At 43.3% G+C, this 113,196-nt stretch overlaps 1 protein-coding gene across 5 annotated transcripts; it reads left to right on the top strand.

Annotated features, from left to right (window-relative positions):
• Positions 1-12,274: 12,274 nt before the first annotated feature.
• rerea (arginine-glutamic acid dipeptide (RE) repeats a) lies at positions 12,275-103,723 on the top strand. Of its 5 annotated transcripts, none has more exons than XM_086141555.1 (22): positions 12,275-12,556; positions 28,817-29,327; positions 38,843-38,913; positions 62,212-62,317; positions 63,848-63,944; positions 65,442-65,546; positions 73,508-73,556; positions 74,892-75,016; positions 75,825-75,924; positions 76,626-76,724; positions 85,779-85,859; positions 95,040-95,202; positions 95,304-95,396; positions 95,923-96,122; positions 96,343-96,504; positions 96,591-96,704; positions 96,783-98,143; positions 98,710-98,932; positions 99,020-99,740; positions 100,794-100,967; positions 101,063-101,243; positions 101,330-103,723. In XM_086141555.1, exons 2-22 carry the CDS (start codon positions 28,961-28,963, stop codon positions 101,361-101,363), a joined length of 4,626 nt encoding a protein of 1,541 aa, XP_085997681.1. In that variant the 5' UTR covers positions 12,275-12,556; positions 28,817-28,960; the 3' UTR covers positions 101,364-103,723. The 5 variants fall into 5 exon arrangements, with proteins under 5 accessions (XP_085997681.1, XP_085997682.1, XP_085997680.1 ...); XM_086141556.1 differs by having other exon boundaries at positions 100,824-100,967; positions 101,330-101,818; XM_086141554.1 differs by having other exon boundaries at positions 98,710-99,740; positions 100,824-100,967; positions 101,330-101,818.
• Positions 103,724-113,196: the final 9,473 nt, after the last annotated feature.

Below are 113,196 nucleotides of genomic sequence, written 5' to 3'. Positions count from 1 at the left end.
TCTTAGTAATACATATATGCCAAATTCAAGACACACCCATAGCTGTGTGGTTTAGTCCACGCACTCATGTTGCACCAACTTCCACCAACTCACAATATTAGTTGCATGTTTCAAGATTAGTATCAAGCACTTACTTATAATCTCTATCATTTTACAGTTTCAGCCACTCTGTAAAATCCCACTTGGATAGTCAATATGCTATTATGTTTTTTCCGTCCTCAACAAGTCGATGCTTTGTAATCAAATGTTGAAACATACATCTTTAGAATCATTCTGACTCTGCAGGGCGGAGAGAGTCTGACACTGACTGCTCGTTGGTTATCCAAAGAAAACAATCTCAACATAATGGCTGTCACTGTGGATGATTGTATGGTGCCAGTGCTATAGAGGTTCTCTTTTTTTTTGTCAGTCATTTTTAAACCAGGCTCAGTTTGATCCTGACTGTGTAAAGGGCAGAGGATTTATTTGACATGAACCCCTCTGGCTTAGATACGGCACAGAATAATTTGCATTACCCCAAGTTAGATGCTGTTCTCTAAAAGCAGATAAGCATCCAATTAATTCTTAGCCTTTACAACAACACATTGAATATGTGCAATATATGTTTTGGTTGCTTAACATCAGACTAATCAATTGACCCAGTTTTTCCCTGCCAATCGATTTTAGCAAACACTTGGTTCAAGCAGCAACAGTGCATGTATGATAATGGTAACATTAGCAGCCTGTGAGTATCCTAATAGGAAAAAAAAAACCACGCATACAATGATTTTTCATCAGTGATCGCTGGGTAGAGAGGTCCACATCTGCTTTGCAAATGCCTTCGTCACTCCCCCACCTTTCTCGTGCACAAAAGCAATAGCATCACAGTGGAAAGGTGGGCTAACCTAGTGCTGTTGCTGACTGGAATTCTGTGTGGTGATAAATGTGTCGGCCTGATGGCTCAATGTGCTTACCTAATAGGAGGTGCTCTACTGTCACACTGAGCCCCCCCCCCCATCTCATCTCTTTTTTTTTTTTGGTGGTCGTAAGGAGAGCGTTTCACTTGGCTAGACACAGCAGCCTCCACACTCTTGTTTCTCAAAGGTTAATGGAGCTGCCTCACAAGCCACACTAATCACCAGGTAATCGCTTTTATTAGGCTTGATAGGTGGCTAAGGTCATGCACGATGACCAGCACAGCCATTTTAGATGAAGGAGTTTAGGTGTCTGTTTGCCAAATGTTTGCCAGATTAGTTGGAGAAGAGGATTAGACCAGTTCTAAAATCTTGTCGGTTTTACGTTTTGTTTTTTCGTTGTTTTTTTTTTTGGAAACGTTGTAAATCATTTTTACTGAAGTGCCTTTTCCATGTGGAATTTCTGGCATTATTATTGATACTGGATGTGTTGAAGCTATGGGATTGTCGTTCATGTCCTCACACTCTTCACTTCAGTCTCTTGGACAATAGAAAAAGAGTTAAGCTGCAGAATAGGCTATCTTCGTGGAGGGCTCTGTCTGACATGCTTGTCATGAGCCTGGTGTTAAAATAATGCCTTTTCTGGAAAGTACGTGGTGAATAGCCAGAGACACAGAGTGAAACGCAGCCTAAAGTCATGAGAGTAAAGCACTCTTCTTTGATGTGAGGCAGCCTCTGAGGGTCTAGGGTGGTCCAAAGGGATTGGGATTTGAGTGCTGGATTTTGGGATTGTTGAGTCAAAGAGGTCTCATCGTGGCATGGCGAATCCTAATATATGTATTTCTGTGTGTGTGTGTGTGTGTATTTAATATCTATTTGTTTTCAAGCACAAATAATACTAGACCAGAAAATGAGAATGGCCGGTTTGCCTTTGTCAGCATTCAAATTGCCCCTGTTGGTGTCTGTTGCCCTCAACTTGCAGAGCCTGGAAGGGATTCTTGCGCCGACATACATTTATCAGAATGGACACTGCAGGGCTTGTTGACTTCAGTTTAGTTCCTCTGTTGTGACTAGCAGAGGAGACTGGTTGGCTGTTTGTTTAATGATGATGCATGCCTTTGACTTTTGGATACGGCCTTAGGCTGAGATATGAGCAGATTAAACTGGAGATAGGTTAGTCATAGACTGATTTTAGAGGATATAAACTACTGGGAAACAGAGGAGTCCCTGTTTGTGAGCTTGATGGCCACATTGTCTGTCACTGTGGGAATTCCAGAGTTACTGAAGGGATTGGAAAATCAATGTGAGATATCCATATGTGGTTCTAATCCTCAGATTTACTGCCATTTAATCTGTGGTCATGGCAGCACTCTGATGGTTCGAATGCCGTCAAGCAGATGTATTTGCTCAGCCAACCAGGTTAGGCTGCACCTGGTAACTGTTGAACCCAAACACCATGTAGCCGAGTGCACATTTTATCTTGACCTTCACTTGTCCAGGTGGGAGCTATTAAAAAAAGCCCAACGTGCCTTATAATGTCAAGGATACATCTAAAGAAAAGCCACATGTGTGGCAGTGTATACAAACAACAAGCACTTATCTGGATGTCATCATGTGTTCCTTTCTCTTTATCAAGTGCAGGATAGGAGAGCAATGTATCCCGCTTGCTGTGATATTCAACAGTGTAAGGAATGTGTTGATACCAGATGTATGATTTAATTCTCTGCACATTTGGTGTTATTTTCAAATTCAAAACTGAACAGACCATTTCACTTCAGAATGCAGGCTGAATCCAGGAGGGGTGTTGCATCGGTAGCAGGGCATGAATAATAACAAACAGTCCCATTTTGTACATCAAGTAAATATCTAGGGATGCTGCTTTGTTTTTTACATGCTTTGCCAATAAATAATTGGTAAAGAAAACCAGACACACCCATCCTTTTTAAGGAAAAGCATCTCAAACAAACGCTCACATTAATCTGACAGTGATTTGCATATTCATCTTTTTGTTGTACTGTAAGGCACAATTAATTTAAACATCCTCATTAAATTTAGAGATAGAGATAAAAATGCATGCATACACGGCATCCAGTTATGTAGAAGATGACCCGAATATAGCTTCATAATGAGACAGACAATTGTTAAGTATAACCAGATTTATGGGGTTGTAAAATTAACATCATTTGTATTTTACATAAATGCAAATGCACACACAGTGAGTCTGTACAGTCTTAAAATGCTTACAAATGTCAAATTATGTGTGCATGCCCGTGCACGCGTGTGTGTTCAAATGCACAGAATATCTGTGTGGATGCTGAATGTGAAATGTCAATGTTATTGAACAGGTGCTGCGAGGCAGAGCTGTGATGTTTTTATTTCCAAGCTCTTGTCGAGCTAGGCAGAGAAGAGAGGGCTCATGGGATAATGGGGGAGGTTTAAGGTGTGTGTGTGTGTGTGTGTGTGTGTGTGTGTGTGCGTGTGCACATTTACGTGTGCGTGTGTTTCTGTTGAGCAGGTATGAGTGTGGAGGTGTGTGTGTCTGTCTCTGTATTCAGAGAGCTTTATTGAGTAGAGGGAAATGAATAGTGGCTTAGAATAAATGCTCACTCTCCTCATAGAAAATGTTAACTGCAGTTCGAACAGGGTTTTTTTTGTGCTCATTCATTGCTTTCAGTTGTAACATTTAACATGTGTTGAACATGATGCCAAATATGGCAGCCTTCCTCACTCATGCATACACCTCTACCGTCAAGCTATTATCACCTCGTTTGTTCCATTTACACATCATTCATGTTTTTCTCCCCTGTCCTCTGTGTGTCTGTTTCCCTTCGGTTTTTCTCTTGCAGACTGTCGTTGTGTCAATACTTGTTGAGAGGCAGTGTGGCAGTAAGCTTGGAGGTGAATGCAGTCAAGGTTAGTCTAAAATGCTTCATGACACTGGAGCGCTGACTAACGCTTGCAGTTTTCTCCGCCCGAAGCCCATCTCATTTTCCCCAAAAATATTTCTGTTTTTGTCCCACCTTGAGGACTTTTTATAATTTTCTCCACCTGTTCACGTTTCTCTCGGCCGTGTTGGTTCCTGTCATCATTCTCAATTCTTATTGTGCTCAGACTTCTACGCTGTCTCCCTCTTTCCGCTGCTAGCCGTTTCTCCTAATGCTTTCATTGTCACTGGAAATAAACACTGAAGCTTGTCAGCTCTCTATTTCCTACTCTTGCAGGTCTATCTGTGTACATTGATTTCTGTTTCTTCTCATTGTCAATGCCGGCGTTTGTGCTCATTCATGACCTGCGCAGTGCTTTCTCTGCTATGCCGTTGTGCCGAATATACATATTTTTTTTCCAAAACCTGCGTTACCAACGGATGTATAGGAACTCTCATGAAATGAAATAAAATCTTTAAAAAGAAAAAAAAGCAGCGCAAAAGTGAACGCGGCACCCATTGAAATGTCCACAAGAGCAGCAGAGAATCCAGTCACGATATAGAAGGGGGTTGTAGTTCAAAGCCGACGAGTGGGTTACTTAATGAGTTTGGTAATTGGCTTGCTGTGGCCTCCGCGCATCCCTGCCCTCCTGCTGCTGATGTTTGCAGGCACAGAGAGCGAAGTCTTGCACTGCACTCCCTTGCTCCATCTTTCATTCTCTCAATCCATCCCTCCTCCATGAGCTGAATTATGGAGTTTATGTTGCCCCGAGCCTCTTCTGTCTATTCCCCGCTGCTTCTATTATATAGACTGTTAGCATGGCGCATCTTTGGTTACCATGCTGCCCAATATCGGATATCACCAGTGTCACTCTATCTCTCATTCTTGGGTTCTCTCGCAATCGGTTACTATCTCTTAGACATATGCTTCCCCCACCACAAACCCACATACACACACGCACGCACTGAAAACACGCATCTATTATATGTTACATTCTTCATGCATTATGCAGAATATATTCATCCGCACAAGCAAATTTGCAGTTTCCAGTTCACTGCTTCAGAGCAACATAATGAGACACATACCTGCAGGGAATCTCTGTGTGTAGATGCTAAGTTTATTTATAAATCCAAACAATAAAGATGTAGAGGCTTGATTATCGTGTAATGATAAATACCACTAAACATAATGTGCTCAGATTTCAGCACATTATGTCCTCAAGAAAGGACAGCAATTCTCCTCTCATTGATGTTTTGTGTTGGAGGGAAAATGGTAGTACAAACATCTGGTGTAAATCTCATTTGCACATTTGCTATATTAAGGCTATAATAGTTAGGGTAAGGCGGTGAGGGGAGTCAAAAATCACCTTCATGGATTTCATGTAATTGAGAGATTCATTTTATTTGTCTGTATTTGTCTGTATCATTTTGAAATTGATTGTCTGTCGGGGATATGTAGTAGTGAGGCTATTGTACTTTCTTACTAATGAGACAGCTTCTCATTCTTACCTAGTCACATTAGCTTCACTTGTACCTTTTCAAAATGCTCTAAATAAAGCATGCGCGAGTAAATATATCGTCTCTAGTTACATCGCTGCCGCCAAGCATTTTATCTACTCCCACAGAGGAATGGTTGATTCTGAATGCTGTAGGGGTTGGAAGGCCAAAGCACAGCTAAGTAGCTCCTCTTGACCTCGGCACTGATCTCCAAACTGTCTGCTTTGGTTGCACGCAGGCACATTTTACCCATTCGCTCCCACAAAAAGAGTCTAACCTCATAACACAGCCTTAACACCCTCTGTGCGCCGTCTCTTTGAATAACACATCATTTTCTCACTGCACCCAGCGCTGCCATGCTGACCGTACATTTGCCTTTCAGATTACTCCTATCTGCTATTACTCATGCCAAATGAAAGAATGAGTATGTGAAGGGAGGCGGATGGAAAAATGCAAGATGTGAAAAAATTAGTTTGATTGATTTGAGAATCTTTGTCTGACCTATAATGGATTGCTCTCTGGTATTTATCACTATCTATCTATACACTGAATTGCTGAACCATTAGCTAATGCTATGACCAGCCAAGTGTGACAGGTGAAGAATAATAGGTAAGCATTCACACGGGAGGAAAAAAAGATGCTGCTCTAGGGTCTGCGGCATATCGAGCATATTGCAATGTACGACACGAGGTAAATTGTCTGTCAGTTTGTTGGTTTTTTTTTTTGTTTGATTTTTGTTTGGTTGGTTTTACACCTGCACCTCCTTATTCAACACAGCAGCAAATTGCACCACTATTCTTTGTCCATAGGGTGGCAGTGCATGGAGGTGAGACAGCCATGTGCTCTGTATGAAACACAGCAGCCAGTGGCTATCAGAGCAGATTAGCTTGGAGAGTAACCACACAGGAATCACACACACACACACACACACACACCCCAACTGCCACTCTCTTTTTCTTTGTTGCTTTCATGATCGTGGATCCCCTTTGCTTTGCTGAGGTCTTCTGCTAGATCACCTTTTAAACAGGGCTTCATCCTACTGGAATTGACTTGCCTAACTGGATCCAGAGCTAAGCATCAGACACATGTACTATTTGTTTATCTTGCTGCCTTTGTTCACAAAAGGATTTGCCTGAAATGTAAACTTCCTCTTTTGCGCCACAGCCTGCACTCAGTTTTTTTTCTGTGGCCCCCTTGGAAATACAGTCTCATTCCTCAGAGTCTGTTCTCAGTGCAGCCACGGCAGGCTGAACTGCTCTTTTATTCAGATGAATGAGGCCCTGTGTTGCCCGGAGAATCAGACACAGACAGTCCATGTGAGAGCTTGAAGAATGTCTGTGGAAAATCAGGGGTTCAAGTGAAATAGCATCTAAGGTATCTAATGTGTGCATTTGTTTTTGTTCTGTAGTCACTTGTATTAAATATTTGAATTTGAATGTCTGAAGCTGTGGGCGCTCGGTTGACTGAGTGTTAGATTATCTGTGTGTTATTTTTTTTTTTCAAAGAGGGTCATTTTAAAAGCTATTTGGGTTCTTGTTGTCTCTTTTTTTAATCGCAATGGAGAATTAAACAACTGGTGTTGCTTTATTTTACCGGGAAATCGACTAATTTCCCTTCCTAAAACTTCGATCAGTTTGTTCACCAGGTGGCAGCTGTGTCCATTTGGGTTACTGCTTGCCTGCATTAAATTCTTTTCAGTACGCAATACTTTTACCAAATGGCTGCTGTGAGCAAGTTTCATTCTCTTGAGTAGCTTGTGTAGTTTGGCAAAGAGATTAGACATATGTAGCTTACAAGTATCTTGGTTTTCAGAGAGTTGCAAGGCTGCCAAATGGGACTGTGAATAGCTTTGTAAACAAGATCACTATGTGAGGCTAGACTTTGCACTGATTGCCTAAAGTCAAATACCATTCCTTGGCTCGACTCACATTTTTACAACTGTGTTAATGATCACAAATAAAGGCTTAGTAGGTAGCATCGTAATTACTAGTTGTCTGGATGGCTTCCAGAGGACTTCATGATTTTCACCCGGCCTTTGTTAACCCAACAGGACTGTTAACTTGTAAGACGAACATCTGTATTGTGTCAATAGCTTCATTTTTCAAAAGGATAAAATCCCATCAACAACAGGAGGTTTGTTTTTTTTTTATTTTTGGGTTTTGTTTTTCAGATGATGCAATTCGCCCTGTAGACTTGTGTCTTTTAACAGTCGGGGGAAAAATATATCTTGAAAACCCTGGATCTCCATAATCACAAGTGTGGCATTAAACCATATTTAGTTGAGTAATTTACTTGAGTTACTTAGTTGGGAAATTGGAGAGGATTGTTTTATTGCTTCCTCTTTTCTCCACCCCCTCTAGGCAGTCTGTGTTTTAATTAGTCGTGTAAGATCCTATTTTCCCTTTGGATTTCCCCAACTTGTAAAGCACTCTCTTAAGAATCCATGAAGACTAAAAGGCCCAATGAGTGATTTGAAGTCAGCTTTTTTTACTTGCCTGCCAGCAGAGAGGGGGAGGTGGGTGTCAGCGCTCCTAGGCCCTGTATGCACCTGGCATTGAGATGCGTCCTGAGAGATCTGATCACAGGGGGGACAGATTTAAGTGTGTGATTTACACCAGGTATTAAATTGCGCCTTCAAACGTGTCCTCGGCGATAACTTCTGGTCACATCCTACCCCCCGGCTCTCTATGCAAATAAACACCATTGTTTCTTTTCGTAAAGAGATACTATGTATTTTTTTGTTTGTTTTAAACCAGTATATTTACAAATCTGTGTGTATTTATCGGAAGCGACATCCACTGATCACAGTAAGGAAATTAGATACGGAGGAATCGTGTTTCTATTGTGGAACGTGTCAACTAACGGCCACTCGTTTTCCCCTGACCCTTTATTCTTTTAAAGAAAAAGCCTTTTTGTTTTAGACGGTCTGGCTCGATGGTTGCAAATGTTGCCTGTCTGGTGGTGTGGGAAGCTGCTTGTTGAGGTAGATTTAAATTTAATGAGCGCAAGAAAGAGAGAGAGAGAGAGAGAGAGAGAGAGTGGGAGGCAGAGAGAGAGAAAGAGGGGTGCATTTTGCCGATTCAAAGTTTAAAAATACACACTCACACACATAACATGGCAGCTGACCAGCAAGCCGCAGCAAGTATTTCCCTCCCTCCTGACATTAAGTAAAGTGAGAAATAATACAGACAAGGTCTGTTCATTGATATTTCTAATGTTCCCCTGGGGGCCTTTTTGGTGTTTTGCCGTGGTGTAAATTATAAAATGCTGCCATTGACTTCCCAGTGTATGTGTATTTCCCCTACAACATAGGTAATTGGGGATTAGGTGATGCGTCAATGTTGCCCAGCACCCTTAGCTGTTTACATGCCGTAAAGACTGTGGCCACATGCGACCCAGACCACACTTGAATGTTGTCGAAGTGAGACCGTCTCAAAGCATCTTTGGTGGGTTTCCCTGGTGTTTTAGCTCTGTATTTAGCACTGTCCTTTTTTTTTTCTTTTTTTATATAGAAATGCCAGGTGTAAACAGGACTTTAGTCGGGTTGAAGAACCGTGACATCGAGCAGCAGTCAGCATTTCTTCATTTTCAGTTTATCACATGTGGCAGAGATCATTTCCACTTTCAAAACCTCATCTGGAAAAACAGCGTTCAAGTTTCAAACATGAAAAGAACAGCGTCTGCAGATAGTACCTATCAAAGAATGATGAAATGGTCTCAGGGGTCAATCTACCACATCCTTTCCCTCCCCTCATATTACATTTTAACATCCTTGTTATAGAGATTTGGGCGTGTGGAATAGTCTTCTAGTGTCCGCCCCCACCATCATCATAAAGTAACCATTCTATTAGTTTACAAGTCTGTTTCCTTCTCTCATTCCATTTTTCCCCTTCAACTTGTCTGCTCATCCCTGGTGAATGTATTAAATGAAGTTACTAGATATGAGTGCTTAAGAGGCCAGGGCCTCTGAGGCTTGCCAAGTCTCTCACAGGCTTGGATCAGTCATCCATGTCATTTTTTCTGTTGTTTCAGCTACTGGCTGACTTATTTGTGTTACTGAGCTCTCTTCCTTCTTTCGCTTGCCCTTTGGGTTTGCTGCCTCTGAGTGGCTTGTTTTTCTCCAGTGCGGAGAAATCGGGCTAAAGCAAACAGTGCGTGTCAGCCACAGCTTTTGTTAAGTATTCATTTTTAATGAGCACAAGTGGCTACAGAATCCTATGAACCATAAATGTGGATCGGGCGGGGTGGGCGCACGTTGCCCTTCGACTCAGTGGCAGTCTGGCAATATCATTTTCATAACGCTCGTACTAATTACGTATGATGTTGATGAAAAGGACGTACTTTGAGATGATAGTGTATATATATTGCTTTATGGAAGAAATTTTCTTCCTGTGCACTCCACACCCCACCCCTGGGTTTTGTTAGCTCTTACACGGAATTGTCTTCAATACTGTTCAAGAGGAGGAAAAAAAAAAAAAATGTGCTGAAGAAAAGCACATTTTTCTCTCTTGAGCAGTGCGCTTTTAGATTTCATTTCCTCTGAATTGTGAACGAAGCACCAAAGTAACAAGTTTTTGTTCTGTCGGGATTGAAGGCACTGTACTTGTAGAAGGGAGTGCTCTGGGAAAAGGTATTGTGATGGGCTGTTTGAATGCTGAACAGAATTGAATAGACACAGTCAGCTTCCCAGATACATGCTTAGGCCTGTAGAATGTGGAGTGCTTTGCTTGTAACTGCACCGGTTGTCTCCTTTCATTATCGGTTAATGGTGCCCAACTTGACAGAGCCATGTGATAAACAGAGGAGCTGTGAAATCCTGGAGGTGGAGTTCTCATTGGCCTGATAATGGGATCTCATCTGCCAGGGCGGGGAGCCTGCCCAGCCAGCCAATCCAGCTTTGCTCTGCACAGCCGTCGCTGAGGATTCAGCACCGTTTTCCCTCCGCCGCTGCTGTCTCACAAACCATTTTGACTCCTTTTTCCTTTTTGACACATCAAGTGACTTTTATAGAAAGATGTTTTTTTTTTTTTTTTTCTTTTGTTTCTATCGGGCTTTCATCGTGTGTCAGAAACTAGAGGTGTATTTCCAGCGCCTTATCAACCTCACATCTGTTGAATGTTCAAGTACCTCCGGTGTGTGTTTGTGTGCGTAAATAACATAAACACTGACCTTGTGAAATGTACACATACTGTGATAAGGGAGGAGCTGCGGCTGCGGTGGTGTTGGGTTACCGTGTAGAGGGGAAGTACGACTTCTTAGGACAGTTGCCTCAGGAGCTGGAACAGATTTGCTTGCACTTTGTTGCACAGGAGAACCCCTACCCCCTCCCTCTATTGAAAAGAAGATGGCCAACATGGTTTGTAGGACAATGAAGGACCCCCTGCACACAACCCTCGACTCAATTTCTATTGATCCTTGCTGCCTGTCTCTCCTGCCTGTGTTTGGCTTTAGTGCAAAAACAGCCCAATGCGCTGACTATTTGCTTTGGTTAATTGGATTTTGACAGTGTTCCAATATCATGTTTAAGACAATGAAAATGTGTCAAGCTACTTGCTCAGTGAAATGGAAATCATCCTATTAATTCATAACCTAATGCAGTCCCCTTGTTGTTTTCCCCCGTCGCTATTACACGGACGCGGGGGAGCGTCGGTTTGGTCGTAAAGGACCGTTAAGAGTTTCGATGAAGACAAACCCTCCTCTTGTTTATTTTGTACGCCAAGTGCCACGAGGGGTTTTACAATAACCGTCGTCGGGACGTGGCTCCGTGCTCGCTGACCATTAACTTATCCTCCCAAATATTGCGAATGGACCGTTCTCATTATCATGTCTGCCTGTTCCTCCGCCTTTTTTTTTTTTTTCCTAATGGGTGGGGTAACTCATTAATTCATTATCCAAAATGCAAATGATTTTTTTTTTCCTCCCTAAGCCTGGGCAGCATCCAGCCCCCTCCTCCAGTGACCCCCCCCCATCTGAATCTTAGTATTTTCAAATTTCACCAAATCTCCTGCATCGAATCCGCCTCTTGAAAGTATATATCTATTTAAAAAAAAAAACTCTGCAACTTTTGAACCCACCTATGTCATTGTTGCATGTTGCACGTCGAACGTGCACGCCGCACTGTCTGTTTGTGTGTGTTTCTAGGGGGTGCAACTGTCTAACTCACGTTAGTTGCAAGCCCCCCCACCCCCATGCCTTCAATCAACAACCCCCCCTCCATCCCCAAACCCCTCACCACCACCATTTTGTCCCCGGCTCTTAATTGAATCCAGTCCATGTTTTTGTTTAGCTCGGATTTGTTCTTTTCTAGAGTGTGGTCGGGGGTAATTCTCCTTCACCAGTGTCTGGATAAAGAAAGACTAGGTCAGCCATGTGGATGCGTCTGTTGAACAGCTGAAGAGGAGGAGGAGGAGGTGAAGGAGGGAGAGTGGGGGGTCACAGAGACTGAGAGAGCGATACCGTGTGTGTGTGTGTGTGTGTGTGTGTAAGAGAGAGACAAGAGTGGGGAGATTACGCGTGCGTGTGGAAGAGAGAGTGTACGCGTGCGCGATCGTGGTGGTGGGGGGAATAGGAAGCGGAGGCTGGAAACGACGAAGCCCACTGTTTTTTGTTTGTTTGTTTGTCCCCCCCCTCTCCACACACACACACACACACACACACTCACACACACACACGCCCCCCTTGGAAACAACTACCAGCCCTGTTACTTTTCATGGACGCGATCATCGATAGCAACAACCGACACGGCCGAAGGGAATAGCAGCAGTTTCGAGTTGGGGGGAGGGAGGGAGGAAGAGGAGGTGGTGGTAGAGGAGGAGGAAGAGGAGGAGGAGGAGGAGGAGGAGGAGGAGGCTCGCCAGCGTTGTGTTTCTCCGCTCGATGATCCCGGACGTTAACAGTCTCTCAGTAAAGTGAAGCCGCCTTTTGTTGAAGCAAGTGCTCGCCCGAGCCTCTCTCTTCGCGAGGAACAGGTTTTTTTTTTTATTTAAAAAAAAAAAAAAGGAAGAAGAAGAAAAAAAACGTTTTTTTTTAACTATCCGGATTCGCTTGGTTTTTGTTGTTTTTTTTTATTTTTTAATTTTATTTTCATTTTTTTTTCCCCCCAGTCGTCCGGGTCAGCTCGTCTCCTATTCGTTAAGTTCGGCGGGTCAGTCCGGGCGAGGATCGCGTTTGTTGTTTTTTTTTTCCTGAACTTGTTTTGCGGCACAAGTCTCCGGGACTCCCCGAGAAATCAGCAGACTGGCGGGTGAGTAGTTAAATACACGCACAAAAAAAAAAAGAAAAAAAGAAAAAAAAAAAAGCACAGGATGGTTGTGGTTGGAGGAGGAGGTGGGGAGGGGAGGGGGCGATGTGCGGTTGAGGAAAGGGTGAATTTGGGCAACAGTGATGAGTAAAGCCAGGTGGTCCTTGAACTTTGTGCTGCAGGCTTGCTTGCTTGGCTTTTACACTGAAAGAGTTGAGTGAGAACGAGAGAGAGAGACCATGGTTGTTCATTCTGCATGTCTGTGAGCTCAAAGTTGTCTGTATTGTGGCCAAAAGTTTGCTCTTGTCTGTTGCCCCCCCACCGCCACCAACCTCTGTGACCTGTAACATTCAGCAGCCTGTTATGTAGTCATTCAGACATAAACAAACCTTAGATGGAAATATTGCTGCTCAGGAAACACGGCGAAAAAGATGTAAAATCTATGTGCGTGCGTGTTTAAAGAGTCAAATAACTGCAAGGGAGAGAGTGGGGGGGGGGATGCCACTGACACATTGAATCACTCAGTGACACATATATTATTGGACAGGGGGAATTTCCACATGTTTCATAAATGCTTGGGATTTACAGACGGACTCTGGCTCAACCTGTTTAATACAGTTGGACCATCACAATAAACCCCCCCCTCAAAGCACCCCCAAAGGCCATGGAGGCTATGGAGGCTATGAACTTTGGCCCAAGCACACGCAGCTCTGTGTTGGTGCCTGTTGCTGAAAAGTGTGTGTGTGTGTGTGTTTGTGTGTGTGTGTGATTAGTAGGGCCAGCTCAGGATTTGAAAGCAGACTACAGTTATTTGTCTGAAAGGCAGATTATCTAATGTTTTCCACTTATAGCACAAAGAGGGAGGAGTGCGTGTTTACTTGAATCGCTGTAAAATTGACCATAGTAAGTATTCATGTGACACCAGTCAGAAGCTGAATCCACAAGGTTTGTGGCCACATAAGACCAATAAAGCTTTAGCTTGGAAACAAGATTTAAATCAAAGGGAGGGGGGCTGATTGCTTCAAAACGGCATGTAAAAACAGTCCCTTCCTGAAATCCTCCCCCTGCTGCCTTTTTTTTTTTTTTCCTCCTTCTTTGAGCTATTACATTGACTCATATGTGACATTGCTAATTGCAAAGAGCTAATCTCTTACATGCCCGGCTTCCAGTGGCATTTTTGTTCCATCGCGCTAACTGAGATGTGACCTCTAGCTTAATGATTCAGATTTGATTACTGCGAGCGAGAAGGCCCTGCATGGGCCTAATGTATGGCACAAGGCATAGCAGATAATGAAGGATTGTTGGAATGTAAAGGACATATACACCCTCTGAGCTGTTTGAATTAGAATGGCTCATGGAGTTAGAGTTATACAGGGATCAGACTGTTGTATAAATCAGGATGTGCAATTATGGTTAAAGGCTTAACAATTGTTGCACTATCTTATTATTCTGGCTGAATTTAGTACATCCTCTGGTCATTGCTCTGTGGTTCTCAGTAGGTTTAATTGGTATATCGAAAACAGATAGGGTATGACGTGTTTCCCGGCAACAAACCTTTTATAAGGTTTTTAATCTTTTTCATCTATGTTATAAATGTATCATACTCAGGGATTTTTCTGGTTCCATTGCTGATCTATTGAAACTCCCAACAATCATTGTGTTGGGTTTTTGGTTTGTTTGTTTGTTTTTTTTGTCATTTTTTTCAATATCAATGGTTCCTCATGTGGTTGTTATTGAAAAGAGAGGATTAGTGCTTATGTAGAAGAAGTTGTAACCACCAGTGTGACAGGCATCCTTTGATTCTGTGGGTAACATGCAGTCACATTCTCAGATACTTCCTCGTGTGGGAAAACTTCTTTTTTTTTTATAAACGGCATATTCCTCACTTCCCCCGAGGTTATGATAGCCATTTAGTTTCAGTGCCGGTGGAGTGAATGAACGTGGAAGTGGTCAGCCTCCTTAATGGAGTTGTACACATGCTGGAGTTGTTCTGTGTTGTGGGTTTCAATGGGAAGAGTGTGTTGAGCGTTTCAGGGTAAGACTGCAATCCAATGAAAATATAGCCGCTGAAATCTCAATTATTTAGACAGAACTGTACGGCTACCAGTATCAATTCGCATCGTCTCTTAGCCAGTGTCTTCGGGTATTAGAATCTGGTGCGCTATTTGTTATTAGTCCAAATGCACTTTTCTGTGGCTGTTGATTCATGTAAACAAAGGGGAGCAAACATACTGACAAGTCCGTAAACATTCAGCTCACATACAGGCATATGTATGAGTGTCACCTCTGAGGAATCTGTTATCTGGATCAAAGAGGTTGTTTCTGACCATAGAGAGAAAGAGAGAGATGCCTCATAGTGTTAGACTGCAACGGCTGTCTAGCTGCTTAGGGGCGGCTGAATGTTTGACAGGGCATTGGAAAAATGTTATTTAATCTGCTCGTGTGATGGCCCTCGCTGGGGCTGCACCATGCTGTGTCTCTGTCCTCTTTTTTTTTTTTTCCCCTCCCAGTGTTAGGATAATGGCAGTGTTTGGCTGGTCGAAAAACACACAGAGGTTTTCTTGTGTGTTGTTTTTCACACACTATGATGTAATTCGCGAAGAATCAGAGAAAAGTGTGTTGTAATTGATGCAGTGCAGTTGGCAAGACTCTCCTCTCCTTTCTAATGAGTAAGTCTGCTGGGGTCTGGATATCTTTCCATTTGGGTAATAGCCTGAATGACTCAACTGTATTCCATTGTAATTACAAAGAAATGACCCAGTTATTATTTCTATTTAAAAGAAAACAGATGTGATTTTTGACCCTTTTAAAAACTAACTATGATGCTGATTAGATAAATGTCGTTCAATTCCATCTCTGGCTTACGGCCATCTGATCATGGCTAAATACATATATGTTGCTCACTGCTACCCTTCCACCTTTGACCTCAACCATGTAGAAATGCAAGGGTCGCCTTGTCATAGAGCAGGGCAGAAAATCAATGAGAGCCATGGCTTCCATACTCTTGTTGGGACCCCCCCTCCCCCCCACACACACACACTCACACCCACACACTCACCTCGCACACAGTGGCAGACTCATGATTTTGATGACTGATGATAAATCTCTCTTGGTCTTGGTGATTCTTTCAGTGGGGTTCATTTTTAAATGGATCAAGCCAGCCTGGCATTTCCTGACCTATTGTCCTTGCAGATGGTGTAGCAGTGAGTCATTTAGAATATATTAACTACAGATTGACATAGTACACATGAAACAGTGGCCGTGCTGCTATGGAGGCAGTACCCTCTGGTGGGTGACTACTGAAACAGAATGATGAAGGATCGGAAAGGTGCTTTGTTCCCAGAAAATTCCATCTAATTGTTGTGTGCACAGAGGAAGGACTGATATCTTTAATTAACATAAACCTCGGGAGCCACCAATGAGTGAGAAATTAGAATAATTGAAAACAGGTCCTCTTCATCTCCTTTTCCCCCTTTTCTGCATGTACATCTTAAAAGCAGCTGAGCCCATTCGAGGACACTTTCACACATGTTAAGTGGGGGACATCTGGCCTTGTTAAGTCAGTGCATGGTCATAAAGTGGAATAGCGGTCCCCACAGGGCTGCCTGCTTGGAACACCATCAGATGGAGCCTCCTTGTCTTTCCTGTTGACTGTCTCGCTGACGCTTTAACAAGAATATACTTGCAATGCAGCAATTATTTTTAATAAAGATGTTAATGTCGGAGGTAGATAAAGCGACGGTGCGTCAGACTTCATGTTCAGGACCAAAGCTCTCGTTCCGCTAAGGCTGGAATGTGTGGGTTTTATGACGAGTTAATATATTTTATCCGACAAAGAAGCACGATGCCCCCTGGGACTTCGTCATACAATTGTTTTCTCAGAGATAGTTTTATTTATCCGATTCTGAATATCAGTAGTCAAAAATAAATATAGTAGCAAGGATGCCAACCTTCCGACCTGAGTTCTGAGGAAAAAAAATCCTGAAAATCTTAATCAAACAAGGGCACTGGGAAGTGGCTGTGGTGTGCATTCATATCCTATTTTAGCAAGTAAACATTTAATGTGTTTAAATGTATCACAGCTTTATTTATGCATAGAATCTGCTGTTAAGTTTGAATTATACATTAGCTAATGAATAATGTATCAGTGCCATTCCGCAATGATTACTTGCCAGCCATTGAACGGTAATATTTGCTGATAAATTTACGCATTGATCTTACTTGTGCCTAACCAGCCTTGTAGAAATTGTTTGCTTCGCTTTGTCGCTTTGTGTTAAGCTTTTTTTTTTTTCTTTACCAAGGATATTATCACTAACAAATTTTCATGTTCTTGGTGTTGTTGTTTGCTTTTTAATACAATGACATGTGGGCGCTGAGGATGTGAAACAAAAGTAGATCCTTTGAGCACATCCACTTGTACTTGTAGATCCAAGAGCCGCTATTTTTTTTTTTTTTTAAACCAGCATCTCGGTAAGCTCACTGCTCTTCAGATGAGTAATTCATCCTGAGACCTTAACGGATCAATGTCCAATTGTAGTTTTATCTTTTTTGTCTCTTTCCAAGGTAGAGATTGGTTGTTTGAACTACTGATACTAGCAGATGCTGGTGCACTGGTAATTTAGCCAATACTTAGTTAAGGCAGTCTTTTGATACTGTGTATTTATTGGCACTGGTCTTAAAAGCTGCAGAGAGCCAGATCATTGGCACGTTATCCGCATAATAATGTTGTGCTTGTCTAGTATTGTCTAAGCCTCAACACACAGCTTGTTACTGCATAGATATATATTACTTGTCCTCACAATGACAAAATATTGACTTATTGTCTCCCAGTCATTTGCTTAGGTGTGCAGGTGATTTTATTTTTCATTTGTAACCCTGGCAACGTTAACAGGGAAACACAGCAGCAGCATCCCTCTATTCAGTAATGAAACACAGGAGCGTTGCAGACTCATGTCTGGAAAACCTCTCTCCTAGTTGGAATGGATGTCTTTGTCACTGCTGGTGTATCATTGGCACTTGTCAGCTTGTCTCCACTAAAAGCAAACATACACATTTTTATCATTACAGAATGTGAAATGTGTGAAAGCTATTCCACTCTGGGTTTTTTTTTTTTCCATAGCTGAGTTGAGTTGAAATTAATCTATATGTTTTCAGAGACAGTAAGTTGTTCCATTTTCTTTTGTCTGCCCGATGAGCAGCTTAAAGCAGCCTGCTTTCAGTGTGCAAGCCAGGTCATAATGAGAGCACCTTACATTTAATCCATCAGGATTCATCAGCGGCCTTGTTCTTCCAAAAATAATGAGGTAGATACGAAGGGGTGCCCCGGGCTGCATGTAGGGAGATGATCTCTCTGAACTGGCAAATCAGTCCTGTTTTTTATGCTAAAAAGACAGGCTAATGACTATTCTTGATTTGTGCAAGCGCTTTAAGTTAACTAGCATTAATTCAAAGAGAGATCTAATTGGCTTGATTGTCAAACTGAGTCGAGGCAGGCGGTGACAGGCTTGTGCACTGGTGGGGGGAGTGTAATTGTTTTTGCTGGCGGTGAGTCTCTCTGGAAGGGATGACTGCACAATCCAGATATGTAAACAAAAAGAAACTGAAAGGCAATATGCTGATACCTTGTTTGTCATGTTTCCTCTTCATCAACCTAGCTCTTAAAATGAAATTTCTATGCTCTCCTCAAACATTATTTGGATTCAGCTTGGCAGTAATAACTACTATACAAACTTGTATCTGCTCAACTAAGCATTTCAAAAATGTAAATCATATGTGGAAAATCGAGAGTTTGAGGAAATCATTAACTGTGACAGTGCACCGGAAAACAAAGAGAGGAAGAGTTGAAGACAACAGATGCTAAAATGGTTTGATTCTGCTTATTGGAGCATGAGACTTTTTAGTGCAGCAAAACGTCTCAGCACGTTCATGGTAGACAATGCTGTGTCTAACCAGTTATCTGTTTTTTTTCAGGGGCATTTGCATGAATTTCTCTAAACGTCACATTTCTTTGTTTGCTCACGCCGCCTTTAGTCATTACCACACACTCAGCCTCAGTTTTGTGGTTTTGATCCCACAAGACAGCTCGTCGTGTTTAGCGAGCTGTAGCAGAGTGGATTTCCACCTCTTACGTTTCATAAATAACAAAGCTAATCATCTCCATGCCAGAGGAGGCGAAGGTAGCCATGATAAAGTGAGCTGACTCAATTGGTGTGATAAAGATCAACTTAAGACCCACTCAGAAGCAGTCCAGTTTGCAAACACATGGTTTTTGGCCTAAGTGTCTGAGTCAGCGTTTGGGCACGGCTGGACAGCTGTCTCCTGGTGATCTATAAGGCCCACAATCCCTCCCACAGACTGTCGGCTTTGGCACTGGGGCAGTAGGCTGGTCGCTGTAATACATCCAGCCACCCACAACAGGGGTTTATCGCGCTAGCATAACAACGCTAACAAAGGGGATTGAAAGCAATCGGACACGCTGCAACAGAAGACGTAAACAGCCCCGTGCCATCATAACTCCACTTCAAAATGGAGGCCTTTGTTCTGAGATTGTTGGAGAGGACATCATAGCAAGGTAGCAGTGCATCCTTTCATCCTTGCACTCACTCACTCACTCCCACTCAGTCAGTCTGCTGTTGGTGGAGGAGATCCTCAGCCTGATAAGGCATCAGAGAAAGGTATTCCTCTGGGACTGTTGTTAAGGGATTTCTACAGTTCTGCTATGTGCTGATTAAAGGAACACTTGTAGATAATCCCTTTAAAAATATGTCTTTGTTGTGGCAGAGTTGCAGTGTGTGTGTGTGTGTGGGGGGGGGGGGGGGAGTTCATGAGGAAAAGAAAGAGCCCACAGATTTGGATTTTGAAATGGTTATCACCCCGGTATGATTCGCCACTCGGCTAAGATAAATATTTAATAACAAGGTGGCTGAAATAGAGCTGTTACAGACTGCTGGTGAGAAATGGACCTTCTATTTAGAGCCCATACTATTCCATAAAGTCATGGCATTGGTAGACAGTCCAAGGTTGTTAGTATGGTATGAGAGTAGTGTGTGTTTGTGGTGTGTCTGTGGCTTGCTGAAGAGTTCTGACTCTTTTTGCTGCCGACATGTACGGAGAGAAAAGTACTTAGAGTATTCTCTCATGAGTCCTTGATGGATTGCGCCCATGTGAAGTAAAGAGCTTTGTTGTGGCTGCAATATAGTTAAAGGCAGAGTAATGATACTATTAAGACACACCAACTATTTTGGTTTGTGTTCAGCACACAGACTGTCACTCACAACCTTTTTTTTTTACTCCATTTCATTCCAAACGCCCACTGTCCTGGAGGTTCTTCTTTGATAGCATTCATGTCATGCAAAATTGATGGCATAGACTTGCATCAATGCTCGCTGAAATGAACTTTTTACTGTTTAAAGTTAGATTTGTCAGCACTGCTTTTTTCCCCCATTTTTAGTCTTGGGTAAATTGAACCAGCCTTGCTTTTAGACTCTTTAGGGTTTTTTGTTGTTGCTTTCTTTGTCTCAAATTGTGAAGCGAAGCTCTTGTAAGGAATCGAACATTATTGCTCAGCCCATTTAAACACTGATCTGTGAGCAGCTTTATTCGTGCAGTTTACTCATTACATGATAGCTGTTTTGAAAGCAATTACCTTCAGATTTTCTAGTACTTGGTCATGATTACAATGCAGCTCTTATTCATTTTGCTGGTGCTCCCAGGTCCCCATGGCTTCCAATCAGTCCAGTGAGTGGCATACACTAACATCTTGCCTCTCTGTGTAGGAAATAGGTGGGTAAACATAGCAGAGTCCTTCAAGCACTTCCCATTCTTGCTATTGGATTACCAGCTGCCTTTCCGGGCTTCATATGCACAGATGAGTGCCAAGATCAATGGAGCTCTTAGTGCAAAACTAATTCTATCAGGACTGGCTTTGCTACCACCGATGATTTATACAGTATATGTGTGTATATATGTGTGTGTGTATATATATATCTATCTATATCTATCTATATATATCTATATCTATCTATATATATATGTATATGTATGTATATATATATATATATAATCAAGACAAGCTCTCATGTCTGATAAGCTTTATTTTCACATGCTGGAGGTAGTAAACTTATGTGTAAAGTGACCCAGCCAGTTTCGCTGACTCTAGCAGGAATGCCTTCCTTTCTCTGGGTGAGCTACTTTTGTCATAAATAAGCTAATAGCATGTTTTTAGAGGGATGAATTGTCTTCTTTGACAGTGAGCAGAAAGAGTGGGTTTTAAAGGGCATACTGACTCTCTTGTTCTGGAGAGTGAAAAGCAGACTCTTCAGTGGCCCTTGCCCCCCATTAATTATTGCTTGATGTAATAAAGGATGGGGCTTATTATGGAATATAATTATTAATGGCAGCTTTTCTCCTCTGATACTTGTTTCCCCCATCGTGTGCTTTATGAGGAAACTGTCATCGCTGTCAGTTGAATGCAGCAGGCAAAGATGTCCCTTCATCTTTTTAAGAAATAGACAAGAGGGGGCAGGGTGAAGGACACCATTTGCCCCAGTGATATATGAGGAGAGACAGCAATATATGTAAGGTACTGCCGAAAGAAAGAAAGATAGAAGGTCAAGGCATATCACACTCCAGCCATTTATTGGCTGAGCATGTAGCCTGACCTGGACTGCAAAATCAGTTACTCAGCAGCAGCAGAAGCAATTTCTTGGTTTATGTATGTATATGGGTGTGCACAAGTGTGTCAGTGGCCTACATATTTTAGATTGACGCATGTGTGTATACACAAAGATGAATGCACTACTGTAGTAACTTTGCTCTCAGTAGCTTTTTATATATGTGCCGATGCAGTGGGAAGCTCTTAAATAGCAAGAGTGTGGCTGTAAAATCTTTCTTTCCTGGAGCTCCGCTAAGACGGGGATGGCAGAAGCACTAGAGGCTATTCTCTGTACATGAGCATAGCATATGGTGCGCTTAAAGACAAAGGGAGCATGGGATTAGAGGAGCTGTCTGAATGTGGATGAAATCACACACACATTTCCTCAACAAAAAAATTATCCTTGGTTAAAGACAAAATCCAGATTTTTATTACATGTCACTTGTAAACTCACACACTGTATATTGCTCAAAAAATATGCTAGTGATCTCTGACTAGCATTAGTTTTATCCTCACTAGCTTGTTTATGCAGGCATTGGCACCAAGTTGATGACATCCAATTGTTCCAAAGTCTTGGTGTTGTATCATAAATCACAGATTAACTACTGACAACCATTAAGGATTATGTGTTTTTCCGAATGAAATGGAGGCTATGAATCAGGAAAAATCAATGCAGACACGATTTTTTAAAAGTCACAAGATATTAGATTTGTATTAGTAGCGATTCTCATTTATCACTTTATCAAGTTATACGCTAGTTTGAAACAACTCTAGTGGCACAAAACTTGTATCCAAATATAAGATTCATCTTTTGATTTTTCTACTTTCTTAGCTGGGAAAGACAGTTGTTCAGTTTTCTAGCTTGTTATCGCACGATTGTACTTGGCCCTTGCAGGAAGGCCATTTGTATCGTTGATCCTTGACATTGTTCCAATAAAGTGTAGTGTAAAGGATTACCCCAGTTCAGACTGCTTGTTATGCTTCTATAATTTTCTCGATAGTAATAAACCAGTTAATAAGGGTTTCATTTTCTTGAACTGAAAGAGTGTGTCCTTGATGTCCAGCTAGTAATTTCATTGTCATTAATGGTCCAGTGAGAAGAGGAAAAGAACTCATTGAAACTGCCATGGTCAAAGCCTAACATTAACATTCCAAGAATATCTGAGGCTTATTCACAGCAACTCAGCTGCACAGCCTCCTTGGTTCACCTTTTGCTTTCAACAGAGGCAACAGGTTTATAGTCTTGACAGAGTTATGTTTTATCAAGGAGTATTTGTAATGTGCCATTGTAGCTGCATAGCAAAGAATGCAATCAGGAAGGAAGCATTTCAGTTTTTGGGGTGTTTGGAAAGATGAAATATACGCTTCTCGTGTTTGCTTGAGGCACCACACGATCGGATCCAGAACAGATCAAGTCTCAATTTCACACTTGAAAGAGCAGAGTTAATCTGTAGATTACTACTGTACACTGTACTATTTTTCCAAAATCCAATTGTTTCAGGCCTCCCGCACAAAAATGCCTCTTAGTAATGTATGTCTATTTTCACACAAAGACCTACAGTTGCTTGTGGTTCAGGTACTTAAACCATGTAAGTTACCCTCTTTCAAATGCCTTTAAAAAGAACTATGTGTTTCTGTAGCTCTGTAGCATGTGTATGTTTGGGTGGGGGGTGGGGGGGTATGTCTTTGTGGCAGGGTGTACTAAAATGCCACTGCTGTAAGAAGCCCAGTCCCAGCCACTGCATGTTTTATGAGCTGTCCTCAGAGGATATGGGAGCTCTGAGCTCAGATCCTAGTTGTTCCAACAGTGTTTTTTACCACTCCCAGCCACTTCCCCCGGGCTGTTATTTTTATTTTTTGTGTGAGACGAGGGACAGAAAATGTATCCAGAAGTAGGCAACATTTATTACACCATCTTGTCAACAATTGTAGTTCAGAAAAGCAGATCTGAGCAAATAGGTAATTTATATTGTTGTGCCTTTGCTCAGTTCTGAGGTTGTTTTCCCCTCTGCTAAGGATCACCAGAAGGCTTAACTTAGATGGTGGCTGTCAAGGCTGAACCCAGTGACAATTCACCACCACCTCTCGCTGCTTTGTAAAGCCATTTTTTCCAATTCACAACACACACCTGTATCTGGAGAAGGTTCTAAAACAACCTCTGCAGCCCTTAAAACAGTGATCTATCAATTTCATTCATGGTTTGCTCAAAGCTGATATTGAGATGACAAATTAGACATATTGCTCCCTGAAGATGAATATATTATCCTGTGTGTTTTGGTTTTTCATGGACTATGTTTTAGTTGTTTGTTTTTTTTAAAGCAGTCTGTGCAGAACAGTTAGCTAGATGGCAATTGTTGGTCATAGGAGAATATTTTCCTTATAAAATAATAGGCTGTCTTAATTTGAGATAATACCACTCTGTGGTATCTGAAAGCTGTAGGTGGTTGTTGGTTGAGCTCATTATGAGATGTTGAATGGAGGGACTGCCCTCCCCCTCCCAGCAGACCATCTGCTCCAGTACAATGCAATATTTGCCATTACATAGTTAAATAATTTAGGTAGAAACATGTTTGTGTGTACTGACCTTATGGCTTTGTGTCAGCTGTTTCTGAGCATATCCGGCAATGACTCTGCTGCCTTGTGATGTCAGTTTAAAACCACAGAGCACACATATCTGCTACATCACTCCGTGTGGCACAGTGATTAGAGAAGGATTCGCGGCAGCCATGTGAATCCATTTCCTCCATCACATGTTCATTTTTACCCGGTTGGGAGTTGAACCGATGGATAAGCAGATAGGCATATTTAGAAGAAAGAGGTACGACATTTGATTTCAAAATATCACTAATAGTAACACTGATTCACACTTGTTTAGATTAACAAAGGAAAGGAAAAGAGTCATTTACAGCAACAAGCAGCAGATCAAAATTCATTCAAGTGCTGTTTTCTTCAATCACAGTAAATCTTATTTCCCTCTTCCCCCCGCATTGAGCATTGTTCTGTTTTCTTAAGATGGCTGATTAAAGACACATACATGCATTGTTTTTAAGAACATTAGTCTTGAATAATGGTGGACTTGTGCTCCTTCTGACCTCTTCTTTCATTTAAAAATTCTATTTGTTGAGAAGTTATTGTATTAATGGCTATTTTTCTGTGAGCTGCCAGAGGTTAAGGTTACTGAAAATCCTTTTGAATAGACTGCATGATTTACAGTATTTTCAGTTGAGAGCAACATTCATAATAATGCTGCCTTCTACCACTTGCTATTGTCTACTTCTATTATCAATGACACATTGAAGGAGCTCCCTTTCAGGCCTCCAAACAATTATGTTTTCTCAAGAGTGTCATTTAGAGCGAGGGGAAAGGTGACAATAGAGAACCTTGGCATTTCCCTCAGGAGCCATGTCAAATCATGACTCCTCGTGAAATCATCAGACCCGCTCAGAGAGCCCTCATCTTTGCTGCATCCAGACAAGTAAAATACCGTGTCTTGAAGTTGTTGGGATTTGATTTGAAAGTCCAGTTCACATCTTCTGTAGGTATTGGACATCTTGGTCTGTGTAGCTAGGCCCTCAGGGCCATTTGGAGCTCTCACGGTTAGCACACAAACAGGGACTAGAGAAGGATTTACTCTTCTTTGAGAGATGGAGTAGAGGCTTAGACCCTGTGGTGCACACAGTCAGTTCCTTAAGTCTGCTGCTGGAAGTACCTGCTCTTTTTTTTTTTTTTGTGGACAGACAATATTTGTGATTTCATTTTTGTGTTACATAATATATCAAGCTTCATTTTTTAAAAGCTCCTCAGACAGTGGATTTTCAACTGTTGCACACAATGCCATTGTTCATAACAGTATGTTTTGGTTTTTTTTTTTTTTTGTGCATCGGTGCTTTGCTTTTTACCATGGGAGTCTGGAATCATATTTAAATGTTGATGTTGGAAAGCCCCAATCTTTCTTCTTGCGGGCATGGTTTTTACCTACTAAACTAACCCCGGATGCCAGCTAAAAATAGACCCTTTGTGAGATGAGCTTTAGTCGTGAGGAAAAATGATGTGGTTGCTCATCACTGAATTGAAAAACAAGTGGAGCAGACAAGTGTCTTTGCCCTTCCAATGAATGCTCTGTAGAATAAAACCCGGCATGATTGCAGCAGGTAAGACAAAGAAAGCAGGGTGCAGAGAGCACAGAATCCCTTATGAAGTGGCCTACTCCTTGCCTCCAGCTGAGCCTTTCATTGTGCTGTTGTTCCTAGGAGGCTCGGATGGCAGCTTAGATTAGATCGTACTGAGTAATGGATTGGAGCTGACGAAAACCTGCTGCAGCTCAACAACACTATAGCTAGAATCCATGCACTGCTGAGGATCTGGCTGGTTTATTCGGATTAATTTGAGGTGCCCTCATTGTTAATAACTCTGAGTATATTCATGCTAACATTGTTCTCTTCTAATCTGTATTCATGTGAGTATTTCATTCAATCCCTTTGCAAAGCCGGCCCTAAATCCATGCCAATCACATTTTGCTACTTCATAATTCTCCAATTCAATATGCCATGAATGTCTTTTCAGTTTCACTCCCAAAACTGAGTGGATCACTGTGCTTGTGATATTGTCATTAGATTCTATTTTGCATTTAAATTGAGAAATTTCTAGTTTCTCTATTATTTGTTCCTTAAAGTGGCACAGGAATAAATGTCCATTTTTTTTTCCAAATCTATAATCCAGCATAATCAATTACCAAGAATTTGGCAAGATACAAACAACAGTCTCATCGGTCTGTATAGGCTGTCGGGCGAAGCATCATATTATGGATGTTTATCCGTTCGACGTGTCTGATTAAAACTATAGCGACGAGCATGGATTTGGATAAATGTGGGAGGGATTGGAATGCACAAAACATGTTTTTTTTTTCTTTTTTTCCAAAGCCGGTTCAGAAGGAACCGGGGAGCAAATGTGTGTTTTGTAACTGAAACCTGCTGTGTGGCCATTGTGGGAGATGATGTGTTAATCGAGCCACAAACTGTGTGGTTTTTCAGACCGGGGGTCTCATTTAAATAGGCGCAGAAAAGAGAAATATATTTGAGCGGGGCCCTGCAGGCTGCTAGCCCTTGACTCTATTGCAGTAATGTAAATGGAGGATTAGGTGCTGTTGGCTTGGACCCCTCAAGTGCTGTCCAGCCACTAGCCCCCTCCTTCTCTTTTCCATTAAGACAGCTGGTATCTTTCAAAGGGTCCTGGCCCAGTGATTGATGTGTAATAGCTCCAAGCCTCACCTGCCCCCTCACAGCGTTATTCATCGGCCAGGCAGCCAACACCACTTTCTACGAAGCACTTTATTTTTTTTCCATGTAGTGGGTGGAGAGCGAGCTCCCTTGCTTTCACTCTCTGTCTCACTTTCTCTTTCTTGCTCTCCTTCTCTCCAGGGCCATCAGTGCTTTATGACTTTTCATTGCCACAGCGTTACTACTTCACACTGACTCATTCCTTTTTGCTCACTTTGTTCGGCTTTTGACTGCTCTTTGATCCGAACCGGACCGTGACTTCTCATTAGCGCAACATTAGCGGTGGACAACTACAAATATCGCTAATCGATCAGCGCAGTTTTGACACGGTGAAAGCAAACTTTCCGTCGCTCCGCGGGGTTAACAAATACATTTCTATTTCCAATTCGCGTAAAGCAACTCGTGACACAGAATTTGGTAGGAGGCCACCGAGCAAAGTTTTTCCAGATGCAAACTAATAGTACCTAGATTGTAAATATACTTACTTGGCTTATAGCAGCCCACAGCATCAAAGCAGAATGGGCCAGCCCTCCATTTGCAACAGTTCAGAGTCCTCATTGGTTTCAGTGGAAGAGGCTTATGTTACTGATTAGAGGGGAGAAGAGGTGCTTAGCTCAAACACTGATTCTTGCAGCCCCCAGGATTAGAGCTGTGCTATCAAATGCTACCGTCATCGGTGTTTTCGTGTCCGTCACACCTCCGAGACACGCTGCTGGATACGGACATAGGATGTATTTGACGCGCACGCTGTAAGTGTGTGTCCAAGCGAGCGCACGTGCGTCAGAACCCTCTCGAGCCCCCGCGTTTTGTGCGCGCGCTAATGTGTTCCTGTGTGTATATGCAGGCAGCCTAGTGGTCGCCGTGGTAACTCATCATTAGGTGATTAATGGGGCTGTGACGAAGCTGTGGTTTAATCAGTCCCGGTGTTTGTGTTGAAGCCGACAACAAGAGCAGCTGCCCTGTCAGTTGGTGTCTGTTCTCGAGATGACAGCACCCGCTGCTGAGGAGCGTCATTGTCAAACATGCTTTGTGTGTGTACATCACTTATAAAATACTTTCTTTCCCTGTCCTTTACTTCACCTGACATCTTTCACCCCCCTCTACAAACGTTTTTTTTCCGGGGCAGACGCTGTGTAATCTACACTCGAAACCATTTCGGTGTTTGCGTCACTGCTCAATCACTAGCCTGTACTTGTATATCAATATATTTATTCTCGGCCATTCTGCTTCGGTAACTTGGGCGCTGATTGTCTGATCTTTTCCCTCCAGGGAGTGTAATAACTACTTCTTGTTAATTTGTAGCTGGGGGGATGTGGGTGCAAACACTGGCAGCAGTAAATGAGATCTCCATTGTCAGAACTGTGTGTAGGGGCAATGTAGTGACAGCGTGCTCCTTCATTTTTACCCACCTCTCTTTTTATAAAAGGATTTCATTATTGGTTGAAAAAGTGCAAGCTGCTCTCTTTGAATGAACAATGATAGCTAGAAACAGCAGAGGACTGGGCATAGTAAATGACTGGCTCAGCCTCCCCTCTCTCTTTTCCTACCCACTGGATTGCTATGTTCTTCCCTCCAGAGCTGTCACATCACATTAACACAGTGGTGACTGTGGCAAAGGGCTGGGGTGGAGTGCAGTCCAGTAAGCCATCGTGTGTGTGTGTGTGCCTGTGCATGTGCGGACACACGCGCACACACTCACATGCATGAGCGTAAAAAAAAAGAGCTTGGTGTCCTCACAGATGGTCTGCAGAGGAGCTAGCCAGTTAACTCTGTCACTGAGCTTAATACTGTGCATTAACCGGGATCGTAGACCGAGCACTATCTTTTGCTCAAAGCCCCTGGACGCATTTTTTTTTTTAACATTTCTGGAATCGTCAAACCCGCAAAAGCAGCACTTCATTTTTTGTTCTAATGAAATAGACCTTTAAGTGTTAAAAATACTTTGAACACAGAACTCCCTGCATTTGTCACTTTTTTTGCTATTCAATCTATGCCTTGGTAAATATGTCCTGTATATGGTATTCTTCCTATCAAATTTATGATATAATGTCTTGATATTTTTACTTTCCCTCGAACTCACTTTATATACAATGTATTTAGCCCATTTAAACATGTACATTCGTACGTTCTTACCTTTACTATTTTGTAGCTGTTCTCCAGTGTTAACAATGTCGTTATAGCAGAAATCTAGAAAAAGAGTTGTCTATTATTAAGAAGTAAATTCTGCTTGCCGCATCTCCTGCATACTCACATATAAAGTGTAGCTTTCAGTGGCGAACAATAGGAGTTATTGAGATAGAATATTGCTAATTCTTCCTCTTCTCTTCTCCACAGCTTTTCTGGAACACTGGGGTTGTTGGTGTGGCCAAATTTTCCCTGGATTTGACTGGTAAATTCAGAAGACTGAAGCCCAGGCTCACAGTCTACCTTTCACGGAGGCCCAGCCGTGAGAGGACTGAGGAAGGCACGTGGCGGATCATGACGGCCGACAAAGAGAAGGAGAGGGAGAAAGAGAGGGACAGGGACAGAGATCGGGACCGGGACAAGAGAGAAGCCGGAAAGTCCCGCCGGCAGGATGGGGACCGAGGCGATCGTGAGAGTGAGAGCTCCAGGCCAAGACGCAGCTGTACACTTGAGGGTGGGGCAAAGAACTATGCCGAGAGCGAGCACAGTGAGGACGAGGACAACGACAACGGTAGCACAGGTGGAGGCAGCGGCACAGCTGAGGAGGCCGGCAAGAAGGGCAAGAAGAAGACGCCCAAAAAGAAGTCCCGTTATGAGCGCACAGAAAATGGAGAAATCACATCCTTTATCACAGAAGATGATGTTGTTTACAGACCAGGAGGTACGTTGTCGTTGTAATATGTTCGAATTAGTTATATCAAGACAACGTGCAGGCATACCATATATGAATATACTAAAAAAAAAAAAAAAAAAACAACTCAGTAAGCACATTCATTCCAATGTCCCATACTGCTTCTGCTTTGAAATGTCATATTCATGCTTACAAATTAAGAAAATATTTCAATGAATCAAGACCTACCTCCAATTCTGATGGTCGAAGGGAAAGCCGTGTCTGTTTTCAAGAAGCTGTCCAATCTAGATTCTCCTATGCAGCAAGCCAAGCAGTAAAAGTACTCCCTCAGGCTGGAGGCCAATGCATCACACAATCAATTTCAAGTTGACCCACTCTGTGCTTTGTCTTGGGTTGAGTCAATAAAGCAAAGTGGTGCTTCACTAGATTATGTGATAGGGACGACAACCATGATAATGATTTCATAGCAACACCATCTGACTCGCTGAAAGAATGCTCCCTCCTCGGGGGTTAAAAAATGTATTTATTATGAATGATTGAAGCCAAAACTGAACTTTTTCTTGGCCGTGAGTATGGCCTCTCCTTCACCTGCTCTTTGAAAATTGGTTGTCCAGTAGTGAGAATGTCAACAGTCATTGTCTGAAGAAAGCCAGGTTAGCTCATCTAGTGTGCGTATGTGTGAGTGTGTGTGTGTGTTTGTGTGTTTACTCTCTTCTGTCTCTACTTCAGCTCAGCCCAATCTCCATCACACCTAGATTATTGCCCCAGTGTCTTTTCATTTATCTAGCAGTAAGCAAAAGGTCAAGTAGATGAGAGAGTGTTATTTAATGCTAACATGTAGCAAATAAAACCAGTGTGTTATTTTATCCCCTACAACATCCAATCCCTGCAAACACCCACAAATATACTCAGAGCACTTTTTTTCGAGTCTTACTTGTGCTGAAACTGACTTTGAATCTTGCAGTGAAGTAGCCAAAACCTCCACATTGCTCACATTGTCTCTAACTGTGTGATCTTGTGGGTAAAATTATCTCAGCTCTAGCATCAGTGAGGGGGCCTCAAACAAGCAATATCACTGAAACAAACCCTTGTTTATCCGGCGTCTACTTAATGCTCTGCAATGGACTCTCTTGCAGCCCTCTTTTCATTTTTAATAGAGAGAGCACCGGTGCTTTGTCTCAGAAGTCAACCATGCGAAAGGTTTGGGGGATGGGGGTGGAGCACAAAAAAAAAAACAAAAAAAAAAACAAAAACGGAAGCAGTCAGTCACATCAATGAAACATTCAAAAGGCATATAAACTAAGTCAAGCGTCTCAGTGGATTAGCCCAACCGAATATTTATATTTCCACATCTGAGTGAACAGCAGCACCACTGTCTTGTTGACAGGGAATATTTATGTTTCCAGTCCTCTCCCTCAATTAGCTTGACAGGTCTAGAGCTGCTTGAGTAGCACATTCTGCTTCTCTACCTTGAAGACCAAAGGTGTTTGATGGTTTTAAATCACGACCGAGCCAACGTTGGGGAGGAGTTGCACCAAAGTTGGTACACAAGTATGCAATTTACCTCCTGTTGTCAACAAGGATGAGCCTCCACCTCGGTAACTGACCTGCTGTCTCCCCTACTTATTGTTCAAGTGATAAGCCCTGTGTGTGTGCGCGCAGTGCATGGTTTCCTCCTCCTGTTTGGTCATTGGTAGCAGCCTTCTTGCAATCAGATTTGATGTGTGCAGCTTAGGCAGGCACAAAGCCCGCAATGGATTATGCTTTACTAAATGTTAAATCCCTTTATAGCCGTCGAGTGACACACAATATGTAAAACTGACCACCCTGTGTGAGGGATTTGCACAGCCCCCAGAACAGAGGGAGAGGGAAGAGGACTGTGATGGAGAGCAGTACAGCAGCTCTAAGAAACATGAACAAAAATTGTGCCGCGATTGCTTTTGTCGCATAGGGGTTTTACGAACACACAATACCATAATAAGCCAGCACTGAAACAGTTTGCTTGCTTTGCCAGCCATCCCTCAGTTTGACTACTTTTCTCTCCCTTTGAGATGGGTTTGGGGATCTTAGTTCATCGATTGGATGGAGGAGGATGGAAGGAGAAGTGCAATCAGCCAGTTGGTAGGCCCTGCAGCTAATTCTAGCTTTGCTGCCGTGTGTAGTGATGGCTGCTGGAGTACTTTGTCCTGGGCTGCTTATATGGTTGGCTGCTGCAGTGAACAGCCTGATGCAGTCCAAGCAGACATGCCAAATTGATCTTTACCCTGTGGCTGAGCTGTCTCCACTTCCTCAGGCCCGGTCAGACACCTACAGAGTCTGTTCTCTACACTCTTCTACCCCCAACCTGAGGTTATAGATCTTCCCTCTGGAGATTATGCAAACTGCCATGGGGGGGATCAATAGGAGAACCCCTAGATGCATAAACGCTGCCATGATAAGCAATGCTAGCACATTTGCAATAGCTTACAGTAGCACCCATTCAGGCAAACAGTAACACATAGTCTATGCAAAGAAGAAAAAAAAAAAATTCCTACCAATCATAGACAAAAAAAACCTATATCTGACAGCCTCCTGTCACACACTCAAGCCCTCTCTCTCTCTTTCTCTCATACACACACATTGCTCATCCCTTCTCTTTGCTGCAGCAGAACATTGCTTGGCACTGCAGGTGGCAGACTGCCATAGCATAAAGCTTTCCTCCCTAACTGTCTGAATGGCTGACTGGTCTTTTTAAAATGGAGAGATCTAATTGAAACCACCTGCCCCCTCTACCTTGGTCTAATGTCACATGACATGGCTGCCAGCTTCAGTTGGTTTGATAGTGTGTCAGATAAACGCAACATGAGATTTAAATTTCAAATTTTCTTTTTGATATTTGAACAGTTAACGCGGCGACAATAGATGAATAAACGGGCCTTCAAATTTCAGGCCTGCCTCATAAAATCGCTTTGTGCATACAATAGTTGTTGTCGTTGTGGACAGCTGGCACTCTTTGCTGCAGCCACCACACAACCCAGGAAAGGTGTTTGTGCGAGTCTGCGTGTGTGTGTGTGTCATGTGCACACATAGTAAGCTTTGTGGTGAAAATGTGTGTGTGTGTGTGTGTGTGTGTGTGTGTGTGTGTGTGTGATACACAGAGTGGGCAATAACAAGATCTCCCTCCCTGTTTGGAAACTCAGGACCAACTGTTGGCAGTAAAACAAAGCAATTGCTTAATCTTTTCTTTCTCAAACACATCAGCAGCAATTTTCTGCCTCATGGAAGGGTAACAGTTGAAATGTTATTTTGCCATAACTGCATGTGGACCGTATCCACATCAATAATTTCAGTTATTGTTGAAATAAATTGAACACACCGGCTTATTTGCTTAGTATAAAACCTATTCTGTCCAACATGATATTTCTAGTAGCAGCTGTGAGCTACCATTCCATTACGGGTGTCTTCTGAGGACGGTAAATGTTAACCAACAGGCTACGTTACCTCTTGCAGTTACATTCAGAGCATGTTATCGTTTCATTCTAAGTAAACTTATAAACCTCATAGAGCACCAAACCATAAGCTATATTTGAGTCACATATCAATAAAGGTTAAATTTCAAAGTATTTTTTCCCAAAGTGATTTCCATAGAACGACCTTAGAGTGTTTGAATTCCTCAATCAGTTCATCACTAAGGCTCTACTTGCGAGGCCAATGTGGGTCAGTAAATTGGATTTGTTATTCTAGAGCCAGGACGCTCTAGGCTCGAGCTCGACGGGAGAAGCAAATCTCCTCCACTGCAAAATGGAGCTCTTGATCAGTACGCGGTTTCCAGTCAAGCTAACATGAGGGACGGGCCCTCGGAGTCATCCCGCACTGAAACACAACAGTGTGAATCTGTAGCCTGTCGCTAACCACACTGATCTATTTTTGAAAAGGCCCTCCCTGCTCTCCCATCCCTCCCCACGCTAGAGACTCTGGGAAAAAAAAGGCTTTTTAGTGAAATTCAACCACCTGCCGACTGCTAAATGAGAAAGCGTGGGTTAGCTGAGAGGAAAAGGAGGGGGTTGGAGGGGGTCAAAGAGCCTCTGTTCTCCCTTAGCAGCTCAGTCAGCTGTAGACCTGCCCTATTGCAGAAAGCTGATAGTATTGCTTGCCAGGTATTTCCCACTGCTATTCCAGCGAGAAGAAGTGAGAGCTGTCGGGCTTGTAGAAAGGGAGAGAGGAAGTCAAGAACATTTAAATCCATGTGTGCTTCCAGGGCTTGATTACCTGTTACTCTAACCAATTTGGATAAGCCCAGCAGGAAGTGGCACAACACAGCTTTGGAGTTCGCAGCAGTTTGCCGCCCTGTTCTCATCCCGAAAATGAGGCTTGCTAAAAACTGTCTCTAGATGGTGCAAACTCTAAAATCCCATCTTGGCATTCAAGTCTATTTAGGGATATGATGAGCGATAGCATAAGGTTCACAGTGGGATTCAATCTGTGTGGCCGTAAAATTAAAACAACTCGAACGCCTTGATCGACACGCACAAAAACGTCACTTCAGCCGAATTACGATTTAGTTGATGATATGAGACAAAGGCTCACAACTTAAAATTATTTTGTAGCATCTTTGCAGTGACTGCGGACTAGTTTTTCACAGCAAAAACATGGTTTGAAAACATTTTATATGGTACCATAGAGGCATATTTCAGTGTGTGTTTTCAGAGAGGGTGTAGGTGATTGAGGGAGATTGAGTGGATTAATGATTGCTGCCCCAGATGGGCAATGTGCCACCATAGACTACATGTATTGCTTTTTCCTTTGGAGACAATCAAGTTGTTGAGACATTTGTGGCAGAATAACCCATCTAACAGCGTAGTTGTTGACATTAGCCAGTGTTTATGATGATATGATTGTATGATGATGTTGCACATAAAAAAGGGAAGTGGTCCTAACCAAAAGATTTAACCCAGCACAGTTTATGTGTAATCAAGACAGATTCCACAACTGCGCAATGTATTTCTCACAATACTGTCTTCAGAAGCACATTCCATGCATTATTTAGGCTTAAAGGGGAAAGAGTTTACAGACACAAGCGCTCTTGGTTTAGGTTACTCTCTGCTAGTACGCTCCACATGGTGTTCATCCAAGTGTGCAGCCAAATGGTGTCTTACTGAAACAGCTGAAATCACACTGAGTGTACTTTGGTTCTGTTAGCAGAGACTTAATCATTAGAAAACACTGTTATGGTCATTGTTTACTTGAAAGTTGTTAATCCTTATTTAGCCAGCGGTAAACCTGCGGACGCTGCTTTGTCTTGCTTAATACATTTTACCAGAGCAGACTGTTTTTGTATTTTCATACTGATTCTTACTAGCATTAGCATTCCTGAAAATTCATTGTGGTGTTATTTGTTCTTGAATGCCACAGTTTTTATTCTGTTAATCTTCTTACTCTTATAGTATCATTTAATAAAACCAATGGGCGGCGCTTTGGCCTCACAGCACGAAGGACCCCGGTTCGATTCCAACAAGGGGACCTTTTTTGTGTGGAGTTTGCATGTTCTCCCGGTGTCTGTGTGGATTTCCTCCAGTTTCCTCCCACAATCCAGAAACATGCAGCAGGTTAATTGGAATAAAATTGGGAAAATTGCCCCGAATGAGTGCGTGAGTAAATGTTTGCCTGTCTATATATGTGGCCCTGCGATTGACTGGTGACCAGTCCTGGGTGTACCCCGCCTCTCGCCTGATGACAGCTGGGATAGGCTCCAGCATCCCCCACGACCCTGAGTGCAGGATGAGCAGCAGAAGATGGATGGATAGATTGATAAAACCAATACTGCTTTTCTATAGTAGTAATGTATTCAAAGTTAATAGATTCTTCTATTGTCACAACCCTATGGGTATGATCCTAAATATTAGCAAGTCACAAAATCACTGGTTACAAAATACTTCTGGTGTGTGTGACTAATTTCGCAATCTGACTTTTCATTGTCACAGGATTGCAAAAAATATACAAAAGCTAAGAATGCATCACGCTCCACTTCCTCTCTCCTGGAGAGTTGCAGCAAATTAAACAGCACTTTATTTGCTTGGAACAGAGCGAGTGAAGACTGTAGTCTTTTGCTGAGACTAGGTGTGCTTTAGATTAGTCATGCTTGGCAGCCATAGCACAATAGATGGCTGAACAATGAAAAAAAAAAAAAAACTGTGAATATATTTGTGTGTGTTTGTGGGACAAGGAGAATAAAATGAATATATTCTTTTACCCTGAACTCAGCAATGACCGTGTCAATAGAGAAACAACAGCTGTCAGGTTTTAGTAAAGAGCTTTGGTCTGAGGAGCTGTTCTCAGTAGCTTCATGATTATCTCTCACCGTCGATGTATTGAACTTTCTCTCGCTCTTTATCTGTTTGAGTGACGTGCCGGTCAGCAGTTTATTGCTGGGTGGAGACGAGTAAAAGAAGTTAAACTTGTGGCTACAGAGGGAGTGAAAGCACTTAACTACAAAGGCCCTGCTGCGGTTCTCCCTCCAACAGCGAAGGCCACTTCTACCCAACCAGCACACACGTCAACCCTAAAGAACCCCCCCCCCCCTACAGCTAAACCCTCCATCCCTCGCCTTTCCACCTGAGTGAAGCGACCCATTTCCAAATGCACAAAATGTTCAAACGGCGGAGTCTCAGGCATTAACTTGGTTTTAACGTTGACATTTTTCAAGATTGGTGTTTTAGTCACCCACAGAAAAATGCCCTTGAGATAGTGGATCATCTAGCGCCCAGGAAGAATTCAAAGTGTGCTTTTTGACATTCGAAGAATAGACTAGCGTGCTGTCTGTGAATGATTAAACTGCATCACTGTCTTCCCTTCTAAGCCCGCTACCTTTTTCACTCTGACTGTCTGTTCTTAATGCCTGTTGATGTGCTCCGGGGTGAGGACAAGGAGAACTGGCCTCTTTAAATGAATGTGCCGGTGAGGTGAAGGGACACTAAAACCTAATTCCCTCCATTTGACTCCTCCATAACATGTCATCTCATTCAGATTATTCTCTTTTGTTCTCTGCCCTCCCCCTCTCACTCCACCCTCCTTCACTATGCGCTCCTCTGTCTCTCTAAACACACACGCTGTGTCGCTCCCAGATCACACAATAGCACTGATAGATATTTTCATTCATGTTATCTTGTAAATGACTTCCAGGGATGGTTTAGAAGAGGGACAAATGGAGGGAGAGGGGAAAAGCAAGAGGAGGGCAGTACTGAGAGAGAGATATAATGCGTCACTCAGTCTAGCAAGGGCGATAACCCCCACCCCCTACCCTTTCCTCCCCTCCCAACAGCTCATTCAGTCCACAGCAGATAACAAGCCCACCCTGGGGTTACAAAAACACACACACACACACACATGCACACACAGCCTCTAAAAAGAAAAAAAAAAAGCCCATGATGTCACAGGCACAGTCATACACACCAGCTCTTCTACAAATGGTATCATGGGTGTCAGAACCATTTAGTATCTTTGCCACCCTTCTTTTCCTTTGCTCGCTGTGAGATAACCCATGCCCAGATCGATAACCATGTTGACACAAACAAATAAATAACAGATGATGACACCGCCAGTCACTGGAAAGAAAGCAACTGTGCATCTTTCGTGGGTGAAAGTGTGGCATGGATCTTTAGCATGAAACTGCTCAGCCTGTTTTTTTTTTTCTGCCAAAATGAATATCCCCGCTGTGTGCTGTGAGTTTAAATCCAACCTAGAGTATTTTTTTTTCCATCTTGTAATCTAAGCTTAGAATTGAGCTGGTTCTTATGGAGTTGCTCTTCCTTTTCATGTCTGGATTTATTATTTACCAGAATGTATCAAGAAATGAAAGGCAAATAGCAACCCCTTTCAGCAGTCAAAATACCTTATATTGTTGGTCTTTTAACAAAAGTATGACTGATCCTTGTGTAAATTATTTTTTTATTGACTTTTGATTTTTTTTTTTCTGTAGAGGTAGAAAGGACTGCTTCATAGCAATAATAGAAAATCTTACACCTTCACTATATGAATGATATATATTTATATATATATATATATAGTGAAGATGTAAGATTTTCCATTTATATATTAGGGCTGTAAAAATAGACTCGTAAGTTCAGATTTGCAAGATTAATTTGATCACAGTTGTATTTTATTAGTTAACGCAATTGATGCATGCACAGCACACAATGAATCAAAATCCCTCACTCCACTCACTGGTGCAGATTGATGCTCCAAAGCTATCTGGTAGCAGAGCCAACTTAATCAAGATGGACGACTCTCGACAGCGTATTGGCCCTCTCAACGGGAAATTTGAGTGCAAAAATACCCAAGACGGTACAATCGACCCGCATAAAGTAGTTTGCGCAGTCTGTAAGAAGGAGTTTTCGTTTCATCAAAGCACTTAGTTTAAAGTACCAAAGTGAGAAGTGTACACTGGTAGTGGATTCCTCTGCAAGAACTAAATAATGTAAACAAGTTATTCTGTGTCAGCAGCTGGCTAAAAGAGGGTTACATTACTCTGGATATTTCATGCATTTAATTGAAAAAAAGAGATGAAAAAATGGTGTTGGTAAATATGGTGTGATTAATAAGATTTTATTGTTTCTTTTTTGGAATTCTTATTTTGCAATCTGGACATCAGTCTTGTTATTTTAGTTCAAAAATGTTAAGTCTATTTACATTGCCTTAATCAACAGATGCCCTGTGAGTATTCTGATTTAAAAAAAAAAGAAAAAGAAAAAAAATCGCATAATCACATGACAGCCCTAATATACATTTTGTGTGTGTGTGTGTGTGTGTGTATATATGCGCGTGTGCGTGTGTGAAATCAAATCATGGCAGTTTTTGGTAAAGAACTGCACCAGGCGGAACAGGAACTCTTGGTTTTGCCCCCCCCCCCCCAGCTACTCCTCCTTTCCCTTCTCCAGAAGTGGCTGTGTGTTTTTGTCCGCTGCAGCGTGAATGTTTTTGTTAAAGAGATGGGGGTTCACGACCTGGCCATACCAGCAGTCACATTCAATTTAACAGCACAGCCGGCCCCTGGCCACCTCCTCACTCACATTGTGAGAGGGCTGCTTTCAACACTTATGAGGGTTATGTAATTTGGCAGCATTTTCAAACACGAATGAGAGGACTGGAGAATTGGTTTTCTTTTTTTTATACATATATATATATATTTCTTTTTGCATCACAGCAAAGCAAACTCAGTATATAGTGCAGTGACAAAACTTGTCTTGTTGGGATAGGGTTTGCATTGATGACCATGGGGTGGGATGAGGTTAAAGCCAGTATAGCTCACTGGTGTATTAATGGAGTGGAACAATAACATAATTCCCCTTGGGCGTAATGTTTGCTTTGGAAAGGCAACCTTGTAGCGCTCCAAAAGTCCTTAATCCTATTACTTGCATTCCAATTGAATTTGACTCGAGGAGAAAAATCTCTCTTGAACTGAGGTAACAGCAGGCAAAATAATTTATTGAGTCTAGCTTCGTAAAAACACAAATGCCTTGGGAAGTGTGAACATCTCTTTAACACTCTTTTCTCTTTTCTCTCACCTGCAGATTGTGTGTACATTGAGAGTCGTCGGCCTAATACTCCCTACTTCATTTGTAGCATTCAGGATTTCAAACTGGTGAGTAGACGTTCACTTCATATGTTTCTTGCGCATCCTCATACTCAAGACAGGCTCTTGGGTGGTGGTTGTCAAATGTAAAATTCTGTCTCTCAAACTGATGAAATAAAACTGATGACACCGTATGCATACTGACAAGGATAGACATTTAAAGTTAGATGAGAATTAAATGTGAATAAACTACTATGTGCCCCTTCTTAAGATCACAGGTAGTATTAAAAAAAAACTCTCACAATCAATGCACATTGTAGCCATGTAGGAACAGTGTAATCAAAGATGTTTGCATTATGTTGATTTTAATTGCAGAGATATTCTTTGCCGCTTACAATCAGGGACACCCAAATCAGTACCTTGAATAAAAACAACAACCTGTGCTTTGGAGATGTGCTTCTTTTCTCAGCGGTACGACACCAATATGCATCATAAATACAATTTCCTTGAGTTGCACCTGTTTTTTTGATTAAAAGGAAGTCACAGATACATTGGCAGACATTAATAGATATGTTAATATCTGTGCTCACAGTTACCTGGAAACTGCAAAGAATCTTTTATATTTATGATGTATGAATATCAAGAATGGGATTATCAAACTTGTTTTACACCTCTAGAAATAATGCTTTGCTACAAGGGGAGTTTATGTAGAGGTCAGTGCATCCAAACAATTTAGGTCATAGTTCACCAAATGGAACTTATTGGAAGAGCCTGAAATGGATTATGCAACTGATTGTTTTTAATTGGTCCTTTGTGTGTGCTCCATCTGCCACAAAGGGAAAGCACAGCACATTTTGATGATGGTTCAAGGTAACTAGACTGTCCTTTATTGGACTAAGTCTACTGGAATATATAATCAATGGGTCTACACTGCTAAATGAGGTAGTTTATTATTCTACGAGATGAAGTGTGGACTGTCTTTTATAAGATTGGTTGTCTAAACAGAGCATAGAGGGCTTGGTTATGGGCAGCCAAGCCCCGGGGGGGAGGGGGGCAAGTAATAGCTGCCAACAGCCAGGGTGATGATGGGAGGTCAGCTCAAAGGCCACACACACCACCTATTTGAAATTGCTGAATAGCATGTATACATTTGTGTGTACTGTATGTATGTATGTATGTATGTATGTACTCCCTGCTCATGGCACACTTGTTTCATTTGTGAATGCTGCTTTTTGGCTTTGGGGTAATTGTATACGTGTGGGGGCTTTGAGCTGAAGGCCTGGCACGGGTACATACATTTGTGCAAAAACACACCCAGAACAATCACACGCACATGCAACTTGATTAAGAGTGCCAGAAGAGGTCTGGGGTAGACAGAGGTAATTGTCCAGGGAGAGGGAGAATACAATCTCCTATAGCTGACCTCTCTCTCTCACTCTGTGTGTTGTGGCTCTGTTGCTCCCTCTCTCATTCCACCTGTAATTAACGAACAGCCATCTGTGTGTGTGTGTGTGTGTGTTTGTGCGTGTGCGTGCGCGTGAGTGCGTGCGCGAGTGTGAGCAGACTGGTCCCTTGTCCTCTTGTGTTAAAACAATGTAGAAAACAACAAGCGACACATGCTCCCTAAACAACTTCATTTTTCAATCAGCTTACTTTGTTTCCTCCTAACTTGAAAAAAGGGTTGACACCGGTTTACTTATATATATATATATATATATATATATATATACTTTTTTTTAAATTTTTTTTTAGATGTTAGTTGATTATTAACTGGGGTTTTACTGCTGGTACAACAATAGAACAGTACATACATAACTCTGTCATTTGTCCCACAACCCTGCATTCATAACCGGAACACTCTTTTCCCATAGACGGGGTAAAAAAAAAATGTTGTTTTAACACTTTTCTTTTTCTCCAACTAAATGTTTTGAAAAAAAATTGTGTACTTGCTATTGTATATTGGAGAAAGAAAAAAAAAACCTCGATCTATATAGGCGAACCACATAACACATAAGCTCTGTGTTTTTATTTCCCATCCTCTCATCCCTCCCAGCCTCTATCTCAGCCCCCCACGTTTGCTCCCTCACAAATTATCGATTGCTTTGTGTATGTGGTGGTGGTGGGGCTTTGAAGAAGCAGCAGAGGGGAAGGTAAATTCATTGGTCCTGAACCAAATAACCTTGTCAATATTATCCAGTTCACACCAGTCCCCCCCCCCGCCTGTCTCTCCCCTCTCTGTTTTTAAGTTGTAACAGTCTCACTTGTGTATTTTATCTAATGACGTGAATCCAATTAGTGGTTTGCAGAAATCCTGAATACAGCCATCAATCTCGTGCGCGGGGAAGGGGGGGGGGGGGGGGGGGGACAAAGATTGAATCATGCCTCTCTGTCTCTATATCTTTCTCTCAGTGTGTGTCTTTTCCTCATCACCATGATTGTGAAACGCGTCCTCTCACATCTGTATGCAAACATGCATTCTCGTATTTAATGCCGCAGCAGCGCACAGTCATCCGGCGATAGCACATTCAAAAACTAAAATCCATTCTGCGCCATCATTGGGGTCATTCTAGACTCAGAGGACAATCATTTTCCCTCGTTTGTTTACTCAACTGTGGCAGCTGCAGTGCTCACTGTAACCTCTGTGACATATTGATCCGGTCGTATAGATCTCAATCTCATGCTTTCCTCCTAAAATGTCTGCCTTGTACAAAGGTGGCCATTTTAACTGCTTTACCATGGAATTCATGTTAGGAGTGGATGCTGGTAATCACAGCAGATTCCACCATTGAAAGGCAGTATTACAGTTTGAGGTGACACATTCTAATTAGAACTAATTTCAAATAAAATTAAAATTAAAATTTGGGAGCTAATGCGCAAATGCAGAAGGTCCGCATGTATGATTTTGCATGGAGAAGATCGACCGCAAAAGGGTGTGTGTTTTATTTCCCGTCATGTGATCGCAGAGATCAGTTAAGAGTCGGCAATCTTAACATACACATTTTCCCGCCAGGATCCGTTTTATTTTACAGCTGGTACCATGACCTTTTCATGTGTTAACAATCTATATTTCATGAGAGTACTGCAGTCTGCAGACTGCCGACCCGAGACGTGTGTGTTGTTTGTGTGTACACATGTTTAAGTATGCTATCATGTTTATATTGTGGTTGCACTGTTGACGTCCAATTTGTGTGCATGCGTCTTGTTTGATCCTCCACACGCCCACCCGGATCTACATGACTCGGCCAAAGACGGTACATTTGACAAAAACTGAGCGCTGAACAATGTGCAGCCATATCTGCTCAGTGACCCTGGTTTCAACAAGCCATCCTTCTTTCTTACTTCACTTGTCTACTCCATCTCTATTTCTCTCTCCCTCTCATCTGTCTCTTTCTGCACCTCATTCCCCCTTATTCCTGCTCCTCTTTATCTGCTGTCACTCACGCCCTCCCTCCTTCCATCCCATGTTCTAGTCATTGTGTCCATGTCCTCGACACTCATTGACCCCCCCCCCCCCCACCACCACCACCACCACCTCTTTCTCTGCTTGTATCTAACCTCATTTGCTGTTATTGGTCAAGTCAGCTGTGTTCCATCCTCCCTCCCTCCCTCCCTACGCCACATCCCTTCTCTCTGCTTTCTCTCAGTATACTTGCCTCCCTTCCTCGTTTACTAATGGAGTGATTGCAGCATTTCTCCCTTTGGGAACAAGGGATTTAGGAGCCCACTATGCCAATACACACCCACCCACCCACTCAGAACCTCGCTCACCATAGCCGCACACGTCTGCTTCTGGATCCCTCTGCTTATGGACATTTAATTAGATGCCATGTACAATGCAATTATCTTGCCAGGAGTCCTGTTCTTATGTAGCAGCCCTGATTAGCTTAAAAAGAAGAGGGGTTTTCTTTGTCACTTAGTATAACCAGGATACTCATGTTTAGTGTGCTATTTTAACGTTTTTCTGCCTTATTAGTTTAATATCCCAGCAGAAGGCCATAGTGTTATTGAAGCCAAGTAGTCTCAGTTATTGCTGTCTGATATACCATGTATATTTATGTTCAGTAAAGTAATGCATGAGGGGGAGCATTTGTCTTGCTCTTTCTGTGAATATTGTGTTGCCTGTCTAATTGAAGCTTATTGATGTTTGTCAATCTCACTGATATGCTCCGAAGCGTAAATACGTCTGTACTGAGTGTTTGTAAAGAAAAATGAATTGCTTCCCGACCGTTGCCGCTGTTCATTAATGTTTGCCTTTGCATTTTGCATGAAAGATTTAAATATATTTACATGGCCTTGGGGAATGTGATCATTAAGGCAAGATATTGTTTGAAATGGTTGGCTAGGGAAAAAAGACACTCGGTTCTCTCATGTCATGAGTATATATCGGGAGCTCAGATGTTTCCTCTTTTTTTCTATCTCACTTTTTATTATCTGTCATTTGCATATATTTATCCTTTACGTGGTCATTGTTAAATTTTGTTTCCAAATCCATAGTTTCAACTTAATTGTTTGCAATTATTTAATGGAAAATGATAGCACCCAGAGGATACAGTTTAACTGAGCACACATTTTTATTTCAGTGTGTGATCAGCAGCTTTTTTTTTAAACATGGTTGAATTAAAAAAACAGTGTTGCAAACTAAAGTGCAAAAGTTTTACCTCAATAAAAATATACAATATAATGAACACATTTACTAGTATCTAATAACTGAATCCGTAGATTTATGTCCAAACATTTGCAGTCCTCCGTCATCAAATCAGTATTGTTCTTGTGTAAATTTGTATTCAAATACTCGTTTGTGTTGGATGGCTATTACAATCTAGCTTTTCCAGTTGTCTTGTAAACAGCATGTGTACACCTCCTCTACACATACACACATTCCAAATGTTGATTGTAACACTGTTTTCTGTTGGTCTTGCCTGCTGCTTATCTTACTGCCTTGCAAAAATTCCACCTATATAAAGACAATAATTAACATGGTTGATAGAGATGCAAATATATGTGCATAAATACCCATGCTTAACATGAGCAGCTATTAGTTTTTCTGTGGACTCTGAGTGTAGCCCTAATGGAATCCAAAGTACTGGGAATTAGCTTAACAATGAGCTCCTCTAAGTAATTAGGTTGCTGCTAGTTTGCTCGTGCACCCATCCAATGCAGAGGTATCATTTAATGTACAATCTGGTAAAGGTGAATGAAGATCGGCACCACCACTGTGATCCATCCTCAGATTTCTCACTTTATAAATGCGGCTTTGTATGTCAAAGTGCCTCATGATGTAGGGAGCCATAAGTCAGTGAACGATACGACGTCAGGCTATAATGGACAATCGCTGCATTTCCTCCACCTAAAAGTCTCTCATTTGTGCTGAGCCATTGAGATGATGGTAGGAGTTTGACTAGACAGCCATCACTTGTCTCCTGTCACTGCCTAGAGGGCTGAGTTCCCTCTTTTTATCTTCCAATTTTTCCCTTTGAGACCACCCTCCACCCCACCCCCATTGAACATTTTGAAATGCAATTATGGATCAGTGAGCACCACCATCAGTCGCACTTCTTGTTAATATTTATCGAGTGGAGCAGCAGCCGCTGCCATCTCTAGAGAGAGGCGCTACAGTCATTAGGGGCAATTTTCACTGTGTGTGTGCGTGCGTGCATGCGTGTGTCTGTGTGTGTGTGTGTGTGTGTGAGAGAGGGAGAAGGAGGGAGAAAGAGAGAGAGAAGCTCAGCTCTTACTTTCATTCCTCGGACCACTCAGCTGCTGTAAGCGAGCTGGTACATTTCACAGGCATGAACATGTGGAGGTGTTGCCTTACACAATTGTGTGTGGGGCTGTCTTAAGTGTCTGCTCGTCTCTGTTCTCTCTGCGAAGAAGCAGCATTGACAAGGGCATCTAGCTGTCTGTCTGTAGACGTGGCCGGCCAGCCGAGCCCGCTTTAGGTTGTTTGATTGAAGCATTCTGCTTTTAATGTTCCCTATTGAGTTGCATTCATAAAGCAATAGAAGCGCCACAAACCGCTCCCGAGCACTCGATGGCCATTCATTGTCAACTCCTTTCAAAAGGAGCCGTGCAAGAATACACTTCCTACCTGATGGCAGGTTATAGGAGGTTAATGCATGAAATGGAAATATTTTCTCTGTGAACAAAAAATTGGCCCAAGCTACTTGTTGTTATTCATAGGTGGCCATGAATGGAACCTGTTAGCAATACGTGTGTCTGTGTGTGTGTGTATATATGTGTGTGTTTGTGTGTGTGTATGTGTGTATATATATATGTGTGTGTGTGTGTATGTATGTATGTATGTATCTATGTATCTATGTATGAATGTATATGTGTATGTTAGTTGTATGTATGATGTATGTGCGTGTGTGTATATATTTATTTTTTTAATCACTCACTGCTCAGGCTTTATAAAGCCTGTTTTCAAGTTGTTAAGACAAATGACATTCTCTGAGGTAAGCGTCTCGCCAACTGTGCCTTCACCCCACATTCTGGCCTCCTTTATGTTCGTGTCCGTGCACTTTTGAAATGTCTTTGAGGTGAGGCCATTAACGACGGCCTGTAAAAACATTCGCAAATGTAGCCGAGGTATCACGGTTTCTTATTGCAACAGCTGATGTTTCTCTGCAGCCATGTTCTTAAGCAGGCAATCTGCGAGACTGACAAGTGCTAGTCTTTCAGTGGTATCAGTTTTCAAGCTCAGTGCATTTCTTAAATCAGATGGAGTCAGACACGCATCTCTGAGAAAACCACAGAGCTTGGTCTCTTTGAGGAGAAAGGTAGATTGATTATCCACATGAGCACAGTGATGAATAAATAAAGCGACACAAATGGCAAGCGTGAGATAAAAACACAGGGCAAACAGCAAATGGAATACACAGTATTCAGCCTCTAAACATTAAACCTAATCACCCCTCTACTTGTATCTTGGCTTCTCCCTCAATCATAACCCCTTCCTTTTGTCTTCTTAAACAAATAATCCTTTTTTTCTCTTATCCTCATTGTCCTCTCTGTGCATATAAGCTAAATGCTGCTATGGAAACTATTAGTTCATCCAATCATATCATCCCTTTCTCGAGGGTAGAGGACGAGACGGCAAGGAAGTGGAGGGGGAACGAATTAAAAATTGGTATTGTAATATATAATGTATATTATGAGTGCCTAAGTGGGAGGTGGCTGGTCCGAAGTGCCTGTCCAGCGGCCATTTTCATAAAACTGAATCGATAGCCACCTCTTTGACCCACCACCACTAAATTATTAAGTAGAGACGCCTCTGGTCCTCCCACTCACTGATTTCTTTCAGTTATATTTATATTATTTGCCTCGGAATGCAAAGCAGTTGACATTTCCCAGAAGTCACTTTAACTACTATTTATCAGCGAGTTGAATCAATGCTGGTTTGCTGATCTTCCACGTATTCAGCTGGACCTCACTCTGGCCTCGCAAATTTAAAACATTTCTGGTGATAACTTTTTCACAAAAATCCAGAGCAAATTCTCCACATACCAGCATGAAGCGGTGAGTTTTTATCCACGAGCGGCAAACAGACGGTGCTATTTCCAAACATGTTAAGATAGCCTGCAGGACTGCCGACATGTTGTTGCGCGTGAACTGAAGGAAAGGACTGAAGTACTTTTAATTACCAGCCAAGGTCTTCCTGTTAAAATGAAAACATTGACCCAGTCTTTGAGGCTAGAAAACTCAATAAAACATGTGACAGGCTCTTAATGTGTTGTGTTTCACTATAACAATCAGTTGATTCAACAGTAGGTATAGTAGAATTATAGATTGATTTTTTTTTTTTTTTTGTTTTTGTTCTTGACTTTGACGTCTGAGACAATCTATAAGCTCCTGTAGCAGATCATCTTTTGTCTTTTTTTTTTCTTCCTTCTCCTGGCACGCCAAACACTGAGACGAGGAGTAACTGGACACTAAATATATTTGTGTGGATTGGTCAAGCTTTAATTGGATTGGCCCCTGCACTAAAGTTGGCCAGCTAATTTTACACTCCCACCCTCTTCCTCTCCCACTTTACATTTCCTCTTCCCTCCTGTACCCTATTTTTCTCCTTTCCATCCTCCTGTGCCCCCCCCCCCACCCCCACCCCCTTTCAGCCGAAGTGGGTGTCTGGCTTGCTTCACAGCGGGATCTCTGTTTGACTCAGTGTAATTTCCAGCTTGTCCAATGTGTGGCATGCCAATAAAAAAGAATGGGGATGGGGGGGTGCTATGCAAGGGGAGATTTACAGTGGTATCGGGTTCACACGCTTCCACCAGGGCCCTATTTTCCCCATCTCTCTTTTCCACCATTTAGGAACACATGGTGCAAATTAACTCTTCTTAGCAGAGGGAGCAATGGGCGGAAGGTAAGGAGGGGCAAGGACATAAGAGAATGAGAGGAGAAGACATGAGAAGGGGAAATTTCAGGAATTGCTGTGTGGTCTGAGGAATGTCTGTACTTTGTACCTGGGAACCTGTTGACTCACACGGCCCTTAAAATAACAGCAAAATCACCACAGGCTGCCATCTCAGGCAGTTCCCCCACAGCAGCAGCACTGCAATTTCACACAGACCCTGTGACATTCTCTACATGTGCTGCAGCTTGACTAAGATGACTATCTTTTCTCAATCTCTGAATGCTTGTTGATCCAATGCAACTGGTTCACATATGTCTTTTGCTTTGATCAAAAGGGGAGTTTTGTTCTGTTCAAGAACCCTCACAGCATTCCCCAAGTCTAGCTCGGTTGAGGCTGCGTATATGAACCAGCAGAACACTTGGGGAAACCAGGAAATAGAAGGAAGAGTCTTTTATCAGTCATGTCATCAAGATTTAGTTGCAAAAGTTGCAACATAACCAAAATGAAGGAGACTTCAAGGGCTCACTGCTCAAATCGAGATTTCTGGGCCGGAAAAATGCACACATATCCTTAGATATTGAGTAAACACACTTTTAATTTCTGCGTCACGTACACATTTGACATGGTAAGAACGTTGGCTATGGTCTACAACGTTAAAATTCATTCACAATATAGAAGACAGCAAAGAGGTTACCCATTTTGTGTGTTCATCAAATGTACATTTAAACTTTTTTTTTTTTTTTTTTAACAAAACAGAGGGAGGATTGTGTGTTCTCTGTTCAGGGCGTCACATTTCCACCCGCAGTGGATTTGACTGATGTGCTTTTATGGGTGAGCTAAATTGTATGCGCCTGTCTGCCACCACCAATAGATCACATGGAATGAGGAAACCACAGCTGCGAGGGTTTGATGATGCGTCACCACTCATGCGCACACACTTAATTTATTCTGCACATAGGTGTCGCATTTTTGGAACTTGGATGCGCTCGCGTGGAGTTGTGAGCATTTTTGTTGTTGGCCGTGTAACAAAATCCTGTTTTTACACAAAGATTCTGTAACAGCTCTTTAACAGGGACCCCATAATTCTGATGTTCAAGCGTTATTTTTACAGCGTTCACGACAGAGCCGAAACCTGTATGCTCAACGCCGTCGCTTGTTTCAATGGGCGGTTACGCCGTTTAGTCGGTCGTTTTTTTTACATCGATAGGAATTTGGCACCGCGAAAACCTCCACTGCTGGCTCAAACAGAAGGATTGATCCACCACACAGACAGTTACGTGTGACTGCAGCATAATATTTCCAGCCTGTAAGCACTGTGTCAAAGGGGTTTAAGTTGCTCACTAAAAAGCATTCAGTCCAAACCTTTCAATTCTCTGCCATCTCCAGCACATCTTAGCTCTTCAAAGGCAAAAAAAAAAAAAAAACCTTTTCTGCCCTATTCTTTCTCAAAGATCATCTCTGCAGAGAATTTACTCAACTACTCGTTGATTTTGTTGCGCCTTGATCATAAACAGTAGGCTCTGAAGCAGTATAAACACTATTCACAATGGTAAAGACATTTCCTGGCATCAAAGGGCCGAGCTGTACTATCCCCTCAGTAGCTGCATTCATTTCTGCTTCTGCCATGCTCAAACCCTCTTTGTTCATCTCTTTATAGGAATGTACTTAACAGTTTGGCAGTGTTGTTTGTGAACAGAACGGCCTTTGTTTCGGCAGGCAGTTAACACTTTTGCACAGAGTAGAAGAAGAAAAGTCTGCCTTATGATGCCTGCTCTTGAATTAGCCTACACACTATCTTAATGGAATGATTAAGCCAATACAGACCACCCCGAAGTCCCCTTTTTGTACAAGTGTTACAAAATTATAGTTTCTATTTGAGCTTTCGGTCAACAGCTTCACCGCTGTATTAGATTACAAATCCTCAGAGCGTGGGGATTTTTTTTTAACTGATGTTGGTCTTATTCCTTTTCTTTCCTTTATCAATTAATGGAGGTTATCACACTTTTTCAATTTAGTCTGGCTTGAGTATTTGTTTATAATTAGGATAACAAAAGCAATTTCATCACCTTTCCATGCGGCGTCTGTATAACCTTAACTTATTGAGCTGGACAATCCATTTATCGATTTGACATAATGCCCTCTTTATTTGAGGATGAATGGCTTCATAGGTTTTCCTCTTTTCATATCTTATGGCGTTTCTGACCTTACTCTATGTCCGACGAGTTGTTTTACACGTACAGAGGACAAAGTCAGGAAAGGAGAAAAAAGAAAAAACAACCAGAATCTCCGTCTCCCTTTTCCCTTCGCTCCAGATAAAAGGAAATGATTTAATGTGCAGCCTGTCAGAGTGGTTAATGCAGTTGGTGGATGAGCATTAGAGGTTCTCTACATCAGTAAGCAGAGTGTGTGGGTGGGGGTATTGAAACCTCCTATCTGTCTAGGTGTGCATCTTGTAACAGCAGTGCCCTCTTGTCCTCTCCTCCCTGCAGAGTCAAAGTATATTTACACACACACACACACACACACACACACACACACACACACAACCTCAAACTTAATTTCTTCAGCATGTGTGTCTCTGGGATTTGTGCTTAACATATTTCTTAGCATTAGACTTGTGACAGCACCTGTAGGGGAGCGATGGAGCTTGCTGGTAACAAATAGTTAAATGTCAGAGTAATCTTCGTGCCCCAAAAACACCACCTCTAGAGATGCCTCACAGTATAATTGAAGGGTTTTCAAACAAACATCAGAGGATGTTGTTGATGTTGATAGATAATGTCATTTGTCAAAGTACTGCTTTTAGCTTTTGGGGAATAAGTTTTCCACGAATGTTATTTTAAGACTGTAGCTCTTTTTCAGTAACACCATGAACGTCACTTTTAGTCTCAATTCAGTTTTATTGCATCGCAGGTAGTACGAGCGTTAATTTGACAGTTAAATGCAGGAGAAGGATATTCATCATAGCTCCTGATTGCACTTATTTTAACCATCCTCTACTTTCTCCACCATGCTGCAACCACCATTACTTATTAGGACGTGACTTATATAAAGGTCCTTTTTGCCGGCACTCGGACATATGTATCCATTTTATCCCAGTGTGAAGAATCAAGGCAGCGATAGTGGTTATCTACCGCCGAATACATTCAATCGCTATTTTCTCCTGCCTGACTCCGAAAACAGCAACAACTGGCCATAATTAGGTGCAAACTGTTTGCTGCCCTACTAAAATGCCATTTAAATGCCAAACGGTAGTGAGTGTGTTCATAATATGCGAAATCTCTGGCCTGTTCCTGAAGACTCTCTGTGGCAAGACTACCACAGAGAGGATGGCTGCTCATCGTGCATCTGCTAACAGGGTTGTTGTCTATTCCTCGCCAACCACAAATCATGAGAAATGTAAAAAAAATTAGTCTGGATTTGATCATCAAAATGATGTGACCATCAAATGCCTATAGAGTTTACCACAACTTGGGGATTTTGGATGTGTTTTCAAGATGGTTATTCACAATCCCTTTGATTATATGCGATTTTACTAGATTGTGCTCTGCATGCCAAATTTGTATCTGTTTTTGCCTTAATTTCCCGTAATATCTCACACACTAGGCCAAGAATGCCCCAAATTATATATCAACCCTTCTCATGTTTTGTTCAATCAACAGATTTATCAGTCTTGCCTGCGAGCGCGTCGGCTTCCACATTTGTTTTAACACAATTTTACACATGCAAACAATAATTTTTTGCTTTTCTTTTTATCTGTTACCCGCGTCCAACTGGCAAACGGGAGAGGGGAAGTTCTTATGAATTTGAGGGAAGCTGGTCCTTTTGTGTGGAAAGTAATTGAAGTAACATCGTTTCAAGTACTGTTTTTGGCATTCCTAATCTCTAATCTCCTTCAGCTGTATGTAGGTGACACAAAGTATTATGTCTTCGCGATCTGTGACCCACAGACAGTCTCATTTAACTGCCGCAAATGTAGCCGTCTAGATGCTAGTCTTTTGTCAGCGAGCGCAGTATCACAAGCCCATATAAGGAATGTGTGTCAAGTCTGTACGGTTCTGTACAAAATAACAAAGTGTCAAGAGCCCACCTGTCTGGCCCTACCACAGCCTTCTTTAGCACGAGACTCAAAAAGAAAAAACAAAATAAAAAGAGCTCAGCTGACTGTATGCCAGGTGATTGATGTTCAATGCTAACATGCTATAACACCAGTATTTATTAGGATAATATCTCACGTTAAACTTGAAGCCACTGATTGCCTTAAATGAAAAGAGAGAAAAAACGAGGTTTCACAGGAATAGTGCAGCAGCCCCTGAGCTTTATAGCCTTTAAAGTGAAGCAAGGCTACACATCCTCACATCCCCACCAAAGATTGCGTGTGTTCTTGTGTGTGTGTGTGTGTGCTCGGTTCACTGTGTGTGAGCAGCCGGTGTAATCACTCCTCGCTGGCGGCCTCAGAGGGGGCGGTGGAATCAATGCAGAGGGTTATGAAGAGAGGAGGAGGAGGAGGTTGATCAATATCATAGCAGCAGGGTGGGGTAATATCCACTTCATGCAGGGCCGCCACAAGCTAGGAGGACGGTGGGAGTAAAAGGAGGGAAGCAGATGAGAAGAACGGTAATGAGAGAAGACCAGAGGGAGGGGCAACGGTAAAAAGATGCAAATCTCAGTGGTAACCGGTAAACAAGAGGCTTTGTGTCAATCACAAGATGAAGTGGCACATTTAGCATTCCCCCTTCCCTCCCTCCTCCTCAGCCGTTCCAACACCACTAGTGATTATTTGCTTGGAGGCTTTCCTCCGAATGGTCTCGGCTTTTGATGGGGTGTTGCCGCATCACGAAAATGCATGGGCCGCCACGGCAATGATAGGCACTGTTTTGAGAGAGTCATCAGTAACCCCACCCCGTCGTACGCCATAGACTTTTAGTCGATGTCTGATAGATCATTCAGTCGTCACTCTATCATATCTCTCGCCACACGCAATCGAGCATCGCTCTGTTACAGGAGCCGACCGTAAGAACACCTAATCAGCCTCCATCCAAGGGCAGGTGGATGTCAGTCACCCTGCTTTCACAATAGAGGAAAAAGAGTGACAAAACAGGCTGAAAACGGTTCGTTTCACACACAGGCCACAGCACATAAAGCACACTGGAAGTTGCTAGCGCTCTACCAGATCTCATGCTAATGCTGATTGCACGGTATGGTGAACCATGTCTCCTTTCCGCTTGATTTAACTTCAAAAGCCGTGGCTCGGCTGAGCAGAGCAGACTTTGCATGGCCATTTAGAGCTGGGAGACAGGATGTGATGGCGCACAACCGAACTGAGCACTGTAAATGGATGCTTCCTCTGTGGTGGGTAGGAAGTCCCCGCCAAACCATATGGCCACACTGGGATGCACACATATCGCGTGTGTGTGTGAGCGCGCGCGCGCGTGTGCATGAGTGTTTGTGTGTACATGTGGGCGGGGTGCAACCTTTGCTTTTCTTTCTCTATGGCTTTCAGTGTGTGTTTGTGCGTTTGTTCCCGTGTAGAGCATCGTGCCCTCAGCATGCTGTTACAACTAATTACACTGACCCAGCCTCTTATCTAAACACACGGCGCAGCCAATTTTTATGACACAAATATGTGTGTGTGGCACCTTTCAATTATGGTGGCAGAGATAAGTGATGAAAGTGTATGGATAAAGGACTCGCAAAGGCACATGCATCCTGTCAGCAACAGCCCCGACCTCTGTCTTTTTTTCTATGATTATGTCCTTTTTAACTGTCTCTTTCCCTCTTGAGAACCAGTTGTCCCCCTCTCCTCCTCAGCAGAGCGAGCCGAGGCGAGTAATTCCCCAGTCTGTGGTAAAAATCCTTTACCTCACCTTCCCAACCCTGGACGCTTGTGCACAAAGCAAATGCAGTCTGAGCCTGTGTGCATGTTCAAAGTATGCCTTTTGATTTACAGGCAAGAGAATGCTTTGATGTGCCTCGCTCGCGGAGAGAAGCAATGTCGGAGTGTTGTTCAGCCTCTTTGTCTCGTACACTTTCTCGGTAGGCGTTCTGTCGGAGCGCTTGTGTGTGAGAAAACCAGCGTGTTTGACACTCCTCTCATCTTGAATTCAGTTTCTGTTTTCTCTTTCCACATGCTCTGCATTCTGGACGATTATTTACTTAATCATGTGCATTTGATAACGTTACACTCGGGCAAGTGAGCCACAGATTTTACATGTGAGCTAATGCTTGTAGAATCTCTCTGAATTTACATTATGTAAGATTTATAATAATTACCATATTTGCATTGTTGAACGGATTTTTTTTTTTTTAAGCATTTTATACCTCTGGCTTCAGTCTACAGCCCTCTTCATTTTGCTAGTTAATGATGTGTAGAAATAGAATGCATCATATTTCATTTTTAGCCATGTAGTCTTGATAGATTGTTAAAGGTGTCTATGCACTCTTATCTCTTAATGCAAATTGTTTGTGGCCTTTATCAGTTTTGCCATTCTAAATTAGTTCCTCTTCATTACGCCTATTCTTAGTCGTTATTGTTTTAAGGGGGGAAAAAAAGGATACGTATGATATAATAGGAAAAATGCCCTCAGATTGCTTCCATCCGTGATGGTGTTTTCCGAATGGCTGCTGTTATTGTCAGTCAAGACTGAGAATCCTGCAGTACAGCTCCTTCTAGCACTGGCCAGCCTTGTTATTGCAGCTGTGTTGTCTACAATACAGCTCTTGTTGCAGCACAGTAGGAGGCTGCCGAGCGCTTCTGGCCTGTGTGCTGTGTGCATATGGCCTGTGTGCATGTGTTACGATCACATTCTTCTTCAGTATTCAGACAATGGTTGTGCAAGTAGCTGCTTGATTTCATGACGTGGAAATGTATTGGGTTAGAGAACCGTCAATTTTGTAGTTTCAACAAAACCCATGCATCCACACACGCATGGGTAATTTGCATGTGATTATTTTCGTATTGTGCAAAGTAAGTTTGCTTGACTGACCACCCATCACCCTCCTGGTGTCTGGCTGATTCCCCTCTTTCGTGGATGTAGTCCTGGCAAGCAACACTAGAGTCGTCAGTGGGCAGACTGACAGGGAAGGTCACCTTCAAACACAGAGATAGTGGCAGCGACAGAGAGATGAATATCTTCAGACATAGTGGACAGATAAAACAATACAATCACAACTGGTTGAGCGCGTGGTGATATGAGCTTGTCAAGGCTGCCTACAATGCTGTCTGTCCTGTTTCGCACCTCCGTGTTAAGATCGGTTTTCGGATGTGTGTGCAGTAAATCTACGCAACCTCTGACTTGCTTATATTCCTCCCCTTGCTGAATACTTGTTCCCTTGGGGGGGGGATTATTTGAGATTATTTTGTGTGTGCTTCACTCATCAACAACATAAATCTCCAGCATAAAGCACATATAGATTATTACTATGCGTGAAAGGTATGCTGGGAATGCAGAACAACACATCACCACAGTTTCTGTGTCATATGCCAGCCTCACACAGCTTGTCTCATTATTTCTGTATTTGCGCCTCAGTCCCTCTCCTTCCTCCCTTCTGTCTAAAGTTCATTTTTAACATTTTCCTCAATCACTGTCATATGATCGCAGTCACAACAAAATGAGCTCAGGCAAAAGACAAACAAGCAGTGCTTAAGGCTGTTAGTCAGTACAGTCATGAAAACGCAAGGTTTGTTTGTGTGGATGTGTAATAGTCCTGCTTCATCTGTTAGTGGGTGAGGTTTCGAGATGGTTTGTTGAAGAGAGAAGAAAAAGAAGACGTCTTATCAATGACACATACATAGACGTTTGCTCTGTGAGATTGACTTGATTGACAGGAAGAGACAAAATCTGGGTGTGGTAATTATGCATCCAGGCCGTGTTAAAACAATTACAAATATTTCTAATTGTAGTGTTTGGCAGTTTTCGTTGTAAGCACTGACCACCAGCGTACGCACAAAAGAAGAGTTTTGTCTTTTTCTGCATGTATTTTACACTCACACAGAAGTCATTCTTATGATGCCCTAACAGCTGCTCTTACATCTAGAAAACTTCAAAAGCATCCTGTCCCCCTCGCTCTCTCTTGTGGTTTTGTGTGTGTGCGTGTGTGTAAGTAAACATTTGAGTGAAATCAAGGGGACAATCAGTTAGCACTGGCTAAAGCAGTGTTTCTCATGTTCTGTATTTCATCAGCCCATCCTCTCCTATATCCTGTTCATAAGAATGAACATGCACCCACGCACGCACACACACACACACACACACGTAAGGACCAGATTAGCCAGCTAGGCAGACATGCAATACGACAAGTCCACACACAAACATTTTTCAGTGCTCTGTACTCATATTCTTTCTACCGGACCATCTCTGTTAACAGTTTTCCCACTGCCGTTGTCCAGTCAGGAAGATGTCTCATTTGATCCCCAGGCTATGCTAACAAGGGAAAACTAACACAAAGGATTACAGGAAATTGGCCTTCCAAACAAAACACCTGGCAGGTTCAGCACTCAGAACACAACAGGGAGCCCTTTTCATTCTAAAATGTCAGCATTCCTCAGTCTTTTCACAATTTTTTTTTTTCTTCTTTCCGTGTGTGTTTAACTTTGACTCATGACTCATTGGTTTTACCTTGAGACAGACAAGTCTCTGCTATCAAGTGAACATCCCCGGCTACGCGCTCAAACATGCACACACACTCATGGGCGAATACGCTAACACGCACAGGAAACCTGGTATCAAAGTGAGATGGCTTTCGAGCTGTTAAATGATATGTTTTCTGGCAGGTTATAACTGTATGCCTGGCTGAGAGGGAGAAAAATAAAGTCAGTATTATGATCTGAACACCCAGATATGAGCTCTCTTAACCGCCTCCATCTGTCTTCCACACAGCCTGCGTTTGAAGTCTCACTGGGATCTGCATTCTTGTCTATATTCTGTTATTCCTACATGAAGTTATGATTTTATTCTCAGGAAATGACGAAGCTTTAATTTTGAATAGTTTGAATAACCCGAACAGAAGTTGTCAGGTCCTCGTTGCTCTGTGTGTCATGCCGATAATGGGCATTGTTAGTAAAGTATTCCTTTTCATTTTCTCCTTGCTCCTTCTACGTTGCTCAACTGATCTAAAAATTCTTTGTTAAAATCACTCTGCAGCCAAATACTAATGTTTTAGTTGGACACTGACTGGCTGTTTTATAGCACTCAAGGTTTGTTAGTGTGTTCAGTTGTCACTTGGGAGGGTAACATGGTCAACATCATCAATTTTCTTATTATATCTGCCATTAATTTACTGTCTTCCATTGGGACCCATTTAAAACTAGAAGTGCACTCGGGAGATCGCATACCTCCGTTTCCACTATGGTAAACTAATTTCTGCTCAGAATTAATGTGTTCGTCTCTCCCCCCTTCCAGGTTTTATTTAAAAAAACAGGCTAGCAGTTTCCGCATTACCCTGCCAACAAATAGACAAACGATTACATCGACAAAATACCTGTTAGTGGGAGTAATAGAGAAGGCAAGATGAAAATGAATGCCGTTCACTCTGATTATCAGAACTGGATGATATGCAGACAGTTGGCGTGGCAGTCATGTGATTCTCCCCTATGTAAAGCGTGCCTGCGGTTGGCAGTGTGATCCACCAGAAGAGGCCCTGAGCCCTGAAGTCTTAATTAGTATCATCTGTGTGTTCCATGTGACTAAACCCCTTTCCTCTGTCTTTCTTTTCTCCATCTTCTTAACCAGCCCTCTGTTTTTCTCCTTATGAAAAGAGGACCTGTTCTCACGCTCGTATACATTAGTGCCTTGTCAGTCTTAGCCTGAAATGACTTGTGATTTTTTTTTTTTGTTTGTTTTGTTTTTTTCTCTCCATTTAGTTCATGTTGCCTGCTTTGGTTCCTTAAGAAGGCTTTTGAACGCAATATCCTAGATGCTTATATTCAAAGGTGCATTCACATACAGCAGAAGGGGAAAAGAGAAAATCTAACCTTTGAATCACCTGATGTTCATTCAATCCAATTTGCTATTGAGCTGACAGATGGGCCCAGTGTGTACAAAGTAGAGGGCAACGATTTAATATCTTGACAGGTCAAGCCAAAGAGAGGCAGAGGGAGAGCCACCCCTGTGTAGGCATTGCACAAAAGGTCCTGCCAGAACTGCCACCACAGCTGGGACTTACCTCGCCCCAGCCTCCCCCTCTGCCTGCCCACATTCTGTCCATTTGTTCATCTAGCTAGGCATGGAAGCGAGCGATCCACCATTCCTCTTTACAAACAAGGTCATTAGCCCTTGTTTAGTATTCATTAATTGCTACAAAGAGGAAGGCTTGAGGGCCAGGTTATCCTTCCTTACTTGAAGTGGCCAAGTGCACACTGTGAATCTCATGAAGGGAGAAGGATTGCAGAGTGGAATCCTGCTGCTGCCTCCGATAGTCTGATTTAGAGGTGCCTTCTCTCTCGGACACACAGAGCCAGTTTACCGAGGGGTTTGCGAGGAGAATAGTGATACTTATTCGTAAAGCCTGTTATTTGTGTGTGTGTGTTTGTGTGCGCGCGCACATGTGAGTGAGAGCAATAGAGAGAGAGCACTGTGTATATCTGTTTGTTTGCTCACACAGCATGCTGGCATTTCTTTTTAACAACCTCCTTTGTCAGTCACTGAGATGTCAAAGATTGCATGAGCACAGCAGATCTCTTATACCACACTGCTGTGTACACACACACACACACACACACACACACATCTTTGAGTGCCTGTGTGTGTGTTCTGTTGTCCAGATGGAAGTGCTTATTGAGTGCTGGTGCGCTGGCAGATCTCTCTGTCTCACAGAGTGGAAGAAAATAAGAGAGCAAAAGAAGGAAAATAGAGGCGGAAAGCAGAGTGGAAAACCCTTCCAATCAGATCCATCATCTCTCTGTGTGTCTGTGTGTTTATGCAAGTGTATGTGTGATCATCCCAGCCAGCTCTTCCTGCCTTCTCTCACTAATCTTATCATGTCAGAATAGAAGATTAGTCCTTCCAGATCTCATCTCTGCCTCCAAATGCCACAATCAGCCTTTTGTTCTGCGATTGGGCTTCGTCTCCCCTTGTGGCAGGAGAGGTGAACTCTCCGCCGGTCCGCCCTCCCGTGCCATTTTGAACCTTAGCCTGTCAATGTCACACCACTACCAGTCCTGATCTACGATGCCTGAGCCTCCCCTGCCCCAGGGGCATTAGCTAACTAAGCAGTTAGCTCAGCAGTCCCCGCTAGCCGAGATGAACCGCTTGACATTCCTTCCTTAACACCGAGCTGCTACTGCTGTTTCTGACGCTCTCGTCTGTTTGACCTCTTCTCCCATTCCTCCCTCTCTCACTCTCAGCCCTCTCCTTTGTCTGTATGTTTGGGATTTGTCTTTCCTTCCTTACTTTTGGCGGCCACCTCCTGAAGGAAGTCATAGATCCTGCTTGCTGATGTCACCAGCAAAGGGAGGAGGAGGAGAAGAGGGCGGGGGGGGGGGTCACTAACAGGGTTAGCAGAGGAAGAAGAGAGTGTTTGAAAAGCAGAGAAAATAAACAGAAGTTTCCTGTTAACGAGGTGCACTGGGGGCCTGTCGTGTGGGAGCAAGAGGGTCTGGTTTTGTTTAAAGCAAAGCTCTTGTGTTACAGTGCAGGGGAGGAGGAGGAACAGGGCATTAGCTTTGCAGGTTACAGGTTGTCACAACTTTCCCCGAGTTTGTCAGAGCCTGGGCCACAAGGAAATGACCATATTCTTTATCAACCATTGTGAGCAGATGTGGGAATTCTCACCGATACGACAATATACTGTGATTTATTAAATGCTTTTTTTTTAAATATACATTGGCGAAGTGCGCACTGATTCCTCTTCCGCTGTTAATAACGGAAATGCAACCACTCATTGCATTGTACAAATTCCGCGCCTTAGATAACAATACGTTTTACCCCCCCCCCTTCTTTTTTTTTTTTTTTACTCTAAACATTGATCCTTGTAAAAACACAAGTTTGACCTCTGCATTTCCCTCCTTCTCCTTTCTGTATAGTTGTACGACGGGGCCCCAGCTCTTGAGCTGACTGCACACACATGTAGCCACACAAAGAAAACTGCACAGCCATAATGGATCAGAGGGGCCAGGCGCCTTAAGCGAGGCGGAGGCAGAATGAACTAACTCACATAATGCCAAGCTTCTCCTGGCTACTTTAGGACCAGCGATGAATACATTAATTTATTGTACTAACTGATAAACTTTATTTCTTCGACAACAAATATTGAGAAAAAAATCCTGACATATAGCCTGTTGAATGTACACTCCCATAATCCCTGTCCTATATGTTCAGAGTGCCCAAGAAAGCCATGGGCCAGTCTAAGCCAATGAAAGGAGGGGAAGCACCATTGTGTTCAGCCCCAAAGCATGACTCTCAGATTTATATCTGCTCATTGAATGAAGGTTTGCCTTGTACCCTTGGGGGTTTGACTAAAGCGGGAGGTGGATAGTTGCAATTTTAAGTCTGAGGAAATGAGAAGGTCTTGCTCCTTTTACCTTAATCCAGCCCCTCCTCGTTTCCCCTTCTATCTGCCTCACCCTGCTTCAGTGCATTTTCTCTTCTTGTTCCCTGTTTCCCCCCCCCCTCACCCCGTCTTCTTACAAGTGAATTAGAAAGTCCGTTGGCCTCTCAGAATTGAGCAGCATTCCCGGAGTTTTAAGGCCTAGGAGGAGGAAGGGCAGGGCCATGTTTAGCCTCTGGCAGGACAGAGAAATATGGCTGACATTGTGTGGGGCTCAGCTTTGCTGAGCTCACTACAGGCATTTAGGAATGTCTCTAATCAATTCAGCTCCCTCTCTCTGTTGTTTTCAATGGCAGGCTTAGCAGAACCCAGACAATACAACTAGTTGTTGGAATGGTGACTCTGAGCCGTCTATCATTTTCCTCTTGCTTTATCTACTTATTTTTCCACCCCACATGTTTGTAGAGTTGTGATAATTGAAAGCTATGCTTCACTCCCACTACACGCTCCATATGCTGCACTCTCAGTCTTCCTCTCCATCTCCCTCCCTCTTTTGCCTGAGAGGGCTTAACGCTGCTGTGAGCTTCTAAACAGCAATCTGCTTTGGAGAGCAGCAGCAATTCTGTAGTGATGAGGGCATTGTTGATAGTCGGACATTTACTCAGTTCTTCGGTCCGTTTTATTGTGTGAAAATAATTCCGTTTTTTTCAACAAGTGCATTTTACAATGTTTTGTCTCCGTTTATATCCAGCTCGCTGAAAGCCCTGAAATTTTGTGGCTTTACGGGCAGAAAATGAAATGTTCAGGTACCACACTAGCAGCATTTACAGTCTCCTTAAAGTATTAATTATGTATAAGCACAGGATAACTGCTTGTTTTTGCTATGGCGGGCTGCCTGTTCAGAGTCTGGAAGGCAGCAGTGTATGTACACTGGATAGATGAGGTTGGAATGGGTGGGCGAAAAACTATAGGGGGGGAGGGAGGGGACATGACATCATTGCACAGATTTCTTCAAACACAGTGTGAGTACTTGCTCGGGTTCTGTGTCTCAATCCATCAGCACGGCTCTCTGTTGAATCACAAGCAAAATGTGTGGTTGTGTTGTGTGCACAAATACTGACAATCACCCAGAGCACTTCATGCAGCTGACTGACTGCGTGCCAGCTGCTGTTTAACACATCCAGCCTCACTTACTCACTCATTCTTCCTCCATGCTCAAGGTTAGAGAGAGGGTGGAATGAGGGAGAGAAAATGGAGAGCAGCGTAGCGCGGGATTGGGATGGGAAAAGGTGAGGGAGGGAGGGAGGGAGAGGGGAGGGACTGCGAAAGGAATGGAGTGTATGGGAAAACCAGGTTTGCTTTGGGGTTTTAGGAGGTGATTTGCTCAATTGTGTGTTGGTGTGTGTGTGTGTGTGTGTGTGCGTGTGTGTGTAGCCTCCTCCTCCCCCAGTGACATAACTGAACAATGTACTCTGAAGGCTTTAAATGTCTTCCCTCTGACCTCATGTTCATGTGTGCACACACCCACACGCACATACATTTATGAGCTTGGAACGAGAGGACGTTAAAACTGTCTGTCTTTGACTACACTCGTGTGTTGTTGTTTTTTTTTCTTCTTCTCGCTTTCTGTTTTTTGCCCGCACATTTCTATACTTCATGGGTGGTTGATGCCGGCGGCGCAGGTGTCTTGCTCGGTGTCGTATCTTGCTGTTGACTTCGCCAGGGCCAATAGGATCGCACGGCAGTTCAGCACCGAGCCCGGCATTCTCTCAAATGTTTCTTCAAAGCACTGTGACAGTCTGCTGAGTATATACGAAGACATTGTAAATATTTTATAATGTGAAATAAAAACAGTATTCTGCCCTTTTCATCCCTCACCTTCGCGCTGGCCTCAGTTTCAACCGTTTCCCACCCTCCCCCCTTTTGCCTTCCCTTTTTTCACTTGCTGTCCCTGGAAAAGCTTTCTTCTCACCTCAGTGCTTCCCCTTGCTGGCTATCTAAGGCATGACAACCATCTGCTGACTTTCAGTTCATGAAAAGGCCAGTGGGTGGCAGTACTTTCAGTGTCATGCCCTCATGACTGTGGGGGAAAAAAAAAAAACGTGTGCTTTACCTGTGCATGACTATTTGGAATAAGCTCTATAGCAGTTCAGAAATCATTTAATAGCTGGATTCAATATTGTCAGTAAATTCAGAGCAACTAAGTAGAGGATTGGGTTGCAGATTACAGACTGCAAAGACTGAACACACACACACACACACACACACACACCCTCCCCCATGGTTCTCACTCCACTGTTCCAGCAGAAACGGCTATCCCACTGTTTGCTTTATTAAAGCTCTAAATGCTCTGCAATCCCTTTTTAATTGACTTAGTCTTTCCGCATGCCTTTTTGGCATCGGCCCGTGTGTCATAAACAATGCGTCTGCACAGCCTCCATGTTTGCCAGGGAGCCAGTTTGTGACGTTGTAATCAAACATAATGTCAGTCTCTTGCTCACTCAATCTGTGTCTCTGTGTTGCAGAGTAAACGGGACCATCTGCTGATGAATGTGAAATGGTACTACCGCCAGTCAGAGGTGCCTGACTCTGTCTACCAGCACCTGGTGCAGGATCGGAACAATGAGAACGGTGAGATTGCCTCGCGCGCAATGAAAGCCGGCCCCACGCTTGTATGTATGGTATTTATTACACATGCACAAAGAGTAAATACACATGCGTATCAGTTCATAGAACTCATTCACTGAGTGGTCTTCCTTCACACACACACACCCGCCCACACTTCTGAGGGATATATGATCTAGCTGTGAATAGCATTTCAAACAGAAAGCAGAGGACCGTGTCCCGAGCAGCTCAGCCAATCCCTTGGCTCTGCCGTTCCCCGGGAAACACTCCATCAGGCTAGACAGCAGTGCTGTCAAGTGTTAATAACCTGCAGTATCATGTGACCCTTGGACACACACATCCAACACCACCAGCCCGATGGAATCATCACTCTTAAACACAGCAAAATTAACTCCGCTGCCGTTTTTAAGCAATTTATCTTAAATAGTGGACACGATGAAAAATACATTATGGTTATATTATTATAGTTGACTTGCAAATGAAATAATCAGCTGATTACAAGATATTGATTTTACAATATAGCAGAAATGAGCCTCATACCTTGCCAAGTTTGGTGGTAGTTTAATAAATTGTTTTCTGATGGGGAAAAACTCAAATGGAATATTATTAGTGTTAAGTGTGTGGTTATAACATAGCACACAATTGCATTCTCAGTGAGCCTCTCATTTAGTGTGAAAAGAAATGTGGTGATTAATTTGGTTTTTGAGTCACATTGCTCCAGAAACAGATGCGTTTTGCCGTAAAAATACTTTCCATTTAATTTGACCTTCTTCAATGTACAGATTTGCAATGATTGAGCTGTTAAGAATACCTCCATTCAAGTTGGGTTTTGGATAGAAATTCGGAGGGTACACATTTTCATAATCTACTCACCAGATGACACATCCTGTTTGCAGTTGGCAGTTCTCAGTAGCTTCCATGCCCATAATGATTAAGCTCTCTTGCCTCACTGAACACAGTAAACCTAAATATACACTTGGTTAAATTGACTCGTAACCACAGTTCAAATGCTTATTCAGACATATTCACAGTGAGACTGCCAAAGGTAATGCCGCGGTTCATGCGTGTCATTTGGGTTATCAGCCGAGCTGTTCACTCCGGAGACCACGTCAGATCAGTATTCCGCTCGGTGATCTGCACTCTGTCCTTGCACTAGGGACTCGGGATTATTAGAATTGATGTAACAGGGCTACATCGCGGTCGCTTCAGCACGCCAAAATTCAGGTCATTTGTCAGTGATGGGTTCGAGCTCGTTTTTGCTGTTGATACTTTGAAACCCACACAAGGGTCATCTTACTGAACATTTTGTCCTCCTCCCAGGGGACCAGACTCTATTTGCTTTATTGAATTATGTGACACGACATTGACTTCTGCGGATGGACTTTGAACTTCCTCACTGTGTTATTATGAGTTTGAATACCTGAGCCACTTCATCTCCTTTTCTCCACAGTGTCATAGATGAATGGCTTTGGTTGCCTTGCGCCGTTAATGAAATGAAAAAAAGTGTTGAGTCAAACTATGTTTTTCCTCATGCAGACTCTGGCCGGGAGCTAGTTATCACTGATCCAGTAGTCAGAAGTCGAGAACTCTTCATCTCCGACTATGTGGACACTTATCATGCTGCTGCTCTGAGGTAAACAAACACAGCTACTCATATATATATAAATATATGTATATATATATATATATATAGACACACATATATCTTCGTGCACACACTGAATGCAATAGAAGGGCTGTCTGAAGGGGGAGTACAAATAACTTTCATGTTTTCCTCATACACTGTCCGCCCCTCCTGGCCCAGTAAAGTCGCAGCTACTTTATTCGCAATGCCAGAATTTATAGCGTAACTATAAATTCAATCTACTCCTAAAAAACATTATTTTTGTTTCGTTTGCTTTTTCAGGGGCATGTTTACCGTTCGACTTTCTGTTTGGTTGTAAGCACATTCTTATGCTGTATTTGGCACTTTTCTGATGTTTTTCCTCTGCCATAAGCATACATTAGATAAAGAAAGTCGTGTTATTAACAAAATAAGGGTTATGGCAATTTTTTACCGTGAACTTCTTTGTACCATTGAAAGCTCTCACTCATCCCACAAGCAAATACAGTAACTCATTCCACATTATCAGGCAGTGGGAAACAAAAGACAATGTACTGGGTTTTCGATGATGTTTCTTAATTTATCTTCATCTTTTTTTCTCAATCGGAAAAGTATCACTGTCTCGGGGCTTCAGTTTTCTGGATAATGTACACGCGTCCACATACATCCTCAATTATTTTCTTGGTCCGAAATCAGATATTGTGTGCCTTTCTGGATCCTTCCTCTCTCTCCCTTTCTCTCTCGTCATCCATTCCAGGCTGACCAGCCCTCCCACTTCCTCTCTGCCATAACCAAAACCATCTGTGAACAGCACAGCAGCAGCAAGCAGTCAAAGACGTATCACCCAGAAACCACTGATTTCAGGGCAAATTAGCTGCAACTTCTCCCACACAGTGCACCCTTTGATTTTACTTAGTTGCCAGGCTTAAGATAAATGGGAGGGAATTCTAGGAGGACGCTGTAATGCCACAGCTCTCTGAAGACTGCCCTCTTTAGCACCCTTTAATCTTTTTTTTTTTTTTTTTTTTTGAGGGGGGGCGGTGACTATTTTTTAGCACAGGCTGTTCGGCTTCATATCCCTGGGATTGCTGTTATTTTGATAGAACCGGACACCAGGGTGCTGGAAACAGGAAACTGTATCAAGATATGGCCATAGCTTCTGCCTTCTGTGCTCACGAGGGGAGAGCAGAGGGGGTAATGATGTTGGGACGTAAACACACACAGGTTGAGTTCTTTTCAGATCTCGGCACATTCAGTCTTCCGTAGCCCAGCTGCAGCAGATGAGGATGGGCTGACATTTTCAGATGGTGTTTATGGGTTCGCCAGCCTGATGTGTTACAGCAAAGTCAGCAGGCACTGACAGGCACCAGACACATACTGCTGTATTTGTCACCTCCAGGAGAGGTGCACTCCGAGAGGCTCTAATTAGGGCTTGTACCACCCATGTTTGGGTTTCACTTTGTCATATCATGTACTTGTTTCTTTTTTTTTTTCTTCTCCTAATAATCCCCCTCTTCTTTTTCACAGGGGGAAATGCAACATTTCCCATTTCTCTGACATTTTTGCTGCGAGGGAGTTCAAAGCCCGCATTGACTCCTTCTTCTATATCCTCGGATATAACCCAGAGACCAGGTGAGAAGCTTTATGTCAATCTCACTGATTGGCTGCCCTATTAATCCCTCCCCCGTCCCACCAGAGCTTGCTCAATTTACAATAACTCTGACATTTCTTGGATTTTATCAAACGCAAGTATACAATATATTGATTTAATATAAGACGGGTTTGGATTTCCTAATATTAGAGAAATGTACTTAGAAGTGGTACTGAAGTGTGGATGATTTCGCCAATAAGAAGATTTGTGCATAGAGCCATATGTCTAAAGGGTCAGTATTAAAGCCCCTAATATCATTAAGAGACTGCTTCACAATTTTCTATAAATTGGACATTTTGCATCAAGTAAATGTAGCTCTTATGTTTAAATATGGGTTGAATATCCAAGAATAGGATCATTTCTGTAACATTAATTAACAAGAGTAGGTGTACAGGTTGTGTCACAGGAGAGAAAAACCGACTCAAGGTAAACCTTCATGGCTGCTTCGGTTCAGTGGTCTTGATCTTTAAAATCCTGGCTTATTTGAGCCCGAACCTGATTTCATCCAGCATTTCTCGCAGAATTCAGCTGTTATAAATGTGTATATGTAAAAGCCACAATCGAAAACATCTGTCCCCTCCCCACATTTTCACAGTTATAATCATTGTTACCAAGCAATTTGCCGTGATTGCAATATTTCCCCATTCATTTTACATTGCCCCAGCCACTTTCACTCATATTTGCTACTCAGTGTGTGAAAAAATCCTACCCAGCAATGACAAGTGCTGCCCTTTCAAACCGTAGCCAGCAGCTGGAAGTTTTTTGCCTCACGTGCAACAGTTTGCACATGTATAACGTCCAACTGTAGAACATGGCCCAATCACCATGCTGTGAAAATCGCAGGTGTATTTACAGTATTGCCCCCTAAATTCCTAAGTCTCGACCGTTAAATAGTTCAGCCATTTTTATTGCACTTTATTGGAGCTTCTGTCATAAATTGTCAGAAGCAGAGTTCTTTATTTTTCTCCATTCTCATCATAAATATTTATGCACTCTCCCTTTATGAATGCACAGAGGAACACACTTCGTGACGTGACTTATGGAAAAAAGACTTTGTACTCAAATGCCACTAAGTTAAACACCTTCTAATGCCCAGTCCAACTTATTCTGGCATTTTCTCTCTGTCTCTCTCTCTCTCTCTCTCTGTCTCTCTCTCTCTTTCTCGCACTCTCTCACACACACACACATACACACACACACAGATAATTCTTAGATAATTGCAGTTCATGTTTGGAAGAGGCTCTAGACTGTTTATCCCATTTACTAAACATTTCACCTCTGTGGTAAGGGTAGATTCTTCTTCCTCTCAAACCTTAAGGCTTAGTAAAAAATATGGTTTAATTGATTGATTTTGTCCCTTCCTATCTGACTACTTTGCCAAATGGTTTAATAAGTGAGCTGAATGTCTCCACAGGTATGATGGGGAATTAGTTGTACCTGCTCTTTAAGCCAAAATGTTTTTGCTGGAGCTTTATTGTGTGGATTTGTCTGTTTGCGGATTTTAAATCCAAAGTACTCTTTTCACATGGATTAATTTAAAGTTCAAATGTTGATTAAATTGTCTGGGGGAGAAAAAAAATAATTAATTGCTTTTTGACTGCAAGGATTAGTGACTGTCATGGCCCATCCTCCTCCACTGTTCAGCAGGCACAGGAGAGAGGTGGAAACTTCCAGTCTTTTGAAACCAACCCTAATAGTTTGTATTGTAAAGTAGGAGCCAACTTGTGTCCAGCAGCTTAACTTGAAAACTTGAAAATATAAACTATTTGCACATGCCACACATGCCTATATTCTGGACTCAGGTTTCAGGCACATATTATTACTGTTGAGGTTTTTTTCTTTTCATTTTTTTAATGCAAAATCAACGGTTTGGCAAGGCCAATTAAATGCAAAATGGCCCATATTTCTCCTGTCAGACTGATGATTACTAACTAGGCACGCATTTTCTATCCGCTTAATTGTATTTGTAAATGTTTCAGTGTAGGGTATGCGTAAACATATTACTGCTCATGATGAAATGGTGCGTGTGTGTGCATGTGTGTGTGCGTGCGTGTGCGTGTGTGTGCTTGGATGATGCTCACATGCTAGATGTGAGCACCTCCAGTGTTTTTTGTTGTTCTGGCATGTGATTTGGGGCCCAGCGGCTAAACTGGAGCTTCAGAAAAGAAACGATTTGCACATGTCTGTGCTCTTAACTTTTACGAGGTTTCAGACTCCCATTATTTGTATTGAGATTTTTTTATTTCATTTTTTTCATGCAAGTGGTTTGGTAGGGACATTTGAATGCAAAAGGAAACATGCATTTCAATTAATTGACCGTGAGTTTCAAACTAGGCGTGCATGCCATCATACTGCATGTGTAAACAGTTAAAATTTTGTTGAACATTATGTGAGCAGCTCTAGTGTTGAGATTCTTTGTTCTGTCATTGGTGAGGTGCCCACCAGCTAAAGTTGAGAGCTTGAGCAAGGAAACTATATGCACGCCCACATTCTTAACTTTTTAAGAGGTTTCAGACTCAGATCATTTTTATTATTGAGGGTTTTTTTGTTATTTCATTTTTCAATGCAAGATAGGGCCATTTGAAACCAGAATAGCTCATGTATTTCTCCTGTCAAGACTGATGATTTCTAACTAGGCATGATTTTTTTTTCCATCTGCCCAATTGTATTTGTTAATATTTCAGTGTAGTGTATATGTAAATATTTAACATGTTGTTGCTCATGATGACATGCTGTGTGTGTGCGTGCGTGCGCGTGCGTGCGTGTGTATGGCTGCTTGATGTGAGCACCTGTTTGGTGTTCTCTCAGATGGTGCAGTGTTGTGCAGCTAAACTTGACACTTCCAGGAAGGAAACTATTTGCACATACCCATATTCTTGACTTTTTGAGAGGTTTCAGACCCAGATTATTAGTGATGAGATTTTTTTAGTTAATATTTTTTAATGCAAGATAAATGCTTTGGTCAGGCCATTTGAATAAAAAATAGCCCATGTGTGTCTCCCACTCAGACTGATTACCAACTTGGCATCCATTTTTAGCCACTTAATTGCAAGTGTGTGTGTGTGTATAACTGCTAGATGTGAGCACCTCCAGTGTTGTTTGGTGTTCTCTCAGATGGCGTGGTGTCTAGCAGCTGTTGTTTAGAGTTTGAGAAAGCAAAAATGCATTTCAACTATTAAACCTGGTCTGACCAGGCATCAATTTTTAAACAGCTTTATTAGATTTGTAATCATCTCAGCATCGTGAATGTGTAAACCGTTTACATGTTGCACACGATGGAGTGCTCCCCGTGTGTGTGTGTGTGTGTGTGTGTGTGTGTGTGTGTGTGTGTGTGTGTGTGTGTGTGTGTGTGTGTGTGTGTGTGTGTGTGTGTGTGTGTGTGTTAGCTGCTAGATGTGCGCTCCTCCAGGGTTGTTTGGTGTTCTCTCAAATGGCGTGGTGTCCAGCAGCTACTGTTAAGAGTTTGAGAAAGCATTTCAACGATTAAACTTGGTCTTTTTTTTAATCTGCTTTTTTAATCTGCTAACCCGTGAACATGTCTCACATGATGATTCACACGATTATTCAGGATTCAGTACAAATCACCTGAAATATTGCAAGCCTTTCATTATTTAAGCATTGCTGATTATGGCTTACATCTTGAAAAAAAATCAAAAATCCTATCTCAAAATATTCGAATATAGTGAAAAAGTAATTCTTTTTTAATTGCATCACAGAAGATAAAGAGCTTTATCATAATATTCGAATTTTCTGAGACAGTCCAGTATGTATATATATATATATATATATATATATATATATATATAGGTGTGTGTGTGTGTGTGTGTGTAGCTGCTAGATGTGAGCACCCCCAGTGTTGTTTGGTGTTCTTTCAAATGGCTTGGTGTCCAGCAGCTACTGCTAAGAGTTTGAGAAAGCATTACTATGAAACCTGGTCTTTTTTTTTTAAATCAGCTTTATTATATTTGTACACATCTCAGCATCGTGGATGTGTTAACCGTTAACATGTCGCACACGATGAAGTGCTCCTCACACATACAGGACTGTCTCCGAAAATCCGAATATTGTGATAAAGTTCTTCATCTTCTGCAATGCCATTACAAAAACAAAAATCTCATACATTCTGGCTTCATTACAAATCAACTGAAATATTGCAAGCCTTTTATTATTTTAACATTGCTGATTACGGCTTGCATCTTTAAAAAAAATCAAAAATCCCATCTTAGAATATTAGAATATCATGATTTTTTTTTTTTTCTAAATAAAGAAAATTATCACAATACATATATGTGTGTGTGTGTGTAGCTGCAGGATGTGCGCACCTCCAGTGTTGACGTTGGGTGTCTCTCACGTGGTGCGGTTGACACCCAGTCCCTGTTCCTTGCACGCAGGGTTGCCCGGTTAGGAACCCCCTTGCTCGGAGCCCCGCTCGGTCTCCCTCCCTTCCTTCCTATCTCCTCCTCCTCCTCCTCCTCCTCCTCCTCCTGCTACTCGTTTGGTATTCAGAGCGGCGCGTCTTGCAGCCTCGCAATCTCCCTCTTGTTTATTATGGCGCAGACGTACGAGGAGGAGATGAATTCCGTTCCCCTGCGCGCGCGTCCGTCCTCCTCCTCCTCCGCCGCCGCCGCCGCCGCGCGTGTCTCCGGCTCCGTGCGCGTGCCGCCGCTGTGAGGTCGCGGCACATGCTCAGTCGTGTCTACGCAGGAGCGCGGCGGGCTCGCGACGCCGCACGCGCAGGCTGAGGTCACAGCACAAGCTCAGTGAAAGCCTCTCCGGAGCGAATGCGCGGTTCTCCATTTTGAAGCACCTTAAGAGATAGGTGGGCGAAAGGGGGGGGACTCGATCCCGCCGATCGGTTTGCACGCAGTGTCACCGCCGAACCTTAAGGGCTCGATGTCAGAAATGGACGATTTGTTCAGTCCCCGGAGGTAGGTTTGTGATCCTATTCTCGTGCTTTCCGGAGCCGTCACGGGTCGCTGTCGGCTCGTCTTGTTTTTTTTTTTGTTTTTTTTGTTTATTTTTTACCTCTCTCTCCCTCTCTCTTTCTCGCTCTCTCTCCCCTCCATCAATCGCATTTCCGTCTCTTATCACAAAAAGAAAACCCGCGGGGTGTTTGCATGCCGTCGCGCGTCGCTGTCATCGCATCACGTTCCACGTCGTTGCCTTTTTTTTTCTCTTGCAGTTTTCCAAGCACCGCACACACTTAATCGTCGTTTTTCCATTAAAGTTGGTTTGTTTGCGGAGTTCTCTTAAGGCGTCCCGCCGGGACTTACGTGCGCGCTTTTGCGCGAACACGATGGGTTATAACACACAGGCAGGCCTACCCCGGGCTCCATTTTGCGGCTCCTGTTTACAATCGGGGTGACATGGCGTGCGGGAGGAGGAGGGGGGGGCTTCACGCATAGGTGGGCCGGTTCACGCATCTCCACGTCCAAGGCGATTGTGTGCGCGTCGGCCGCCGTGAGATTTAAATGCCACAAAGTTGGGTCTGTTTTTGCCGTGCAGCAATTATGTCAGTGGGCCACATACTCGCGCTGCGATTGGCTGGAATTGATGGAGGGGCGGGGCTTTCTTTGATTGCACACACACACACACACACACACACACACACACACACACACACACACACACACACACACACACACGCGAAGTGGACCAGACTGCCTTGGTTGTTGTTTGGGTTTAATGAGTAAGCCTGTAATTAGTTAGAGCAGATAGTGTTTTAATGCTCAGTAAGAGCTCCACTTGTGTTAGCAGCCGAACGCGCTTCACCAAAAGTTTAGAAGGACTAGATGGGCCTCGCGTAGCTGATTTCGAAATAAAAACAAAACAGCTATCAAAAGGAGTCGGTCGTTTTTAATGGACGTATGATTAGGATCACATTCAACCCAGCGCGTCTCTCAGAAAGAAAAAGTCAAAATGGGGATCAATAGGTTATAGGATTGCAATAAATCAGACGATGAAATGTTTTTTTCCCGCAAAAATTATTTTGGAATTTCATCACATGCTTGTCGTGGATGTACTCGTGCACTGCACCATTGTTTGACTGTATGACATGAAAATGGGTCACGTTATTGACTTTTGTTCATGTGGTCTACTGTAAATTGTAAGAAAGAATTCATTTCCAATCTTGTACAGATATTAGGGAACAAAATGGCCACACTAAGATCTTTAGCTTATTTTTTCTTTTCATACAAAAAATATACATAGTGAATGCTTTAAACCGTGAGCTTTGCATTGTTCATCAAGCCACACCACAAGATCGACTATATCCCTACACTCATACATATACAAGTGTTTTTCTTGGTCAGGAACAGCCTGGTTTCACTTTAAGTGTATCTGCGGTCTTGTGAGATACATCTGTAGTCTGCCTCCTGTGCAGCATTCCATCGCAGTGTCGTCTGTTTGCTCTTAGGATTCGCCACTGAGTAAAACATGGGTGTTCTCAGGCTCAACTCTTATTCTGGTGCACAGGTCCTCTTCTGTAATCCATACATCCTGCTGACAAACACGCCGTGGACCTGGCGGACTGCACATTATCAGGAACACATACATACAAGTTATGTAGAGCAGTTACATCGACCAGGTCCTTGCTAAGGTTTTTTTTTTTTTCCAGCATTTCCATTAGTTGATGGACCACCTACAGACATGTGTTTGTTATTACCATTCTTCAGTCTAGATGTATGTATGTGCGGTTGAATTCTTGCAAAACAAAAAAATATGTAGGTTTATTAGTAAAAAGTGGGTTAATGTTTAAGACTTGTTTCAAAGTAGATGCACTTCTGAAAGAGAGAAAAGATATGTGAATTTATGACATTACCATCTCACTGTCAGCAACAGAGGTTAGGAAGTCATCAGGAAACCTTTGATTTCTTATCCAATTCTCTGTCGGTGCAGACAGCAGCCTTATTTTACTCTTTATTATCAATGTAAGCTTTACTTTTAGTCAGGTTGTAACTGCATGAACTACCTGGTGTGTCGCAATAAAACAAAATTAATAATTTCAACATGTTCTGTAGCCCCACACTGCCGAGTCTGTGAAGCTAGCCCCGGGTCATTCACTGCAGCTGAATTTCTGCTTTTGGCCTGTGCAGGTCCTGACTGTGCCAGTTTTTTTTTTGTCTTTTTGGTCTAAGCAGCTACAGCTTTAACAGTATTAACTGTATTACCGTTTTGCTCACCTGGACCTGTCTGTCCCTGCAGGGAGCAGGATGTGTTGTAAGCCAGAAAGTTGGGTTAAATATGTATCCGCCGTTGGATTTTGTGGTTGGTGGACTGTAAAGAGACCAGAGGGCCTCGGCCTCTCAGGTTTCAGTCAGGTTTCCATGATGGAGTGCAAGCTTCTCCGGGTGCAAATCACGTTGACAGATTCTGGGCTGCCCCTCGCTTAGCTGTATGAAAATCAGTGCCGTTACCTAGGCAACAGAGAGAAAGGCTTTTCAAAAGGAACATCTTGTCATTTTCTTTAATCCACTGCAGCTGGAAATTCGGAACACTATTATTAAATTGCAGTTGCTATGGCTACCAACATTTGTACCAGCAGCCATTCCAGAGGCCCCACCCCCACCCCTCCTTTTCCTTTTAGTAGATTCAGTTTTATTGCTGCATCCACAATATCGAGACTACAAGTGCGCTTTGCCGAGCCGCTGTTCAGAAGCAGTCAACCATGAATTGTCTCCCAAAGTCTTTATTCCTTTTTTCAGGAAAAGAAAAAAATAACACACTTAACTTTTCTCACACATAACTTTCTAAAAAAAAAAGTTCCACAACCATTACCATCAGGATTAACTGATTTCTATTAATTTCAGTACAGTATCATGATATCCCATTGTGACGTAGTATGTGTTCATCTGTTTGTAAAAGCACAAAACAGATGATTTTCACTCGTCTTACCTCAAAATACTATGAGGATTTTTCAAACCTGTTTTTTTTTTTGTCTCAGGCGACTTAACAGCACTCAAGGGGAAATCAGAGTGGGCCCGAGTCACCAAGTAAGTAAAAATCATCCTACATGCATCTCTTCAGTGCCAATGAAATGCGTTTTTGTGTGTATATTTTTACATCAAACCATTTGCTAAAAAATTTCAAGTCATGTCTGACCCCGTCGATTACATTTAGTTTCGTCACTGTGCTACTGATCATGCCAGCTATTCAGACCCAAGTATTATGTAGCCGCATTTTTATACTACAGTCTTTCCCAATATGTGGACCCTTTTACTTGGGGAAAAAATAAACTGCTTTAATCATTACTGTGATTTTGTTTTTTTACAAGCCAAAATTGATTTTCTGTATCTAATGTAAAAACAAACAGCAATCATTGCTCCTTTTTAGTCTTGCAGAATCTTGATCCTGCAACATGAGCATAGTGCGAAATGTTTTTTTTTTTTTTTTTTTTGAGAACAGCTAACCTTTATCTGACAATAGACATTGCAGTTGGAAAAAAAATAACGAATTGGAATGTCTTCAACAATTTTTTTTCTTTTTCCCAAATCTCAGTGTGTCCGAGTAGCATTATAGCCAACAAATATTCAAAAAAAATAAGATAGATCCCTCCACAAGGAAATTCAGCAGTCACAGCAGCACAACAGTGTAGGAAAGTCTGCAAATAATAATAATAGAAAGAAAGTGCAATTAAGGATATGGATGCAAAATAAGCAGACCATGTATAGTATATACACTGGAACACAAAATATAAAACTATAAAGAGAAATAAAAGAAATGAAAAGAAATGCCTTGTGCAGGGATTGAAGGAATGGTTCGAGTTGTGGCTGAACAGTGAACATGATGTGGGTAATAAAATGAAATTGTAATAGGTAAGGTGTCTTGGAGAATGCATTAATATAAATACACAGATGAGAGTAGAAGTAAATGAGGCAGTGGGGTTGCGGCAAAAAGATATTTTTGTGATGCCTGTAACCACCCAGATATTAAACTAGCCAAAATCCATTTGGAGGTTAATAGTTTTATTATTCAGGCCTACATTTCATCATTTAGGCCTATAACTTTTTCCATTCTGGCATTTCCATTTCTATTCTATGACATTAAGCTGTACAAGTAACATTCGTAGGAACAATTGCGACTTCAATGTTACGCTCTTTTTGTTACCTTTTTGTAGCAACTCGCACGCACTGTGTGTGCTGTAGCTGTGTTGTGTAGCCATTCCTAATCAACGTGACTTAACGTGCTCTAAAATCCTTTCCGCCTCCACTCAGGCACCCAGTGATAGGTTGATGACAGGGAGCTGAAAGCTGATATTTTCTCCAAGCGCGCATGCTATTTGTAGTGTTAGACCATCTGTCCCTCACCTTCTCTTTGGACCTAATTAGGCCAAGCTCCCCGAGCTGCAGCCTTTCCCTTCTTCTGGTGGCCAAGCTGTGACAGAGAATGAGGAGCTGGTCTGGATGCCAGGGGTCAATGACTGTGACCTTCTCATGTACCTCAGAGCCGCAAGGTGAGCTTGGACAACAGCAGGATATGGGATTTGTCAGCGTTAACGTGTCTTATCGAGTTTAACGTCTAGTCAAGTTATTGAACACCTGATGAATATGTAGTTGTTTCCTGCCCTCTCTGGAAGGACGTCCTTGTAAAGCTGAGTGCTGAGTTGATCTGTTTTTTAAACGATTTTACATAAAGTATTAACAATAGATATGCCATAAAGATTGTATTAAGAGCAAACACATTTATCCACTCACCTCTGACCCCAAATGACCCATAGGATAGGTGTCTAAATTTGATAAGGCTTTGTGCTTGCTCAGGAAAGATTACAAAGCTATAAGATTAAGCATTTAAATAGATACAACAGCAGTTATGAACTGTGAGCGTTGTTTGTTCTCTGATTTTGTAATCCTATGTGCCACCTCAGAAATGGATCATGGGGAAGACAATACCAGTCAGAGACATGTAATTTTTTTTTCACTGCTAATTATTAACTAAAATTTTTGCGGAATTAAAATAATAAAAGCCGTTATCTGTCAGAAGGGACCAGTATCTAATTGGGATACCAATTTTAACTGCACATAAAATATCCTTTCTTTTTTTAGTTAAGTGTGCAGTATGCAAGTATATGCAAGTATTTTGAGATTGCTGGTAAAATGTATTTGAATAAAGATATTGTTTAGTAATTTACATGTCTCATGTTAGTACTTTAACTTGTGAATTAGTTGCTCTTCGTTAATGACATGATCCAGAAATCGTTCTGTTGCTGGATATCAGTGACACTATTGATATAACTGTTTTTTATTTTGTTGTTTTTCACGCAGGAGCATGGCTGCGTTTGCAGGGATGTGCGACGGGGGCTCAACAGAAGATGGATGTTTGGCAGCGTCTCGAGATGACACTACATTAAATGCACTTAACACTGTAAGGACCCATTCTGATTTAACAGAAAAGCACCATGGCTGTCAGAGTATGGCATTATGGTTTAAAAAAAAAAAAAAAACACAGATACACAGATATTATGATTCGTCTCTAAAGGGACGGGGAGTTCCATTAATTGTTTATCATTTGCTTGTGCTTAGGGTTCTCCCTGTAGTGAGACAAAGCATTAAGAGATCAGAGTGGCTAAAAGCAAGCCATTTTTATTCTGACTCCATAAACTTCAACATTAACATGGAATTCTGGTCATTGTCTCTCAGCATTTCTTTGTATTTGCAATTCCAATGAGTAGTGGCTGTTTATTCTCAGAGGAAGCAATCCCTGTTTCATCCAATTTAATGTGACACCGGGCTTAAAGCAGCAAAGAGATTGCCTATGTCACCGCCTTGTTTGTATTCAGACTGGCTTTTCAACGTTTGTCAGGTATTTCTTCTGAAACCCAAGCTGAGAATTTTAATAAGAGTTTCCCTCATTCCAGGCTGTATAATCCACGTGTAATAATGAATTCTCTCAATAATAATTGTCAGTACGGCTTGAAAAGTGCTTTATGTATTCCCTGAAGAAAGTTGGCGCTCTACTTTCCGGGTCGCTTATATTCTATTTATCACCAAAAATGTAGAAATATTTTTTGTTTTATAATCATAATCTTTTTTTTTTTTTTGTTTGTTTTTCGCGATTGCCATCAGCTTCATGAGAGCAGCTACGATGCAGGCAAGGCTCTCCAGCGACTTGTGAAGAAACCTGTGCCCAAACTAATCGAGAAGTGCTGGTCAGAAGACGAAGTGGTAAGAAGGGCTTGCTTTAATTTGTAAATGCATTCCTGCTCATACTGCATGCTGTTACTGACAGTCAGGGTCTAGTTTGAGTCTTTAGAGGGAGCTGTTGCAAGAGAATCATAGCACGGCTCCTGGCAGGGACTCACAAGACATCAGTAAAAAACACAGTTTCCAACCAACCCCTCGAAGGCTTATGAGCAGCTGCATCCTGTTTATCACCCACTGAATAACTCTTCACCATGGAAGTCTGGAAAGGGAATAGATTAAGAACTGGTAACTTTAGCCTCCATTTGAATTCAGACCTGAATTTCACCGCAGCTGTGAGGGCCGGAATCAGAAAATGGCAGCCCTTTTCGTGGATCAAACACCGCAACAGGAAAGTTATTAAAGTGGCGTATAGCACCATGTCAAGACAACTTAGAGCTGCACCCCTGGCCCTCGGTGCTCCCCGGCATAATGTTTTACATGTTCACAGTTCTAGTCTTTTGAAGATTCTACCAGAAACTCGTCTGTCTGTAGATTTTTCAGCAACACAAGGCTCGGCCACTTGCCGCTCCACCCTGTTTTTCTTACAAATGGATGAATCATCGCGTTGATTATAGTTTTAAATGCTGAGGCACGTGATCTTTACCCGGGTTTGGAGTCGTATGGTAGCTGAGACGTCCAGCAAGACTGCATGGAGAATCAATCCGGTCTAAGTTAGCTGTTCTTATGTGGAGGGTTGAACTCCAACTCAACAGATGAGACCACTTGTCAAACACACACAAACACACACACACACACACACACACAGCGTAGAACAGAAGCTCAAATCGGACAAAATAGTTTATCTGTTACTCAATTTATTCCATAACTACATTCAACATCAGACAAAACGCTGTTTACCACTCAGCTGGGAAGAGTACCATCCGACAAACTTGAAGAAAAAAGATATTTAACTCGTAGCCAAAGTTAAAATGTTATTTTAACTTTTTATAAGCTACTAATTCTTCAATAGAACATTTTGTTTATCAGTAACTTGATAACATTTGAGTTTCAACTAAATGTTGTCACACAACAGATCATTACAATGAAATGGCACTTTTAAATAATCAATAACATCTGGTGTGAGTGGGTGGTGTCAAAAAACATCTGCGTTGTGTGGTGGTTCCGCTGTTGCTCACACACAATTTTCAAGTAGTGTTCTGCGCTGCTGGGTTGCTGTGCATCTGCGCTGCTGGGTCGCTACTGCTAGCCCTCTATTTCTACACATTTTGCTTATAATTACAGCAATCAGTAAGATTCTTATGTTCTGAATTAATCGTTTCCACATGGTTTCCCTCAATAATGGGATTCTTTGTATGGCAGCGGCAGAAGTAACAGAAGTGTAATAGTTGTTTCGTGTCCACACTGAAACTGCAGTGAGCTCTGCGCAGGTATGATACTACTACCACTGACCACCGTATCATTTCACTGTTTATTTCTGCCGTGACCTACTCGAGGTTTAAAAAAGGGATGGGAGGAGGTGTTCAACGCTCTAGATATGTATGGCACATCACTTGTCAGCCGCAAGAATGTATCTGACCCGGATGTGTTGACACTCTGGCTCATCACACATGCAAAAATGAAAACGCGATAAATTCTGGTATGTGCGCGCACCGTGAATACACCATGTCTGACCCCAGAGTCGGACATTTTAACATTGATGTCATAACCTATATTAATTCAGTTAACAATGTCAAAATAATGTTTAGTTAGTGTTCAGGTCTTTGATTGCAATTATTGATAATAATTGACAATAATCGACTCAACGGCAATAATTTCTTGTAAGTCGCTTTGGATAAAAGCGTCTGACAAATGACTGTAGTGTAATGCAATTGATCTGTAAGTTTTATATTACTTTTTAATATATATAAGTATACCAATACCAATCATATCTGGGAGAGTCTGGCCACCAAATGGGTTGAACGCCAGATTAAGTGAAATAATAACATTGTTCTTTTCAATGCATTTTAAATTGTATTCAAGAATATCACGTATAAACTCATCTTGTAGCAGGTTGTTTCATCGATTATGAATTAAGTATTATATACCTAGAACTTGGGAGCAAAGTCATTTTCAGGGTCTGGCCTCTGCTGTCAGTGCCACGCAGTGTTCAAGAATATAGTTCCTGGTGGTTTGATCAACAGTTGTGCCTTTTCAGCCCTGCCACCTTGAGGGACAGGTGTAAATACAGCCTGCAGTCTCAGAAACCAGCTCTTCTGTTTTTCGTTTGTATATCAGCCGTCACTCTTCCCCTTCTGTTTTTGTCCATCTTTTCTCCTCTGGTCCCTCTGACCTGTTTTTTTGCCACCCTTTCACTCGTTTAAAGATTTGAATAAAAGTGACAGGGGTTGGGGGGGGCGCTGAAATGACAAAGTTGGCCTGTCTGCAGGGTCACTTGTCACCCCAAGCCGCCTGGCTGCAGCTGCTTCAAATAATCAAAAGACCTCCTCTCTACTCTTGGATAATATTTATAGTATCGCCTTACACTCATCCTACAGCAAGATAAGGTCACTGCCATCATTGTGCGTTAGCTGCTTCATTGAGGCTTAGAGCAAGAGACGGCACTGCACTGCACTGCACTGCAAAGTAGGGCTTCATTTTCATTGTTCTCACAAACGTACTGAAAATGAGACAACTCTCCAGGAAGATTCAACTGTGTGATGTTCAGTCACGTGAAACAGTGCTTTGCCATGAGATTATTGATACAACAAAATTGGGAAAAATCCCTCAGAGTGTTGCACACCAGTGAAGTTTCACACAACAGTAAGCTGATAAGGATAGATTTCTGTACAGAAAAAATATCAGATATCATGAATCTCGAAAAATGCCGCAAGAGACACTTACTAGGATATCTAAAGCGCCTCTTACACATGTATTGCCAATTCTGAAATTACTTCGGCATTTCCCTGGAGGCCCATAAGTCTGAAAGCAAATGTCAGGATAAGTTTGGACATTAAACAGTCTTTGCCATGTTACCAATGATCGACTCACTGCGGGGATTTCTAAGTGTGTGTGTTTGTTAGAATGAAGACAAAAGGAACATGCCAAAAAATATTTAATTGGAGAAAAGATGAGACTGTGGAACATTAGGTCTGTTTGCGGTAAATAAATAGTGCAGTCTTTGCAAGTCTTGTTTGGATCGCATCCTGCCCCTTGCGTGCGCGCACACACACACACACACACACACACACACACACACACACACACACACACACGATAAAAGCAACACAAGTTCATATCAGGCCCTGGTTTTACACACACTGACTGTCCATTGGTTAGTTATCATTCAAGTGTGAATTGAACAGCCAAAAATTAGAGGTGACAGTGTCTTTTAATTTTTACAGACGTTTAGACATTTAGAGCTGTCCTCTGCTCTTTTAAAAGTGGATGTGAGAAAGTAAATACTACAAAAAATACCTTTTATGTGTTGTTTTTAGATTTAACTTCTGTTCTTGGAGCCTTCTTTCCATCCTTTTCTTTTTCCGTTTTTTGCTTTTTGTAAGTCACCTTGACTGTAAGGAAAGTCCTTTCAGTTCATTTGTAAAGACCAGGCCAATTTTTTTTCCTTTTTTTAAACTTCTCTCATCTGTTTTAGATTGACAAACAGATGACATTTTCCAACACTTTCCAGCATTTTCCAATATTACTCTACTGTAAATCAACTCTAAATATACAGTATGAAATAGGAATGAATAATTTGGTAACAAGATGATGTTCTCATCCGTGTGACCCACTACTTTTCAGTTTAGAAAACACAGTCACAGATTTTGGGTTTCTTAGCTCTGTTTGAAAGTGGCCTCTCTTTGCAATTACAGTTTTCCATATTCTCTAAAAAAATGTTTGTGCACTCTAAAAAAAATGTGCCTCACTGATTTTACATTTGACCAGATTTGACAGGTAACTAACCACTAGAAGCTATAAAGGAAATACCTTTGTGTTAGCCAACCCCGGTCCAAGTGCTTTAATATAGAGGCCTAAGTACAAACCATCATGTCTCACCACACAGAAGAAAGACTGGAGACAGATCCCCATGTGCAGTGAGACTGGAAAGATTTTTTTTTTCTTTCCCATGTGATTATCCACTCTGTAAACAGAGCTGCGGTCACAGTGTAAACATCTGATTTTACTGCAATGCCTAGAAGTGACATTCGTGTTTTATCTTACCTGTTTTTTTTTTTTTGTTTATTTTTCTCAGCAAAGTCTGTAAACAAACCTTGACTGAAACAAGACAGGGAGGGAATAAACATTATTAATCTTCTTTCATGTCCATTCACGAAATTCAAGATGCTTTTCATCCCTTAACTGTTATGAATGATTTACTATTGATCCACATAGAAATAAAGTGAGATTGATAATTTGCGTTACACCGTTTTACCATCCTTTACTTGGCATTACAAATAAGAATAGGTCATTTATGAAATTAAAATTACCAAGTTGATTTTTGTTTAATCATCCTTTACATTGTCTTGCATCCATGGGATTATTTATTTTTGGGCTGGGCTTTCCTCTAAATAGTACCCTAGCTTCCCTTAAAATGGATAATGACAATATTTTGAAATGTGAATAGATTTGAATGTTTTTTTTTTTTTAAAGCAATCCACAGAACATCACTATTGTATAATCGCACCACAAATTAAAGAGAAACTGTCTGTATTTTTCTAGCAATTCCTTTTTTTTTTTTTTACCCAAACTGTATGTTACATGGTTTCATTTTTTTATAATTATCTAATAGCGTGGAAAGCTATAGCTATTTTTTATGCACTTGCAAATGAGAACATCAGAACAGACATTAGCTACCAGAAGAAACTGACTATCTGCTCCTGGGAACAGTTGTCTTTAGCTGGTCAATGCTTTTGAAATGCGCTATGCAAAATAACAATTAAATCACTAAATCAATCTTTGACTAAGCGACCAGCTTTAATGAAGTTTATCTCATTCGCCTTTACAACCCTTATGAAATGAACATCTCTTAACCTGAAGCCGCTGTCATACATAAAGCAATGGTGCTAGAAACGCACTGACCGACAGGAGGCGCCATAGAAACAAACACGAGCAGCAGCAGCAGCAGCAGCAGCAGTTGTTCTGTGTGCTGCCATGTCAGAGACCGAGCGCCTGATCTATGACTGCTGTGAGGCGGGAGGTCTATATTCCTCAGCCAGCTGCACTGTGCCACAGCTTATCTCCGCCTGTGTCTTCGACTGATGGATTGTTAAAACTGGCTGCCAACAACATTGAGGTTGGTGGGAGGAAGGCAGGGGAGAGGAAAGAGTAGCAACCCCCAGTGGTTGAATGTAAGCCTACAGTGCTAAGACATACCGTCCAACCACTAACACCACAGGCAGATTAAAAAAAAAACAAAATACCACTGACCTGAATTCCCTGCCGGTGGCTGTAGATTATTTTAAATTTAAATTAGATGCTTTTACATCAGGGCTGCCTGTCTACAAAGGAAGCTCAGTGTGCTGCAACAAAAGTTTAGATAGTATGTTTTCTTCTCATTAAGAGTCATACTTCTTGCGCTTGTTTCATACCTAAATAGGGGGCAAAATGAGTGTGTGCTGGAATTTCCGGTCACCTTTTGTACCTTTTGCGAGCCAAAGGAAGCACAGGATGTCGCTGCTCGCTTGCTTGAGGTTGGCAAAATACCTCCATGTATGTCATCAAGCAAATCTAAAGAGAGGTTTCTCAAAGTCCATCCAGCTTCCTAAAAGGGCTTCACAGATTTAGACCCAATTATGGTGTCGATGCAAAGAGGATGTGGTTTGTCTAGTGTCTGTCAATGTGGCCTGCCAGTCTTTTCTTGCATACTGTGATTTCCTCTCTGCACACCATAGCCAATCTTATTACTCGCTGATATTTCATTACTGACTGCAGTGTGCCCCCCCAACCCACTCAGCCCCAAGCCCGCTTTTGGATAGCTGACTGATTGTCCTCGGGCCCACTGGGTTTGTACATTGCAGGCGCAGAAAGGTCAGCATTTAACGAGTCAAGTATAATGGCTCCATTTGAATCAGTGTTCTCGGTGAAAGACGTTAACCAGAAATGATGTGCCGTGTGTGGGCTTGCCCTGTTTTGTTATCGCGATACCATCGTGGTGCATATGTCCACATTATCTTAACCAGTTTTACAACTTCCAACAATCAACTCTGACACAGGAAATGCGCGTGCACAATAATGGCCAATTGAATACATTTTCCCGCATCTACTCCTCCTTTTCTCTCCTCTCCAGTCGCACAATAGTGTACTGTTATGCACTGCGAGGGGAAACTTGGGGTGGGTGAAATGCGCCAGCTCTCTGGATCACACTCAGAGAGAGAAGCCTGTGTCTGCACAGAGGATGGCCATTTGGTAGCGCTTTCTCTCTTACCTCCCCCACCACCACCACCCGCCCTTCTCTCTTTCTCCCTTTCCTGCATGTGTTTGTGCTGACTCTATCAACCCCTCCTCTGCCGCTGTGTTGCTTAGCAACGGAGGGCTGGAGCAATAGGAGCAGGGGCAGAACGATTCAGGGAGCAGATTGGCGGATGATTTATTAGCTGGGCTGGAGAGCAGTGAGCCCAGGCAGCTGAAATGGAGCCTTAAACTGGAGCCGACATGTAGGGAGGGCGGAGCGAGCCAGCCAGAGAAAGAAAACGAAAGGGAGGAGGAAAGAGAGGAGAGAGGGAGCACATATATAGCTCTCATTGGAGACGGATAGACAGATCGGGTAAATAGTGCAGTTGAGAACATAATTAAAGTGACATAATTAGGACAGACACGCAGACCGCACAGGTCCAGACTACCACACTAAACAGTGAGTGCATTGATTTTAACTCATTGTTGGGACCAACTGTACCCCAAAATTATTCATTTTTATGTGCCTCATCATCCAGTGGCCAACATTGTTTAAAACCTTATGACCCTGCTTTGTGTGTGTGTGTGCGTGTGTGTGTGTCGCCACCAGCAAAACAAGCCCAGTAATCTAGAGCTCAACTCTGATGCTCTGCTATGCAGATATGTCAAAGTTTGACTTGCAGGTCTAGATAGTAATCTGCATTTAACCCTTTTTTCATTCAAAGATGGGTGCCGCAAGTTGGGGAGCGCTTGTTGGGCTCCATCTACTGGCTAATGAACCGCTACACCTTCAGTCTTTCCGATCCAAATTTTTAACTCAGTATCTCGTTCTTCGCCTCTGTGGAGAACATCAATTCACTTTTACTCAGAGCTCTGTTTGTTTCTTTCATCATTTATGTACAGCTGTATTGGACAGTAGCACAATTGAACTGTAAAACTTATGATCATTATGTTATTTTCAGATTGAGACGAATCAGAAATACTTAAGAGAAATCACCATTGCTGGGATTCCCCTCTCGCCTCTAAATTTGCTTCGTTTTGCCGTTAACTGCACTCCCCATGTAAATTTGGCCTTTTGTTCCCCCACCAAATCTGGATATGTAAACAATCTTGATTACATAACAAACTGTACATGGCATGGAAAATGAACCCTTTTTTGCCTGGGACAGACTCCATTTCTGGTTTTGCTTTCCACTTGTGTCCCCTCCGCCATGTCCAAGACCTTTCTCCACACAAATTCTAACCTCTCTCTCTCTCTCTCTCTCTCTCTCTCTCTCTCTCTCTCTCTCTCTCTCTCTCTCTCTCGCTGTCTTACACTGAAACCTAGTTGACTTGTGCCTGAGTGCAAACTAGCATTTTTAGACGCAGGAACCAAAGGCAGCAGGGTGCATGTTTTTTTTTTTTTTTCTTTTTTTTTTTTTTTTTTTTTTTTATTCAAGCAAAAGGGGCAGCTTTGTTTATTATAGTTTATAAAAACATATAATGCCCCTGGTGGCCCCTACGCAGCCAGAACAGAGGAGCCAGAACAGGCTGCTACGAGGTATTTTGCCCAAACGCAAAACATGAAGCACTGGACTCCACCCCAGGTTTTCCATCCTGCTGCAAACCAGAGGCTCTCTTGCAGAAAGATCACATGTAAAGCCTTCCCCTTTGTAGTGGAAGAGCAGAGAGTGACAAGCTATTTCTTGCTTGTTAAAAAAAAAAAGAAGAAGAAGAAGAAGAAAAACAGAAATGTACCTTCGGAGACATTGTGGATTTGCCCCTAGTATTTTCTTTACCTGTGGCTGGATGTAGACATTTGTGCTCTCTGAGGACTTTTGCCTGCTTTTTGCTGGAGTTACTTGGTGGAAACGGTTGGCTGCGATCACTGAGGAACGGGTCTCGCCTCTGGAACAAGAAAGTAAATCTGTTGGGTCTGCTCCGGTGGTTATGAATGTTTTCAGCCTCTTCTTTTTATGGCTCACAGTCTGTGGCTCTTAAAGGAGAAGTATATTTAGATTTATTTTTTTTGTGTTTTTTATTTTCGCTTGCTATTTGTTTGTGTGTTGTGGGTTTTTTTTTCCTGCGGTGAGGTATTATGTTCACATTCAGTTTTCATAGTCATGGTCAAATCCGATGAAGCTGCAATGTCTGTCATGTTGTTAATCTCCTTTAATTCTTGTCAGGGAATACTTGTAGGATTTTGACTTTTTTTTTTTCTTGTTTGGCAGAGACAGAGAAAGACCAAAAAAAAAAAAAACCTCAGTGGACAGCCGTGTATTTTCTTTTTGTTTTAGCTCGCAAGTTTAGGTTACGACATTAAACTTTTTCACTCGGGTTCTGAAATGCATAGTGTTCTCCTAGCGGGGGTGTAGGAGTTTTGTTTTCATATTTCATTGTGTTTGTTTGCCCGTGTGTGTTTTCGCCACTTGAAAAGAGCAGCATAATCTCAGTGTCTCTCTTTTCCTTACTTGTCATTTCCTCCCTTTTTTTTTTTTTTTTTTTTTTACCCCTGACATGGCTGTGTTTGTTTCAGTTTTAACAGGCACATAGGCTTTTAGATACTCATCAAACCTCCTCAACCACAGTCTTGAGAAATAAAAACAGAGCTTTTTGTCACAGTTCTAGTCAGTAACTTTGTGTGGTGACAGTTCAGCTGACGTCAGAGATACTAACTGCTCTTTTTTTTTTCTCTCTCTCCCTCCCTTCCTCTGAAAAATATTGCAGAAGCGCTTCATTAAAGGATTGAGGCAGTTTGGCAAAAACTTCTTCAGGATCCGGAAAGAACTGCTGCCCAACAAAGAAACGGTATGATGATAATATTTCTCTTGTTATGCTGTCTCTGCAAGTGTCGTTTGTTTTGTTGCACCAACAAATGGAAAATGGAAAATCACACCCGATTTCATATTAACTAGGAGAAATCTTGAAATGTAGATTAAGGAACAAGATGTACTGCCTACAACCGACTGTGGTGTATTATTGTCAGGCTTCTCCTTAAGGCTTACTTAAAATAAAAAAACAAACAAACAACATTTGTTATACATGATAGGAGAAAAAGATAATGCACTCTAGAGACTGCAACTTTTAAATTAAAAGTGAAACGCGGAGCACAAATTAGCACCCCCTGTGTGGGAGTAGTAAACATGTGGGCAGCCATATGTGTTTATTGCATTTCTCAGGTCTGAAGATCAGCCATAGCCATATCTCTTGTATGTGCTACAGCCTTGGAGCCGCACCAGTGATTTGTTCACGTAATATCCACCCTCATGAGTCTTAAGTTTGAAGCTTTAGCACATTGGCTCCATGAGAATTTTAAATGCCAGTTACGATATGAAAATGTTAACTCTTCTTTGTGGAATCAAGTGTATTTACGAGGAAAGTTGAATCATTCGGACCGACGACACTGTAGTTATTTATTTGATCATGAATTGTATGACATTTTTGAATACTTAAATTTTTATTATTGAACCATCATAGATAGAAATTTCTATTTCTCATCCCGGTGTTAATGTAAGTTAGTGAAGCAAACACATATTGACATCAGATAAAGATCCATAAGATAAACCATTAAACTTGTTATTAATTGTCAGAACTTGCTAGGGTAAACGGTACCACATTTCACAATCCTAATGTTTTTTTTCTTGCCATTCTGCCAGACAGAGTAAGTATCTGCCAACATTTAAGGTGTATGTGCTCACCCATGGCGACTAGTTAATCATCACTCAAATAGTGAAAGTTCAAATCTCAGATCTGTAATTACTAACAACAGCTAAACATTAAATGTGTTTCTGTTGCTCAGTGCTTCTCTCTAACCTCCGTGAAAAGAAGTACCGGGTTGTTTTTTTTTTTGTTTTTTTTTGTTTTGTTTTTTTTATTTTTTTTTTGTCTTGTCTGCAAATGACACTGAACAGACGAACATGTGCGTATCGTTTCAAAGTCTGGTGTACCTTTTGATTTCACCGTTAAATTATTCTTAGATATGCATTTTGATTCATAAAACAGTGTCGACCTTGCTGTTTTTCTGCGAGGCGGCGACTGCTGAAAGTGTGCCGATACAGTGCTGACACAGACATCAAAGGGAAATCAAAGGTGTTTGTCATACCTCCGCAGCTTCATTTCCTTGTCTGCCTTGAGCTGATGATGTGTCGGCTCCGCTTCTCCAACACACACCTACGTACCCGTAGTTTTTTTTTTTTTTTTTTTCCACTGAACTCTTTCAGTGTTGCCTCCTTTGTGCTGCATTTTCAGTCCTAAAACCCAATTCGAACCTACTCGAATAAGAGATTAAAATGTATGAATGCACTTTCCTCACGGAGGTTTCTTCAGTTATTTTTTTTTTACTGCTATTTGAAATATATGACTTGTCCAATTGATTGGCTATAAAGGAGGTATTAATGCAATTCAACCTGGAGGGGGAGTGTACTTGGCAGGAGAGGTAATAGACCTCCTCCAGGATCTAGGCCTGCCACCGCCACAGAGCAGAGAAAGATTAATTTTCCCCCAGCAAATGGAAAATAAACTGCCCTTTAAACATATGAAAAGAGGAGAAAATGACTGAGCACAAGGGGCGGGTAAAAGCGACTAGAGGAGAAGGGTAAGAAGGTGGGGCGTTAGCTCGGTATACACATTGAAATGCCTGGCTTGTCGCATGAGGGGGGGGGGGGGGGCGACTGCTTGCTTATGGTTGAAGTTGCTTTTTGCGCCGTAAGAGCGATCTGACTTGGAGCCAGTCAATACCCCGAGGAAAGCTCTATTTTTATTTTCTATCCGTTCATTCCGAAATGGTATCTCTGGAAATAAGCACAATATGTCAGGACGTTGTAGGTCACTGGCAGACATATACCCCCACCCCTTCCCCCTCGCATGCTAAGACATTTTAAAAGAAGCGTGTCGCACTAACGTGTTTTTTCCTGCAACTTTTTCCTGCCGCGAGCCCTGGTTGAACCTCTGTTATTGAGATGCTGTGCGGAGCATAAAGCCCTTGGGCTGATACACTCGGCTCTAGAGGACCGGCACAGTATTTTCTGCCTCTCACTGTTTCTCCTGCTAGACCCTATTAGCTGCACTACCCCTGAAGCACCAACACAGCTCGAACTGCCAGTGCCAAGGCTAAGCACCTAGTGCTATGTAAACACACCAGGCCTGACTAACACTCAGGAATGCTTTATATAAAGTCACATAAAGGCCTGGAGGGGGAAGTGGGTGTGTCGTCTGACCGCCTGCAACTGGCCTTGCTGCCACCATTTCCTTCGCTCCAGAAAGGACGTCATGGAACATGAGTTTGCTGCTTCCAGTGTTTGAAGAACTAAATATGCAGACATGGCAGATCAAAGATAACTCTGTGCCTGATATTTTCATTTTCACTGCTCAAATTTCAAGGAGATACCAACAGACAGTATTTGCAGAACAGCTCTGCTGCCACCGCTCTGTATGCTGGACCGTGGAACAGAGGCGTAGACAGTTTAAAATGATCCAATCAGAACACTTGAGCATAGATGCATTACCATACCGTGGCAAAACAGCAAAATAGAAATATGGCTGTTGACTGAATATAATAAAATAACTGGAACCCAAGCAACTTGAACACTTTTTCTTTTAAGAGACTTTGTCAATAGTAGTGCGACTTTTTTTTAAAGTTGTATCGAGCATGTATGTTAGAGATGTTAAAGAAATTCAACTATTCATGTATTTAGATATTGCAGTGTCATTATTATTTTAGTATCGCATATTTTTATGGAGCCTGCAATACTGGCAAAGTAATGTGGAAAAAATGTTCAAGTTGTTAGTTTTCCCTCGGGCTCTCATTCACACATCCTGTTGTTCACTCTCCTCGTCGCTGTTCTTTTAATTATTTTGGTATATGTTGTATCTCGTGGCAATAATCTGCATATGTAAATGTGCTGGATAGCAACAAGCATCCTGTAAAAATATACTTTTGACAAATCTCTGGGAAAACGTAAAACATATTTTTAGCTGCTCTCAATTGGTGCTCGAACAGTAAATATTGGCTTCAAGGAGTGCAAACTTGGAGGACAACATGAAAAAGCAAACACTGGCTGATTTTGTTCCTGTGTCTTCCTCGAGTTTTTTACGAAGGTGAAAAAGGCAGAAATGCGACAACAGTCTTTGCTGTTCTCAGATGGCAAATAGTTGGGTTGGTTTTTTTTTTTCTTACACCTTGGTAACAACCTGTAATCTTGTAACCTGGAAAATATATTCATCTTGCTGGTCATTACAGCATTTTGTTCGGAAAGCTCCCGCGAATTCGGGATTAAAACAACCTCGAAGACAATGTCGGCTCATATTGGCACAGGTGTTCAGAAGAGTATATTTGATGTTGTTTTTTTTTTTTTTTTTTGTTTTGTTTTTTTTTCCGCGCTGCTTTAATCTCTTTGACACTCAGACCAACCAGGAGCCGTTTTGTCGAGCAGCTCTTGCAGCATCCTTGTTCTGAGAAAAGAGAGCACTCAGCCCCCACAGGCGCTGTCATTTACTGGATGGCCAACAGGAGAACACTGTTCTCCAGACAAGCTCAAAGCAGATGTTTGCCCTAGTACAATCTGTGCAAACGTCAAATTAAATTCAGCGCCGTGTCCTTAGATCAACAGCCAGAACCTTGGGCATGAGTGTGATTATAAATACTTTGGTTCAAACACTAATTAAACCAGCTACAAACTGTGGAAGCCTGGTCCAGTTGGAAGTAGCTGTCAGAAGTGTGACAGAACAGCTTCTGTGTTTGGTAAATGACATAACTTGTTTAGGCAGTGAAATCACTTTCGGCTGATGGAAGCTCAACCAGCGTGTATTGATGTTCTTTTAGCAGACCAGAGGCAATTTAGCATGGCCGAGTGTATCTTTTTATTTATTTACTTATATATTTTCCTGCCTAATACATCGAGCTCGGAGAGCGCGGTTCCCTTCATAATTGAGTTCTTCCGTAGGCTTGGTGTTGTGGTTTTTGGGTAGTCGCTTATCAGCAGAACACGCAGGATCGACCCTCTAGCAAAAAAAGACTTGCCATCCAAACTGCTTTCATTGGGAAAAGCGCTTACAGCGGGAAAAAACATGAGTGCTGATTCTTCAGCATGTGCATCCCTGACCTGTGAAAGCAGAGCTTATTCAGTCATTCCCCATCAGAGAGGCTCTGCACAGCAGGGGAGGGCTGTCTATTTAACCGCCTCTGTACTCTACCAGCCAAGGTCCCTTCGCTCCTCTGCTGTTGTCCGCCCATAGTTTTCAGGGCATTTATGCCTTGCTTCCGTTTTGGATTCAACTACATAGATAAACCAGGTACTTTGAATATTCGCTCTCCGATTTTTTTTTATATATATTTTTTTTATTGGTATAGTCAGGTGTTAATTGAGTACTTGATAAGTCATAGATGAATTCAAAACACAGATTTCAATTTGTTTCATACAAGATCTTCAAATCCATGTCCAAAATGGGACCTACAACATCTAAAGATCCATTTTCAACATTTGGTGGTGTTTTAATAGCCATATTTTTGTATTTAATTTTGTCATGTAAAAATGTCTTATTTCCAAACTCATAAGTAGCCTCAGCACTGAACTCACTACAGTATGTCGCACATTTTATTTTGAACATACTGTGGTGGTTTAAGATTACAGTTAAATCAATAAGAGCGTTAAGTTTTTGGAGTGTTTTTTTTTTTTTCTAACGTCTGAGAATATTTAATCTGCTTTTTATCTTCTTAGATGATCGAGATTATCACATGCAACTCAAGTTGGTGTAAGGATAATGTCTGCCCACCTCTGAAATGATAATGTAACGTGCGATGAAACAAAGGAAGTGGAAAGAGAGTTGAGCTAATTCATAATTACACCACGGCCTGATTGAGCTCAAATATGTTCGCCTCAGTCAAATTAATCAGGAAGAAATTGTTGCTCCTGTGCGCGCTGAGTGTAGAGGAAACAGGAGGAGCACAGGTTCAGGCTGCACTAATGGATGTTTACACAACTCTCCTTGAACCACTGTAACCCAGAACTGGGCCGATCCCCGGGCTTTTTTTTTTTTTTTATATATTCTCTCCAACAAAAAAAAGTATTTGCCGAGAGATGTTTTTGGAATGGGTACGGTCGGATTCTGTGCTGATTGTTCATTGTTATCCTTTGCTGGCTCTTTATTTCGCCTCCTCGGCTCTTCTCCACACAGAGCCCTCCCCCTCTCCAGTTCTCCCCTGTTCTCTCTTTCTTCCTCTGCTCTTGCCAGTAACGGCCTTAACCGTTTGGCTTCATGTCAAAGCAGGGGCCTTTTGTGGCTCTGTCACAAATCTGCCAGGAAAAACAGAAACCATCTGTTCAGGACTGGGCCTGAGAGGGGATGAGGGCGTAAATACATGAGTTTAGCCCTCACCCTCAGCCCTGCCCGCACACACAGGACCATCGAACCCCACTAGAGGATCCGGCACTCCCGCTCAGCCTCAACCTGCAGCCCTGACCAACTGTAGTCTACATGAGTTTAACGGAGAACTTGTACGTTTCGGAAACAAGAACATTAGAGGGTATTCGGCAGTTCAACACAGCGACCAAGAATACAAGCGATTATAGCAATGGATGTCTTTCATTTTGAATTTGGTTTCATCTCCAAAACGAATTTTTACTCCAAGTTGGCTGCACTCAACAGCAGATAAATTGTTGATCTCCTCTATATATTAATAATACATAGAGGTGTATGTGTGCATATTCTCCATGAGTGCAGAAAGCAGTTTGAAGTCAAATTTGTTGTTCTACAGAAAGGATATTATCAGGTCATAACAACTACAATATGCATACATCACCACCCAAGTGTTAATTCAATTTGAAATGTGAGTGAGGTAAACCCTTGCCGTGAAAAGCGTAGTTTTATAGTTGAAAGTGAAGGAAAACTCCAGCATGCATGATCTTAAACTTCACGACTATTTCACGCATACACTGTATATTTGTATGGAGAAGACCATTTTAAGTGGTAATAACTCGAATGGAAGCTCTTGAGTGTCCTGACAAGAGGGTAAGCCCTTTGCTTGTCGGATAATCCACCAACCAGAAAGCTCTTGCAGATGGAAGCACTCTAAAAGGCCTCATAATACAGAGCTTATGTTGTCACTATTTCATGTTGCGCAGAGCAGCAGCACACTGTGTACCGCTCTGCACTGATTTAGTGGACATGGGGAAACTCATGCTACAGGATTCTAGAGCCACACTAATTTTCCCTGAATGTATTTTTGTTCACCTTTTTGTCGAGCCAGGTTCGTCGAAACTTCTTTGGCGCTATTGTCCCCATTTTATGAAGGAATTGTAATTCCATTGGAAGCCTAATGTACTTGGTGGATAAGAGGTAGAAAATTAGTGCACTCAAGATATGGACTCTGTGAATGTGATTGAGTAACATAGATAATCAGCGTGAGAGATCAGACAAATGTTGCTTCAGAAGAAAAGTTGACATACAGGCAGGCTGAGACAATTAACCTGTCAGTCACCCTTAAGACAGTAATTCATAGCTTCGAGCTTCTTAGCAGCAAAGGAATGCCAGGTTCATAGTGCTTTTTGAAGGTCTTTACATCAGTCATTACCATATCACCATTACCAGTCATTGCAATTTATTTTTATTCGACGGTGGGATTGCAGTTTACAATTTTACCTTTTTTTTTTTTTTTTTTTTTTCTTGTGGTCTTTCTCGGGAATTTCTTTCCAGTGATTTCCTACCACACTTCATTCGTTTTCCCCTCCCAGCTGCATCCACTCACCGATGCACCTGTTAATTCCCATTCAAAAGCCCCAAGTTAATGTTTTCATTAGCCCTTGTCTAATGCAATGGCACTTGACACAGTGTAAGTGATGGAGAAGCAGGGTGACCTTGCCCCTGTGTCTGCCAAGCTGTTGTTGAAGCCGTGTAGTTGTCAGCCTGCAGCAAGGAGGCAGAAAGGCACTGCTGAGAACAGTCATTAAGCGCATAGCAAAGCCAGCGCTCGGCACCACTCGACACTTTTGATCTGCACATTTCAATTAGGTTTCACATCAGGACGCCTGCCTTCCCTCAGTTAGCACCTGCGCCCTGCCTTCCCAACTGGCCGGCCAGACTGAAGAGGGAGGCGCTCGGGAAACAGGAAGTTCAGAGACGAGCAGAAATACACGTACAAACATGTGCCGACCCTCCTAGAGCATTCAGCAGCTATAATAACCACTGTCTGCTTTCGAGCGTTTGAACCAAAAAAAATTCACAGTCGCTCAAAGTCTGCAAACGTGGTGCTAAAGGCAAAAGCTAGATCTTCCTGTTCTTATCCAAGTGGTATTTGAATTTTAAAGAGTCCCACCGGTTCTCTTTGCACAACCCCAACACATGGAATCCATCCCACCACTCCAGATGTGCTCATCTGCTGAAGTATCAAGGACTAAAAAAGTGAGCTCAAGCTGTGGGGCCGGGACAGTTTTGCACCGGAGCTGTGGCTTTGCTCGGACACAGCGCGCCACTGAAATGTGAGATTTCATTGAGCTTAGGCGGCCTCAAGAAGTGTTCCCAGAACTACTTTGCCTGATAAGATGAAGTCCTGCAGGCTTTGGTAGATATGAATTTCCCCTAAATGGAGGAATATGTTATCAAACCAAAGTAAATCCACCTAGCAGAGGGTTTTCTGGCGGTCAGCTGAGATTGAGAAAGAAGTCGCTCCAATGCGAACTACCCGCACAGATTCTGATGGCAATAAAGCTGCAATTACTGGTCAACCCTTAATCTTTCTTTTCTCATTGCAAATAAATCAAATGGCTTAAATTGTCAATTTCAAAATACACGGATTAAGAATTTCAAAGCTGATTAACACCAGGCTGTTTCATCACCTTGCAATATTTCTATCGCCGGTTTTATACTGCATTGTTTTTTTTAATGTTTTTTAAGCACATCCTATAAATGCACCTATTTATTTCTAAAGTCAGCTCTTTTTCTTGTTTGTTTACGGCGCTACATTTTTACAGACGACGTGGAGGCTGTTGCTGAATGGCTGTTAATGCATTTCAGAGAGCAGTTTATGTCAACTTTCTCTCAAGCAGAGCAGGAAAACAATCAATAGCCATTAATCCCCGGGAGCTTTGTTAAACAACAGTTTAACAGGCCTCAGATAGTAGATGGGCGCCCTCTGGGCTTTAAAGATTACAGGTGACTTGCATTTCACCCGACAATCGCGCCGCACCTTCATGAATATGTCATGGAGCCAGGTGAGGACCACTAACTAAAGTGAGTTCACGGCACGAGGAAAACGATGGCAGAGACCCACAGGAAACTACATAATCGTCCCTGACTCTTGACACCCGTTTTCGGGGCTTGCTTGTTCCGAGCGCGGCCGGAAAGCTGCGGTTAATATGCACAGGCCGCCTCAGCAAAGTGCTTTCTGATCCATGATCACATGTGTTAATGTTTCAGTTGGGTATTGATTTCCCGCAACCTTTTGTACACTGGATTTATTCGCTTCGCTCGCTGGCAAGAGCGCCCCTCCGAATGTTTGGTTAAAGTTCAATTGACTCTTCCAGTGGAGGGGCGAGGAGCCATTTCATTCCCTATTTGTAGCGCCAAAGCTCTGCCTGACATGTTCTTTTGTTCCTATTCAAGCTCCTGCCACCCAGGCAGCCACCAGTGCACTGATCCTAATATCCCTGCATTCAGTGAGCCTTCTCTCGCCTAATCCAGGGACAGACTGGGCCACAGCACAAACATGCCCGGCCAGCTACAAATCCTGGCATGGACCGAGGCGCTCCAAGCCCTCTCGCTATGAAACGCAGCCGCTGTCTGCTAATATTTATTTTCCATACATTTTATTCAACCTAGCTGCAGATATTTTATGAAAAATATACCAACATTCCTTTACCTTCAGTTGCCTTGTGACTATGATGGCACGTCCTCAGAGCAAAAAATGATGTCTTTTTTTGTTGTATTGTTTCCCCCCTCCACTCTGATTTGTTTGCCTGTTTTCAGAACATTGTTTTTCTTTTGGGTTTCTTACAGGGGGAGCTAATTACCTTCTACTACTACTGGAAGAAGACCCCAGAGGCAGCCAGTTGTCGAGCCCACCGCAGACACCGACGCCAACCCGTCTTCCGCCGCATCAAGACACGAACCGCTTCAACTCCTGTCAACACCCCCTCGCGTCCCCCCTCCAGTGAATTCTGTACGTATTTTCTACCCCTTAGGACCCCGTGACCTGCTATGTTCTGGCATCGGATTATGGCGTGTACATTTCATTTCGATATATGTTTCCGTGTCTTTCAGTGGACCTCAGTTCCGCCAGCGAAGATGATTTTGACAGTGAAGATAGCGAACAGGAGCTGAAGGGCTACGCCTGTCGCCACTGTTTCACCACCAGTAAGACTCAGCGTTTTCGCTCACGCCCTCGCATTCGTCACGTGAACTCGCGCGGATATTCCCGTCCCGATCGAGATCACCGTGAGCCTTCGCAGCGCAGCGCCGTGACAGATGGGCATCAGATGATGTCGAGACTAATTTGATCAAATCGGACATGAGCCCATAGCTCGTTCGCTCTCCAACTCATTATCCTTCCACTCTTCCCACACAGCTGGCTGCCAGCGCCAGGCTCCCATTTGATCACACTTAGATTACCACCATCACAACTTGGTTGCCGTCTAACTGGGGCTTTGAAAGCATTAACCCATGCAGACCTTATTAATATTTGCATTACAGGAGGTTAGATACAGCATTTAGCGGGAGATAGTCGGGCGCTCTACCTAATTCACTCTTGTATAAAAAAATAATATTGATATCATTAGTGAGTTGAATAGTTTATCTTTCTGTCGGTCAGCGATCACTCTGTGCTTTTGCTTTTTAACACCTGCGTGAATGTTAATTCGCAACTGCAAACGGCTTTCCTCAGCCTCGAAGGACTGGCACCACGGGGGCAGGGAGAACATCTTGCTGTGCACAGATTGCCGCATTCACTTCAAGAAGTACGGTGAGCTGCCCCCCATCGAGAAGCCAGTGGACCCGCCGCCATTTATGTTCAAACCCGTCAAAGAGGAAGAGGATGGACTCAGCGGGAAGCATAGCATGAGGACCAGACGGAACCGAGGCTCGGTGCGCGCGCACACACACACACTCCCTGCCCGCGATATTTCCTTCCGTTTTGCACTTTTACTGCCTTGAGTTGCTGTGAGACCTACAGATCCAGAATTGTAAAGAAAACATTGTTACATTAATAAGCATTAGTATTTACATGTTGGCGGGTGGGGGTGGAACATTTTGGATTTTGAAAAGTGGATTACCTTCAACATGGCTCGTATCGACTGTTTTATAGATGTCAACGCTACGCAGTGGCCGGAAGAAGCAGACAGCCAGTCCCGATGGCAGAGCGTCGCCGACCAATGAGGATTTGCGCTCCAGCGGCCGCACTTCGCCCAGTGCAGCGAGTACTGACAGCACCGACAGCAAGACGGACTCCATGAAGAAGCCCAGCAAGGTACGGGTGGGCGATGGTGGATGGTCCCCGGGCTTTGGACTCTGCTCGTAAAAGCGTGCTTAGCGTCTGTCGCTTTGACTCTGCAGAAAATCAAGGAGGAGGCTCCTTCACCCATGAAGAGCGCAAAGAGGCAGCGGGAGAAGGCGACTTCGGACACAGAGGAGCCCGAGAGGGCGAGTGCCAAAAAGTCCAAGACGCAAGTGAGTATCTGATCTTCGCCTCGCTTGTCTCGGGATGTCGGCGGGAGGCTCATCCTTCTCTGCTTTCATTTTCTTCAGGAGCTGAGTCGGCCGGACTCGCCCTCAGAGTGCGAGGGCGAGGGAGAGGGCGAGAGCTCTGATGGTCGTAGCATCAACGAGGAGCTCAGCAGTGATCCTAAAGACATCGACCAGGACAACCGGAGTTCCTCCCCGAGCATCCCCAGTCCCCGTGACAATGAGAGCGATTCGGACTCCTCCGCCCAGCAGCAGCAGCTCCTGCAGAGCCAGCATCCCCCGGTCATCCAGTGCCAGCCGGGCACATCGTCCACCTCTTCGGCACCCCCTCCGCCTACGTCCTCTGCCCCGTCATTGCCGCCACAGGTCTCCCCCACCGCGGCCTCCGCCTCTTTACCGCCCCAGCCTCTCCCCATGGCTCTCATCCAGTCCGGAGCGTCTCTCCACCCTCAAAGGCTTCCCTCTCCGCATTCACCCATGACTCAGGCGCCCCCGCCCGGGCCCCCGATTCCACCTCAGTCGTTACCCGGCTCACACCACGGGCCCATGCCTCCCATGCCGCATCCACTACAATCTGGTCCCTCACACATACCTCACCCACACTCCATGCCCCCTCAGGGCTTCCCTGTGGGTCAGTCTCAGGTCCCACCACAGCCAATCTCTAGCCAGTCGCAACCGAGGCCTCACACACCTCCCTCGCAGTCCCAGTCATCTTCTCAGAGTGTATGTCAGCCTCCCAGAGAGCAGCCGCTCCCGCCCGCGCCCATGTCCATGCCTCACATCAAGCCCCCGCCGACCACACCCATCCCTCAGATACCGAACCCGCAGTCCCACAAACACCCGCCCCACGTGTCGGCGCCTCCTTTCCCTCAGATGCCTTCGAACCTGCCTCCGCCTCCCGCCCTCAAACCCCTCAGCTCTTTGTCCACCCATCACCCGCCTTCGGCGCATCCGCCTCCTCTCCAGCTCATGCCTCAGGGGCAGCAGTTACAGCCTCCCCCGGCTCAGCCCCCTGTGCTCACCCAGTCTCAGAACCTGCCTCCGTCAGCCGGCCACCAGCCGCCCCCGGCTCCCCCGCTCCCACCTTCAGCGGCGACCTCACACCCCGGCGGGCCGCCGCAGCCGCCGTTCTCATCTCACCCTTTCAGTACAGTTCTACCTCCGACCGGCCCTCCTCCGTCTTCGACAAACTCGATGCCGGGCCTGCAGCCTCCGCCATCCTCGGCTCCATCCGCCTCCATATCCATGCCGCTCCCTGCCTCAGTCACTTGCGCCGGCATCGGCCAAGCGCTCCCGCCGGTTCACATCAAAGAGGAGCCGCTGGACGAGTCCGAAGAGCCGGAGAGCCCCCCGCCGCCGCAGAGAAGTCCCTCCCCGGAGCCGACCGTCGTCAACACGCCAAGCCACGCCAGCCAGTCGGCACGGTACGCCCTCGGACTCTCGGAAAGAACGTCTCTCCCGTTTCCAGAGCCGCGCTCGGTTGCGCGCTTCCCCCGCCGATTTACCCCAGATACATTCGGCGATAACGCGTGCGTCCCTTTAGGTTTCACGGCTTTGATAGTCTTAACAAATCGAACGTCCTCAGCAAACCAGGCATCCAAGGCCGCAATTAGCCTTGCGTTCTGCCTGGCCTATGGCTAGAAATTACCATGGATGACGAGCAGGGAGATTAATTACAGTGAGCGATGGGAGAGCGCTCAGGCATCTGGCTCTATGTACGCGTGGTGGGTTTCTGCTTAAGTGGCTCACAGTCTGCGGGTGAAAAGCAAAGCAGCGGCTTGTTTTTTTTCCCCCTCCCTTTTTATATTGTGAACTAGTTAACGATGCAAACTCCCTTCCCCCCCCCCCTCGCCGTCGTCCAATGGGATAGCTTGTTGCAAGCCAGTGTGGAAGGTCGAGCCAAGAGACAGCTCTTTTGTAACGTTCAAATTTATTGCACAAACGTCCCGATTTACGATTTCGTGGCTTTGTCCCCCCACTGTGATCGCAGGTTCTACAAGCATCTGGACCGGGGTTACAACTCGTGCGCGAGGACGGATTTCTACTTCACGCCGTTGGCCTCGTCCAAATTGGCCAAGAAGCGGGAGGAAGCGTTGGAGAAAGCCAAACGAGAAGCGGAACAAAAGGCCAGGGAGGAGAAAGAAAGGGAGCGGGAGAGGGAGAAAGAGCGGGAGAGAGAGCGAGAGCGAGAAAAAGAGGCCGAGCGAGCCGCGGTGAGTGTTTTAGTCTCTTTCTGTTATTTCGACTTCATTTTATTTCTTGCCATCGCCCTCATTGCGGAATCTCTCCTCATCTCACAGAAGGCCTCCAGCTCCTCTCACGAGGGAAGAATGAGCGAATCTCAGCTGGCCGGCCCCGCCCACATGCGCCCGCCCTTCGACGGCCCCCCGACGACCATCGCGGCCGTGCCTCCGTACATCGGCCCCGACACCCCCGCCCTGCGCACCCTCAGCGAATACGCACGACCCCACGTCATGTCCCCGACCAACCGAAACCACCCCTTCTTCGTGTCCCTCAACCCCGCGGACCCTCTGCTGGCCTATCACATGCCCAGCCTGTACAACGCCGACCCAGCCATGAGGGAGCGCGAGCTGCGAGAGCGGGAGATGCGCGAGAGGGAGATCCGCGAGCGGGAGCTCAGGGAACGGATGAAGCCCGGTTTCGAGGTCAAGCCTCCCGAGATGGACACACTCCACCCCTCCACCAACCCCATGGAGCACTTCGCCCGCCACGGCCCCATCACCCTGCCCCCCATGGCCGGCCCTCACCCCTTCGCCTCCTTCCATCCGGGCTTGAACCCGTTAGAGCGCGAGCGGCTCGCCCTCGCCGGGCCTCAGCTGCGACCCGAAATGAGCTACCCGGAGAGGTTGGCCGCAGAAAGACTCCACGCCGAGAGGATGGCAACGGTCGCCAACGACCCCATCGCCCGTCTCCAGATGTTCAACGTCACGCCGCACCACCACCAGCACTCGCATATCCACTCCCACCTCCACCTCCACCAGCAGGACCCACTTCACCAAGGTAAACGAAAGCCCTGCTCGTAAACACACCATTACATGCACTTCGTACAGACGTTTACAATGTCACTATAAAAATTTTGAAAAAAATCAATTTCGTAATGTTAAATTAACCCAACGTGTACCAAAGTTGGTCGAGAGTTCGCAAAAAAGGTCGAGCTTTTCACAAATTTGTTCAAATTTGTGTCAAGTTTTTAGTATATTTTATTAGCAGATATTAATTCTCTGCATGTACTTTTGCATACACAGCACTGATGTATTGAATTGATCGTTTGTACATTATTTCTCAAAATGTTGAATTGCCTTGAATTTGTATTTTTACTGCTCTTGTTTACTATTTATTCTCCTGAAATGTATTGTAGTTATACACAAAAAAATGACATTTTAGTCATTAGCAGTAATTCATGAAGAAAATGTTTTTTATGATGGATGGCTATTTAAACTATAAGTGGGCAACTAGTTTTTCCCTCCATAGACCTTGGGGGAAAGACTGACCCAGTCTGTCTGCGAGGACATGTAGAAACCGGGTATTGCCAGCAATTTTGTGAGCAAATGTAAAATGCAAATGCATTTGAATACATTTCAACAAGAAGTTGGATCATGCCTTGTCAAAACAACAGATGTGCACCAACATCTATTGTATATACACACACACACACAAATATATATATGGACAGAGAGATTAATTCAAAGGCTCTTCAAATTCCAGTACAAAGCAGATGAAAATATCAGTGATTATATATTCAAGCCATTCAGTTTATTAGCAAGTTGATATCAACTAAAGTTGAGGATGTGAGTCTGTTGTTAAGCAGTCAATGCAAATACTTATGTAGACTTCCTTGTGGTATGAAAAACCAATGAAAAGCGTTTTTCTAAAATTAAAAATGACAGAATGTCTGTCTTCATTGACATCGCGTAATAGCTTACTACAGTGATGTGATGTTAAATACAAATCAGTTTACTTGATGCCATCGAGTAGATGAGATAGTAATGTGTTGATTTGTTTGTGTATATAGCATGACCTGTACCCTATACCTAAGACTCTGACACCCAGAAGGTGGTGGTGAATGCCTTGTGTGTCCTCCAGGCTCCGGAGCCCACCCGCTGGCGGTAGATCCCCTGGCAGCTGGACCTCACCTGGCCCGCTTCCCTTATCCACCCGGCGCCATCCCCAACCCTCTGCTTGGCCAGCCGCCCCATGAACACGAAATGCTACGCCACCCAGTCTTCGGTAGGCCGCCGTCCAGCGCCGTCGCCGGCTAACGGTAACATCCCGTCCAATTTATCAAATTCGCCTGATCAAATCTTCGGCCCGTGCCCTTCCAGGAACTCCGTATCCGCGAGACTTACCGGGAGGCCTCCCGCCGCCCATGTCCGCTGCCCACCAGCTGCAGGCCATGCACGCTCAGTCAGCTGAGCTCCAAAGGCTGGCCATGGAGCAGCAGTGGCTCCACGGCCACCATCACATGCACGGAGGACCCCTGCCCGGCCAGGAGGACTACTACAGGTCGGACGAGCGGCAGGCGGCGTCGAAATCACGTACCTCGGTCTCAGCCTGTTTAATACTCAAACGTTTCGTTTTGTTTATTTCAGCCGACTGAAAAAAGAGAGTGACAAGCAGCTGTAACCAGCCAAGGGAGGCGGCGACTCACAGGTGCAGGACACAGGAAGTTGTTACCAAACGGTCTGGCGGAGGAACTCGACCAACGACCTCTGAACACATTCTGTTTTCGAAGAACGGAAAAGGCCAAGAGGATCATCAGAGAATTCTTCTCATGTTTGTTTTCTGTTCCTGTTCAGGACTGTTTTTTTTTTTGTTTTTTTTTGTCGTTTTTTTTATTTTATTATTATTATTATTATTATTATTATTATAATTATATTATTTTTCCAGACATTGACTTTCTTTGGTATATAGCCAGTAGTGACAACATCCTCAAGACTCCTGCATGAAAGCTTCCCTGACATTTTTGTAGGTGCTAGAAAAAAAGACACTGTGCTTATCAAAAAATTAATAAAAAAAAACAAACAAAAAAACCCAAAACAACAAACAAAAAAAAAAAAAAAAAAAAAAAAAACACAAGACCGGTCAGGCCATTTATGGAAAAATAACAAGTGCTATCTTAAATTCAACATTTATTTTAATACATTGTTGGAGGTTTTTCATAATTTTAAGAAAAAGCTACAGCATGGCGTTTTTGAATCTGTAAATAGTATATATAAACATATAATTATTATTATAATTATTATTACTAGGTGTGGACATACCAAGTCGTTTCAACTTCCAATATAATTGTTTTGAAGCATTATCCCTTGTTTCAGAGGGGAACACCATGGCATTATATGAGCAGTTTCTGAGAGAGTTGCAGTTCAGTTGTGTTGTTGTTCGGACATCACTGTGTTAGATTTAGCCCCACACACACACACACACACACACACACACAAACAAAAGCCAAAAACTTGGCACACCCACATTCATTTATTCATCACACACACACCTTTGCCACGTGAGCAGGTTGTCAGAATGTGGAGAGTTAATGATTGGAAACACTTGAAGACGTGACACTCTGTCACTGAGGCTTTCGTGGAGTGCACACCGAAGCCACGGATTGAAAACGAAAAAAAAAAAGCTTGCACTGAATGAAAACATTAGAACTCCACTATTTTTTTTTTTTTCCTATCATTTTGCTTAAAATAGTATTTAAATCAAAATAAAAGTAATCAGAGATTACTTTCTTTTTTTTCTTCGTTCTTTTAAAGGGAATGTTTTTAATCTCGGAATTGATTTTAGTTGAACTCCCTAAACCCATTTTAAGTCACTTTGGGTTCCCGTTTTTTGACTTCATTAAGTTGTTAAGAGGAGCCTTACGGGACGGGATTGTTTTATCGCGCGGAAGCTGGTGAGTCGGGTTCCGTCCCGTGGTTCGCTTGTTTTCACCTCGTCCTGCCACCCGTGTGTGTCGTTGGGCTTGTATCCGATTGAGTCGCCCCCCCCACCACCACCACCACCACCACCCCAAAAACAGGCTGTAATGATGTTCACTGTGACACTAGAGGGGGCCTGCCAACATGTGACAACCAGGAAGGAGAGGAGGTGTGTGTGTTTGCACGTGCGCGTGCGTGCATGTCGTCCTCACAATGTTTTTGTGTGCCTCGGTTCCTTAGGGATACACGCGTCCTCCTGGGCTCTGGGAGCGTTGTGTTTGTGTGCCACTGACTGTTACTTGTAGTGTTGACCTGTCACACCAGTGCACATGAGCCCAAATTTCTTTTTTTTTTTTTTTTTTTTTATGTTTGTTTCTTTTTATTTTGTTTTTGTAGCCATGACACAGGTTCTGCATTTGTTCCATGTACTCAGACTGTTCAAACTTCATGGACATTTACAAAACTGTGGCTATTTTATCATCTTTTTTTTTTTTTCTTTTTTTTTTTTACCAAATGAAGAAACTGTACTTGCGTCTAAAAGTGACCACGTCATCCTTCAGAGCACTATAATTTACACTTTAACAATCGCGAACCATCATCAAGCTCAGCCTCATCCCCCAGTTTTGTTTAGGAAAAGCGAAAAAAAAAAAAGGCCCCCGACAAGAACATGTCGCTCTGTCTTTCCATTTCCTCATCGACTCCCGTTCTCTCTCCCGATGGACGCACTCCTCATCGTCCTTCGCCTCTTTTCCCGACGGTTCCCTTGCTTTTTGCTCCCCCTCTTTTTGTGTCTCCAAACCTTTGATGTTAAGTGTTGTCAATGGTTTAGCTTCTTGTTTCAAAGCGGCAATAGCAGAATGTAAATTCTGACTGCTAAGATTTATATATATACTGGTATCTTGAAGCTTATTGTATATATGAGTAGTCGCCATGGGATGACACAATGTAAACAAAAAGTAGAAATAATAAGAAAAATTGTGAGTCCTGTGTTCTCTCCATTTGAGTATTTTGTAATTTTTTTGAAAAATTTGTGGAATTAAAATAAACGACTAAGTTACACCACAAGATTGGACTTTATCTTTTTTTTTCTCCTTCTACGCTCTCCGATACATCGGTGACTCATTTCTTAACCGCTAAACGGTTGTTTGTACGCCAAAGTCGAGCAAATTGCTAAATCCCGGCAGCTTTGAGACACAATAATCCTGTTTTAAGGGTAAACAAATTTGATTACTCACTGCTCATTGGCTGAAAAGCGAAGACAGCAGACACACACACACACACATACACACCCCTCCAGTTTCTGTACATCCGACTAATGTAATTCTTCAGCTGAGAAACGACTGTCACCGGGTCTATTTTGATAATACTCATGTCCTACATTTGCTCTTGAATAATAGATTTCCGGCTGGAAATGCAATACAGAACGGATCAAACATCCGGGGTCTTGTTTTGTGTGTTTTCAGCCTTCCATTTTCTCAGCTTCACAAACACGGCGCCTCTGAGAGATCCCCCCCCGCCCGGCAGCAGGTAAATCTCAGAGCAGAATATTTCTCCAGCTATGGTATAATAACATCAAAGCTGGGCTAAGCCAGAAGGAACACCTACTCAGGCTGAGATGCCTTGCTATCAGCGGGGCAGGGCTGTCATTTCATCCCGTGTGTGGGGAGTGATAGACCTGCAATCTGTGATGCTGCGCCGCGGTGATGGCTGTCATTTTGAGAGGGAGCTATTATTCCACTGCTGCTCCCTGAAATGATGCCCTGTCCTCGGGAAAATCGAGGTTCCTTGGATGCTCTATCCCGAGGCTGTCATGTGACGGCCGCCTTGTGAGGAGGCGCCGCTTGTTGTTGCCGCCGACTCCCTTCACCTCCCCATAAGACAACAAGACGTCAGAGCCAGGCAGCGCCGGCTGGTTGAATAATTCATCTCCCCTCCTCCTCGCCGGCGATGGAGCGACTGTGACTTGTGTCAACTCAAATCCTTCTCATAATACTGTGTGTACCCCTCAGGCAGCCACACAGGGATACATAGCCTCAAAAAAATCTGGTCTTTCTGTCTGAATAGCAATATGACTCGCACTGTTCCGGCTGTGTTATTGTGTCTGTTGCAGCAGGTCTCAGACGCGGCGCCTCCTCATCTTCCTCGTCCTCCCGTCGTTCCTTTCGCTCCACCGGGCCCGCCTGCCTCGGAGCGATGATCGTCGGCGAGGGAGGAGTCGACGCGCCGTTTTTTGTTTTTTTTTCAGCCAGAAGGTCGCCGCGCTCTTTCGGAGGCCCGATCGTGACCCCGTTTATCAACAATGAGGGTGCGACGAAGAGGAGGGACGATCACCTGTTTTGTCCACTACAAGATTCAAGATGTTGGCATTTTATGATTCCGGCACAAAGCCGAGTCAACGTTTAAAGGGCTTTGCAAGGATCCCCAAAACATCCGTCCAGTATTTTTTACATTACATTACGTTACATTGCATTTGGCAGACGCTTTTATCCAAAGCGACTTACAATAGAGGACATAGGGACTGCAAATACACTTGCAAATACACGATGCACAGGAAATATACAGAACAGTAAGCTTGGGTTAGTGAGTTGTTTTTTTTTTTTTTTGTTTGTTTTTTTTCTTGACAAAGACATACACAAACGTACACACACACACTGCATAGCCTAACTTGCTGCCTAACCTGATCTGGGGCATCAGCGCAGTAAAAAGTCCTGAAAGAGAACAGTTTTTACCTGTTCCTGTTTCTTTTCTTTTATTTTTTTTGACAAGATAAGATATTATCACATGGAGATGTGAACGCTCCAAGCGCAGCTGAAGGAATCTGAATTTAAGCGGATCCGAAATGCAAATCGGCCACTCAAACACACAAAACCGTGTGTTTTCTCTCACACAAGGTCAGCCCGTGCGTTTCAAGAATACGGATCCGTCAGCAGGAACCCTCCTCTGTCGATGGAAAGGTTAAAGTCAGGTTTTCCTGTAATGTGATATCCACACCTGGGGGAGTGAACCGGGGAGCCTGCTGGATGGTGAAACACTCAGATCACCATGTTGCCGTCTGCTATCGAGCCCCCCCCCCCTCGTATGTCAGAGCACAGAAATGATTAGTTCTGCATCTGTTACAAAGCAGCCGTGGAAATAAACCCGCCGCTTCATGAAAGACAAACATCCTTCGGTCCTCCGGATAATTCAGTTTCTGACCCCCCCTGCTCCCGCTCTGCCCTCCCGCAGCCGCTCCTCTTGACAAACGGCTCTAGGTTTCCGTCTGAATTCAAATCCACCCGGTGACGAGTGAAGCCTCTTCGAGCGTTAAAACGCCAGAGGAAAATGGAGCTGTTCTCGGCCGCTCCGGATCCGGACAGGCGCGTCACGGAGACACGTTTTCTGTTTTTTAAGATTCTCATTCGGATCTCACGCTGAATGAAAAGGTACTTCGAGAAACTTTCCCCCTCCGCGCTCCGCCGAGCGACTGCTGACGGATTCATGTTTGCTGGCACGGCGATGAAAAACGATGAATTTTGTGCCGATATTTTTAAGAGGAAAATACTTTTTCTTTCAATCATAACATCATTTCATGAACCATCTTAAACAGACTGAACAGAACACCTTGTCACTGACCTTCTGCAATCCTGTCAGACTTTAGTTATAAGGCACCAAATCACAGCATAGTTATCTCATGGCTCTTTGGATGTAGAAGAACACACTCTTTAAAACTATTGGCCCAACACTCTCCCTTAGGCGATTCAGGTGGCCTTCTGCCTCGACCGGTGTGGGTCGAAGAGAGAGCGAGAGAGAAGGGCAGAGACAGGAAGCAAGTATGTGATCGAGACAGAGATATGAGGTCATGCAGTGATGAAGGGACGGATTAGAAAGAGTGGGAGGAAGGAGAGAGGTGCATTATGGGATATCCTCAGCAGAGAAAGCCTATGGCAGCATAATACTTCATTCACAGGCCATCGAATATCACTTTTGACAAACAGAAACACGGTAAGTTTTCTCTCGGTTACTTAAGTAAACTTACGCGGGTATATTTTGCAAAAGCAGACAATGCATTATTCATGCGTTTGGTTTATGATTATATCGAGCGGCTTTTCCCCAAAGTCGGGATCAGGAGGTCAAAACGGGAGATGGTTTGTTTAAAGGAAACTGAGAAGGAATTAGCAATAAGCTGTTTTATTCATCCGGTGGAAGAAAGAAAACGGCAAACGCCAATCTTTTTGTCAGGAGAAAAAAAACTTACTCCTTTGTTTTGATTTGCGACAACACCGTTGATTAAATGTTTTCACTCATTCCAGGCCTTCTGGCTGCAGGTTTTGTGGTAAATTCACTTTTCTTTTTCAAAGACATCAGACTTTTAAACGTCTAAAAAAAAAAACAAACGAGGAAGGAAGTCCCGCAAAATTCGATCAAGAAAATCACTGGCGAAGGACAAAGAGACGACTTCCAAATGACCTGGAAATAACCAGACGTGCGCAAACACAAAAGAAATAATCCCAAATATTTAAATATGCTTTTATTTAATATTCAATATTTGGACAGGCTCTTGTCTGCTTGCAAGCGCAGAATTCGATTTCTCAACTTCTTTTGGCACATTTATTTTGAGGAGGGTTGGTACCTGGAAAGTTTTCCACTAGAACCCCTGTAGTAAAGTCTGATATATCAGACTGACAGGAAGCAGTAATGACGGGACTTGGTGAGGAAGAAGAAGAAGAAGAGGAGGAGGAGGAAACTGGATATGTATTTCATCTCTTATGTCAGCTGCCATTTTGATGCAATGTTATGTTCAGTCCCTGCATGTGTCCTGTACTGACATTCTGTGTATGTGTGTGTGTGTGTGTGTGTGTGATTTAATCTCTGTATATCTGTTTGCGTTGCTGCCTGCTGTGTGTTTGAGGCCCGGGCTGCAGCTCTCATGCTTCCAATGATATCCTGCTCCCACATTCCTTTCATAACCGCTCTGGATTCCCCCTTGTCTGCACCGGCGGATCAACCCGGTGTGGCCACTGGCCCGGTCCGTGCATTCCTCACCCTCACACACACACACACACACACACATGAACCGAAGAGGCCGCTTGTTGACGCCTAGTTCAAACCGCATACACTCTCCCGTCGGATTCTATTGTCTCCAGTTGAAGTTAAAGGGGACAGCCTGCAGCCGGAGTTGTAGGAACTCTTTGTTCGGGAGCTCATGCCAGGTTTGGTTCCTCTCTGGCAGAGGACACACAATGCCGGACTCACACTGTAGACTTCCCGGCTCCTCTTTAATGTGTTCTCATAAAACATGCAGCTGGCAGCGGCGCGGCGTTCAGCCCGGGGTACTGCCCGTCCAACTGTCCCCCGCCATGTTTCTTATTGCGGTGTCTGCACGCCGTCACAGTCAGGCACATCTGACGCTCCGGCTCCTTCACGGCGCAGGATTTCAATTCGTCGTTTATCCGCCGGAATATATGACAATTAATTTGGCTGTCGGGGCGAAAATGTCCTTTACTGTCATCCGGAAATATCGGGTCGTCGGGGGGACGGCGGTTCATCGGCGGTGCCAAACTGTCAAACGGATTTCTCAGATGAAAGCAGGGCGATTTTAGGCACTTGGATATTTAAAACGGAAAAATTAATCCGCAAATAATGTCGGTAATAACACGGCGCGGGTAAATATTCCAGTATATGTTTCAAATAGTGCCAGGATATTCCTTATCTTATATATATCCTCGCTGTCATATAGAATGAGCTAAAACAATTGTCTGGAGATAATCAATGAAGCACCCAGATAATGTTATGAAGTAATAATGATATTTTCTAAACGAAAAACAAGGATGCCGACTAGCCTGATCTGTAACACCACCTTTCTACCACAGAGGGCAGACGTTTACAGCGGCGGTGGACGCTCAGTGGCTGAAAGAGGACACATAATTCAGTTTGCGGTGATGGAAAGATGGATATTTAACATATAAACTCATGACATAGCAGTTATGAGTAAACCACCCACTAGTCTCCTTCACTGTGTTGCTTTTTTAAATCTAAAATTCGTGTAAAACTTTTCTAAAAAGATGTATCAGATATTCTCTGAAACACTCGCAGCTCTTTTTACGTCATCTATTTTGACTGTTGTTTTTGCGAGAAGTCATGAAGCTCGGCCGTCAAAAATATTCAAAAGAACAACAGATATTCCATTGGGAGGCTTCAACTGGTACATGTTGGAAGACCTGAGAATACAACATGCGCACGCACACAAACACACACGCTAAATGTATTATCTATCCGATACAGTCACAAGAAAAATAAACCAATAATTAACAGTCCGTCCCCTCAGGTAGATGATGTGTTCAAATTGGAAACATCTATATGGTAACATCTACCTGCTCTCCCTGTGTGTTTTATCTATTGAGGTGAAAAATTGAGCGACATCAGAGTGAATCTCAGTTGCTTGGAGTTCAGAGGATGGACAGCAACTGCAGGTTGATCATCTTTAATGGTGGTAGATACCCATTTCTCTTCTTTTTTTAAATGTAATTTAATTTAATTTAATTTAATTTAATTTAATTTAATTTAATTTAATTTAATCTAATTTATTATTATCCTTATTATCTTCCAGAGACTCACCATAATGTGCTCACAGAAATTACACAGAGCTAAATTCGCCCAGCGACAGACAGGCAGCCAGTCAGTGATGCACGTTAACTTTGAGTATCTATTGAAATATATCTGTATTTATTTGGATTCAAAGGTTTTGTTATCTGTCAGAACGGAACAAAATTTTGTTTCCTGAGGCCCGATAGACGGCAGTGACAAAAGATATAATGAGATAAGATGTGAGATGTGTATGAGATATGCACATCTGGCAACTTCAATCACTTTTAAAGCGATTTTTGTTGAATTTTTTTGATGTATTTTATGTGAACTATATAGAATGCATGTGTGATAAATAAATTTATATATGTACATATGATATGTGATTCACCTCATGAATCATGCCTCATGATTTATTTATGGTATCTCCTCATTAATGCTGTCATATGTATTTTTTCAGAGGCAGCAATACATTGTAAAAGATACTGCAGTCGGCATCATCAGTCTATTCACTCCTTCAGGTGAGATGAGGTTTCAAATATTTTAGACTGCAGGTTGACTCCTTTTATTTGCTGTAGGAGAGCCGTTGCATTAAAGATCAGCGGGCATCGCGCCATCCGCCTCCTGAACCCGCTGCTGCAGCGGAGGTGGAGGTGGAGGTGGAGGTGGTTTGTTCGGCGGCTCGCTTGAAAGCCGGAGGTGTTTTGTCGGCGTCTGGCCTCACGGCTGTTACGTGTCCCACATGTCGAGGAGCTTCGCCCAATACTACATTCTCCCTCTGGTCCGAGGTGTCAAATCTCAGCCATTCACCTGTGTCTCTGTTATTTCAGCGGATGTTCAACCGACAGTGAAGCAGCAAATTGAACTTGGCTTCGAAAAAAAAAAAAAGGAAGATGCTCGAACCAGGAAATGGCTTCTGGAAGGACTACCTCGCCGTTCTTTTTTATTTTTTAACTTCACCCCAGTGTGTGATGTGGGCGAGTGGGTGCCGAGTTTGACTGGTCAGATCGATACATCGTGAATAATCTCTAAATTCATAAAATCTACAGCTGCGCGAGTGACGAGGCGGTCGGCGGGTGAGAAAACAACAAGGGGGAAACATCCCTCCGTCCGGATGCTAAAACTTTTGAACGATAACATCTTCATCCATTCAGCAAATTTCTGCTGTTTGCTGTTTGGGGTCAGCAGTATATTTTGGATTTAAACAGCATTCCTTGACCGGCCAGGACACGATCGCAGAGGATTGTTTGACAATATCGGATTAAAGAGGAAATTATTCATTCATTCAGTCGGGGTTCAGCTCACGGCAGCTGTGCGTTAGGGAACGCATCGGATCGTTCCTCGTGTTTCCTCATTTGCCAGCTCACTTCTGTCTCCCGAGCCGGTTCCCAACACATCCGAACACCGGCGTGCAAACCCCCAACAGGTTCTAGACCAGTGGTTCTTAACCTGGGTTCGATCGAACCCCAGGGGTTCGGTGGGTCAGTCTCAGGGGTTCGGCGGAGGTCGAGACACACATTGGTGATGACATCGCTGGCAGCAGGTGATCACGCTACATAGCTCGGCCTATCCGGGATTTTGGCGCGCTCAGTTGTAGTAACTTGTGACTGTCGTGATGGTACGTCATGTGATTTCTTTCTTAATATTTTAATCCCTTCATACTAATTACGTCGGGCAAAAAAAAGAAAGCGGTCGGAAGAACACGTACAATACGGATTCACATGTATGACCGAACGTGATTGGAATCGATGTCCTAACTGCGTGATTTGGAATGACAAGATGAGCAATTCTAGTCCAGCACCGGCAAAATTAAGGAAAGGGTTCCTTCAGCTGCATGGAGATGGGAACTACAAGAGCACAGCGCTTGCTGAATTCAAGGTGAAGGGAGCCAGATTCGATGAAAAGGCTACTCCGCCTGTTCTTTGTACCCATCAACGAAACGATCCTCGATCCAATAAAGAAGGGTTCGGTGAATGCGCACGTAAAACAGGTGGGGTTCAGTACCTCCAACAAGGTTAAGAACCACTGTTCTAGACCCTGTGTATTCTTGTTTCTTTCCCTACACACCAGAGTGCGAACCCCCATCGGGTTTTGGTCTCTACGTAGCACCGCTTGTTCCTCATGCATCCGGAGAGCGGGGAGCCGCTGCTGTGAGCCCCCCCGCTGGGATGATTGGTTCGACCCGCCGCCAGAGCCGGCGCCGACCGGGGACTATTCCGACCCCCGTCTTTTGGCGCGGAGTCTCGCGTTTGCGTGTGGGTCCGACAGCAAATTGTAACACATTGGTGATACGAGTTAATCACGGGACCTCATATAGAGACACGCAACCATTCACTCTCTCATTCATGCATTGGTAGAGTCACATAGAGACATAAACCATTCACACCTCCGGGCAATTTAGAGTCTCTTATTCCGTGTTCTTGGACCGTTCCTGGAGGAAACCGGTGGAAACTCACTCCTAGTGGAATCAAACCACAGACGTTGCTGTGCAGTAACAGCGCTAACCACTGCGCTACCGCCCCGCTCCTTCAGAGTCGGTTCATATCTTAATTCATACATTTGGAGCGTCTTTAAAATTGATTGGCAGGGAAATGAATGTATCGTCCAATAGGTGCATAAGGCGTTTATCTAAATGTGCGTTCAAAATCAATTCTTTCATCACGGGACTGCATCAAATCTCTAACGAACTTTTTTTAGTTCTAAAGAACTAATAATGTAATTGTCAGTTCATCAAACAGCTGATAAATTTCTCCGATTATTATTTTTCGTGCCGTTTCCTCCTATTTCCGTCAGTTCGATAATGTCATTTCGCAGATGAGCACAACAGATGCGGCGCTGACGCCGTTATCTGACTGACCTGGCGGGCCGCAGGTCAGCGGCGGGGATCTAACGCCGCCTGTCACGCGTGTGCGGCGGCTTCATACAGCCTGCCTGTCACAGGGTAGCAACAGCAACAAAGCAGAATAAATCACAGACAGTAAATGGCTTCTACTCCTCGGCCATTTCCTCAGCTATCATCGGTCTGCGGACCAGGACTGATGGCTCGCTGCTGGCCGCCCGCCGCCTTAAAGTAACCCGATCCTTGCCGTCCCCGGCGAGATGCGGCGCCGCTTTAGCCGGACCTTCTCTGATTCCTGGCGCTGAGACGGAGAGGAGAAAGGTGGTTCCGGGGGTCCGGCTGGGCTCGGAGAGGTGCGGCGAGGGCTCGGGGGCCAACAGGAAGAGACAAGAAGCCCCCCTGACCTTGCGCTTGTGTAACGGCGGCCCCCCGTGATAGATGGCTTTGCCAAACGTTTACTGGCCGCTCTGCAGGGCTGTCCACTTGCCCTGACTCAGATGGATTGGCCATTGTTTTTTTCCCCCCTCACCTCGGCCGTGTAATTAATCTTCGGCGGGAGTCCGCGGTCGAGACGGCTCTGCGACGACGGAGCGCGGGACAGTAAACTCGAAGGTTGGTCGAGTCGGCTCCCGTGGCCCCCGAGGACACGCGTCCCGCCGCAAAATGGCAAAAGAAGATGTTTAAGTGTATGCCGCTCCCTCCCTCGCTCACCTTGGTTATCAAAAAGGAGAATGAGATTTGTCCTTGTTCCGGAGAAATAGACCTCTCCGGCGCTGCCGCCGTCACATATTTCACACCGAGGCCTGCTTTTCCCTCTCGCAAGCGCCTCGCCGGTATTTTATGCTCCATTTCTCAAGATAATAAGGCCGCAGGTTAAAATAGCTTAAAGCAAATGAGCATCTGTGCTGTTTTTTTTTTTTTTTTCCAATATAAGCTGCTTTGGCTCATTCAACAGAATTTGAGTTGTTATTTAAAATACTAAGTGAGATCATTTCTTTGCTGCGGAATCACACAGCACCGCAGGTTTTACTGGGATAATGAGAGATTCGGGGTTCGGTCTTTAACCTGGCGAGACCTCGGGGGGATCGTTGTGCTCACGCTGCGGCTCTCAGTCTGGCGTATCACAAACCGCACGGAG

Source organism: Fistularia commersonii, chromosome 34 (assembly GCF_037954325.1).
Source record: "Fistularia commersonii isolate RoL2024-O1a breed Wild chromosome 34, RoL_Fcom_v1.0, whole genome shotgun sequence".
Classification (NCBI taxonomy): Eukaryota; Metazoa; Chordata; class Actinopteri; order Syngnathiformes; family Fistulariidae; genus Fistularia; species Fistularia commersonii.
Note: the sequence above shows the minus strand (reverse complement) of the source record. Positions and strands in the feature narration are given on the sequence as shown.

Coding starts and splice junctions, on each gene's coding strand:
- rerea (XM_086141554.1), top strand. CDS start 28,961: ATGACGGCCGACAAAGAGAAGGAGAGGGAGAAAGAGAGGGACAGGGAC. Junction 95,397..95,922: donor TCGCCACTGTTTCACCACCA/GTAAGACTCAGC, acceptor GGCTTTCCTCAG/CCTCGAAGGACTGGCACCAC. Junction 98,144..98,709: donor CACGCCAGCCAGTCGGCACG/GTACGCCCTCGG, acceptor CTGTGATCGCAG/GTTCTACAAGCATCTGGACC.